The following is a 144,179-nucleotide window of genomic DNA, read 5'->3' as shown; positions in this document are numbered from 1 at the left end:
CTTCTGGTGAAATTGAGTGCAAACGGGAGAGGATAAATTAGTTGTTTTTCATGAGGTTCTGCTTGAAATGATTCATTTATTGTCAGGAGAGGATAACAGACGGTTTTGGGATTAATTTTTTTAAAAAGAGATACATGTGGAAAACTTTATAAAAATTGTGTTTAAATCTTATTGTTAATTCTCTAATCCATTCATCACTCACCTTCATTATTTTGACACTAAAAATAATTAACAATTATATGAATAAAAAAATATGAAAGTAAAATTAAAATAAATATATCTTTTTAAAACTAAAATATATATTTTTATCTTTCTAATTAGGTCCATTATGACAATTAACACATTTCAACTTAATTAGTGATTTTGAGTTTTGTATAAGTAATTACATTAAATATTTAGGAGAGTTTTATTTTTCTTAATTATCCTATTTGACTCAAGATACTTGTGGTATGTAAAAAAAAAGTATTTAATTGTAGCATTCTTTCTTAAAATTATCTAATTTTTATTCATGATTTTGTTCTTTTTTTTTCGTTAAGATTGTTGATCTTTTGTTCTCAGCGTTACAGGATTACAGCATTACAGGAGCCCGCTCAAAATAATTGTACTAAATTTTGGTAATTACTTAATGCACCACATTTGTTCTTGGTGGACCTCCATAATTCCTAATATTTCCTTTTTACCCTTCCTCTCCCAAACAAACCTAGCTGCTTCTCCCCCAAACCTCCATCACCACCACACCCAACACCACCTCCACAAACCCACATCACATCACACCACCCCCATATAGTTATGGATTGAGTAATCTAAAATACAACTGTATTACCAATTACTCAATTATAATACATTAAAAAATACCCACATTGGCTTACCTTCGAGTGTGTCTTTTTCATTGCCTTCAACTATGATGGCTGGGAGTTCTCATTGACTAGTCAACACTGAGGAGAATTGCAACAGATGCAATGGTGCCTTCACCTTCACCAACGAACAGGGCCTCTGCAACGAACAAGGGAAGGGTGTTATGGTTTGGTTGAGAAAGGAAGGACACAAATGTCAATTTAGGGCATCAATTATTTTAGGAGGTTTACCAAACAAAAAGTGGTGCATTAAGTAATTATGCTAAATTTTTAAGTTTAATGATAAATTTTACCACCAAACTTTTATTATTTTACAAATTTTACACTCAAGGTTTATTTTTGTGAATTTTACCACCCAATTTTCATAATTTTACAGATTTTGCTAAAGTTTTTTTTTTCACGAATTTTATTTTTCAACTTTTAACATTTCATAAATTTTACCATCCAAATTTTTTTATTTTTATACATTTTACCATCACATTGTTACAAAATAATGTAAAAAGACCCTTTTTTAGATTTTTGTACATCAATTATAATTATAATTTACATTGGTTATAATTACAACTAATATTAAAAGTCAAAATCATTCCTTTTTCATCAATAGTGGTAAATGTGAAAAAATAAAACTTTAATGATAAAATTTATAAAATAATAAAAGTTGAATGATAAAATTTATAATTAAATCAAAATTTTATTCTGCCGAAGATGATCCGAGTTCAATACACTCACTCACGAAAAACTCCTATATTTCTCTAAAGAGGCCCATACCAACTAATGAAAAATGGGAGGTATAACTAACAATTGCCCATTTCATTTGCATCCCACAAATTAAAAAGAATAAATCACTCATCATGGATAAAAGAAGAAAAGAAAAAGCACTCGCCATATTTCGTCGCTTATCAACAAGTGATACCTAATCTATCTGCGCATAAGTTACTTATTGAGTTCTCACTTGTATCTTGGAGAGTAGCAGATGCAAGTTTTCATAAAAAAAATCTATTTTATTTTTATCTTGTAATAGAACACTGTCTTTTTTTTTAAAAAAAATAATTAATATAAGTTATTTCAAATTTATTGTAAAAAAATTATTGCTCTATTAGTCAACATAATTTATCCAATATCTGAATTATATTCTACAGTTTAATAGGTTTTAATTAAGCCGTTGAAAATACACTAAAAAAATAAGCCGTTGAAAATTTTCGGAATGATATTACCATTAACGAGGAGGCTTCAACGAGCAAAATAAATATACGCTACTACTATCTATGCGCGCATTATCGTATAGCTAAGTAACAATTCATCTTTATAAGGAGCATTGGATTTTAAATTCCGCTCTGAATAAGTTTTATATTTCACGTATAGTTTCTTTAATTCCTTTGGTTCTATGAACATTCTTCATAAACATTAAGTGCGGACAACACTATCGTTTTATTCCGAGTAAAGCAAAAGGATTCACACCCAATAGAGTTAAAATCAAAAATGAAAAGAATGAAGTTAATCAAAAGCAGATAGCGTTACACGTAGGACTTTGGAAAAAAGCTCACTAAAAACAAAGTTCATATGTTATCCTCACTCGTAAGCTTGAAGCAAGGAAGTATTTCTTATCATCCTATATCTTATTCTCTATCATTTTCATTTTATCGAGTTCTGCATTATTTATCTTCTTTGAGAATCAACTCATTCACGTATTTGATTTGAAAGCGGACTCAATTGCCACCTTCCACTTTGCAAATTGCAATTATATTAATTTATACTGAGAAAGATGTTTGGCCAATTCCACTATGATTTTCAGCACCTTCCCCAGTTAGGAGAAGACCCATGTAAATCTAATTGTCCTCAAGTAGTTCATTGATTCTTTTAGGTACATGGTTACAAATTGGACCTAGAGGAGCTATGCCAATAAATAAATAAAAAAAGTCACACCGCGATAGAAGTTAATTAGAGGCTTCCACGTTGTTCATTGGTTGTAGTGTTTGAAAACTTGAGAAAGGCTCGAGGAAGAAGAATTATTGTCTTTGTGTTCATTGTTATTGATTTTGAATTATAGTAAGAGATTTTTGAGTTTGTGACTTTGCCTAATAATTTTTAATTCTAAATATGAGAAAGGTAAAGGAAAAAAAATGGATGATTATATTCCTTCATTTCAAGGTATTGAATTGAAGTGGGTGTTTGAAGCTAGGTCCAAATCTGACAAAATACAAAGTAGTTTCGGCTTTAATGTAAGAGTTGGACATGATTTTTATTAACGTGGCGCTCAACTAAATAAACTAAAAATTTTATTTAAAGTTTAAACAACTTTATATTTTGGTCGAGTGCGTATTTTATAAGATAATACGAAGGAATTATTCTGATCAAATAGTTAGCTATTTGAGTATTTTATCAAGAGAAAAGATAGATAGTACGAAAAAAAAAATATTATTACAAAAACAGTACGAATCTTGTGTAAAGAGATTTAATTGAATATCATTGTTTGACTTTCGCGCATACCATGTCGACTACACTTGCTGGTTGGTCGAATAAGAATTCTTCATTTTCTTTAAGAAGGATTTCGTATTAAAATTAAATGGCCATTTTGTTTCACTAATTTAAATATACACAGCTTCTGAACTTGACGGTGGATAAATAAAAATTATGACAAAAAGGCTAAAAAACAGTTCGTTTCATCATAAAAGCCAACATCTCCAAGAAAATACTAGTAAATATTTAAGAAAATATTATCAAACCCTCACTTAATTATTTTACCTTGTGTGCTTATAACAAGCACAGCATAGTTTTTCAGCACACAAAAATATACATCTAAGAAATTAGTCCTCTATTCAATTATAGTTTAAATAACATTTTAGATACCAAAAGTGAGCTACACAACACTACTCATCCCACCATCTATATAAATATTATATATAAAAAATTGTCTTATTAACTCTTTCATTTCAATTTTGACTTTAAAGTGTTGATAAAAAATACCATTTAATAGTAGTTTTTTACTATTTGAGAAAAAGACTTTCTTAAAAAGGCACTCTATGATTAGTAAATTAGTGTTATGATTTGTTTGTTTTTTTAAAATTATTTAGACTATGTTTGGTAAAATTAGTTGAAAAACTATCTGAAAGTTAAAAAATTAGTTTATTAAATTAGAAATATTTAAAAAAAATTAGTTGTTGAAATAACTGAAAAATATAAAATGACAAAAAAATTATAATACCATGATTTATTTTAAAAAGAAAATAATAAAAAAATAAATAAATATATTAAAAATAAAAATGAAAGAAAATTTTAAAAATTAAAAACTAAAAGCTACCGAGAAACTATTAAAAAATTTGTTTATTTAATTTTTTTACTAGCTAAAAAAATTACAAACTAACTAAAATGACTTCTGTAACATAGTCTTATTAGTTTAATATTTAAATATTACATTCTTAATCATTTGATTTTTTTTATTCGTTTTAATATGACACTGCGGGTTTCATCTATCAATCATGTTAATGTTTGTATGATATCAATTTTAAAATATTTAATAGATATGATCTTTAAATTAAATTTGTGTTATAACTAACAATACTTAGGCCTTTTATTTTTAAAATAGATGGTATATTTATTAATAGTCATAGAAAACATATTTCATTAAACTTTTTTTATAGTAACATTTTTCAATTTTTTAAAATGTTATAATTTAAATATTTTATTTCTTTAATTTAATTTTACCCCCACTAGTTCTGTACTAGTACAAAAATAAAGAGCGGACCCATCATTCATCTTCGGATAAATAAGGTTTGAGAATACCTTGGCAAAGGTTAAACTTTGAATATTAATTACTATGCCAAACAATACTCCAAATACGTTTATGAATTTCGTTTCTAAGTTAATTGTTGATATTATATATTACTAATGTTATCATTGTCTTCTTTCTCTGGTGTCTTGATAATGACTCTTTGAAATTGATATATGTCATTTTCCATCGAGAATCTTTGCTCTATTTTTCTTAATTGTGAAAATTTAGATGAATTGAATTTTGAGAGTTCATTAGAATCAAAATAAATGTTAAGGCTAAAATAATATTTGCAAATTATCCAATAACAAAATCTTCATCTCCTTTTAAAATATGAACTTATTTCCTACAAGTAAACTGAACCTTTCTTGGTAATAACGTTTGGCCTTTGGTGAATGCATATATATTAGATAGAGAATCCGGGGTCATTTCTTTCGGTGTCTAGTTCCATCCCTGTTCATCAAACTTCTATAGTTAATGCATTATTGAGTTTTCTTTTCCCTTTTGTCATGAATGTCACATATATAATTTTTTTGAGACAGTGATAAATTTATAATAATCTATATGGAAATTATGTCATTTCTTTTTTGTTACATCGAAGCCATTCAGCAAACCACACTAAAAAAATTGGTTGCTGAAACCAACGAAGTAAAAAAGCAAAAGCCTAATCTAACTCAAGAAAACAAAAGAAAATGTCTTTTCATAAAGTAAGTTCAATTAAAGTGGATCACTCCTCAAAATTTGCCACGACCAAAACACCTAGTAGCTCCACTTTTCATTCGCGAGTTCCTTCATCCTTTTTCATGATAATGATAAGATATTTATCATCATCAATTGGGATTTTGGTACTTAAATCTTCCCCATCCCTCTTTTATTTTCCTATCCATTATTTCTCAAGCAGACAAACTCTTTTTTTTTTTTTCTCTAGATAGGTATTTTTTTTTAGATATTTTTGTTTGAGGTATTATCAAATATTACATATGAACATTTATTTTTATAAGAATTTAAATTTTGATTTACTACCTTGTTGAAGACCTTTTACTATACTCTACTATCAGTTGGTGACTAGTTCATATTTTATCTGTCTCTCATTATCAAATTAATTTATATGGAAAAATCTTCAAATACTCTTGTTATAACACAACTCATCAATATATATATATATATATATATATATATATATATAAAAGGAGATATCATATGAAAGAAAAATATTTTATATGAGAGTGAGAGAATTAAATCTGCACCACATAATTAAACATGAACACTCAAAGCTTAATGGCATATATAATCACTTAAAAAATCATCTAATTTTTTTAAAAATATCATGTGACTTTTTAACATTAAATCTTGATAATACATATTTAATTATACGATTCAGATTTAATCATCTTATTCTCATACAAGATGTTTTCTCTCGTAACATATGCTCAAAGAATTCAACCATTAAATTATAACTTTGTATTATTTTAATTGTATAAAAATAAATAATAATAAAATATTTATATTTTATAAATATATATTATATTAATTGTAATATATATGAATAGGGTATGGAATAATTTATTTCAGATGAAAGTTACATGCAAAACTGGATTCTCTAATTCTATTAACCTCTACGCATTTTTTAAATTGCAAATTACATGATTATAGTTTCTTGGTGACGAAAAGGTATGTACCGAGGGAGGCACTACATAATAGCATATGTGTGTATAAATATAAATATAATAAACAGAGCACATGGTCACAACATGTGTCCTTCGTATTAACAAAGCAGAAATCGCCACATGCATGACATTTCACCATTTTCTTTTATTTTCCGTGTTCAAAAGTAGAAAACCAAATACGTAATCATCTACAAAACCATCCATTTTCTTGGTCATAATGATACTGTTAATGTTAATTAATAACAGAATCTATTGCAGTCCAACTCACATATTTAGACATTGCATGTTTCTACAAGATAAGCACACATACACACATCCAATTATTTCAATTAATATATCTTGTCTTAACAAAAGGGGAACGGGAATTGGACCAATTTGAACAAAAGTATTAAAATTCATTATTATTCATGCCATAATAATGGTAGCACATTGACATACTGAAAGGTGAGAAGCACGCTGAAAGAAAATAAATTATCAGTAAGATTTATGCATCAAACATTCAAATGCCAAAATCAAATTCAAAATATGAAAAATCATTATCTGAACTGAGCTCCACACTCAAGCTTGAAAACTCAACAGACCAAACCAAAAGAAGGATTAGAGCTTATTGATATAGACTTTTAATTCCAAGAAATTTTACAAGTGGAAAGGTATGAATTTCACCACCCAAATCGGATAAGAAAGGCAAGTAAAGCGAGAAAACGAGAAAGTAAAACAAAAAAGAATTTAAAAAGAAAATGAATTTAAAAATAGTAAAATGCTGTTTCGAAGTTGAATATGTGTTTAGTTTCACATCATAGGAATATTAAAGAGCAATTAATCTGGTGTACTTAAATACATTTTTCGGTTATATTATTAATTATTGTCAAGATGATGAACATGTGTTGAGTAAAGCTCAAAAATAAAAATATAAAAAAACCTCATGAAACAAAAAAAAAAATCATGTTTGACATAATCACTTCATGTTAAAAAAACATGACTGAAAATAAGAAAAAATAGACAAGTCGAGAAGAAAGATAGAAGTTGAATTCACTAAACTAAAAAAGGTATATGTACATTAAGCTAGCTAAGTATGTAGCTAACATACAAGTGAGACAATATCAAATTTATAACTAACGACTAACTACTATTAGGTTTGCTGAGATTTTAACTGTAAAAATTGAGATTGACTGATCATGTTTTTACATATTCTTGGGGGCAAAAAATTGGCATTACTTCAAAACAAGGTAAAGAATTTGCCAGAGGCTTTATCCATTTATGAGAATCTGACATAACTCTGTCCCTTATCTGGCAGTAGAAAAGGAAAACAATCAGTGATTCTCACATGTGGATAATATACCTAGCAAAGCAACTAAAAAGAAAGAAGCAAATTACCTAAAGAAACTTTGTCCCTATCGAGTTGTCCATTCAATTTTGTTGCATTCTTTGAAAATCGTATTATCAACACCAAATTGTACTATTCATGGTGGAACAGAGAAAAAGACATGCAATCTTAACGTGTCATATATAATAATTGGCTGGAAAGGACATAAGCCACCTATTTTTCGGTATTTGATGGAACAACTTGGCCATATTTTGAAGCATAAAAGTCATGTAGTGTATTTAATTTTTTTTTGGTAAGCAAGGGAAGACCCGAATGTTTTGTTTGATTTGGTCTATATACTTCGTTTGATTTATATTAAAAGAGATGTTTATCTTGAGTTACATTTTATCAAGAATAAAAGAGAAGCTAATATTTGAATTATATCGTTAAATATTGTAACTCTAATGTCCTTCTAGAAATTAAAAAAGAAACAATGGTTAAAGAAATTAGGCATGCACAGCCGCCTCAATCCACTAATTATATGTGAAATTTAAAACATTTTATCAAAAATCATTAAAACAAATTTAGCATCCTGTAAAGCGAAACTTTAAAACCAAACGTTGTTTTTGTTAGGTGAGGAGCCATTAACTAGTTGAAGTCCACTTCATTGACAATATTGTGTTGGAGGAGCTCCTAAAACAGAACTAACAAGTCCATCAACAATTATGGACTAATAATTGGGTTTGTTTCCATGAATAACGTTTGGAATTGAATGATTATCCACTATAGACTTGTTTTTAATAAATTGTAAGAAAAACAACTATTGTAATAATCAAATAATATCCAGAAAATTTATCTACCAGCTTGTATTACCATCCCTTTCAATGATTTTATATGAGGGCTAATATATTGATATACATATAACTTTTTTTTCTTGAAGATGATATTGGTAAGAAATAATTTATGTCAGAAGTGATGATTAATTTTTATTAGGGATCATGAATACGTATAAGGTAAATATTCTTTTTTTCAACACGATTTATTTCATGTCAAGAAACCAATTAAAATTCAAACATTGGGCCATTTTATTAAAGGAAACAAAATCAATCATTATTATTTTCAACATTAAACTTCTTGAAAATTAATTTTGGGGAGTAATAATGATTGAGTTTAATTTTCATGCTCTTTCAACATTTTTTATATATTATCAACTGATAACAAGTCATCTTAAGAATGATTTTTAAAATGATTATTATAAAAATAAGTATGACTTTTAATACCTTAAAACATATGATTTTTAAAACAATTATTGTAAAAATTAAAAAGGCTTATTATAGTATTAATTTGTAATTAAAAATTTAATTTATAACAGGTTAATTTTTTTAGGTCTCTGATCTATTTGATAATTTTTAATTAAATTCCTAAAACATTATTTTTTTCAATTGAATCCTCAAACTTGCATTTGTATTCGTTTTTTAATTGGGTTGTTTCATCTAACTATCATTACAAAAACTAAAATGCATGAGCCAATTGTTTGAGTTTATAACAAACTTGCTACAGGGGTGAAACATGGAGAGATTTGGGAAAAAATACAAGTTGAAGAGTCGGATTAAGAATATTGGATTTAAAACCTACATAATTGAGAATACAACAGGCTAAAAAATGTAAGAATATTGACTTGGAAAAGTAAAAATACTTAATGCAAACATATAGATATAACAATGCAAACCTAAATTTAATAATTGTAAATTTGTAATTAGACGGAAGGACTTAATTAAAATCTAAATATGACTTTAAGATCTAAAAAAATTTGTCAAATAATTCGAGAACCTATACATTAATTTAACTTTTATAATATTATAAAAAATATTTTTATATTATCAACCATTAAAAAAGTTATGTCAAGTATGATTTTTAAAATAATTATTATAAAAATTAAAAAATTATTATACACAATAAAATGTAATTAAATTATAGCATAACATTATTTATACAAGTTAGTATACTCTAATTAAATTAAAAAACATTACCTAGTGGGGGAAAGAAAACTACAAACCAGTTGGCAGTTGCCATTTTCAAACACGACTTTCAATTTCTCATGGATTACACATTCGCCAACGCATTGTATGAATTGTCTTTAAAAATCCACAAATGAAAGTCCACCATGTGTGCATGTATTCAATTTTTTAAATGAGATTTGTTTTCTGAAATTAATGAGTCTTAGAACTTGGTCTTGTAAGTAAAAAGGTTGGTACTTTTTAAACCTTATTATGTGGGTTACTTAATTTATTATAAGCAATTTTTTATAATCTTTTTAGCACATTATTTTTTATGATTTAGCTTCTACAAGTTTACAATACGGTTCATGACCACTAAAATGTTAATAGAAATTTTATTAGCAATGAAAAACGATATTGATAATTGATTTAGATTTATATGTAGAATTTTTTTTTGATATATTTATTTAAACTGTATCTAGTTTTTTTTTTTTTTAATAAAGTAGTCGTTTACGATGTATTTTAATGAAATTAATATCTATATCTTAAGAAGTTTATATTCTAAAAATATTCTAACAAAAAATTAAAAAAAATCAATTTCAAATTGTATTGAAACATTAGGGGCTACATCTTATTGAATCACCGATATACTTGGTCATGCATTTGAGTAAAGTGTGTCCTCTAATTATTGTTTTTTTTTATATACAGAATAAATAATTATTTTTATTCTTGATAGCGTGATAGTGTACAATACTCACAAATTCATTCCCTCGTTCCTAAAAAATGAAAAAGTAAAATTTAATTTTTGAAAGTTTAAAAAATAAGGCAAATCCTATTTTTTTAATATAATTTTTACTAGCCATTGAAAACTGGAAAAAAAAAGAGTGATTTTTTAGTAGTAACTACGTATAATTGACATTTTTTGGGATACACTACATTAATTATTTTACTAGCATAATACGCTAACGGATTACACTATATAATGCTGAATTAAGTCTTTTAATTTTTAAAAATAGTTTAATTTGATTTCTTTATAAGGATTCAATTACGTCTTTTATTTTTTAAAATTAGTTCAATTTAATCTTATTTTTTTTCTCTTATTTGCCCCAAAAATTTTGAAAAAAATGGAACCCAATTTGGTTTGTAATGAAAGCAAATTTAACCCATTTTAAAAATTAATGAACCTGATTGAAACTTTTATAAACAAAAGGCCCTAATTAAACTATTTTAAAAATTTATAGATCTAATTGAATCTTTTAATAATAAGAAAATTAAATTAAACTTAAAAATTAAATTAGATGAACAAAATAATAATTAAATCAATTTTTTTATAAATTAAATCAAATATTTTAAATCTTGGATTGGGAACATCGATATCATATTGGTTAAGTAAAATTTCATTAAAACTTTCAACTTTCCGAAATAAGTGAAAGTAGATTCAATTTCTTTTTTCACTATTTTTTATTCGTGTAATTCGTATAAAAAAACTGAAATAGGATCCGTATTAGTACTAAAGATATACAATATTGCGGTATCATATAAATTAAAGAAAATTTTAGTATAACTTTTTACTTTCCTAAATAAGTGAAAGTAGATTCGATTTCTTTCTCAGCATGTTTATTCGTATAATTTATTAAAAAAAATCAAATAATATCTCTATTAATACTAAAGATATACGATATTGCTTTATCATATAAATTAAAATGCTTTATATAAATTAAAAGGAGAAAATTATTGAATTAAATTTTATTAAACAGAAAGTGTAAATTATGTTCCAAAAATAGTAAAGTACTCCCATCGCATTCTTTTAAACACAACTCTTATTAATTAAAATTATAAAATTGTTTAAACTTTCTTCTTATTTAACTAGTCTTTGTTCATGATGTTGTAATTTTAATAAATTTTAATTAATAATAAACAACATATTAAAAATGTGTCAAATACTAATAGGAACGGATAGAAGAGGGCAAGTAGGAAGGAATCCTAGCCAGTGTAACTTAATTTTCTGTATACGATTTTTTTTTTGTTAACTAGCCAGAAAATAGTTATGTTGTTTTTTCTTACTTTTAGTTCTCTGATATATTGATAGCTATTAATGACTTACATTTTTACTTCTATATAAACTGATTTTTCCCTTAATAAATAATAAGAAGAAATAATATGGATTTTTCCTTGAGAGTTATTTTTCTCTAGCTTCTTGAAATCTCTCATGATTGATTTCATAATTTTTTTTACACATATATTCATGTTAACGTGAATACTTAATTATAAGAAATTTTGATTGATTACATCATTATACAAATTAGTAAACAATATACATTTTACTCTATTTCTTATGTTTACTTTCTGCTAATACTTTACATTATTTTTTAAAAAATTATTGTATGTTCTGGATCACAAAAATAAAAAAAAAATCAACTCCTTTAGCAATTATCTGTATTAGTAACCATTTTCTGTATTTTATTAAAAAATAAAAATATACAAAATATCTAAAAAATATACAAAATGATTGCTTATAGAATATAGACAGATTATTATAAAAATAAAGATTAATTAAGTTTTTAGTCTCTTAATTTTTTAGATTTTAATTTTTAGTCTCTCAAATATGTTTTTACACCTTGTAGCCCTTTATTAATTTTCAGTCTCTCTAAGAGTTTTTGTTTATTTTTAATTCTTTTTTATTTTATATTCAGAATAATTTTAAACAAGAAACTATAGATCGACAACAAAAATTAAGAGAAAAATAATTACTAAGTAGAAAGTACGGAATTGGAATCAGGCGCTATAGTGAACGTAACTACAAAACAGTCAAGAATCATCATGCATAATGCAATCCAATTGTATTCTCACCACAGTGCACCCAGAATCTCCCCAGTCCAGTAGTTTTGGACCTTTTAACTCTCTCAATTACTAGCATTATTCCATTGGAGAAAGGAAGAAGAAGAAGATGGACCCAGAGCTGCAACGCCGGAAGAGGAAGCGTGTGGTGGCAGCAAGACACCTTCACATCTCATCATCAAGATCACTGTTCCTCTGCTTCTCCTTCTTAATCTTCCTTCTTTTTTGGTATTCCCACCATCATTTTTTCTTCTTCACCCCTTCTACTTTTAGACCTTCTCTCACAGCCTCAACTTTATCTCTTCTCTATTCCTCTGCAAGCAACTCCGTTCTTGACCCTTTTCAACCCACCGCACCCTCCTACTCTCTCCAACACCGTATCCTCTTCCCCGACCACCATCTCCTCATTATCACCAACCCCCAACAACAAAAGCTCCACGAACTAGAGTGCGTCTACTACACGCTTCACCCCAACGCTTCCTCTTCCGGTTCACCTGAACCGGTTTTCCAAGTTCATGTTCGACCGGTCCTGTCCACGGACCGTTATGACGAATCTCGATCCATTGTTAGGTGCCCACTTACCCAAACGAACTCCTCTGCCGGCGACGCCTCCAAAGCCGTCGACATGCGGCGGCGCGGCGAGGTGGGTCATCGGAATTTGGGCGTTTTGATGAACCAAACGGCTCAATCTTGGGACAGGGTGGCGTACGAGGCTACCCTTGACGGAGACACCGTGGTTGTGTTCGTGAAAGGGCTGAATCTCCGGCCACACAAGATATCGGATCCGACCCGGATCCGGTGCCATTTCGGGCTGAAAAGTTTCGACAAAGACAATGCCTTTTTACTTACCACGAGAGCTGTTTCTGTGGCTCAAGAAGTTGTGAGGTGTATGTTGCCACAGAGCATGAGGAATAATCCTGATAAGGCTCGAGGAATTCGGGTTACTGTGAGTTATTTGGGTGGCAATGTGAGGCACCCGGTTCGTGTTCTTGTGCGTTCTGTGTCTAGGGTTAGTAGCCCTGGTGGTGGTGGTAAAGTTCAGAAGAGGAATAGAAAGAAGTATGAGTTGTGTGCGTGTACTATGGTGTGGAACCAAGCTTCTGCGCTCAGGGAGTGGGTTATGTACCATGCTTGGCTTGGAGTGGAGCGGTGGTTTATCTATGATAACAACAGTGATGATGACATTGAGAAGGTTGTTCAGGATCTTGATCTTCAAGGGTTTAATGTTAGTAGAAAATCCTGGCCTTGGATTAAGACTCAGGAAGCAGGGTTTTCGCATTGTGCTTTGAGGGCTAGAGAGGAGTGTAAATGGGTGGGGTTCTTTGATGTTGATGAGTTCTTCTACTTCCCCAGTGAGTTTCGGCAACCATTGGGGGAGGGTGTTCCTGGTGAGAATTATCTGAGATCTGTGGTTGCCAATTTCTCATCTTCGAAATTTATTGGGGAGATAAGAACAGCTTGTCATAGCTTTGGCCCTTCTGGGTTGAAGTCACCCCCGAAACAAGGGGTTACTCTAGGGTACACTTGCCGGCTTCAAAGCCCCGAGCGGCACAAATCCATTGTGCGGCCTGATTTGCTTGACATCAGTCTTTTGAATGTGGTGCACCATTTTCAGCTTAAGGAGGGGTTTAGATACCACAACATGCCTGAAGGTACTGCTATAGTAAACCACTACAAGTACCAGGTATGGGAAACCTTCAAAGCCAAGTTCTTCAGAAGGGTTGCTACCTATGTGGTGGACTGGCAGGAGGACCAGAACAAAGGGTCAAAGGATAGAGCACCGGGATTAGGAACAGAAGCCATTGAACCACCTAACTGGCGGCAACAGTTTTGTGAGGTTTGGGATACTGGCCTGAAGAACTTCCTTGTATCTTATTTTACTGATCCTGCAACAGGGTTGATGCCCTGGGAGAGGTCTTCTCAATAATGGATACTAATAAGGGTGCTAACATATTGGTAGCTGGTACCCATGTAAAGCACGATGATCACACTTGTTCAGCATTCATTTTTTTCATTGTTTTTTCCGGGGGGGGGGGGGGGGGGGATTGGGTGGGGGGTTTCTGTTACAGAAATTTTGTTTTTCTCATTTTTTTAAATGAATTTATAGATATGAAACAGACTCATACAGATGTAAATTTGCAGCAGCAATGTGTTCGAATTTCTTTATTCACAGGTTTGAACCAGTAGGACTCAGTGCATTGGATTTGATGTTGCTCCCTTGGCGCCCTCTTTATAAATTTCACTTTTCTCTAAAATGTGGGATTTGGTTTGCTTTAATTTGGGGGCCCTATAAATGTAGAACGAGTTTCATTGCAGTAATTTGTGCCCTCTATTTTACTAGCCGTAAGTCTTAACCAGTCAAACTTGTATCAACAGAAGTTTCAGCAACATCAAATTTTTTATTCTCTAAGACTGCAAGCTACGAATAGAAAAACAGCTAACAGTATATGAGAAGCCACTTGTCGTAAATTGTGGGAAGGCCACAACATAATTAATTAGATGTCTCTGCAGAAAGGGCTTAGGAGATTGCGTGACCTCTGCTGGCCTTGTATGTTTGTCCTGATCCTAAGTAATATTATGAATCGGAATATTTTTTTTCTCTCGAGGGGCGGTGGGGTACAAATGAAAAATTTCAGAACGAGAAACGTAAAAGTCAACCGCTAGAAGTAGTTAACAAAATGCGCTGATGTATACAGTAAGTTACTAACTTTGAATTAATCTAATAATCAATTTGAGCATTGCCTTAAAATATGGATAACATATACTAGTACATGTGATCGAATATTTAGCCTCTTATCCTAAAGAACTCGGCTGAAAGTTCGAGGATTTATTTCCATTAAAATGGAGTAGAAACAAGCATGAGAGGCTACCTCGCAAATCTTTGAATCTTTTAATCTTGTGAAGTCAGAGGGTGATGTTTCAGATATTTTGCAAGGCTAGAATCCAGCTTCGCTCCAATATAAGTAATCCACACCTATAATCATTTGAAGATTTATGCCACCAACCCACATGTGCATCTCACTGAGTTCAAAAATGGGAAACAATTTGCAGGACCTAAAAATGTACTTGTACTACTGTCTAGTGTTATGTCTGAACTGAATTAGACATCTTTTTTTTTTCTTTGGGTCCATGAAATAGGGTTGAAGTGATGCTTCAGAAAACAACGGATACTAACCTAATTTTCGCATGCCGTAGGATCCAAAGATTTCGACAAATTCAGATATAACATTATGGGAAAAAAAAGGCAGGTTAAAATGTACCTGATCAGAACCAGTGAAACCTCGTATCGTGTCACCACCAATAATTGCAATCCCTTTATCTCCAAGTGGTTGTAAAATTACTGCCTAGCAAAAAATAATAATTGCATGTTTTGTTATTAAATAGTAGATATTTATGAAATTATCAAAAAGTCATTGACAACAGAGGAGGTCAGTGGTGCTGCCCCAAGAGAATTTTCCCCCTTCCCTATGAAAAAATAGGGACGGGCAAAAGACTATTTAAACAGGAAAAACAGTCATAAATCACAAGAAATAGAGTATTTTATCCAGGTTTGAGGAAAGGGGATAAATGGCATCATGATTACCCTTGCATGTTTGAACATTAATATATGATCTTTCACATGCATGTCAGTCAAAGAATTTGGGTTGCCAAAAAATATACCAACAGAACACCAATTGATAACCCAATCAAATATAATGCTGAACATAAAAATGACAAAATATAGCAGCACACTTGCTGTTCCAGAGACAAAAGTCTCAGAGTATTCTTTGACCATAAACTGCATATGACAATACCCTCTCCCTAATTACACATCTTACTATCAAATGTATCCTTATACATAACTGCCACCAGTTTCTATGAATAACTTATCGAGGTTGTTTCTAATTCTAATAAAGAACAGTTAGTGCAAGATGAGTTATTTTCTATATTCTAATTCTAATACATTATTGCTCCTAACTTCTACCCATAGCTGCCAACATGAGTGTTAATCACACATGTATCCAATAATACATGACTGCTCATGACAGTTATCATCAGTTCCCATTAACAACAGTTGCTGAAAAATCAGCCTTGGGGATAGTAGGGAAAATCTTCTTCCTTATTATCTCCATCCATTTCAACAGCAATTATTTCAGCCGAATCATGTAGTGCTTCATCATCAGACAAAATCACCAATCTTAATTGTTCCTTTGCACATTGGTGCAAAGGATGGACTTTTTCTCAATACCTATAAAGCATAATCCTTTGTTTTTCCTCTATATTACTTTCATGTAAGTTAGAAATAGCCTAAATACTGCTCCTCCGACAAACTTTAAACTTGTGAAGATAGGAATTCTAAGACTTCAATACATTCCTGTAATGTTTCCAATTGCTTCAATTCTGATAATTCCTGACAAGGATTGCAAATTGTCTGCAAGTGAGATCATCTTCAGTGAACCAATGGATGGTTGATTGCTATACTTTTAGCAGATTTGATCTTCACTTTCTGCGAAATATTCAGCACTTCAAAATATGTCTCTGCTTTTGTAATCATCCTAGTAACCTACAGGGTTTACAGTTTTCTCCATTAAAAGGAAGCCAGTTCCACCTTCTTGATTGCCATGCAGTATTCATCCATACTGTATTGATGATCTGAACCAGACTCATTTCTTGTTAAATCTTTGCTCGCCATGACTGGAAATTCCAAATTCTTCCTTCATGTGTTCTATCAACATCTTCCTCATTTCCACTCTTGTCATCTTTTCTTCCATTCTATTTCTATCCCCAATTCCAGCCTCAATTCTGGCCTCCAATCCTTCAAGCTTTTCCTCTAACAAATCCATACGTTCAGTACCCCTAGTAATGGGTAGTAATGTAGTACGACAAATTTGCTGGCCTCCTCATATTCTGGCTTCCGTTTTTGGAACCAGTAGGTTGGACCAAAATGATAAAATAGCAATTGATAAATCAATAAAATATCAAATTCACGTGAACATAAGAATCCTTAGCACTTTGTATTCTACTGCATTATGTGGACATAATAATAAGAAACAAATAACAAATTCAGAAATAAAGCCGAAATATGTCAATTAATTTTTTGGAAATTGTTCCAGTATAGAAAACCTTCAGAAAACGGCCTAAAGCCCTAAAGGTCACCTATGAGCAGTCCATTCAAAATTGTATTTTTCCTCTTTTCCTATCTGAGGGACATTTTAAACTCAGGTTAGTTTGGGAGTTATTTGAATTAGGGGGATATTCTGTTATTGTTGATCTTATCTTATTCAATGCCAAATCTTTAGATAACGGCTAGAGTAAGACATTAAAAAATAGATCTATCATCTGGTGATCGGTCAGTTTAAGATCACAGCTCTAAGATGTATATGTCTTGGCCTAAAACTGGGATGGCACTTTAGCCTCGAGTCAAAGAGGCAAGTGAGGCTTACAAAACCTTTTAAGAAGAACACAACCCACACATGGCTCGGCTAAAAACTGGGAGGGTACAGAAATAAAGTAGAGCAATGCCTTTGGTTCACTCCAAAGATTGGAACACCATTATTTTCAACACATTGCTGCAGAAGATTGAAATTCTTGCAAATAGAAAAGGAAAAAAAACCCCAATGAAATAACCCACTTGTTGGACTTCTAAAAGTTAGAGGACTAAAATGAAATAGCATCAAGATATGAAGACAACACTGTCATTAACAGAGTTAAATGAAACTAATGGAAAGGATCAATTTGTTGGACACATTAAAACTAGATGACTGAGGTAAGACAAATAAAAGTTAAAGGATTATCAAACTGAAGAAAAGAATAAAATTAAAGGACTAAAGTACTAATTTTGCCAATTGTGTTATATGTTGAAATCATAAATACCATATTCACATCAAAATTACGCAGCTTCTTTTCAGAAATTTCATTCCAAAAATTTAAGTACACCAGTTGCCAAAAACTGTTAAGAGCTAAGTCATTCAAGTAACCAATTCCCAGGATAACTAGATATGCAGCTAGATTCATAGACTCACTTGGCCCCATTATACACCCACACCACAATCTGTGTTTCACTCTTCCTGTACAAAAGTTTGTGCTTAAGAGTTAAGACTGGTTTTGAAATACAGACCAAGACAATTAGTTAGAACACAGTAATAATGAATATCATAGACGTGTCTCAATAGCTAAATGGACAAGTTTAACATGGAAGCACAATACCTGTGTATTTGAAGGTAGAAATGGCAGCTCAGATTTCCCAGGATAAAGAGATAGATTAGCCAAGTAACTCTCTGAACATGTGAAAAACATTCAAGACATTTCAATTAATACCACAGCACATCTTCATGAAAAGTACTGTATTGAAGTAGCAGCAGTTGTGTAGATGACACATGGCTGATATATATGGTTCAAAACTTACGAGCACCAGATTTCATAACCCCCTGGTATACTGATCCTTGCATCAATTTATTGGCATCCACACTTACAGCGTCACCATCCCCAGGAGAAGATTCTGCTGCAAAACCAATTTGGAGTACACAACTGCTCTCATAAACAACAACAAGTGAACGACAACAAGTGGCATCTGATAGAGATTCCCACACCCTGAGAACAGATTATCAAATATACTGTCAATGAACAGGAGGTAAAACCTAATTAATGCAGTACCTTCCAATCTCACTGATCACAGAACTTGAATTTTCCTCCATTATGTAAAATAAGATGTCACATTTTATTCACATCAATTTTATTAACAGCACCATGATCAAACGTCAGCCACAAAGTATTCATTCTTCAATTTCAAACAACACATATTAGATAATTTGATAACAATTGGATTTCACACATTCATGCAGTCAACCAATCGGAACTGTTGGATGAAAATCGAATAACTAATATTTTACCTCAATATATCATACTTAAAATACATATTTGATATTTGAACCATCTAATCTATATCTAATGGTCTTGAATCAAAGAATACATGGATGCATTAAATCGCTGACTTCAGGAAATATCTTAATAAGCTTCACAATCAAACTTATATTACATGCATGCTTGGTTTCACATTGGAGAATTGATTTTGATTTCATAATTGATTTTAGATAAATTTTGACCTGGTTGATTTCACGTTGGAAAATATTTTGGAATTGATTTTGGGTCCAGAATTGCATTGGGTCAAAATTTTTGAGTTTTACTTCTAACTTGATTTTATAATAAAAACATCCAAATATAATTCACATCACTTCAAAATCAATTTTGCAAAATCAATTTTGTCAAGGCTCATCCAAACAATGCATCTAATTAAGTTAGTCACTAAAAAATCAAAATGCACCTACCAAAGCAACTCATTACGTGCAACTTCAGGGAGTGTAGCGCACAAACTCTTGCATTCAACTCCTCGAGGATTTACCTGGACCAAAAACACAAGCCTATTAAAAACACATTTAGAATGAAAAAATAGCGATGCAGCGAGGAGAATGAGGCTCACCACAGTAATAGATTTAGGTTTTACTGAAAGCCAAACGAGGCCTGCCAAAATATTGGTAACGGCCAATCCCAAAGTCAAGAGGTCAGCTCGGGACTGCGAACTGCAAAAACAGCACAACAATGCCAATCACTCACCAGTCACCACAACCAAACAAGGCCTAATAATAAGCCACAATTTAGGAATTCTATTTCGTGCATTTTCTGAATCAATTGAGCTAAGCAAAGAGCGAGAGAGAGAGAGAGAGAGAGACTGGGGACGTGCCTGCCGGCGTCGACGACGGGGGCGATGCCGGACAGGGAGCGGTTTAGGAGGATGGCGAAGAGGGAGGCAGAGCCGACGTAGATTGGGAGGGTGCGAACGACGTCGTCGTTTTGGGAGACCCAGTCGGCGAGGAAGGGGCGTTTTGGTGTGGGGCCTCTGTAACTGTAAGCGGAAAAGGAAGAAGGAGAATGAGATGAAAGAGTGAAGCGAGGTTGGAATAATAAGGTATTTGAATTGGCAGTGTTGATGGGAATGGGAATGCGAGTGTGGAGTCGGAGACTGAGAGCAGTTCCCGCTTCCATCATTAAACTTTCTTATCAATGCGATTTTCAGATAGCCCTCTCATGTAAAAATCATGAGTGGTGGCTTGAATTTCTACAAGTTGGGTTCTGGCCTTGTACCCAGAAAAACCAGGCTCAGCCCACAAATTAAAACGTTAGCCCCTTCCTTCAATGTCGTGTTAGTATATTTATTTTTAAATTTTTTATTTCGTTTGTGACTTATCACATGTAACAATTTTTATTTTTATTTCTAATTTTCTCAAGTGATATAAATTAAAATTCAATACAATCTCATTCGGTATGTGTGAGTTGGATTGATTTAGGTCAAATGAATAAAGGTTTTTTGACTTTTTTCAAACCCATTCAAATCCATTGCTGTGATGAAAATATTGAGTAAAATAACACCCGATATATAAGCATCTAAAAAATAGAGAGAGAGAAAAAAAGGAAGCAAAGAACACCCAAAAACTAACTAAGTTCAACTCATGTTTTGCACTAATTCAAATGCTTTTATTTTATTTTTTCTGTAATTGTTTTCTTAAAGTGCTTACTCAAATGGCATTTTACTTATTTTAGACTGCAGCACTTACGACATGCATCAGACTAACATTGGAATGGGGTAATGAGATTGTTGAAAAGAATATAAAAGGTTAAAGTGCGTCTAAAGCAATTTGACATATATATTCAGAGAGTTTCTTGAGGAAAAAAATACCAATTAAACTCATTGATTATTCATTCTTTTTAATTTATATATGAATATCAAATTAATAAATATTTGTCGATATTAATATGATTTCGTGTAAAATATTCATTTTTGTGAGGTAGATGCAAAACTTTCATCTATCATTTTTCAATACAAATTTTCAAATAAAGTTTATACATGTTTTTTCACTCTATATTTTTACCCTCACATGCATCAAATTGATCTCTGATGTTCATATGCCATAAGTTTTAAGCAGTTTTATTTCCAAATTTTGATTTTCACGTCCGTACTCTATTCAAATAATTAAACTGATATATTTTTGATTTTGTATTATTTAAATATATTATAAATTTAATTTAATTCTATAAAATATTTTAAATGACATATCAAATTGAGAATGAGTGAAACTCCTACTGATTCTATTGGTCAGTTTTTTGCAGGTCTTCGTTAGCTTTCTGTTTTTTATGTCACAATAAATAAAATAATAATAATGAAAGCGAAGGGAACTTTTTGATAACGTTGATAGCCACCATTATGGACCATAAACATTGGCGGCCACAGGTTTGTGCGGTGGTGCCAAAGCAGTTTAACAACATAGTACAATTATATTTGTGCACTGTTCAATTTCTTTTTAATCTCTACTTGTTACCACCACATGTCTATAGTGTCCCCTAATATCTGTGTAATACAGTAATATTTAAGTTTTTAATTTATAATAAAGGATTCGTAACACTCAATCACGTGTTATGTATAAATTATAAGAATATCATAATAATTTTAGACTATCTGAGAATCTTTAATTGATCTAGTAGAAATAATTAGTTTTCCAAAATATGATAAACTAAAGTTCAATTTTTCACTAAAAAATGTGTCTACATATGAAGTGATCACATTGTTTCAAATAAATTATCATTGAAAAACTACCTGTACCTATATTTAGTAAAGGGGGAATAGAATGGAGAGAAAAGAAGTACATGGAAAAATACTTTAGTCTATGTTTAGCACATTGGTGGGGTTGGGAGTTAGAGGAAAGCTTGTGTTTGAGACGCATATCTTTTGAAGTTGATTGCCAAGACTCTTTTTTTAGTTCACCGTAGTGCACTAAAAAAGTAGCTCATATATTTACACAATTAGCTTTTACATTGTTAGATGAAAAGGTTTTGATTAAGGGATATTTTTAAATGAGTAGTATCTTGGGAATTCATCCGAACTAAGATGCTTCGAAGATACTTAGTTTGATTAGATTAATAACTCTGAGTCATCATTACTGAAAACAAGCATATGTGGGACGTATGACCCCTCACATGAGTCATATAAGTTATGTGATTCTAACCATCTAATTAATTTTTTCGCCTAGATTTGTGTATATAAGCATGTCTCAAGCATGAAATGTTTCTAACCATCTTCTTCTTTTTCTTCTTCGTTTAAATGAACTTCTGCGCTTATTGTGGGAGATCAATTTTTAAGAATTAGAATGTTAATTTTAAAAATTAAATAAAAAAAAGGTTATCAGCGGAGATAAAATAATTAATTAAATAGAAAGAAAAATAAAAAAACAAGCCTTAATAATTTTTTGTGCTTAAATGTGTTTAGTTTTTCAAATTCAGGGGTTTGGTTTTTTCTAGTTCCTTAAATTGAAATTTATATTTTTTTTTTTAGTTTTTTAAATTTATAAAATGCTTTTTTTAGTTTCTCTTGCAGTAAAAAATAGTCACAAAATAAGCATTCATAGTTCAAACCTTAAAAATGAGACTAAAAAATATAAATTTTAATTTAGAAGACTAAAAAAGACCAACCCTGAATTTGATAGACTAAACAGTATTAAGTTATTTTAAAAAAAATAAATATACAAATTAATAACATTTCTTAATTACAGATTTACAGTGGAGTAATAAAAAGTTTTTTCTTGTTGATAAAAAGTTCTTATGTATAAAACCAGAAGTAAGCAACTTGAGTGTCAGTCTTCTATCGGTATTTGTTTTTGTTGGTAAAAGTCTTCAACTACTTTAAATTATTTAACACAAAAAAAGATGATAGAATCTTGAATCATTTAATTAAGGGACAAAGTTATTATTATTTGTGTCAATTAAAAATGCATTCTAAAAAACAAAAATAGATACTACCAAATTTGAGTGACAATCAAGCTAGGTGGTATTCGCTTTACATGAAATTGTGGATCCTCCTAGTGAACTACACATGTATATATATAAAGAACTTGCATATATGATATGTGAACCAAATCGAACATTACTTGTTGTAAAGAACTTGCTTGCATTTATTTGAAACTTTAATAAAACAGTAATTAAACTATTTAGCTTTGAATAATTCATTTTTAACATGTTTATTTTGGACGACTTTATTTGACTTTTTGGGGTGAAACACACAATCATACTACTACCACTCAACTTTCAAGTCCATTGATCCCTTATCAAAGTTGAATTTAGTACTTGAAAGCTCTCGAAAAAGGTGCCAACCACACACCCACCATTACCAACGAGTCACCACCACAGCCACATAGAAAGAGTGGGGTCCATGTTTGCTTATCCTATCCAACCATACGACCACACCCACAACTTTGGATGATTAAACCAAAGGCAAAAATGCTTCATATTTATAAACGCACGAGACAACCAAATCTTTATCAAAGCAACACCGAATATGCCCAATTCACGGTTCAGAAGCACCCTGATTCTCCACCATCCCCCCCTTTTTCTTTATAATACATATTTGGTGTCTAGATCACATATATATTTTTATTTTTAACACAATCTTGTCTGAACCAAAAAGAATCATTCTAAATGATAAAACGTTCTCTTTAAACTGAAATAATTTTATATTAATTAATTTAAGTGTGGTTGATGATAAAGTATACTATATTGTTTGTTTGCATTGCTCATTAAATATATTCAAGTCATTGCTTTTAGAAAAAGCTATATTATATTTTTCCATTAACACGCTGACATTTTCCCACCAATTATATCACTATAGCAACTTTCAACGTCAAGGATCAGTGGACGAGAGATATTTAAGTTTCTTAATGTTGTGAGTTTAGACTTTATGATTGATTGTTAGGTTTCCCATAGTTTCTGATGAAGTCAATCATAGCTTGTGATCACTTGCACATGCCTCATGGTCGATTGATCCCCGCCTACAATCTACCTACACCTACCAAGGAAATCGTTCGTTGGAAGAGCCTTTATGCTATACTTTAACTTTAACAGTAAGGATATGTGGACATTTCCTATAGTCGTGTATTTTTTAACACGTTTTTTTTCATATATATTTTATTATTAATTAAAGTTATTAAAAATTACAAATTTTTAAGCATCTCACTACTTATTTACCCAATTTCTTATAATTTTATAGTTTTTTAATAAGTTTTAATCGATAATAAAATTTGTAGAACGAATATTATATCTATGTAATGTCTCGTTATAGAAAGATAGTAAAAGCAACTTAGAGAATATATTAAAAAGTGGATAAAATTTAGATCGAGGCATTCTGTACAACTTTACGTGTTAGTCGTACTTCTTTAATAAAAAAAAAAATACTCTATTTAACATAATGTTTATATTTCTAACTCACAAAAAATGTTATATTTCTAAAAACTTATTATGATAAAATAATTATTTAAATAGAAATTATTTAAGTTTAATTATCCATTTAGTTTATATAATTTTTAAATTTTTGTTAAAATTCTTTAACTAATAGAGTTAAAAAAATAATAATAAGGATTTTTTAGGAATTAAAATATAAATATCAGACTACAAAATCTATTTATTAAACGTTATGAACTAAAAAATCTAATTATTAATTATAAAAACTAAAATGAATAAGTTTAAAAACTATAAAGATGAAATGGATAATTAAACCAATTATTTATTATAGGAGTTAGAATGTAGTTAGTAACTCATTAAGTAATTAGTTGCATTATTAATACATGACAATACTAGGAAAAAAAATAATTGTTACTTCCTTGTTTTATTAAAAAAACGTGCAAAGGAGATGATATTAGTAAATAATATTAACATGAAATGGAAAAGTAAAACGCTATATATTTTAATTAATAATTAATATTAATATTTATCAGATTACATTTAATTTTTTTTACCAAATTTAAATTTAAATTTTAAATCATTGAATACATTATAATTTTTCAATGGGTAAGTATTATATTTTTTAAAATCAATAGTAGACTAATGACCAATAAACATTCATAGTATATATACTCGGTCGTCACTTTTTTTCCCTTCTTACTATCAGATGTCACATATTTACAATTCTCTTTTTCTGCATGTCTATGATTACAACGTGTTTATACATCATCATTTTTTTAATAATACTGTAATATTTTTATTTTTCCTTTACTTGATTTTTTTTATTACATCACTTTATTCATTACGTCTTTTATTTTGTTTTTCTCTCGGTGTATTTATCGATCATTTTCCTTCCCAGATTTGAACCGTGTCCATAATTATTATCGGACATTAAATTCTAAGCGAACGTAGAACACACGTTTAGTCTCGTGCTTACCGAGGCAACACACCAAACCATTAGTACGTTACATGGCCCAGTATTGGACGGTTCTGATTGATGGATACTGTCCCCCAAACGAAACACCACCACCAATACTTCGTCGACAACTCCATAATTACAAGTGCGAAACACCCAATCTTTCCTTTCCCACGGTATATCGAGTAGTATTAATAAATAAGATGATGGTCTTAATAAATTTAATTATTTGAATCAAAGTTTTTAATTTGAGATTTATGAATGAAAAATCATTTAGATTTCTCAAAAATAAAATTAATCTATGAGAAAAAAAAGCATTAACCCTAGTAAGTTCATTATATTGTACGGCAGCGCCCACCACAAAACAAACACCCCTCTATATATCACCCAAACCTCCCCATGTCTCTTTCTCTTTCTCTCCATCAGAAAGAAAAACTCAGCACAACACCCCTCCCAACCCTCTTTTTCTCTTAATTTCTCATCATATCATATCTATTAATCTTACACATATATTAAGACATAGATATAATTTTTTTCGTTTTATTTTTCCCTGCATGGGCTGTTAAGATAAGATGTCTCGCACGTGCTCACTGTGCGGCAACAACGGCCACAACTCGCGGACATGCACCGACGGTGGCGCCGCCGCTTCCTGCGGCGGGTCTCCCAGGGAGAACGGCATCATGCTGTTCGGCGTAAGAGTTATGACCGAAGCTAACTCCTCCTTCCGGAAGAGCGCCAGCATGAACAACCTCTCACAGTACGACGCGGAATCCAACGCCGCCGACGCCGGCTACGCCTCCGACGACGTTGTTCATGCCTCCGGCCGCACGCGCGAGCGCAAGCGAGGTAAGTAGTTCTTAAGAAATTAACAATCACTTTCCATTAAGTGCTGTTTGGTTTGAGGGATGATTAATTGCGATGGAGTTTTTGGATTGTTGATCGAAGGTGTTCCTTGGACGGAGGAAGAGCATAGGTTGTTCCTGTTAGGGTTACACAAAGTCGGAAAAGGAGATTGGAGAGGAATTTCTCGAAACTTCGTGAAAACTCGCACGCCTACTCAGGTCGCTAGTCACGCTCAGAAGTACTTCCTCCGCCGCCACAACCAGAACCGCCGTCGCCGGAGATCTAGCCTCTTCGACATCACCACGGATACGGTACTTTTAATTAATTTCATTTTCTTCTCCTCTCACTAAAAAAAGGGGAAATAAAAACTAAAAACTAATGAGAAAATAATTTATAGATACTTTTTTAAAAAAATAAGTTGTTAAAAATGTTGTGGCTCTAAAATGAATATCAATTTTTTTTGTCATTAGATTTTATTTACTCATTTACTAATTTATTTTAAGCTAAATTAGTTAATTGTTTTTCAAATTATTTAGGAATTTGTAAGAAATTTTCTAAATTAAAAATAATAATAATTGAATTCTTGAATATGTAACTATTTTTCAATTGAGTCTCGATAAATTTTTAAATTATCATAACTTTTAAAATTGCCATAAATTAATTTCGGAAACATACCTTTTAATTTATAATTACAAAAATTTAATTTACAGATGTATTTAATTTTTTTTCAAATAATTTAGAAATTAACTGAGTGATTTAACATTTATTTTATAGTGCAAATAATAATATCAATATGATTTTAGATTGTTGTTAATAGATCTAATTTTAATTGACTTTTATTTTGGAATTTCAGGTGATGGAATCTTCTACTATAATGGAAGAAGAACAAGTTCCGCAAGAAACGATGGCGGCGCCTATCCCCGCCGCATATCCGCCTTTTCCCGGCGCGGGTTTTCCGATGAGTCTATCTCCGGTGGTGTTGCCGGTGAGTGGTGAGAGACTGACCAAGCCGATCAGGCCGACGCCGATTGTACCGGTGCCTCCGTCTTCGAAGATGGCTAATTTGAACTTGAAAGGGAAAGCTTCTCGGACAAATCTCATTGAGCCTTTGCCGTTGTCGTTGAATCTGCCATCGCCAACGCCGCGGTCTCAGGATCAGTCGCCGGCGAATAGTGGCCACTCGTCGCCGTCATCGTCTTCGGCGGCGGCTTTTCAGGCTATGTCTGCAGCGAAGTTCGGCGGCGGGGGGGATAGTATCATCAGCGTTGCTTGAAAAGAAGGAAACAAAGAACAAATGAGTGTCATTAACTTATTAAGTATGGTCTTAGTAGTTAATTTGGGTATGTAAATTAATGTTACAAAATCGGGCATGTATCCAACAGGGAAAAAATCTAAGAGATATGTGTTGGAGATTTGTTTATTACGAAAGATGTATGATATAGGTAGGAGGGAGAGGATATTAGAATTAAATGAGTATGATGGTAATTATGATTAGAAAAAAAATAAATAAAGAGATATGTATGGTAATTAGGTTATGTAGGTAATTAGGCAATTTAATTGCTGATTTCAGTGTACAGGTTTAGTGGAATTAAAAAAGATGGGTTGTCATATTCTCTAGCTGTTGAGGGATTCTTGTTTCTATATGTATGGGGGAGTGTGACCGTGAAATGATAGGGCACCGGGTACTCTTGATAAGCGATTGGTCTGTGTAATGCCACTGGGGTCATTAAAATATTGCTTAGATTAGACAAAAGGAATATTTCATGCTCACCGTTGAATTCTTGTGCACATGCCATTGAGCATGTTTTTTTAGTTTAGTTTCTTTGTTTGGCTTGGTGCGTTCAGCAACTATTTTTTTTCCTAACATGCTTCATACCAGTTTTAATTTCATGGCCGTTTGTTTGGTGGATTATTTTATTATTATTCAGAATACAAGATCAGAAAAAGTTATCATACTTATGCTGTGAGGTCATAAAAAATTAATTCTCTATATATTTTACTTTTAAAAAAATATTGTCTCATCTTCTATAAATATTTAGTTCGGATAGATGAAGTCAGGAAAAATTATTCTTGTGAGACAAGAAATTTCTCTACGAGTAAAAATTCACATATGTTTTCTTAGTAATCACTAGTTTATTACTCTCTCGTTATTCCTTCATGATATATGCTTCAATTTTTTTCAATCCTACAAATTTTGTTCGTGTCCAATTCATGTTTTTGTAATTTGATTTATTGTAAATTTCATTTCTATATTTTTGATAATTTTCTCTCTCCCTCTAATGCTCTTTTTTTTAATTGACAATTTTTGCTCTTTTCTTAGTTATCGTAATCGCCAAACACATAGAAAATAGACAAAGAATGTAACGAGAATTTTTGTAATAAAAATATTTTAGTAATTATAATATATATTTCCCAAAAAATTTTCATCAAACATATGTTTTAATGATTCTATAAAAAGGAATCTCCACTAATTTTAATAGTTAAACAAACATATTTTTTTTAACAATATCCAAAAATAATATTCTCATGTTATTGTCCCAAGAAAAAGTATTCCCAAGATTAAAAATTACATGTAAAACAAATGCCCCCATGATAAATTTAGTAATGAAAATAGATTAATCATTAATGGAATAACAAGTATTTTACTCAAATGTAATGAACACACTACTTATATTTCTCATAATATTAATTATACGAGTTACATATAAATAAAAAAAATTAATATGATAAAATTAATTTTGTAAAATTGTTATTCTCTTCATTTAATAATAATTGTCGTGTAAAAAAATTGGCAAAAAATGATTATCATTTTAAATTTTAAATATAACATTAATTATTTTTTTTCACTTATATCTCTTATATTTAAAGTATGAACTAAAAAACAAAAAATAATTAATAATAATAAGGTTAATTTTGTAAACTTTCTTTTTCATCTTTTTATTAATGCTTTTTTTTACTCGGTAATGTAATGATTCTCAATTGATGATTTCACAAGTTAAGTGAGAATACTAAGCTAAAAAACCCAACCTTAGGAAATATTTCGAGTTAGTAATTACAAAAGATATGTAAATCATTCGAGTAGGTTAAAGTTCCATCATATCCCAGAGTAAAAAGTATTCAAGTCGATGCACTGTCTCAACTAGCTAGCACTGGAATGATAGGAAACCATAAATCCTCAATCCAAAGGAGCTTATTAAAGCCCAACATGTTGATTAAAGAAGTTGTGATGAGATGAAAATCCAAACTCAACCGACATGAATGACACCAATATAAGAATATCTGAAAAAAAGGGAGCTACCAAGGAAAAGGAGGGAAGGAAAATATAGAGACAAGCAATGTGGTACTCAATAGTGAATGGAATTTGTTGTGATTTATATGTATTTAATTTACCATTTTTAAGGATATGTTAGTCGATCTATACATGCTTTATAATTTTTAATGATGGATGCTTGAGTTTAACATGACTAGAGCAATAATGTTGAATTGGTGGTACAATAATAAATAACTCTTCTAGTAAAAATTTGATAACTTTTTATTTAAAATAACAAATATGAAAACTAAAATGAACTTTTTTATTCAGAAGAAATTATAGTAAAAATTTATATTTTCTCGCTCCTTTTCACTCACTTAAACAACCAGAGAGATTTTTTTTTTAACTTTTCATCCTCTATTTTTTTTTTCTTTTTTAAATATTAAATACACATTTTTCACCTTCCTATTTGTTTTTCTTCTTATATTCCTTTCTTATTTTGTCCCTTATGCCAAAGTGTGCAAGAGACTTGAGTCAAAATATTGTATTTCATATTTGAAATTCAGTCAAAATATTCATATTATATTTCATATTACCTCTCGTAATATGACAAAAAGAAAAATTCAGTCAAAATGTTACACTTCATATTGCCTTGAGCACCGTGTTCATATTAAAGATGTGTTTGATTGAGGATTATAAGAGAGAAACACTAAAGAAATTGCATGTGTAGGTCGCATGTGAATCTCATACCTCTCGTATTTTATAATTAAAAAAATTATTTTATTTTCTGATAATATGAAAATTAATCTAGCAAATGACAATAGTCAATAAATATATCTGTCAATGAAATATTATATTTGATATGATCATAAATGCAAAAAAAGTATATTATTTTGTGATTAGAGTATATTACACTTTTTCAAAGAAATTTGAATTATTGTTTCGATCCAAAAGAAGTTGAAAATCTCACGAAAATATAAGAAAAACGAAAACACACTGCTCAATATATTGGACTAGCTAGTGGTTGCTTGGCCAACCTAGTGGCTCACCACCATTAATTGTGAATTTGCCCGCCATATAACAGAAATATCGATATCTACATTCTAGATGACCAGAATTTATTAATTGACGAATATAAACAGCAGTTATGTTGTCTAAACTGCGTAGTCTTTTTCTTGAATACTATTAGTTTGTTCCTTATACACTAAATTATTAGTATAGTATAAACCATGTTTTTGGTACGTGCAATATGAAATTCGTTTATCAACGAAAACCAAATTAAATATTAAGGAGATCTAATTTAATTGACTAAATAAAATATATGAATTGATATAATTTTTTTTAGTAATTTTGATTCCTATAAATAAAAACAAAATTGTACGTAAATATATACATGCTTTTTATATTTCGTAGTTCCCTTGGTAGTATCAATATCTTTCCGAATCTTTCCGTGAATTTTGTTGGTATAGTTCCCAACATTAACATTGATATCGTTTACTTCCTGTTCACAAAGTTTGGTACCCTCGAATTCTGGCTGCATTAGGCAGGAATCTACGTGGCTTTTTGGTCCTCTCTGTGTCACTTGTGATCGATATCCTTGGCTCTTCTTGAAAAGTCTTGTTGCCCAAGGTAATAAGTTATCTTTGCTCTCACATGGGTTTTTTTTTCATCTTGTGGTGGGAGTTTCGTTGTGAAACCACAACCTCTGGCACATATATCATGCATGTTGATGATGATATGTGCCTCTAATTAACAACATTGGCATCTCCTTAGGGTCTAGTTGTCCTAGTTTGTTAGCCATATATAACATAAAAATGGGTGAGGAAACGGAAAATGCCTAGTATTTTCTTGGAAATTAGTTAAGTATAGGTAGAATATTGATAGTACACAAGAAATATAGACTACTAAAATGACAACTTATATATGGAATAAAATCATTAATGCCAGCTTTTGAAAAAAGGATGCAAAAGGAGATTGCTCTTAGATGGATGTTTCTATAATAGATAAAGCGTGTTTAAAGACATGTGAAATTGTGTCAATTGTGGAGAAATATATGGAAAGCTACACAAAGACTAGGGTGCGAAGGTAGAACTGACTTTGGTAGGTGCAAAACAAAAATATTGTGTAATGTGATACGTTAGATATAATCAACGATTCATATAAGTGAAGATTACGGTAGACATGTTTACATTGGAATAATTTTTTTTAAAAAAAAATAGAATTCATCCTTGTCCTCTTCCAATTTTTCCTTTGTCTTTTTTGTTGCCAGTGATGTAGGCACCATTCATGGTCAGGTGTGTCTCCTTCTGTTTCTTGCTATACGTCTTATATTCCCGTCAATGAAAAAGATCGAACCTCATAGTGACATATGGATTGGTATCGATTCTTCCCGCATGCGAGATATTATTGGACATTGGAGTTTTTTGAAAATATTCCCCCCCCCCCTTAGGGTTTGGCTCTTGCCTGACGTTGTTCTGAGATGCTTGTGAGTTGTCAAAGAGGATGAGGGAAAAGGCGGGCATCTGACGAAGAGGAGAGGAGAACCTTCATCGCTTCAACCAAATCTACAAAAAAAAAAAAAAACTAGATCCGCGTCTATGCTTCAAATCGATGTCTCCGCTTTGTTCTATTTGTGACTTGAGTGCCATTAGATTTGAAAATGAACCCGACACAGGTGGTCCAATTTTGATACCGAAAATGTTGGGAGCGAGTGATTTCTCTACAGTGATAACGTTGATTATTTTTCAAGTTACGACGAAGGGTTTTGTGATGGCAACGATGGGATGGGTCGAAGAGTGAGGGGTGGTTGCAGACTATAAGAGAAAAGTTCTGGTGATAGAAAAAAAATATATTTTTTTAAATTTTTTTTATCTAATGTGGATTCTCTCATTGTGGCTTCACATATTTTTGGTTTTGCATACCCAAAATATACCATTAGATTACGGATAAGTAAATTAGACAAATATAATAACTTTCGCAGTGAATTTTCCCTACACACCCAAGAACCCGTCCAGAAGCTATATATATTATTAGTAGCTTCTGTTTTAACCTATAGATCAAGTGCTGATGAACATAGATCCAAACACAAATACAGAAATTATACTGCTTGATTACATAGAAAGAGTCAAATAATAGCTAATTAGTGAGTCTTCGTGACCAAAGATAAACACATTTAATTAGTCATGTCGTTGCAACTACACATTGGATTCAAATATATATCTTTTCCTTCTAATTTATTAAAAGATAATAACTCGGCATAGCCATTAACAAAGAGAGAAAAATATTATCAACTAAAAGAAGGTGTTTTTGCTAAGTTATGTATACATTTAATTAGAAATAGAAGGAGTTGAGGATAGACTACTTCATTTGCTGCATAATTTCACAGGTGTCTACCCGACCAAACTAACTATATTCTAACATGGGAAAAAAAAGTTAAATCACACTTTTAATCTTTTATTTTTGTCTAAGTCTCAGTTTATTACTTTATCTTTTTTAGTTGATTTTTTTTTGCGTTATTTATTTATTTTTTAATGTAGTACCTTTTATGTCAATTATATATATAACGGTTTTTGATTGCTAAAAGTTATTTTATTTTAACTATCACTATATCTAACATTTTGACAGCAAAAAATGAATTAAAAAAGATAAAAAAGATTAAAATAAAGAACTTTTTTTACAAAATACTAAACCAGAACTTTAAATAATCATCCACCAAAGCTCGACAATAATCTTGCAAGAGTTGAACCTCCTTAATTGCAGGGATCATGAAAGTCGTGCCCAAATTAATCATCTTCTTTGTCTAAAGGCCTTCTCTTGATTCCATACATAGATCGAACGAAATGCACATTGCAAGTGCAGCTAGTAATCCGTAATAAAAGACTTTGTGGCCAAAATTCTAGTAGTGGGTGTGCATTCTATCTACCCATCTATGTATTTATCTTTTTCCTACTTTCATCTTCTTGTTTACATCATTTCTTTTACCTTTCTATCCACTACAGATAAAGCCACTCCTTTTGGGCTAAAGTACGTGTCAGAATCTCTACCATGTTTGTTTTGGTCGTGATTTCAAACAGTCGTTCTTAAGATGCACGGGTATTTTCATTTTTTGGGTTAACATTGGCATGAACATATTCCCTCATTTTTCCCCCCAATCTGGGATAGCATTTTTTAATGGTTGGGAAAAAAATTAGATATTATTCTTTAATTAGAATTAGAGTTTTATCGTAATAATTTACTAAGATTTGTATTAAACACCAGTATAAAAAAATACCGAAATTTTCATTTTAAATGAAAAATAAAACTAAAAATACTTCAAAATGTATCTACAATTTGCCTTATTTTGTTGAGGTTGAGAGGCTTGAGGCGAAGGAACTCTACACCCTAGGAAGATAGTTTGAGATAATTGAGAGAATTTTTTTTTTTTTGGCTAGTTGCGCATTCAAATGACAAAAAAGAGAAAACATTGAGCATGTTTAATTGAGATATTGAGGATAATTAGAATCTCACTCTAAATTATGTATTCTAATATCCTCTTTTACTATAAATTAGAATATTTTTAACTTGAAGAGTGAAACTCACAATCCTTATTCTCTTAATTAGATATTTTTAACATTCTTACTCTTTTCTTCTTGGAAGATGCATTTCACACACTATCTCTACAACTATAGTAAAAAAAAATATCTCTTTCAATCATCTCAAACTATCTTCATTTGTATACTTTATTTTCTTAATTTATTAATTATTTTAATTAAAAAATAACCTTATATCACAACTTAAATTATTCATTATAAAATTATAAATTTAACTTATATATTTAAAAATATTTAGTTGTGATGAATTATAATTATTATTATACACAAATAAATAATAATAATTTATTATGAATTTAAGTATAATATAATTTTAAATTTTAAAATATTTATTTATTATAATTATAGTTATATAGAAATAAGTATTTATCTTGTATGATATACATTAAAATACTCCTTTCATTTCAATTGGACTTATATTTTAGCATAAAAAAATTCTACATTGATGTTTTCAGTTTTTAATGAAATACTAACATTTTCATTCCAAATTCAGCCCAATGTGTCTATCAATTTTTCAACTACCTTTATTAATCACCTAACAGTTACAAGTAATGCCATTTACAGAGAATAATGATATTAATGACATATTAGTAAAATTGTTGACATATTGTTGTTCTTAATCTGTGTGAAAAAACTTTAAAATACTAGTCATTTTAAAATGGAGGAAATACTAGTTTACAACACGTGTAAATTAGTCTCAAATTATTATTTTTAAAACTAAAACTTTCCTAACAAGTAACCTTTCCAAGTCTACATATAACTGTGGCCCATTGAAAATGGGCTTTTGGATTTGCTCACTATTCCCATCTGGCATCCACAGCTGATATCCTTTCCTGAGAGTTTTTTCTCTGTTCAGTGTTTACAGAGTAAATTGTGTACCTTACAAATTGGTTACAACACAAGACTAATAGGGGAAGTTACTATTGGTTCCTACAAGAATTGTTATTGACTCCTAATCCCTTATCAACTTTTAAAATTTATAGAAAATATCATTTTATCCTCGGTTCAAACCCATCACATCCCTCCTTCTTGAATGTGTGTTTTTTTTTTTGAATGAATCCACTTTGGAATCACATTTTCGTTATATTTTTTTTAAGTAAAAAAGATATACAAGGATTTGTGTTACACAACAAAAACATCGTTTCCGTGTATAGCCAATAACTACTCTCCTAACAATAGCTGATATCCTTTCATAAGAAGAGAAAGACTCGTTAGATTTTCACGCAACCTGTTTATAAAGGATGAGCGATGCATTCTCTCTTTGGTGTACTTCGATGTGGGACTTGTATTGCACGACAACACGGGGCTATTTTACAGCAACGTTTTTTTATAATATTTTCTCTAAAAAATGGTGCAGCACGTACATACTTGTTATCAAATGGAGTAAACAAACTATTTGCTTTCATGTGGAGGAGAGAACTTTAAGTATACTGATTGAGACAAAATAGAAATAAAACTAATCACTTACATTTTATTATTTTGTTTTTTATTAGACTCTTTGTAGTAATAAAAGTATATGATTTTTTTTTTAATTTAAGAAAATAAAAAGAAGATTGTAACAAAATTAAAAAAGATAAGATACTCTAGTTAGTTTTAATATATAAATTTTGAATGCTAATATATGTATAATTTTTAAGACAAAAATCTTCATATTGGTTGAACACATTTTACATGCATAATTTTTTTAATGTTATGCAATGAATGAATGTTAGGCTATTTTTTTAATATTTCTTAATATATCATTATTTTTTTTGAAAATATATTATTTAATTGACACCAATTCAACTTAGACCATTAAACCTTAAATCAGTATTGTGACATGTTCAACTATTGGGCTGGTTTTCTAAACATTACTTCTGTCATTCTATATATCTCTATGCTTAATTTCCCGTGTTTTTTTTATTTTGCCTATTTTAATTCAATGGCTCTGTAGTTGTTATCGTTGCCTGCATTTCAATCTATGATGCATGGATACTGGTATTCTGTTTAACGCGGGCTTTGTTGTTAGACCAACTCGTCGAGAACTTTCTCTTAGCGGTGGTAGATAGTTTATCAATGAACCTTTCAAGCATGTTTTTCTTTTCCTTTCTACGGAACTTGCAGTATCAATGACAGATTTTGGAACAGTATGCTAATGATTTAAGGACATTCTAAGTTTCGAAAAAAACTTCTCTACAAGCACTTTTACAATATCCAAACAAAATACCATAAAATATTAAATATCCAACATTCCTACTTCATAGTGATATTCAATTATCAAAATTCACAAGTGATATCGATTCAGAATGATCAACCATCTATAGAAAAAAAAAAGGTGTATAATTTTATGAATATAAGTTTGATACAGCAGTATATATATATATATATATATATATATATATATATATATATATATATATATATATATATATATATATATATATAGTGCAGCAACCACTTCAGTAACAACTTTTCAAATTTACTGATAAACAGAATAATAACAAACTGATAAAGTGGTAAATGAGAATAAGATAAACCTGAGACAAAGCCAACACTCCTATTATATACCAATGGTCTCATATTCTGAAGTTGTCAACTAATATTGCAAGTTCAGACAAAAAAATAAGACAGTAACATACGGGAATAACATCATGTTCACGCAGAGAACTGTTTAAGATCAGGCTATGTTGTTCACTCATTGCATTTTCAGACATGACAGACAGTTGCAGTTGTTGCATCTCACAGGTTCATCCTTAAATCGTGGTCATCATAGGTTCTCAGCGAAAGGAGTTGTTGTGGTCGCTAGAAGCAGGTCAGAGGAAGCTTGTTGTGATTTGTGAATAAGACAAATTAGAAATTTGTCATGAAGGTGATAGGGAAAACATAAAAGGGAAGAAAAGAATCAATAATGAATGGTGGAAACAGGACATTGACCATAAATTATCACGAGTCTATTACGTGAGAGACTTGCAACTTGAGAAAAATTTCAATAATACATTTATTTGTGTGGGTTCCTTGTTGACTTCCCAAGTCTTCCCAAAATCTCTCCTTTGCTTTTTAATCTTATCTCTCACTTGATGATATCATTGCATTGCCATTTTTGAAGCTCTCCTGCATTCTCTTTTTGTGAGTTAGAACTTGGAAGATGGCGGAGGCAGTTCTTGAAGTTGCACTCGAAAAGTTGAGCTCTCTCATTGAAAAAGAGCTGGGATTATTCCTTGATTTCGATCGAGACATGAAAAAGCTTCGCAGCATGTTCACTACAATCAAGGCTACCCTTCAAGATGCTGTGGAGAAACAATTCTCAGACGAAGCTATAAAGGATTGGCTGCCAAAGCTAAAAGAAGCAGCTTACGAGCTGGATGATATCTTGGACGAGTGTGCCTATGAAGCATTGGGGTTGGAGTACCAAGGAGTCAAGTCTGGTCAATCACACAAGGTACAATGCTCTTGCTTATCCTCTTTTCATCCCAAGCATGTTGTTTTCCGATACAAAATTGCCAAGAGAATGAAAAGGATAACTGAGAGATTAGATGAAATTGCAGAAGAAAGGCAGAAGTTTCATTTGACTAAGACGGCTCTAGAGAGAACTAGAATCATTGAGTGGCGCCAAACTAGCTCAATCATCAGTGAACGACAAGTCTATGGAAGGGAAGAAGATACAAAAAAGATTGTAGACGTTTTGATGGCTAATGCTGATGCTTATCATTCTGAGAGTTTATTAGTTTATCCAATAGTAGGTCTAGGCGGACTTGGAAAAACAACACTTGCCCAACTCATCTTTAATCATAAGATGGTAATCAACAAGTTTGAGATAAGAATGTGGGTATGTGTTTCTGAAGATTTCAGTTTGAATAGAATGACAAAAGCTATAATAGAAGCAGCATCTGGGCAGGCTTGCGAGAATTTGGATCTAGACCTGCTACAAAGGAAACTTCAAGATTTGCTTCGAGGAAAGAGATATTTGCTTGTTTTGGATGATGTGTGGGATGATAAGCCAAATAATTGGCAGAAGTTTGAACGTGTATTGGCTTGTGGGGCAAATGGTGCTTCTATTTTGGTCACTACTCGTCTTCCAAAGGTTGCAACAATCATGGGAACAATGCCTCCTCATGAATTATCAATGTTATCCGAGGATGAAGGTTGGGAATTGTTCAAACACCAAGTCTTTGGACCAAATGAGGAAGAACAAGTAGAGCTTGTTGTCGCAGGGAAGGAGATAGTAAAGAAGTGTGGGGGAGTGCCTCTTGCAATAAAAGCACTAGGAGGAATTTTACGCTTCAAAAGAAAAGAAAATGAGTGGCTTCATGTTAAGGAAAGCAATCTTTGGAATTTACCACACAATGAAAACTCCATAATGCCTGTCTTGAGATTAAGTTACCTGAACTTACCAATAAAACTAAGACAATGTTTTGCTCATCTTGCAATATTTCCCAAACATGAAATAATAATAAAACAATATTTAATTGAATGTTGGATGGCTAATGGATTCATTTCATCTAATGAAATATTAGATGCTGAAGATGTTGGTGATGGAGTGTGGAATGAATTATATTGGAGATCATTTTTTCAGGATATCAAGACAGATGAATTTGGCAAAGTTAGAAGTTTCAAGATGCATGATCTTGTTCATGATCTTGCACAATCTGTTGCAAAAGATGTTTGTTGCATTACAAAAGACAATAGTGCAACTACTTTTCTCGAAAGAATCCATCATCTCTCAGATCATACCAAGGAAGCCATTAATCCAATTCAGTTGCATAAAGTCAAATATTTGAGGACCTATATAAATTGGTATAATACTAGCCAATTCTGTTCTCATATATTAAAATGTCATTCTTTGCGGGTGCTTTGGTTGGGACAAAGGGAAGAATTGTCATCTTCAATTGGTGATTTAAAACATCTAAGGTACTTGAATCTTTGTGGGGGACATTTCGTTACTCTTCCAGAATCGCTATGTAGATTGTGGAATTTGCAGATATTGAAACTAGACCATTGTTATCATCTGCAAAAATTGCCTAATAATTTGATACAATTAAAGGCCCTTCAACAACTATCTTTGAATAACTGCTGGAAACTATCAAGCTTGCCTCCTTGGATAGGAAAGTTGACTTCCCTAAGGAATTTATCCACTTACTATATTGGCAAGGAAAAAGGGTTCCTTTTGGAAGAATTAAGACCACTGAAGCTGAAAGGAGGTCTTCACATTAAGCATATGGGAAAAGTTAAAAGTGTATTGGACGCCAAAGAGGCCAATATGTCAAGCAAGCAATTGAACCGATTGTCTTTGTCATGGGATAGAAATGAAGAGTCTGAATTACAAGAAAACATGGAGGAGATTCTTGAAGCGCTTCAACCTGATACCCAACAACTTCAGAGTTTGACCGTGTTAGGATATAAAGGTGCTTATTTCCCACAGTGGATGTCTTCTAGTCCTTCTCTCAAGAAATTAGTAATTGTAAGGTGTTGCAAGTTAAATGTGTTGGCAAGTTTTCAATGCCAAACTTGTCTTGACCATTTGACAATTCATGACTGTAGAGAGGTGGAAGGTTTGCATGAGGCTTTCCAACATTTGACTGCCTTGAAGGAGTTAGAATTATCTGATCTTCCAAACCTAGAATCCTTGCCCAACTGCTTTGAAAATCTTCCCTTGCTTCGCAAATTGACTATTGTAAACTGTCCCAAGTTGACGTGTCTTCCATCTAGCCTAAACCTTAGCAGTCTAGAACGATTGACGATTGATGCTTGCCCTGAGTTGAAGAAGCTTACATTCCCCATATTAGACCATGACGATGAATAATATAATTCCAGTGCAGGTGTATCATATTCCTTCCATGAGGGACTTTTAATATCTTTTTGCAAAGTGTATATATCCAGCATAGTTACAGGAACAACAGATTCTAGAGTTTTAGAATTTTCAAGAATAAATTTTGTTATTGTCACCAAACTTTACAATTTGAAGTTTTCAAAGAAAGACATACATTTTACGATTTTCTCTTCTGTTTCATTTCCCATTATATATCCGATTGTTTCTTTCCTGTTAGCTCCCGAGTTCTAATATTCAAAAATAGTTTAAACTAGATGATGACTGGGTGGAATTTAATATTAATAACAGATTAAAATAAGTCTAAATAAATTTCTATTCAACTTCTGTATATGCAACTAGTTGAATAGTAAAATGATGTGTATACTCAGAAATAACCATGTGTGTCTAAATAAATTTCTATTCAACTTCTGTATATGCAACAAGTTGAATAGTAAAATGATGTGTATACTCAGAAATAACCATGTGTGTCCTCTTCAGTGTCTCTTTTAAGTCTACAAGTAGACCGGGAAGGATTGATGCCTGGTAGTTGTAGGTCCATATTGCCATACATAAGAAAACTTGTGTTTTCCTTTTCCCTTTGTATACACAGTAACAACTATGCAACAAATACTATACCATAGATTAGTACTATAAGTATCCAAACATTCCAACTTCATAGTGATCAATTGTCACACTTCACAAGTGATATCCCTTCACAATGATCAAGTATCCCAATTCACAATGATCTCAGATTCTGAAGTTCTCGACTAATATTGCATGTCCAGACACAAAATGAAAGAGCAACAGATGGGAATGGCATCATGTTCACATAGAGGGCTGTCTGAGAAGAGGTTACCTGGTTTACTCATTGCAGTTTCAGACTTCACAGGAGGTAGCAGCCTTTGCAGGTCATGGTGGTTACGGCTCATAGGTTCATCCTTAGATCATGATCCTCATAGGTTCACCTCAGCCTGGAGGCTCTTCAAAGGAGTTGTTGTGGTCGCCAGAGGAAGCAAATGCAAGAGAGGAAAGGAAGGGGCATGTTGTGAATGAGGCAAATGGTTATAGTTTTATAACTACTTTTATATAACTAGTAAAAATAGTTTTTTTAGCAGTCCTAATTGGGATAAGGAAAACACAGAATGGAAGAAAAAAAAATCAAGGAAGCCTATGAAAACAGCTCTGTTTTAGGAATTTTTGGGGCATATATCTGCCCTTCACATAGACTAGCTAACTTGGCAGACTCATGCTTTTGACCGAGTTTATGTGAATTTGCCCAAATCTAGCCAAGTTTCCAAGCTAGTTGACTCATTTTTTCACCATGGAATAATTGAACTTGTTTGAGTTTGAGTCAACTTATTGGCTCAACTAGAATTATAGAATTTTAGTATTGTAAAGTTGTTATAGTATATTAATATTTCACTTGTATTGGCACAAAATTCAAAAAAGTAAAAACTATATGATGCCTTTTCAGTTCGAGAAGTATCTGATATGATTTGCAGGTGCAGCGCCTCTTGTCTCACTGGAAAGGCCTTGCTCCCTTTCAATCTTTGAAGCTCTATTACTCTTACATTCACTTAATTTTTCTGTAGTATTAACCCCCTCATGACTTGAAACACATAAAATTCTCATGTCTAGCTCAGCTACTGGATATCCAATACAACTTATCTATCTGACTCTAGTTGAGTAGACATTTTGAAATATCCATGTTCCTTAATTAAGCAGCATTTCACTGCTATTAGTACTGTTCTGTTCTTTTTCTTTGTTTTTTTTTTAATTGTGATTACCAGAATAGTTATTACTTATTACCACTATAAGCCTAAACTGTTATTTAGTTTCTCGTCTTTGTTCTGTTGTTTGTCTTTTGTGTACCCTGACACAAATTTTATCTCATTCTTGGTTAGTTATAATCCCATTGGACCAGATTGAGCCAAGGCATTGGCTAAAGTTCTCAAGTTTCATGGAAACATAAAAATGCTTAAGCTTGGTTGGTGCCAGGTAACTTGTCACCATCTTTTACATGTAAACTGTTTGTAATAACTTTGATTTGTAACATAGAATACTTACAGATAGGGGGAAATGGAGCAGAGTTCATTGCAGATGCCTTAAAATTCAATACCACCAAATCAATTTAGGCAGCTGGTGTATTTTGTGCTATTGCTATTGCTTTTGCCCAATTTTAACTTTTATTTTATTTCCATGGATTTATATACTTCATATACAGAGTGCTATGGCTGATGCAAGAGACCATGTCTTCGAGATGACCGAAAAGGAAATCAACATCTTCCTCTAGAAGACATTAAATTCTGTAATAAATTCTTGTTACAAACCAAAGCATTTTTATTTTTTTTGTGTATATGTTGTTGGCAAGTATTGGTAAAAGCTATTTTTTGAGTTCTAGTGCTTCTTTGGGGGAAAGAATAGAAATTGTTGATCTTGAAACCGTTACAACGGTTGTTATTCTATTGGACTATTGGATGATATAGTTGCCACAAGAGTCAATCTGTTTTCCTATTAGACATAAAATTAATTTAGTTAGTTACTAGAAGTTATTTGAGTAAGTTAATTGGTTACTCAAGTTATAGTTACTAGAAGTTATTTGAGTAAGTTAGTGTTGGTTACTCAAGTTAGTTATTTTCTATTTTGTATAAATACATCAACTTTGTAATACTTTGATCAATGAATGAATTGAATGAATTTGAAAACTATCGTTCATTTCTTTCATTCCTAATATGGTATCAGAAGTTTTTGCTTCCGTGTCTCTTGCTTCCTATTGAAGCTATTTATGGTTCTACCCGGTGGTGTAGATAGTGCTGTTAGCCCTTGCTTTGTGGCGTCGAGCCCTGACTCGATGGGGCGTGTTGCGAGTCCCACATCGGGTGGTTCACATTGATGATTAAGTTCTTATATAACTGGGTAGGCCACCCCCTTATGAATTGTTTTTTAAGGGGACCTTTCGGATGCCTAGTTGGTTCTTTTTTTTCTCTCATGGCCATGGATGTCATTGATGATTAAGTTCTTATATAACTGGGTAGGTCACCCCCTTATGAATCATTTTTTTAAGGGAACCTTTCGGATGCCTGGTTGGTTCTTTTTTTTTCTCTCATGGCCATGGATGTCATTGATGATTAAGTCCTTATATAACTGGTTTCTCATCCTTTCATCGTGTTTTCGGCAAAGGCTTAGTTGCTGATGTGGTGTTGTGGATGAATTGGCGTGGAGCGGTTGCGGTGCTCGTTTATGCCACCGCATTATGATACCTCTTCGAGCGTGTTGGTTACAATTTCTTGTCCTTCCTCACCAAAGTTTTTTTGCCAACAAGCTTTGATGCTTGCTTTGGACTCTTGGAAGCCGTCGAAGATTTCTCGAAGTTTTTATTTTGATCAATGTATTTCCGACATGTTTCGCTTTATTTCCTGTTTTCAATTTTTTTTTTCTTTTTTCTTTTATCTTTCTTCTTTAATGTTGATGTATTATATTCTCCAAGTTAGAAGTGTTTTCAACACATTCCAGCTTGCGGGGGTATTAGACATAAAATTAATTTAGTTAGTTACTAGAATTTATTTGAGCAAGTTAGTTGGTTACTCAAGTTATAGTTACTAGAAGTTATTTGAGTAAGTTAGTGTTGGTTACTCAAGTTAGTTATTTTCTATCTTTGTATAAATATATCATTTTTGTAATACTTTGATCAATGAATGAATTGAATAAATTTGAAAACTATCGTTCATTTCTCTCATTCCTAATAATTAGGGATAAAAGTTATAATTTACAGTAAGCAAATTAATGCAAGTTAACAATAAGAACTAAAGAACACTACTGATTAAAAAAAAGAGAACACTAACATAATGTTAGGATAAAAGTTATAAAAAACTTTGCAAGAAATAAAACCAATAGGAGCAATATTTATAGAGATTTAAAATATTTTTTATTAATAAAACACTAACATAATGTTAGGATAAAAGTTATAAAAAACTTTGCAAGAAATAAAACCAATAGGAGCAATATTTATAGAGATTTAAAATATTTTTTTATTAATTATTTTATTAATGCAAAATATTCACTTAATTGGATCTACTTTCTTATTTACATTTTTTTATTAAAAAACTCGAATACGAGACTTTAAAGGATTAAGTCTAGTGACATTTAAACCAATAATATTTAAAACATATTTAATTTTTCTCTATCGGTTAAAACAATTAAAATTTTAAATTAATTGTTAAGATTGTGGGGTCATGCATTTTGGACAATGTAGTTTTAAAAAGTTATCTATTAATCCATGATTTATAAAAAATCATTTGATTTGATTTGATTTTTATTTTTATTTTAAATTAAACAAACTAAATAAATATTGTTTTGTAAAATTAAAAATTCACACAAGAATTTTTATATTTTAAAAGCAAAACTGTTTGCAAGATACCAAAGTGAGATGATGGAGCCATGCTGAGCCTATCAACTCAGAAATCTAGATGATGAAGCTGTGCGTAGTTAAGAGAAGAATGATATGATAATATTATTTGGAACGAAACAGTGACCGCTCTTGACAAATGGTAACTTCAGAAAGAATTTAATATCCTTTTTTTTTTTCATCTGAAAAAAAACTTAATAGAATATAAAATAATAACATCATTTACTTAAATACTTGACTGAATTGAATACAATGTAAAATAATAGCATTATTTACCTAAGTATTTTTTGAGATAAATATATTATAAAAAAATCAATATAATTGACAATCGTATCTTCTAGTATGTGCGCAGAATTTAATCAAGTTTTTTTTTTTTTTTTATATAAAAGAGCATAGATAAAAAAAAGTTAATACATCAAGTAAATCTGAATACTCTTCATCTAAAAAGATTAATCTCTAATTTTCTGAACTTGTGTTAATGAAACATGTTTTGAGAATCATTTAGACCAACAAAGTAAATTTAACAGTAAATTATAAATAAATAAAACAGAATTATTGCTTGCATTCCAGGTTTCAAATCCAGAAAAAGAGAGAAGAGGAAAGACACTGAGTAAGCAATGAAATTTCCAAATTCTCAATTGTTTCTTCCATTCTTGTTGTTGTTGTTCTTCGCGATAACTCCCTTTCGCGGTTCAGGGCAGCAAACGTAAGCTCCAATTTCTCTCTGAATCTATGGGGTTTTTTTATTATGAAGGGCGCATCTTAAGTTCCTGATTGATGATCCATAAATAAAGTTGCTTCGATCTAGTTTTACCTTAAAGTTGGAATCTTTTGCACCTTGTTTGAACTGGGCAGGGATTGGAACAGCGAAGAGACTCAACATGGAAATGGGGTTCGCCGCAGAGTTCTTCTGAGTTTCAAAGAGAAGCCCTCAGGAAGTAACGTTACCTTTGAATGTACTCCTTCGGGTCCTTGTGTGCCCTGTCTCTACTCTGAGAAGGTTCCTTTTTTTTTTAAACCCCTCAAATTGGTGATTGATCGATCTTATACTAGTTGTAGTGTTTCTCAATTCTCTAGGATCTCATGAATAGGGATTTGATACCGAGAAATTGTTTCCATTTATTTATGTATTGTCATTTCTGTTTGAATTCTAGGTTTTGAGTATAAAGCATTTTATTGTTTGCTGTGTTACTACTATTGTTGAAAGAGAATTGAACGCATAAGTGTAGTTATTCCATTTTGCAGCTAGCTAGATCATCAAGCTTTTTTTTTTTTTATCAGCATATGCTAGTTTTTAGTTTGTTAGTTTTCGTTAGTGTAACGGATTCGAACCCACGACCTCTCCCTCCCCGTTTCTCCCTTCAACCACTAAGCCAACCTTAAAACTCCCAGATCATCAAGTTGTGTTAGTGTAAAATTGAAGGTTGATGAGATGTATGAACAGCCTATGAATATAGATCTGAGTATAGTTTCTGTTGTATACTGTTGAGTTATTTGTTGATTTAGGATTACTTCAACATAAGGCATTTGAGGAGATTATATATGTTTGTAAGACTTGTTCATGAAGCCTAGCTTTTAAACATATTGATAGGATTCAAGTTCATAATACGGAGTTTTCCTAATCCAAAGAAGTTTGTGAAGCTTTTAAAAGATTTAAACCTCTTTTTATGTCTTTTTTTTTTGTTGGCCCTCTTTTCATGTCTATGTTTGGGATTGCACTTATAAGCTCTCTGTTGCATGTTTGCTTGGGTCTTCCTTTTTGTGATCTACATGATATTTTTTCACCTAGTTGTTTATTCTCTTTATTTTTATCTGCAAGCTTTTTTTGGGGGTTGTAGGGTGATGAGAAATATCGATGCAGTGAGACTGGCTACCGAATTCCATTCAAATGTTTAGAGATTAAAGATTCAACAAAGGATGCAAAGAAAACAAAGTCTCAAAAAGGTCGGTTGTCTTTGGAAATTTCTGATGGTATTGCAGAATCTCATAAAGTGTCACATGACGCTGGAGAGATCAATCCTTCACAATCACATAGAAGATTAGTGGACGATTCATCGTCTTCAGATAATAGTTCACAGGCTTACATCACTTACAGAAGCTGTATAACCCCAGTTAATGAAGAGAAGTTGTCGGTGCTTAATTTTGAGGTAATTTTGCAGCTTTTAGTTTACTCCTATTCTTACAGTTTATCAGTAGCTTCTGAACTTGGTTGCTTGGAAAAACAAAATCATATGGTGTGCAGTTTATTATTCTGTTGAACAATATATCCACATTAAAGAATTAACTTGTGTATGTGTTGTCAGCTTTCGTTAAGTATTTGGTTCTCTAAATTTCTTGGAATATTGTGTACTTGCAAAGCATGTGTGTGGCATTAATCAAAGGAGGGTTGAATGCTTGAGGCTCTCACCTTGTGGTGTATTGACAGGGTTGATGTATGCAGCCTTATCCCTGCAAGTAGTGAGGTTGTTTCTAGGATTGAATCTGTGACTTCGTCATCACAAGGCAAAACCTCAGCATAGTGCCAAGGCTCACGGTCTTGTGTGTGACATTAATATGCATAATAAATCAACAAATAATCACCATTATCTTGAGTTGATCTGCTAGAAAAGCTTTGTTTTCAACATCTTTTAATGTGAGGGTCTAGTGGTAAATGTTTGAACTAGCAAAGCAAAGTGCTATTAATTAGACCTTGAGCTACATTCTTCAGATTCTACTGGAAAATAGTTTCCTATCAGCATGTGGTAAGTTTTCCCATGTGTGAGCCGTAAGCACTCAAGTAACTATCATGAAGTGCTTGGCAAATGTCCAGTTGGGTTCACAAATTAGGATGAGGCATTTGCTTATATTAGTACTCATTTGGTAGATATTGGAGCCTCGGATGATTTTCCATGTGCTGTGCCATAAGATTTTATCTTCATCTCATTTTAGTAGGTATCCATCCTGCTTGAGTTGGCATTATAAGGAGACTGAGTGCTTCATGTTATTCTTGTTCTTTCATCTAGCGTTTTGCTTTATTGTACTGTTAGTTTGTTGGTATCTGAAAATCCTCGTTGATTCATCTCTATTCTCTTCAGTCAGCATTTGCTACATATTGCTGATTTGCTTCATGTAGATTTATGCTAAATTGCCTCAGCTATGAGGTTCAACGTAGTTTTTTCCTCCACAAGCATCCAAGGATCTAATATCCCTGAATATCAAAATACAATGGAAATGTAGTGTTTGAGATTGTTACTCTGTCTTTGTTAGTTCTTAGATAGACAATGAAGTTAGTATAACAATTTTCTGAAGGCTTCCATTATTTTCCTTGTACTTTTTTTTCTCTGTCAACTTATAATGATGGATTTAAACATGAGTTTGTGTTTACATGGATGTGAGAATATATAATGCAACCAGTGTCCAAATTTGTGAAGCTTTGATTTGTATGACCGTTACATAATCTTCATTTAACAAGTTGAACAACATATGATAAACAAGGTTTTATGTTAAAATATTCATGCTATTATGTTCAACACACTGTACAGGGGGTGGTGATTTTTTTCTTACTAATCAGTGGATCAATCATATACTTGAGAAAAAAGAAGGTCGCATCCATGTCTGGTTATGTAGCAGGAAGGGGTCAGAACAACTCTCGATTTTGAAATTGAAGCCTAATGAATGATGACATTTTTACTCCATATTGATTGTAATAGGGTAAATGTTGGTATTTAGTGGCCTCCTTTTGTATTTTTGTAGTTTTTACTCAATTAATTGCATTTTGAAGCCATATAATTTGGGTCAATTTTGGCTAATTTATTGGAACAGAGGATTTTTAGGTTATTTTTTTCAACAAGTCAGAACTTTTCTTGTACAAGTATTTTTTATATTTTTTTTATTCTTCTCAAATGGTGTAAAGATTTTTATGGTATCAACTTATTAGAAAAGTGTCAAGAATACATTTTAAAGATACTTCTTCAATTATTATATATCGTAAGAAAAGTATCAAGGATACATTTTAAAGATACTCCTTCAATTACCTCTTTCTAATCGTTAAAATTTAATGAAAATTATAAAATCACGAAGGAGAACTGAAATAAAAAGTGAGATTCAAAATTATGATTTTTAATAAATTTCAGTTGATAGAAAATTTATTGTTAATATTTCTCTACATGGCAATGTATGTTGAATAATAGTGGAAAAAATTACATTGTTTGTGTATTTAATTAAATTTATATTTTTTATATACATAATTTTATAAGGCAAATTAGCCAATGCTTGAAGGTAGCTAAAGGAATAAGAAGTGAAATTTTTTTATTAAAAAAACGTTTTTAATATTCTTCACTGTAATTTTTAATATTTTTTTTTTATCAAAGTTTCTAATAAAAAAATATTATTGATTCCTAAATTAATGTCTTTAGAATACTTGTTAGTAAATTTTATTTTATCACAATTTGATAACTGCTACATGTAAATTTTGTATATTATTTGAAAATTTTACTTAAATTTAAAAGTAGTTAAATTTTGATGTATTATCAGTGTAAAATAAATTACGTTGTTAACCGATTAAAAATTGTCTTAGATATAACTTTTAAAAACAATTCTTACAAAAGTTAAAATCTTATCATAGAGGTTGATCTCTCTCAAAAAAATCATACAGGTTGATTTATAATTATTTAATAACTGTGGAAAATTATACAAATTAGAGTAATTTAATTAAATTGTTAATATTTCCAGGTAATATACAAGAAAATTCTTAATTTTATACAAGCAATCAAAATAATAAAAATAAAAACAATCCAAAAAAACGAAAGTTGAATAAACCGGAAACCAAATTAATTCAATTTAAAAAAAAACCAAAATAATTATTCGATCGGATTGAATTTTAAAATCTAATTCAATCCCAACCAAAATTATATACAGATATAGATTTTTATAAATAAAATTATATTATTACTCATGCTTACATTTTTTTATATATTTATAAAATTATCACAATTTATATTTATTTATGAAAAATCCATTTGAATTAAGATGATTTTTAGTAACTATTTGATTAAAGGTAGAAAAGTATAATTATTAAGTTATGTAAATTTACTTTTAATAATATATATTTGAATACTTAATATTATTATTAGTTGTTTATTGACTTATAAAAAAGATATTTAATATCTTAAATTATCTTTTATTATGTTTATTATATATATTACCATTTATTGAATACTTTCTCTAAAGAAAAATAAAAATAAAACCAAAAACCAATCGGCTTTTGGATTGGATTTATTAATCAAACTGATTGATGATTAATTAAGAAATTAAAGTAATTAGATTGGATGAATTTTTTCGATTAATCCAATCCTTGAACACATCTATTTTCTAAGACTAATTTAAAATTATTGCCTTTATTGTACACGGGAAATGGAAAGGACCACAATGTCAGAAAGCAACTTCAGTTATCCTGCTTCTTTACTGGCCTTCTGCATAATCTTTTCTGATCTTTTCATTTTGAGTTTTGGCATTATAATTTTAGGAAATTTGCAAAATTAATCCTTACGCATATCGTGAGTTTTCATATCTTTCGAGGGTAAATTAATTCTTAATTAGGACATTATGATAACCCTCCTACAATACTATCACATGGACTCTAACTCTTAATATTGCAAAAATTATCTCAACCACTTAAACTATTACTTACAAAAAAAAGTAATTAACCGGTACAAATTAAAAGTTGCTTCTCTAATATCAACCGAAGTGGTGGTGAATATAAGTTAAAACGAGACTGATAGAGAAAGTGCATGTTTGACATTTCCTTTTCTCAGAAAGAAAAATAATAGCGAAAACGACTGGAATTTATTAAGAATTTTGTGAAATCCCCCTTCTTATTTAATAATTTTAATGAGATTTAACCAAAAATAATAAGTATTGTAAAGTGAGTCGCTAACAAAAAATAAATAAAATAAAATTTCAAAAGTAATAAAAAAAAGGTAAAATAAATTAAATCAAATATGCATTAAATTTATAAATGTTAACATGAAAAACTTCATTCAATTAGTAACATTTATACAAATGCAAAGATAAATAAGCGTTTGGCTTCTCATAAAACCATTTCATTAAATTTCAAGCAAGCAGTCCATTTTCTATTTCTCAATGAGAAGGAAAATTGACTAATATATCCTTAGGTGGTTTTGATTTATTTTTCACTTTATATTTCGTTTATTTTTATAATTTTGTGAAGAAAAAAATATTCCCAATCACTTTCTTCACAAAATCTTAAAAATAGAAAACAAAGAAATGTTTTAATAATAATTACCGGGATTTTTAAAATCGGATCAATTATTAAACCGGTAAAGACATTAATTTAAGATTTAACCGTTCCGGAAATTATTAAATAATAATATCTTAATATAATAAATTACATAGATTTAAATAAAAATAATTTCTACAACATAATATATTTTAAGTACAGAATAATATTTCCATCCACAACTATAGGTGCTAAACGTGAAAATAATATTTAATTTCTACAACAAAAAAAATTAGGATCTAAAAAATTATAAATCAGTATAAATGATTAAATTATATGTTTCATAAGATAAAAAAATTAATAATAATTGATAAAATAATTTTCATATAAGAATTCATTTTTATATATTTTAAAATATTATAGATTAAATATTAAAATTTAAAAAAACTAAAAACACCGTTTCAACACGGGTTCTCTACATTGGTTTGACAGGTTATGAGATTCTTCGGTTGTTAACTTACCAGTTTTCGATTGAACAGACTGGTCCGATCCGAATTTTGAAAAAGCTGATAATTACTAATAAAATGTGCTCCAGGAAAAAAAATAAAAACAAGCACATCCTCAGCTCCCTATTCCTCGAGTCTCGAAGCAACCATTTCCACTCAACCCTCCACCCCTGATATCATCATATTATCATTCGATAATGAAAAAAGAAAAAGAAAAACAATCAGCACCTGCATTTGTCACCATCAACAGTCTCAAATGAACATGATGGTCAGAACCCAAAAATCTGCTCTCTAACTTGAGATTTAATTTAAGAAAAAATTACAGAACATGATATACCATGCTATTGCCGCTTCCTCCTATCAAAAATATACAACACCAGTTGTGTCAATTTCTATTTGTTTCTTGTCCAAATAAGACCGCAGCAGCGGCGGCAACAGCAGACAAACTCCAAAAGAAAGAATTATGTTGATGAAAACCGTCCACTTAAACAGTGAAACTCTTCTCTCCTTAAAGACACATCTACAGTAACAGCATAAAGCAGTAGCTACAAACAAAGAGATATATGAAGTTACAAAAAATAATCTGGCGTCTTTCGTGTAGTGTCGGGCTCAATTTGTCTGGGAGCTGGATCAAACTGCAGAAAATTCTGATCCATGTTCTCTCCAATTTCCAGTATGGCAGCCATGTTCCCACATCGGTAACAGTAATTAGGTGCACTAAAAACAGTCACCACATTCTTGTCCTTAAAGATTCATCAAAATAACAATCAATATCAATACATATAATGTAATGGGTATCCTTAAAATGAAAAAACCAATACTTAATAGTTAATAGTACTTGAGTCAAAATATTAGATCAGTCAGTCACCTGGCACCAATTGAATCCTTCCATTACAAGTTGGTGAGCTCTAGATATCAGCGATAGACCATTGGTATGATTGAACTGAGCAGCTATATCCTGTCCAAATGTATATCCAGCACCACGTGGAGATATTCCCCAACCACAGCGATCATCTGGATCAGACCACAAGAGGTCACACATTGGTCCTTCGTGTGGAACCTACATTGCACAGTTACAGTTGTCACTTGTCAGGCAAGATTCAAGAAATACAATTAATTTCGTCGATATAGTTTTAGACAAGAGGTATATACAGAAATGAAATTCCATAATGGAATAAAACATGAGACATCCTAAAAAGCCTAAAGCACCCGGAAAGACTGAAAAAAACAATTGTTAATTCAACCAAATAGAAAGAGAAAGCAAACATCGTTGCAAATCCTAGACAGAATGAAACATTTTAAAAGAAAAACAAGTATTACAAACCACAAAAAAAAATTATTAAATTACTTCCCAGACCATATTAAAAAAAAGGATTTCTAACTCAAAAAGATCATCATACTTTGCATAAAAAATGTTCTGCATATCAAATAATTCATAATTGCAAGTGCTTGCAATAATCATTTAAAAACACAAACCTCCTGTATGCGATCCAAGGCACGGATATTATCAAGTGTATCCAAAGATGGTGAGAGACCTCCATGCAAACAGAAAATCTGTAACATACAAGGATGTTAGACACTGGCATAAGGCAGTCAAAGAAACATTGTGCAACATATTTAACTCAAACCTGACTCTCAATAAGGGCAGTCAGAGGTAAATAATCAAACAAGTCGGTGAAGAATTTCCAGACATTGGCATTTCCATACTTTCTCAAGCATTCGTCATAGAAGCCATACCTGAAAGCAGGTGAAGGATATAGACAAAGAGGTAAGCAAATAAATAAAACATTCTTAGAATAAAATATTAAAATTCCTTGCAATTCTTGTGTTCAAAGAGATTTTTCCCATTTATTGCATCCCTTCACAAACTACTCATAAATTGGCATTCATAAGCATAAACCATGTAACTCATGTCTACTCATTCATTCAGATGCATATTACAAGCTAGCCGTAACATTTTATTTAACCAACCCTTGGCAGCCATGTACCAGGTCCATTTCAATTTGAGTATAATTTCATCATCCAGTCGCCATGTTCTTCACAAGTCACAACTATTTCCACATGTAGTGAAAAATGACTATAATACTAACCTCAGCAGTCAGAATGTTGGACTGTAGAGGCTCATTAGAACAAAATGCATCTATTAGTGCACTAAGTCATTAATATTTTATAATGACCTGATACTAAGAAAATATGCTCCAAGGAAAAGAAGAATGCCATAGTATTATCACAGTCAAACTGCTGCTCCTATGCTAACCACTTGTGAATGTTGAGATATATGGAACCCATGGGCTTCTCATAAAGCCAGTGAATATAGGAATCGAGACTGCATATCCTAAACTTATTCTCAATCTTTATGCTCAAGCTTTATGCAGGATAGATTATATACTAAAATGTTTGCTTAAACATGAAACATCTTTACATACACAAATTACAATGAGTTATTTTGAGAAACACCTAATGAGAAGAAAATGTCCTTACACTTGAGTGATTTGACGGCTCTCGTGATTTCCCCTAAGGATTGTAATTCTATCTCTGTAACGAACTTTCAAGGCCACCAAAAGCGTAACAGTCTCCACTGAATAGTACCCACGATCTACAAAATTTTTGCCAGTACCATGAGGAAATGATAGCAGTTCCCAAATATGCAAAAAAGTCTAATCTGAACATCATCAAAAGAAGCATGATAAAAAAAGGATGATAACGGACTTTCAAGGACCTTGACTTCTCACCGACATTCAATTTTATTTGTCCATCCACAGTTTGATAACATTTTTTCTTTTCTGTCATCACTTTTCCAATTCCAAACCAGCCATTAGCAAAATTCTATCACAGACACATGCCAATCATTCTATCATAAAACGGACAGGGGAGCAGGAAAAAAGCAAGCTTCACCTATCAATTTTACTTTCATCAAATGCTAGTTCAGCGCCTAACCAAAACAAGGAGCTCAAAAATTGATGTTTATATAATTTCAACAGCAGAATCATGTTAAACACACAACACGGAAAAAAACAAGCTTCACCTATCAATTTTACTTTCATCAAATGCTAGTTCGGCCCCTAACCAAAACAAGGAGCTCAAAAATTGATGTTTATATAATTTCAACAGCAGAATCATGTTAAACAGACAACACAAAACCCAGACACACACAAATAACCAAGTTTATTTCACAGTTTACATGACAAGTAAGTCAAGCATAAACCAATTAGTATGATAAGTAATAACCTACAAAAACTAACAACCATGACACATACAAAAGCCTTAACAAAACCGATTCAAACTAGTTGATGACAGCACATCCCTAAAAAAAACACACGCAACCAACTAGTAGTCAGTTTTTTTTCAATTCCCCTCAACCAAAACAACCAGACCCCTCCGTAGCAGTTAACTTTCCAAACCCATATAACCAGCTAATGAAAACATCAACAAAGGCAAAACGCTATTCAAAGTCTCTTAACACTTAAAAACGGCATCAAAAGCACCAAACAACAACCGTAGCATAAACTCAACAAAACACACACACGGACGTTCCATCTTCAAATTCAAATCCACGCTATAGAACAAATTCAATTATAAATAAACAATAACCAAACCCTACATACATCAAATTCAGCTAACGAAATTAATTAATTAAACAAAAGGAAAAGGAAAAGAGAGATAGAGAATATGAGAAGAGGAAAAAAAACTGACCTACATAATCGCCCATAAACAGGTAATTAGTATCGGGAGCGTTTCCTCCTATCCGAAAGAGCTCGATGAGATCGTAGAACTGGCCGTGAATGTCGCCGCAGACGGTGACGGGGCACTTCACCGGCTGAACGTTCCACTCTTCGACGAGAATCGCCCTCGCCTGATCGCACAGCGCCTTCACCTCGGCCTCCGGCAGAGGCTTGCACTCCATCAGATGCTCGATCTGCCGGTCCAGATCCGCGTGAGACGGCATCGTTTCGCTCGTTCAGATCCGAGATCCGAGGTTTCTGACGGATCGGCAGTGGTCTTCGGTTACCGGAGAGTCGCCGACGGCGACCGGAGCAGCAGCAGCGGCGCAGAAGGGAGGGTTCCGAAGAAGGGCAAAACGAACCGTTTCGGGAAAGGTTTGGTTTGGCTCTCTTTTTTTTCTTCGCTCTCTCTTCTCAATCATTTCATTTGGTTCCGCGCTCCGTGTGTGTGTGTTTGTTTCTGTCCTTTTCTTTTTCTTTGTTTCGCTCGGTACACAAAAACAATAGAGACCTAAAAAATAAAAATGAAAATTACAAAAACAAATACTAATTTTTCTTTTAGTTTTTTATGTTACATGTTTTCAATTGAATTGATTAATATGTGAACGGGAGAAAGGAAGAGGGAAATTGCCGCGAAGGTGGGGGAGCCTGCCATCCAGAACCTAACAAAATGAAACTCAAAGGCAAATCAAATGACATGAAATTTGGTCAAAAAAATTATTGAATGATTGTATGCATTATTTATTGCAATTTGATTAAAAATTATTATTATATAATTTTTAAGATAATTACTATAAATAAAAAATTAATTATATATAGTATTTGTGATTTTTTTTGGTACATGGGAATAAAGAAAAAAAGACAACTAAGGCCATAAACTAAGGGAGAGATAACTATCCACTCTCACGAATAGGGAACCTCAATACAGGATTCCAAGTTGAGGAGGTATCCATCTTGGCCAACCATTCATAAGCAGAAGATGAGGAGTAGACTCTTGATGCCGCACCAGACCAAGCAACATTATCTTGACCAGTTTGATCTATAGTATTTGTGATTGAATGTAAATGTAAAAAAAAATTATATTATCAACAATACATTCTTATTTTGTATGTTAATTATGAAAGATATTTAAGTTACTCTTAGTTCGCATTTCATTATGTATGTAATTCGACGAACATATAATTTTAATAATCTTTTATAAAAAAAATGTTATTAGTTTACTATTAATTCATGTAATATTATTTTAATAATTATTTATTCTACTTTAAATGATTTAGCATCTTCGTAATATGTAATTTGATTGTAAAAATCAGCATAAAGTGTTAAATAAAATAATTCAATACAATATATGTCAATTCAAAAAAGACTTTCAAACACCGTTATATCCAAACCAAACAATAAATGACATATGAATTTAACAAATACTCCACTTTTTTTTTTTTACAGAACAAATACTCCACTTAATGAAAATCTAATGACCGATCTACACTTAAACTATTGATGAGAAATATTGATAATTAAAAAGGAAGTTGTTGGCCCTATCACACCATAAAGGGGGCTTCCTCAACGTGACCCTATTTCCTTTTCTCTTTTCCTTTCCTCGATGTGTTTTGATCAAAGATGCTGAAAGGAGAGGGATTTTACATGGTGTTAAAAATTTGTAGAGGGACTCATATAATATTTCATCTTTTGTTTGCAAATGATAGCTTTCTTTTTTTCAAAGCTAATCAGGAAGAAGCTATTGTTGTTAATAAAATTCTTGATGAATATGTCTTAGCTTATGGGCAATTGATAAATTTGGAGAAATCTAAAATTGCCTACAGTAAGAATGTTGGAGGAGCTGTGAGGAATTTGATAACCTCTTTTCTTGGGGTTCGAGATGGAATGGGAAGTGGCAAGTACTTGGGCTTCCCATCTATTATTGGAAGAAATTGGAGAGTTGTGTTCAAATTTATCAAATATAAGAGTGTGGAATAAGATCAACTCTTGGAAAGGTAAAACACTCTCTATCCTGGTAGAGAATTTCTTTTAAAATTTGTGGTCCAATCTATCCCTACCTATTGCATGAGTATTTTTTTATCCCTAAATCTCTTGGGAATGAGCTTCAAATTATGATGAATTTTTTGGTGGGGTTCGTGCAAGAAAGACATAAGGTGTATCAATTGGGTTTTATGGGAGAAAATGTGCATATCAAAGAGTGATGGTGGAATGGGTTTTCGAAATTTACATGCCTTTAACTTGGCCATGTTGGGGAAACAGGGATGGAGACTTTTATCTATGCATGATGTTTTGCCTTCACGTGTCTTCAGAGCTAAATACTATCCAAGGGGGGATTTCATGGGTGCTACCTTAGGGCATAATCCATCTTTTGTCTGGAAAAGCTTATTTTCTTGAAAGAGGGATTTAAATGGAAAATTGGAAACGGAAGGGATTTCACATATGGGGACAACCGTGGATTCATAGGGAATACAATGCTTGTGTTATAACACCTATGATGGATGTAGGGCAAGACATGAAAGTTTCTAGTATTATTGACCCCATCAACCATTGTTGGGACATTAACACTATCAGCCACATCTTATCACCACAAGATGTCCAAGTTATTGTCAGAACACCTCTCTTGCCTATGGTAGAAGGAGATTCACGCATCCGGGCTCTTAATCAAAATGGTATGTACACTGTCTGTAGTGCTTATCATATGATTATGAAGAAATTTATAAATTATGATGAGCTGAAAGTTGAATGAGATTGGAAATTGCTCTGGAATATTAATGTGCCCCCTAGAGTTAAACTATTTTTATGGAGAATGTGCAGAAATTTGCTTCCCTCACGAAGTAAGCTACGTACTCGTGGAGTGTCTTTCCCTATTATATGCCCTCTATGCAACATTGATATTGAGAACACCTGTCACATTTTTGCCTCATGCCATGTTAATGTAGGCTATTGGGATCTTTTAAACATCCACCAACAAGTGGAGAATTTGCTGTTGTGAGTGGATGATTTGGGGCAACTATTTTTTCAACTTATGCAGTCAGTAAACACTTCTCTACAGCAGCGAATATCTATGGCGTTATGGAGTATGTGGAGACGAAGGAACGGTAAGCTGTGGGAGGAGAAAGAAGCTTCGAATGAGGAAGTCTTCCATAGAACAAATATGTTTTTCAATAATTGGAACAAGGCTAGAAGGAGTGAACCATCTCACTACTCAATGGTTCAGCATTCTCAAGTGCTACATTGGATACCACCTGAGCCTGGTTGCGTAAGGGATGAGCGAGGGAGACAAATGATGGCAAGAGCTGAGACTAAAATGCCTTGCATGGACGCCCAGCTAGGAGAGGCTTGGGGACTTTTAGAAGTTATAAATTTTATGCAAGCAAAAGGGTATGTTAATGTTATCTTTGAGATGGACTGTGTAAAGGGGTAGTAGACAATTTGAAGAGTTCGATAAAGATGAGTCTGACATAGGCTCTGTTATTCAATAGTGTAGGAACATCTTTGTTTTAAATGAATCTTTTGTAAAGAGACAAGGAAATAGTGTTGTTCATAGGTTGTCTAGAGTGACACCATCCATCTTATCGTAGTCTCTCAGTTTTCTATCATGTTACTAGGTGTATTGAATCGTTGCTTATCAATGAAATGCTATAAGTTTTGTAAAATGGTAGTTGACAAAATAAATTCTGCATGTAAGAACTTGATAGAATAGAAAAACATTGTTGTGGAGTATAGAAAATTTTAGTTAGTTATTCATGCCATGGAATATGATTTGTTAAGAGACAAGATAATGAAGATACTCATTCATTGTTCTCTAGTTTCTATTCTATTTATTTCTTATATTAAACATTTGATTCATAATAAAATGAGATAAGTATTATTTAGTAAAAAAAAAAAGCATTATTTATATGTTTACAAAATAATCTCTTTTGAAAGTAATGATTAATCTTTCTCGAACATCTTGAATATATAAGATGGGTACTCTTCTCTTAACATTATCCTTCTAAAATAATTTATTTTATACTCAAAGAGTCAAACAGAATCTTGGACCCCTTGATTAAGAAACTCAAGTCGCTATCACTTGTATAAATCATTGTTGATGATTTATTGTCACGTACAATTGGTTATACCTTACTCTCTCTATTTCTATATATAAAACTCGATTACCTAATTCATCAATATTAAAGAAAATAGTTAATTTAGTTTATAGGAATTAATTTATCTTAAATTTTTAACTTTTTTCAAAATTATATTTGTTATTAATACTTTTCTCTTTTCTAATGATTTATCAATACATTTTATTTCTTCTTTTAACTAAAAGTATTTTTAGTTTAAAAATAATTAATGTTAAAAATATTATAAATTAAGTCTTATAAAAAAAAAACAAACATCATTTTAAACTTAAATCTTATATAAGACCAAGGAGTATATTATATTATAAATGACTACAATACATTAGTAAAAGAATTAAGAATTATTATTGAGTTTAATTTACTCAAACGTAAAACATTCTTATACAAAGATTCAATAAGATTTATCCCATTTTACTATATTACTATCATCTTATTCATTGATATGATATATATAACAATAAGATAAAATCTTGTTAAATGTCTACGTAAATTTTACAATATGCATATTACACGAAAAAAAATATAATGTACAATAATTTAAGTTTGATAAAGTTTATATTTAACCATAATTTTATGTAAAGGTTAACAATTTATATAGTAAATTTTAATAATAAAAAATAAAATATTATTCTAAAATTATTTTTACGATTATCATTTATGTTAAATTAAAATATAAAAAAAATATCTTACACGTATTTTTTTTATGTTTACAAAGGTCACAGGTATTGCATGTAAGTATCACTATGTACTTAATAGTTATAGACCACTATTGGCTTAGAACAATGTTAATTGAGAAGCCAACTCGTTTGTAAGATCATTCATAAATTAATTGTGACAATAACGATGTAGTTGATTTAAAAAAAGAAATCGTCTAAGTACCCAAAAGAAAAAGAAATCATCGGACTAATTCAACTTTGTTTCGGTAACATCATATCAAATAAATTAAACTAAAACTTTTGTTAATACCACTTTAAACATATTAATTAAAAAGTTAATAAGTAAATAAAATTTATTGAAAATTGCATGAAAACTGTTGAAATATATTATTAATATTTTTTTGTTCCTTAACTGATTTTTTTTTAAAATACATATTAATTTAAACTATTAGAGTCAACCTAGTGATTGAGGGTCCAACTAATATGCATAAGATGATAAGATTCAACATAGAGGGATCATTGTAAAATAATGCCTATAATTTATATAACTTGTTATTGGATAATTTTAGAATGGAAAATAAAAAAAACTAAACTTAAATGGTTCCGCTAAGTCAAAATTACAAGGAGACAATTGAGTCAAATGTTTCTTTCATTCCTTAGCAAGTAGTACATTTTTTTAGTATCTTTAATCATTTTAAGAAATATTTAATTGTATTCTATCAACATGAAGTATAATAAGATATCTATAAATCATCATTCAAATAATAATTTTAATTAATTTAGTTTTTAAGATTTTTAAAACAAAAACAATAAACATTTATGTTTTTACGCATTAATATTTTGTTATTACTGATAAATAATTAAAATATTTTAAAAAACATTTGCTACTTTGAAAATATATTATACCTAAAAAAGTTATTTTGGAAGACGTCTAGGGTGTATCACCCTCGCAAGTGAGATTTATGGTGCACCCACAAATCCTGACTGTTAGTTTAATCTTATCCCCACATTATTATTGTATACCCTCAACTCTACATTATTTCTTTTTTCTCCTTTTCCATCAACCTCTCGGGACCACCTTGCATCGCCGCTGAAGACAATTTCCGGCAGCGGCGATTTTTTGTTCAAGCAAAAAAAAGTTGCAGATCTGTTCAGATCCACTTCCAAGAAGCCAAAATCTCAGTTAGCAAATCACAGAAGCCACACATGGAGGGGTTTTCCAAGTTCGCAAGTTACAACACAGGAAGGGGAATTGATGGCAGGAGAAGCAAGACACGTCGGCGTCGGCGAAGATGTCAAAGCGGCTCACGGAGGTCCGGCGTTGCAGGTTATGGCAGTTTGGCCTCGAAAGAGGAAGAGACTGTCTTGAGGGCTAATTTGGTGCAATGGACGCAGGATAAGATTGTGAATCTTAGATGAATTCAACGGTTAATAAACATGATCCACCATAAATCACCTGTGAAACTGGTCCACGGTAGCCTTTGTCCTTGCTTTGATGTTTTATGGGAGGGGTTCTAGCGTGCCAAAACAAAACATTTTTGTTCAAAACTTTAGCTAAACTGGACTAGAACAGTGTTATTTTAATGGAAGCTTCTTACTGGGCTTGGGCCTTTGCACTTTTATCTGAGTAGACCGATGCCTTGGCTTGGATAAATATATTAGAATTATTTTAAGAAAAGTTTCAAATTAATCTTGCAAAGTTACATTCATTGTTTTTTTTAAGAGAAGTTACCATTACTTCAATCCTTTAAATGTTCTCATTAAATTAATCTCTTACAGATTAAATATGTCACCCGATTGCTTTCCTAAATAACTGAATAAAATATAAAGAATAAGTCAACATTATTGAAGAAAACTTATTTGACTTGACTTGGTTTAAGTTGTTTTCATCTGAATTTTTATATTGCGTGGGCTATCGGCTAGCCTACAAATCTTGTGTGGACTTTCAAAATCAAATTTCAATTAGAAAAGAAAAATCTTACATGCATTAATATACTACCATTGATATAGAAGATGATTTAATTACCAAAAATAAAAGTACGGCGAAAGAACACATTAAATATTTGAAAGGACATTGGGAGTATACAGAGTTAAAGAGATACAATTAAGATTGCTGGGTAAAATAGAGTTAAGGGGTTGAGTGAATTTATAGGCGTGGCAACCGAATCATAAGCAGTTTACAACAACAAAAGTTTAGGCTTAAATATGCTTTTTTTTTTATATATCTATTATATTCTGATTTTAGTTCATTATCTATTTTTTTTACTATATGACTTTTTCAAAAAAAATTACTTGTTAATCTCAATTCATTAAATTATGACATAACAAACTAATATAATGTCACATCATCCATTAAGTAATGATGTGATAAGTTAATAGGATATCACGTTATTATTTAACGAATTTATATTAACAATTGATACCAAAAATAAAATTTTGAAAATGTCAGATAATGAAAAAAATAGATAGTAAACTGGAAAAAGAAAGTATATTATAGATAATTAAAACATATTTAAGTAAGAATTTATGCAAGAAGAGCCCCAGGTGGGGTGTGGGAGGTTGCACTTTTTGTGACTATAGGGGCAGTGCTTTGGGTTGTTTCTCAACTCATTTAGGAGTTACCCCAACTTTTTGTGCTTAGCTACAAGCTGCAATGGAGGCAATTGAGATTGCCCATAGGAGAGGTTGGAATTGTCTGTGGCTTGAATGTGACTCTTCCCTAGTGGTTCAAACATATGGTTCTCATCAATTGTTCCCTTGGTGGCTTAGGACTCACTGCCTCAATTGCTAGGTTATCACTCGTTCCATCAGTTTTGTTATTTTTCACATCTTTCGGGAGGGTAATGAATGTGTTGATCATCTTACAAATTTTGGTGTCACGTTTCACAGTACAACATGCTGGGATATTGTTTCAGATTTTCTTAGAAACATCTTCTTTTGGGATAGAATAGGTTTACCCAACTATCGTTTTAGTTAATATCATGTCATTTATTCCTTGGTTTGAACATCTCTTGTAATACTCTTTTCTTTTTAATAATATTTGGTTTGGAGCATGTGATGGGTAGAGCTTGGATTGCCAACATAGTTGGAATGTCAAGTTTTTGCCTTTGATGCTTGCCGGCCAACGTCTTATTCAAATATATATATATATATATATATATATATATATATATATATATATATATATATATATATATATATATATATATATATATATATGCTTAAATTTTGTTGGTGCGACACACTTCAACTTTTTATTAATATGTATATTTTTACTTAAATTATATAATTTGGAGAATGAGAGTTTCATTTTCCCTATTTTTAATTAAATACTTTTAATATGCATTTCACACACTATATTGTAACCAACCAAAATAATTCATTCTCAATCATTTCAAATTACCCACATTTTATCTCAATCTTTAAATTGGATTTCAATAATTCTTTAAAAGAACTTGACAATAGTTAAAATTAATTTTATATCGCAATTTATTTATTTTTAAATGTAAAATATAATTTATAAATGCAAAAATATTTATTTATTATAAATTTTAATATAAAAATAGACATTTATTCTATACAGCATACATGCTAAAATAATAGTTATAATAAATTTGACTTATTACAATGTTTTTCTTTTATTGTATGACAGTGTATGTGCTTTGAACCTCACATCATACAACTAGATATAAACTAATTTTAACTTAGAAAGAAACTTTTTTTTTAAAAAAAAATTCTATGAATATTTATAGAGAAGTTTATCTAACATGTCTTAAAAATATTTTGAGAAGTATTTTAATCTAATTTTTAACTTTTATTATTAGTTGAAAACTTGTTTGATTATATAATGTTTGAGATAATTATGAAAATTAAATTATTTTAATAATTGATTATATGTATATATAATGAAGGCTAAATTAAAATTTTGCCTCTCCTTTAATTTTTTTATAGGAGATTTTGTTCTCTTTATATTCTCATGATTTTAGTTCCTACATGTTAGAAAATTTGTAAGTTTGATCTAATTTTCAATTGTACATACCTATATTTTAATTAATTAAATTATTTTTATTCAACATTACATAAATATGTTAGACTTAAGATTCAATTCAACCAAAATAAGTTAAATAAAACGTTTGTAAAATTAAAGTTTATACTAAAATTACGGATTTTATAAAAAATATGGAGACTAAAATTAAAAAAAACTAGAGATCAAAATGACAAATCAAGGATTAAAGGGATTATCGTTATAACTTTTTGTAATCAAAATTATTTTTTATTTGGATGAGTTTACTAAAAATTTATTTAAACATAAATTAATTTTCAAACAAATTTTTTTTATGCAAAAGCAATTGAAATTCAAAATTTTCAATTATCCTAAACATGATAATACTTGATAAATAAGTTTATTTTAGTAGTTTACTAGGAAACATTTCTTCAAGTAGAATTTTGACTTTTAGTTTCTTATATGTTATTCTCTTTTTTACTTTAAAATATTTATTAAATTTACATTTTACTTTTCTTTTTCATAAGAAATGATTTTATCTTCTTTTTTTTTAGTTTCTTTGCTTCCACTTATCTACACATCCGACACTATAAGTGACTGTGATTCGCCAACTAGTTGTTGCCCTTCTTTTGGAACCCTTCTTCTTGTCATCTTTATTTTGGTCGTTCTAAATAATGATAATTTTTATCCATCAAATAGAATTATAGTTTATACAAAAGTATAAGTGTTCAAAATTAATTTAAAAATTGAAATTAGAATTATCCAAAAAAAAAGATAATTTTTATCCATAAATAAATTTAAGTTTAGTTCAAAATATCATTTAAACATATTTATTTATGTCATTTGATATTTATTAGTTATTTCAAGAAATAATTTTAATAAATATCACCAAGTGTGTGAATAAATTCCCACATAGTGATTGCCTGTTAACTAGTAGTTAAGTTTGACTTCTTAGCATATTAGTGCGATTAATACTTATGACCTCTTGTATCTAAAAATAACTTTTATCGTTTTAGCTTATGAATTATTATCCAGACATCACAACTCAGTTCTGATTAACGAAGAAATGAGTCTTTGACTTTCTTTCTGGGTTACATTCTATTTACGTAAATGATTTGGATTATAAATTACGATGAGACATTTTTGAGAAGGGAAGAGAAAGATAGAAACAAGTATGACGTATAAAATATGAATATGCAAATATCATCTCTCGTTTGAACGTGTATATTGGTCTTGTTAATTTGCAATTGGTGTCATGACCGTAGCGCAAAGAGGGACACCCAAATTCATAAAGTAAAACTTCCTTGGGACTATGAGCATTATATAAGCTATGCTTTTTTTTACATATTTTCCTATAAATACAGAAAGAAAAAAATGGTGGGGCACAAATGCAAGTAGCTGTTTACCAATCTTAAATCTCACGAAGAAAGCACAAGTTCAAAATTATTTATCTTTTTTTTCCCTTTCTGGTAAATGTCCCAATTTGAATCTCACTTGCTTTGCACACATTCTTTGCCTCTCAATCCAATCAAAACAAAACAACACGAGAAAAAAGCAGAACACCATAAAAATGCTTGAGTTCTTGACATCCTTTAATTTTTTTCACTTTAAAACATTGAAGACCATTTGTTTGTTTCCTCTTTTTTCATTTTCATTTTATAATATTAATCCTATTCTTTTGTTACCACGAGATAATAGGAATCTAATAACAGTTTAAAATGTTTGAATGGACCATAGATCAATCAGTTTCACCATCCCCACCAAAGAATCTAGTGAAAAAGACTAACACAAGATGCAAACACCCTTCTTTTACAGGTGCACCAACACCTTTAAAATGGTGGAATTTACTTTTACTTTAGGAGCTCATGGCTAATCTTTACAATAAATAATAATAAAAAACAAAAACAAGAAACAGAAAATTCCAAACATAGTAGTGAGCAAACCAAAGCCAAGACCCTTTGTTTTTTTCCCCCCTTAACATAGAGAACTTGTATAAGTCCTCCAAAAGCATGCATGGCTTCTGCTGTTGCTACAACATCTTGTACATACATCTTTCTTGGCTTTTAAACTTTAAAGGTACGTTAATTGCTTTACATGCAAGCACTGATCTCAATTCCATTGAAATTTGTGACACAGCTAGCCCCCCCACCCACCCTCTCATCACATTAAGTTCACAAAAAAAAAAAAAAAACTCTCACTAAATTGCAGTTTCTGTAGAAACTGATCAAACTATCTTTTGAGGTTATTTTTCATGTGGGACAAGCTTCCTTCCTTTTTTTTCTTACCTCGTTAGGCCTCAAACAACTCTTCCCATAACAAATTTAATTTCCGCAAGTTAGAGATTAGCCCTTGCTTGCAAGCTACAGAATTCTAAGAAGGTCAGAGTCAGGGGATTTTTATATATATGAAGCTACTCTCAGTTCTCTCACAAGTACATGGCTAATTAACATTTTTGTGTCATCTTTTGCATGGTTGCTGAAGCTTGTCTAGCTTCCCTTGTTACTTCTAAGCTTGGCCAGGGGGTCGGCCAGAATTTCCAGCTCTCCTGAACAAAATTATCAAACAAAATTTTAAGCAAAATAATTATGCAAATTGATACAATTTATAGTAGAAAAATTGCATGGACAAGAAACCAATATTTATGACATAGTTTCATAGTAGGTCTCACTCCATGCATGCTTGTGTCTTGTGCTAATAGAAATAAAGAAAGACAACCAAGAAAAGGTTAAAAAAGTTTCTTAATGAAGAGAGAACCGAATGACATGAATAACTTTAGTTGCTCATGATTAATTAAGAAGTGGAATAAAGTTGTTAGATGGAGTTATCTTTCTTTTTTATGGCTTTATATGTATTAATCTATTATAAAGAAGTATCCATGTTAAAAGAATTTAAATCAACAATTCAATGTAACAGTTAAAAGCATGGTAATCAATCCCCCATAGTTGGCTTTTCATCCTTTTGTGTTAAGCTTCACTTTGGCAGGAACCACTAAACTTGAAATTGATGAGTTTTATTTCGCAAGAGACATGAAAACATGTCTGAAAATCCGTTGAGAAGTAAAAACTCACGTCTAGGACATTGAAGTTAAAATTATTAGCTTCTTAGTAAACTTAAAAAATCATGTCTGACACGTGGAACCAAACACCTTAACAGTAGTATAATACTACTATATTTGAAAATAATCCAATGGAAATTTTAAATTGAGTTGGGGAAAAAGATAAATATTTGCCAAGTAACAGGGGTGACCTCATATCCATGATAGGAACAGGGGAGCCAAAAACACGTATATATTTATATGTTCCTTACTTAGTTTGCACATTCTTTCTCTTTCACACTTGAATTTCTAACAATATTATAATACAAATCATATAGTAAACTTACTACATATATACCTACTATGTCTTGTTATCAAAAGAAATGCATGTCTTGGTGGCAGAAACCGTTGAACAAACATAATACACATCTAATTAAGTAAAGAACAGTGACATAAGTTGAAATCAAAAGACACACATGGATGATAAACAAAATATTATATAATCTGTGTATCTTATTTGGGTTAAGAAAAGGTAGACAAACCTGTTGTGAATAGGATCTGGTCCATTGGGAACTCTTCTTTTGCTCATGTAGTTGAAATCCAATTCTGCACTGTCCACAGGCTTATCTCTACCAACCACTCGTTCATGCTTGACCCTTTCTTGAGACCATTGTGTAGTTGGATGTCTTGTTCCTTCACCACTACCTAAGCTTCCCAAAACAAGAAGACAAACAAGCCCCACCACAAGAAGTGCTTTAAAGAAACTTGGAGGGAAAGAACTACTACTACCACTACTACTACTACCACCCATATGCAAGTTTTTGTTTTCTTCTTGCTAATTATGTGTGTTATATTTGTATATTTTTATGTCATAGGAGGAAGATAGAGAGATATGTCTATGACATATGGATGATGAAGAGAAAAGAAAAGAAAGAAGAAAAGGCTATCTATGATTGCATGATGATTAATTGAAGTGGAATAGGGTAAGAAGAAGAAGAGGGAAAGAGAAGAGGAGAGAGGGGTGGTGGAGTTAAGGCAATGAGAACTTTTTTTACTGCGAAGGATTAAGGGTGTGTGTGGTTTTCTTTATAGATTGGAGGGATTATATGTTGCACTTTCTCGAACTGAGAGAGAGAGGGGTTTGGAATCGAGCGTGACATGGAGGCAAAGCCCTTTGCTTTATACGGAGAAAGATGTCCCAATACGACACAATTCTTTTGCTTTGATGGTGTGAGTGAGTGTGTATTTTCATGCAACTACGGTGTGCCAAAAAGATTCAACTTATCCTGTCATTCTTTACGTACAATGGTGTAAAAGGAAAATAATAGGTTGCCTTGCTTCTAGTGTTACTCTCTCAGTAGTGCCTCCCGAATCCCACAAGGGAAGGGGAAAGCATATATATGTGGAATAATATTTGAGTTCATGTACAATATCGATCAAAATGGAAAATATAATATGTATGCCATGATGACATTGGTCAAAAGAATTAAAAATGGAGAGTTTTTATTTTATTTTCCAAACAAGATATTATTAATTCACTCTTATTGTGATTTTTAATTAAAATGTTTTATTATTGATTCCTTAATTAACACTCTTTAAACACTGACTTATCCTACAAAAAATGACAGCTTGAGTTGTTTTAGTCATGAAAATGCGTCAATTCAAAAGAGAAATGTTAATCATATACTCTTTTAAATACATTTTTTAGTATTGTTTAAAATTTATTAAAAATTATAAATTTTTGTAAATTCTACTTTTTATTTAACAAGTTATACCCATAGTTTGATAGTTTTTAATAAATTTTAATTAATGTAATGCTTCTTTTATACAAAATAGTCCTCTTAACATTTTTACCCTGTATATGTCAAATTATTAACTTGTCAAATTTTTATTCTTTATGGTTTTGTTTAATTATAAGTAAAATTGAAAGATAAGAAACTAAAAAGATATAAATAAAAGAGAAATAGAATAGAAATGTGTTATCTAGAATTCTAGATGCATAGAAGTTTGAATGGAATAAATAAATAAAATGTAAGAAATAGATTTTATACAAATTAAAAAAAATTAACCTTTTCCTATATTATTTTTCTTAACATAAAATTATTTCTCATTTTTTATAATATTAAAAATGTTTTTTTAAAGTAAAAAAAATCAAATGCAACAAACATGTCCCACTTTAGTAGATAATATTTTTTGTATGTGGGACCCATAAAAACTTTATTCATTCCTATTTTTTCTAAAACAAACATTAAAATTTTTGATAATTTCATCTTAGTTGACTGCTCTCTATTTTCTTCCTCTGTATTTATATTCAAACAAACATATATAGGATTAAGAAACTTTTTTTTATGTAGATGAAAATTTTTATAGGTATGTTTGGAATGATATTTTAAAGAAAATAAAAGGAAAGAGATGGTAAATTTTTTATATTTAAATTCAGAGACTTATACTTATATAATATTTATAAAAATAAACAAAAGATTAAAACATGAAATTTATATCATCCTAATTTGTTTTCTTTCATTTTAAAAACATCAAATTAGACAATATTTGTTAGAAATACATTTTTTGTCTTCATCTTTTCTTTAAAACTGAAGTCTCAGTCTCTCACTCATACTTTAAGCAAGGACGGATCTATGCTATAGGTTTTGGGGCCCGCTAAAATTTTAATTTTTTTTTCTTAAACTTATAGATATTATGTGTATTAGTTGCTACCACAAGAATTTACAATTTTATATTAAAATAACACGAGTTGTCACTGTCATGAAATAAATTATATATTATCAAAATTTTCTGTATTATTGGTGATGGACTGCTAAGCATAGTAATGAAATCCTCACACGCCAATCAACGACAATTTTTCCCAAGTAAATACTATATAGTAAAGGAAAGCATTTCGAATGCTTAAATTAGAGGGAAAAGAAAAATACTAGTTACGAAAGCTGCAATTGGAATATTTGGTTCTCTCTTGGACTGAAGCTTGTTAAGCCACATGCCACAACAACACACAACTACAATAAAAACAAGTAACGTGCGATTGAAAAAGGAGCAATGAGTCTACACTAATTTGACCAATAAAGTAAAGCTACAAAAAGTAAATTAAGAATAAAAAAGTACAGAAAACAACGAAAATAAATTAGATCATACTGTAAACATGTTAGATTGTGTGGGCATTCAATATTCTTGTCCATGATTACTAATATGACAAAAGAGGACAAGTATGCCTTCAAATTAACCCGTGCATTCAATATTGTACTTGTGGAAATTTCTTTTAGCTTAATTCTAGGTAACCAATTGTTTCTAAAAGCTCATTCAAGAAGCTGGAAAAATTATTTCTTTGAAACAAAATGAGTAATTTGATATTGGCAATTTGGCATTATTGGCTTTATACAAATTCATGTTAGAGTAATAATAATAATAATATAAATTTTGATATTCATTGCAATACAAAATTAGTAGAATACCATTACAATATATAAGTACTCTATTAGGGATTAAAGCCCACACAACATAAAAAATTCTCTACTATCTCTCAAATTTTCTCTCTTCCTTCTTTTTTCTCAAATTCAGTACTTTGAAGACTTTTTTACCTAAAAATTATAAAAAAATAAAAAGTATATAAATAATACAAGCTAAAAATTATTTATCTAAATAATATAAAACATTATTCAAGGTGAGAAATCAGTTTCCCTCGATTTCTTACCTTTTTTTTTTGTTTTCTTAGTTAAAAAATCGATTTCTCAAGAATTGATTTCATAAATACTTTTTTTTATCCGTTTAGAAATCGATTCCTACGTTCTTTTAATTTATTTTTTTAAAACCAAGTTAAGAAATTGATTCCTAAGAAACCAATTTCTTACTTTAATTTTTTTTTTTGTATTTTTTAATTTTTTGTGTGTTCTTAATTGTCTCTATTTATGTTTTATTTAAATTGAAAATAATATTATTTTACATATGTTGTTAATTTTTTTTGCATATTTTATGTTTTATCATTTTTTAAGAGTTGAAATCCTTTATAGTTTCATTTTATTTGATTATTAAAATACATAATTGAAATTAAAAAAACATATTTAACCAACAAGTTGAATTAAACTAAAATATTTAAATTACAAAATAGATAAAAAATTTTACAAACAATAGAATAAAATATTTAAATTTGAAACAATACAACAAAATTTTTAAAATACAAATAATATGAAATAAACTTAACGTCGTTGGTTTGAACCTACATGGTGGGGACATTTGTTTTTTGATTGACCTGGGATGCAACACATAGAGCATTGTTTTTATTGACCTGATTCTTAAATATCCATTTTCGGTGTGTGTATATGAGAGGAGACATGATGATCTTTAGAATTTCTTTTCATGTTTGGGTCGTGGCAGAATATTCTTGGCTCGTGACACAATAACTAATATGCTTTGTTGCAAAATTTCCTAAGCAATCCTCCGTACATGTTGCAGCCAATTTCCAATGTATACATATATGTAGTTCTTATACTTATGGTGAACATGCTTATAAGCAGCAACAACATGAGAATAAGAAATATGCATTTTTTGGAATTTGCCACAGTCACACCACCTTTCATCCAGTCTGACTGTAAAATTTTCAATGGGTTGAACCTCTCTCTCGAGTTAATTATCTCCTGGACTAAGAACCGTGTGCCACATCGATCGAACTCAAGAACAGTGTGAGAGTTTTCTTTTCTTTGTGCGTCTTCCATAACCTTGTTTAGTACTTGTATATAAACTTGGTCAAATATAATCATTGTTGTGACTTCTCTCCCTCTTTGGTTGAATAATGCATTACACCTTATATAGGTTGATTTTACCAGCACACTTATTGGCAGAGTTCGTGTTTTTTTAGTACCGAATTAATTGACTTAGCAAGATTGGTGGTCATGTGTCCCCATCGCCAGCCACCATCCCATGCAAGAGTCCACTTTTCTCGCGAAATCTCCCTTAGTCAATTAATTGCTAGTTCAACTTGTGCCTCCTCCCTTAGAGTGTTATAGTAGTGATTGAATTGAAACTCCATCCTTTCATATGTTGAGTAGTTATAAAAAAATAATTTTAATTATTATTAATAATACAAAATTAAGTGGTGTTTACTATGAAGAAAAAGAAGTTTGATACTCACTCATATTGATATTTAGTTTTTTTATGTCGTTGTTTTTGAACCTCCTCATGTAATTATGTGCAATGTCGAATGCAGAACACATGCATAGAATGTTATGTCATCCATTCACTATCACGCCTTGAGTAGACACTTTTTATTGGCTCGTGCTTGTTTGAAATCAAACATAGACCATCTTATGGAGTGACATGTCTTTTTAAAATTTTGAGGAATAAGAGTCATGCTTTCGCTATTTCACCCTCGACAATGGCAAAGGCTATTAGAAAGATTTTATTGTTGCCATCTTGTGCAACTGTCACAAGGAGAGTCCCCTTGTACTTACCGTACAACCATGTTCTATCGACCTAAATCACAAACTTGCAATATTGACACTCATTAATACACGGTCTGAAACTTCAAAAAAGACGATAGAATTTCACAAAATCCTCTATTGTTTGACCTTCTTATGGTGGCATTGGTAGTCTTTCCTTCTGCACAACAATATCAGGAAGAAATTCCTACATAACTTGCAACAATCTTGGTAAATCATGGAACAATCTTTTTCATTTGTCGTAGATGTTTTCAATGACCTTTTTCTTTGACAACCATGCTTTTTGGTACATGGTAGTGTATTCTTCAATGCTTTTGACGTGTGCTATCAAGGCTAGCACTAAAGTTGATGAATAATTTTCAATCAACGTATGAATGTTTTTATTAATGAGCAAATAAGACAAATTTGCATGATCTTGAGAGATTGCTGAATTTTAACATGTATGGGGTTCATAGAGTTTTCTTATTTCTCATTTCTTACTTACAGGGATGTATGTTGCCTTGCATCTTCAAGCACAACTATTATCATTACAAATGACAATTAGCTTTGTTGAGTTCGATATTTATATTTTATAGTTAGCTCCTTTGCTCACATGATACTACTGCGAAGAATTTTGTACTTCTTCTTTTGTTTGAAAATGCATCCCTTCAAAGAGACTCCCCACCGAATGTTGGAATTCTTTGCAATCCAACATATGACCATATTCAAGGTCAACGTTATGCATGTGTGGTGACATGTAGTATGGTGGTACGGTTGTTATTGGAGAAACATGCTCAACTTCTTCCCGTGATCTTTCTGGGGTTGATTGTGTAAAATTTTGTCTTTGTCCTTACTAATGGGACCGAGTTCTTCATTTGGTAAGTCAGGCTCTGCTGTAAACTCAGACTCATTTGGTTGAGTTAATGAAGTAGGCCCTGCTGCAAGGGTACTCCAGTAAGGATTAGGTTGATCCTTAATAACACCAAATTTTTGTGAGTTTAACAAATTGGTGGAAAATGGTACGAAAAGAAGTTAAGTAAAAAAGATGTGTTTGGTTCAAATAAATTTTCCTATGGTTGGGTTAAATAGAATGTCTCTTGGGTTGCATTAGATGTATGTGAAACATGGGACTGGGGATTTGAATAATATTAGATTCATGAGATATTGGTTGAGGGTTCGAGGTGGGAAGTGTAAGTAACTAGATGTTTACATACAATTTAATGCATGTAAGAAACTCATGTTGGTGAACAACAACAATCATACCTTTGACGTCTTCGTCGTCAATAAGTTGCACTGCTGTAAACTTGAACATTTCATGCCCAACTAGCTGTGGGTATTAAAATGAAATATCGCAGACTTGGTCCAGTAGTTGAAGTCAGATCCTTTGGTGGATTATTCTTTTCAAGGCTTTAAGTGTGAGACCTTGCTTTGTTTTAAAGAATGTTGGGCAGGGTCATTGAAACGTCTCCTCTTCATCTGTTTTAATTATTTAATCATTGTAGTGCACTAATCAATTAACAAATGAGGAAGATATGTTGTATATTGTGTTTGCAAAGTTGGAAGAAAGTAATAGAGAAAGAAAGTGTGGTGCAAATGTGTTAAATGAAGGTGAATATGACTTCTATATATAGGGATCAGGGTTTATGACCAAGGGTTAGGGTTTGAAGCATTAGATTCCCTTATGTAAAACATAAGTGTCTTTGACACACTAGTGTAAAACAAAAGTATCTCTGACACACTAGTGTAAAACAAAAGTATCTCTGACACATTGATGTAAAATGTTGGATTCTCTGACGTACTAGTGTAAATCAAAAGTATCTCTGACCTAAGATTAGTGGTCATGGTTCAATTAATATATTAGGGTTAGAGTTTATGGTGTAGATTTAGGGTCTAGAATTAGGGGTAAGGGTTAGGGTTAGGGGTCAGATTTAGTAAAAATGGTACATTTTTAGAGTTTAAGTTAATATTTATTGTTTAGCATATTCATGTATTAAATTGCTTAATAGAAATGCACATGCACATTTTTTATAAAAAGAAAAAACACTTTTATAAAAAAAAAATCCATGAGGGTAATTTTTGACACCTAGATTGTTATGTGTATAAGTTATTTTGGTTAAAATAATATTTCATTTTCGTAGTTTTCATGTCAATGAAGTCAAGAAGATAACTTTTGGGTCTCAATTTGACTCTAAAACGCATTAACGAGGTGATAAAAAATAAGAAAAAAAATTACTGAAACTTCAAGATTTCATTCCATGAGGACAACTTTTGGCACCTAGATTGTTATGTGTATTAGTTATTTTGGTTAAAATAATATTTCATTATCATAGTTTTCATATCAATGAAGTCAATAAGATAATTTTGGGGGCATAATTCGACTTTAAAACGCATTAAATGTATACTAAAAAAATAATTAAGAGATCAGTTCCCCGAAAATCTATTTTTTAATTAAGTAAAAAAAAATAGCAGGTGAAAAATTGGTTTAGGATGGACCGATTTCTCATCTTAAATAATATTTTGTATCATTTGGATAAATAATTTTTTAATTTATATTATTTGTGTAATATATTTTTTGGGGTTAAAAAAAGTCGTACTTTAAACACTTATTCATCAAAGTATGTTGCCATCTTTAATACCATATATGCTCAGCTAATAGTGGCTGCCAGATTAATGGCCCACATACACATATGCTTTAATATATCTTGTGAACCACTCTTAGTTGCGGCTGCAAATTATATATATATATATATATATATATATATATATATATATATATATATATATATATATATATATATATATATATACTCTGATCTGTTGGACGTAAAGGTATTTCCATAAAGAATCTCTATGCTAAATTAAATAGAAAAAAAATGAATATATGCATCAGAAACTCTATAGAATCTATGGTTAATAGATAAACTTATTCGGTTAATATGTAATTAGAGATTTAATTTTTAAATTTGTATGTATAAAAGAATATTTATTGAGAAAGAACAATCTCTTAGATAAATTTTAGTATATGAGACATTCGTCTTTAGCTCTTGTTTAAAGGGTACATCAGGTTTACCCAAAAAGAAAGTATGGAATAGATTACAAACAGAAGCTAGAAGCTGGTTCCTTTGAATGAGGGCTGTGATTAGGGGAATATATATATAACACGTCCCACATCTTAATTCTCCATATGGCCAAAGCATATGGCACATTTTGTCTTATCCATTATGCATGAATCTTACAATAATGAAAGACCAAAGGTGATTTTTGTTGGAGAATCCAATGCTTTTTACTGTAATAGCTTCACCTTGAAGATACATAGAGGATATATATATATATATATATATATATATATATAACTTAGTTATTCATATCATAGCAACAAGTGATGGATTACTCTAACAAGCTTTAGGAATTGATGCCTTGGCCTATGGCACATGTTTGAGGTGTGGAATATTACATATACACATATTATTCACACTTTGACAGTGATTTATACCTGCGAACATCTACCAAAGTTAATGAATTCGATGGAGAGTTATAAGGCTAAGGTCCAGAGGGCAAATCGCCACAAGCTGATTCGCTCATTTGCAGACAACTTTTTGGAGTTGTCCCACAACAGATGGCTAAAATTCATATGGCTTGTCTGCTAGTGACTAATTCATCTAGAAGATGGGCACATAATAATACATGAGATATATTCTTTTTCAAAAAGTTTATGAACTAGCATTTTCACAAAAGGAATATTTATTATTTATTTTAAAATTGATTCTGAGTCGATCGATAAATGTAATTTAAAAAATATATCAATAAGATCGACTCAGTGATGAGAATAAAATATGATTAAAACATATGTTGAAGCCCGGTTAGTCTAAGTTTGTGATAGCTCAATAGACTAAAACCTTCCATGTGACATCTTACCTACTTAAATTAAAACGATAAATTAACTAGTATTGGAACAACATTATCCCACCACATCGGCATAAAAATCACGTCGACATACTTAACAGTTGCAAAAGTAACTTCTTGTTGCTTTGATAGACGTGGAAAGAGAGTAGAAATATGCGTTGTCGATTTGGTTCCAAACACACATTACAACTACACAAATTTTGAGAGATCAATTTCCTTTCAAATAAGATCGATCCCCTTATTATCTAGGATCAATATTGATCATCTTATATATCCAACCCCACAAAAGATAAGGCATATATGTCTCTCTCAAATCCTAACTTTTGGATCAAGGCCTATATATAATTGACTTAATTGAGCTTCGAAGTTTTTACAAGTATCAATCCTACCGTCATGGAGCAAAGGAAACATGCGTCGGAGACACCCGACTAAGCAAGACTATGAGCAACACCGTGACAGTTGAATTGAAAGGGACAAAAAGTGTGTCCATATTAATTTTAATTATGGATTTTACATTAAGACCTATCCTATGCTAAGAAGAAATCAATTATAGAAGTTTGCCTAACAAGCACTAACTCAAATGGTTTTTGAGACAATATTTTATTCTAAATTAGACAAAAAGGATCATTTTTTATTTAGAACCCATTAAGTCAAATAAACTTTTCAATTAACTTTCCTAAGTCTATACGAATCTTCAGTGTATCTGCATGTATAAGTCAGTAGAGCTATAAATAACCAATGGGCCACTAGGTATGTTGGTCTAAAGGACAATGAATACGTAAGCTATTCGACGTATTAATTTCAATTTTCAAGTGACATAGGATTTTCTGTATAGTTTATATATAGCCAAGCTATACATTAAGGTCTTACTCTTCATATATGATATGTATACCTCTTGCTACCAGATAAAGTCAAACGGGATCAAATGGCCTCACGTTTATACATAACTAGCTTTATTAATTTGATTGCTATTTTGTGAGTTTGTAATTATCATAATGCATGGTTATAATGCTTGGTTGGTTCGTTCACCAGAGTGAAGTAGTGAACGATTCCAACGAGTTAGAAATCCAGACAACATATTGTCCTGCAAACTATCCCATATTTTTTTTGGTAAAAACTACATGTATGATAGATAATTTTACTTGAGACAAATAAGATCATTGTATGTGTTAAATTATTTTTTTGAGTATTTGACATAATTATATACTTACTTAAAATTTAAATTCGAGAATATTGGTTAAATTGGAATAATTCCTTTCCAATTGATACAGATATCCATGTTCATGGAATCGATATTATTAATTATGCTGAAGGGCACATGGAAACACATTAGTTAGTCTTCATTCCAAAGATTTTGTGAAATCATGCAGTAAATTTGCTAGTCACACGGAAAATATGAACGAAAAAAGATACTCCTATTAAAGAAACAAAGAATACCACGTCCACAAGACCATACATGAAGTTTCATATATTATGAAAAATACTGCATTGGTATAAGTTTTTGATGTTTAAATACATTATTAATTACTTATTGCCCAATCAATAAAATAATAGTACCACATTACCACCAAAATCAAATCAAACAGTTGAAGCAAGTCGTGCAACTAAAACATAGCTATGCTTTTAATGAAGAGAATATATCCTGGAAGTGGGTAATGGAAGATATTTAATGCAAGTCTGGCAAACATATATAGACAGTGGAAGCGAAAGATTATCTCTCTACATTACTGGATTTCCGTATCTTAGTGGATTTGTTATCAAAAGGCTAATCTTTTTGCATCTATGGCCAGATAGTGACAGCGCTGAAGTGATAAACCATTGCTTTCATTTCGAAGGTTGGATTCGATGTATGAAACAAAAAATTATTCAGCTTCATACTTTCATTTTGTGCTGGACTCTTTATAGTATTTTATATATTTAGATTTTGGCTTTTTTGCATGCCAAGCTTCAAGGAGCTTTTGAAGAACTGTATGTCCTCAGGATTATATATACTACACGCACACATACATATACATACTCTGCTGACCCTAGAAAAAAAAAACTTTATTTCATGATGGCGTTGTCTAACTAAATTTCACTTCAGAGGGTGAAATAACCAATCTTAGTTATTTATGGAAAATTAAAAATTAACCGTACTAATAAATTAAATGTATAATCAATCTTAATCGGTCGATAGTTCAAATCTTAACCGACTTAGATATAAATAAATTATCTTGAAAGAAAAATATCTATTTTATATGCATTTAAAATTCTCAATAAAAATTTATCATTATTTTCAACAGAGACAACTTTATACCAATATTATTATTAAAAAAAATATACTAATAAATTATGAATTCATTTTTATCATTAATTCGAGTAAAACTAAACTTACTTTTTTAAAATAAAACTTTGAAATTTGAATCGTGTGAACGAAAAAAAATATAATTAGATTAGGAGACTCCAATAAAAATTGTTAAGTCAAATTGTGACCGAGATTAAAGTAAATATTTCACACTAATATTAATTATGTCATGATGATAAAAAAATATTATGAATTTATTAAAATTTCTATTTTTCATCAATAACAAAATTACTTGCCTTGTTCTTCTCCCATTTATAGTGGCCAAATACAATTCGAATCCTGCTCCTTTATGTAATTCAATCACCTACTTCGCAATTTATATCTCTATATATATATATGAAAAAAATGGGACTTAGTATATCTGAATAATGTAGCAAGTACTCTAAGATACTCTTTCTATCCTATAGATATGTCTTAACATCTCTCTGCTTTTGGGGCAGAGACAGAGAGATAAAGAACAATATTGTTTAACAAAAAAGAAAAATACTCAAGGGTGATAATAGTAATACAACCCAATATGGCATAATGGAGGCAACAGATTTTGCCTTTGCATGAATCTCGTCTTCTTTTATGGATTCGTACACTACAACTTTGCCAAATGCTCCCCTACAGTTTAATGTGGTTAATAATTTTGTTCTGGAACTCGAATAAGTCTGACATGTGTCGCAAGCACAAGGGTCTTCAGGAACTCCAATGCATGATTCTGTGCAAAGGAACCAATAGATTTTTGGGTACAAAAGCATGCACTAAATATGCTTACAGTACTAAAAGTTGCACTTGGGAACATCATTCTCTTGCAAGCTTCTTTCATCGTAGGTTCAGTTTCCTTATACATACGCCGTTATATCAACACTTAAAATCTTACATTCCGTGTTATTTTAAATATATATTGTTTAGTGGTCACTAATATTAATCATATTCATATGATCATTCCATTAACAATGCATTTTTTAACAATAAATGATAAACGTTAACTTGATGATTAATAACTTAACTCATTGATAATTATGAGTAATTCATAGTAGATTTATCCTTTTATAGTGGCTAAAACAGAATTTTGAGACACCAATAACATATTTTATCCTAATATTATTTTTTTGGTGAGCTTTATCCTAATATTAATGTTACATAATGTTATGGATTGGGCTTGGGCACAATCTGTATAACAATTTCTCTAGGCCGAAAAAGCGAGACCAACCCAAGTTCATAAACATTGACCAAAGTCAACACTACATTAGAATCGGACATAATACAAGAAAACGCATATTAGTGTTGGTTAGCTAAGTCACATCTCAAAGCCATCTCTCTCTCTCTCTCTCTCTCATTGGGAAACTCTGCTCCCTGCAAGAATTGTCACTCAATCACACATCATTAGAGGAATTGTCAGATTCTGTTGATTCTTGGAAAAACTTGAGAAGATTAGTTTGATGAGCTGCAATTCACTTACTTCCAGTGCTTCCTAAACTCTATTGGGAAACTAATTTCACTGGCACAATTATTTTTGGACATCAGTGGAATTAAAGAATTGCCTGCTTCTATTGGTTAACTTTATCATATTTAAGGAAACTGTTTGTTGGAGACACTTCTCATGACAAATTGCCTGTGTCAATAGAAGCATTAGTTTCTATTGTTGAGCTTCAGCTAGATGGCACAAAAATTACCAATTTGCCAGATCAAATTGGTGCCATGCAAATGTTAGAAAAGCCTGAGATTAAAAAAGGTCAGCATCTCAGGTTTCTACAGGGCCGCTTAAGGCACAAACAGCTCAAGTAAGGGCTTTAGTCCCTAAAAAGAAGGCTTTGAAATTATTATTTTTTAGTATTAATATTCCTCAAAAAAAATTATTGTAAAATTATATTTAAAAGTAAATTTTAATTAAAATATTATAAATAACAGTTAATCTTTTTATTAGTACCGTAAATAACAATTAAAATATTTTTTATTTTTTAATTAGTATTTAAAAATTAAAGTTACTAGATTGTACACTTTTAAAAGAGAAATGCATAAACCTTAAAAAATCTTTGAAACATGATAATTTGTTGGATGATGATGAATTAGATTTATTTTCGAAATTAAATATCTTAAAAAAAATTATAGGATTAGAAAATGATAAACCAATTGACATTCTTAATTATATAAAAAGAATAAATTCTTTTCCAAATACGTATATAGCTTATAGAATAATGTTAACAATACCAATATCAGTTAGCTTAAAGGAATTTTTCAAAGCTAAAAATAATAAAAAAATTACTTAAGATCAACAATATCTCAACAAAGATTGAACTGGTTGGCGTTACTGTCTATTGAAAAAGAAATGTTAAATGAAATTAATTACGAGAATTTAATCGATAATTTTGCATCACAAAAAGTCCAAAAAATTAATTTTAAATAAAATAATGATAATTTTAATAAACTATTTTATGAGTAAATAAAAGGCCTCATTCTTAAATTTGCTTTAGGCCTCTCAAGTCCTTGAGTCATCCCTGGTTTCTAAGGGGGTGTTTGGTTTACATTTTCATTTTCTGCTTTCATTTTCTGAAAACTGTTTTCATTTTTAAAAGATTTGAATTATGAAAACATGTTTGGTTTGATTTCTTGTTTTCTGTTTTCATGAAATAAAAATACTGGAAATTTATGATATATTGACTTATTGTCTTTTTGTATTTTTAGATTTACTTAAAACTACATTCATTGTCACCGCAATTTCATTTTAACCAAAATGAGGTTTCTGTTCTCAACTGAAAATACTGAAAACGAAAATTTTTTGTTTTCATTTTCTAGTTGTTTACTGTTTTCATTTTCGTTGAAAATGTTTTCAGAAATCAAACCAAACACATTTTCATCACCGTTTTCTGTTTTCAGTGAAAATGAAAACAGAAAACAACCAAACCAAACACCCCCTAAGCTCTTACCACTTACCAGTTTGGACATGCATGAGGCAAACATTACTGAATTGCCGGAATCAATAGGAATGTTGGAAAATCTTATTTGGTTGAGGTTAGACATGTGCAAACAGCTCCAAAGGCTTCCAGCTTCCTTTGGAAATTTGAAATCTTTGCAATGGTTACTGGTGTGTTTAATTAGGAAGATTCATCGTGTTGATGCAAGGAAATGTGTTTAAAATTGGTTTCTGAATGAAGAAAATGTTGTGAAGGGGTTCTAATGCATTTATATCTTGGATACTGAATACTGAATATTCCAATTTCAATCTCTTCAACAAAAAAAATTGAGGAGAACCATTCTCTCCTTGATCACCTATCTGGGTCGGGCCGGGCTAATATTCAAGCCCATTTTAGGTGTTGTTAAGTACACCTAACATTGTTATTGGGCACTCAGTATTTTTTCATTTTTCTAATTTTACCTTTCACTATTATGAAAAAAATTCTTCCTTAGGAGTTCTATAATTCTTAGAGAAGAATTTCTTCCGTAAGAATATTAAGGAAGAAGTTATTCCGTGATAAAAGAACTTTCGTCCGTAAGCTTACGGAAGAACTGGGTTTGAAGCGTTCGAGAACATGAAGAAAGGCCCCGAAACAGCAGTGTTACCATGCCACAGAGGAACAAGTCCACCACCAACACCACTTTCATACGCGCTTTGCACGATTGGTGCCAGCCCTGAAGAGACAGAAACCTGGTTTTCGTTCACGTCGATGAATTCGCTCTTTGATGCTCTCCTCCTTCGCTTTTTCGAAGTGTCAACTTCTCCCTCGGGTCTTGCTGCTGAGGATGTCGGAATTGAGGGTGCCGCCGACCGAGACTTAACATTGCTTCAAAGTGAAAATTAGTTGATTCATCACTCAATTCCGCTGGTGTTAATGGTCCTGTATTTCCTATAACATTGAATTCAAAAGGGACATCTCTGAACTTAGCAACATTTCCTAAACGTAACCCAACTTCATGTATTGATATATTGACTAAGGGGGGTTGATACGGGCTGCTCCTTGGGTTCGAGAGCAAGGATAATCTCCGGGAGGAAGAAGGAAAACAAAAGCATGGTGAATATTCTCTACTTTTATTCAGAGCACTGTTGCCTTTTTAAAGGTTCTCGACAACTAAAACCTTCCATTACAGCACGATCGCATACACGCAATAACAAACCGACAACACTGACATGATCCTAAAACTTTATTGCGCACTTACGACACTCACTCCTACGTGCTACTGCACTACATGCTACGTGCTACGTAATTACTATAATAACCTACTGGTCTACGTCAAATAAGCTGGTTTACGGGCTTCCCTCTTGGGGTGCAAGTCCTGCGTTCTATCAGGGGTACATGTGGTCTACAAGATGGAACCGTGATTCTAAGTGAAGGGGGTCCTTAGGGCCTTTTTGCTAAAGCATCTATAAAAGTATGTCATAGCATACAATGAGTTATGCTAAAATCTACAATATGCACCCTTTGGATCCCCGTTATTGCTTTGTAAATCTCATTGTTGGATGCACAATACCCAAACCTATGCCAAGGAATTAGATCCACATACCCGGCAAGCTCGGTGGCACACATCAACCTCCTTTGAATGGTGTTGCTTCCTTTAAAACTCATGGCAGTGGGGCAAATTCTTGAAGCCCTGGAGATTAAGGCCCTTAAGAACCACGAGGTGAGCCTTTGGTTAGTGTCCCCCACAGGGGAAGCAACGTTGTTGAGCACCCACACGACTTGTTGAGCCAAGGTGACATCGTTGCTCTCCAAAGCACTGGCACAGTGGAGCAAGAGCTTCTCAATATATACATGCCCCATCGAGGCTTCCGAGGCACCCTTTGAGTGCTCCCGAGAGAGGGTTGTTGAAGAGAGTGGTGGTAGGGTTTTGAAAGGAAATGGACGTGGTGCCCTTTAGCTCGGCTTTCAATTGGCTTTGTGACGACGTGACGTGCATGGGAGTGTTGGATGGTATTTGCTCGATTAAGGTTCTGTGTAACTAGTGAGTCCAGGAATATTGACTGGTTTGATAGCTACTTACTTTGTGTGAATCTTAACATATTTAGCGAAGGAAGGGCATGGCATCGAAGGGTTACATCAAGACATATATATAAAGCAACGAGTCAGGTTAGTCTAGCAAAAAAAAAAGAAAAAGGGCAAATTTGGTTCTCAAAAGGTGTAAAATTAGTTTGAAGTAAAATTATTTCTGTTAACAAAACAAAATTAATCTTCTGTTTTTATTTTGATTTTATTTTTATCCGCTAAATTTATATTGAAATGCATGTATAATAGTATTAACTTCAAATTATATATGCACTTAGTTTATGTACTTAGTTTCTGCAACATGACGAAGAAGGTTTGAATTCTGTTGAAAAATGTGTCTATATTTATTTTTTAACCATGTGATGAAGATCGTCTAAAATAATATATAAAGCATATAATTGTGTCTAGAACTTTGTTTTAGCATACGTTGGATGAGTACGGCAACTGCAGATTTTAGACAAATAAGACACAACTTTAAAGAAGAACCCAAATGTGTTACTGCAACAAATCTGAATTTCCTTTTGCCTTCATTCCCTGACTCTTACATAATGCAAATATTTAATCCACTACGTGTATTAAATATAACTGAATTGTGCCATGAGATGCCAAAACTAAAGACAAACCAGAACTCTTACTAGAAGGACATATTATTATTTCGGTCACTTTTATGTGCCATGAGACAAACCAGAACTCTTACTATAAGGACATATTATTGTGCCATGAGATGCTAAAATCTTTCGTTCTCCCCTCGATGATTCTCGGCTCAGCGTGCTCCAGCAACCACTGGATTGTTTCCCCGTCGGACTTGTGTCCTAGTTCCCGCGTCAGCTAGAAGATCCTCGCCGCACATGTCGCCGGCATCCTGATTCTCCGGCCACGACCCTCCACCTTCGTGTGCCGATCCTTCGACGGCCTCTTCGCCGCCGCTTTGGACACCGTCAAATGCGCCGGAACAACGCTCATCGGAAGAGATGTGTCACCGCCTTTCTCCGCGTCCATCTCCTCTTCTTTCATTTGAGGCGGCGGAGATGGGGACGGGTCCACCATGGGCGGCGCTGGCGCCTCCGAGGTGTCATTCCCATGGTGGGTGGGATTCGCTTCCATTCAGTGGGTTTTGCAGGGGTAGAAAAGAACAGAGAAGCGGTGAAACGTTCCTACCGAAACTTCTTCCGTAAGAGTAAAGAGTAAAATTGGAAAAATGAGAAAATATTGGATGCAAATACTAGATGCACCTAGCAACACCCACCCATCTTTTAAAAGGCGCAAAAGTTTAATTACTGAATAAAAAACCAAAGACTTTTACTTCCTACACCTCCAAATCTTCCAAAATGCCAATATTACCCTCCCTTTATTATGGAGTGGTCATTTTGAAAGAGTATTCTTATTCTATAACAAATATTCCAAAATATATTTTTCATGGAATTGGTGTTCCATAATAGGTTTCTGGATTCTTTATTCCTATTCGAGAATAGTTATTTCAGAATAGGTTCAAGATGGGTCACGTTGTCGTGGATTCTGGGAATGTCTGTAGTCTTATATGTCACTGGAATTGTCTCCAACCTCTCTATCTTGAGCCACTCCATTTTCTTCCACCCTCCCTGTGCCATCGAACCACAACGAATGTGAACCAATGGCAACAGACGTTAGCGGGGGTGATGGTCACACTTCACGCACCATCAGGGATCTAGAGTTTGCGGCTCAAGGATGGCAAAGGAGAGGGAAGGGGATGCTACTGGGATTAAGGGCATGTTTGTCCATTCACTTTTTCTACAGGGTGCATGGAAAAAATGGGGCTGCAGGAAGTAATTCCCAAAAACAAACCGAGGTTAATGTTGTCGTCCATGTTCTTTCTTCGTCCAAACGATAATAATCAAATATTAAAAAAAAACAAACTCCATGTTCTGTCTCCAATGGCAGGAGCTACTGCAACAACAACAGCATTAATCAATCTCACGCGCCCTTCACACTCCTCCAAGCATCGCCACTTCTCTTCAAACAATGCTCCCTTTTCTATCCAACCCTTTCATTCCGGATTCTACCACAACCGTCGTTTAAAGCCAATAATCACCAATTGCCATGGCAAGGTATATACTTTATATGAATAGTGACTCAATTTTAATTTCTCATTTGTTTCACTTTGTTTTTTTTCTTCTTCTTCTGAAGCTGAATAGCTCGGGTGGGGGATACGCGATGGATGAAGCGGGTTTTGATGAGTACGATGGAGTTGAAGACGAAAGTGATGACGAGGACGATGCAGAGAGTAGCGTGGATTTGTTGATCAGATTCTTGCAGAGCATGTTTAAAAAAGTGTCTAAGAGGGCAAAGAAAGCGTCTCGCTCTGTTTTGCCCACTGTAATATCGCCCCAGCTCGTGAGTGCCCCTTTCTTCAATGCTTTTAAATCATCAAATTTTTTTAGTTTAAATTTTGTAGCTACTAAATTAATGAATTATGGTTCAGGTTAGTGCATTAGAGATCATGAATAGTTAGCTGTGTATATCCCTAATTTATGTGTATAATTGATTGTTGAATTTTGCTTCTAGCTGTAGCTTCAGGTTTCCTACTTCCCCCACCCCTCAAATCCCAATTAGTTAATGAGTTTAATGATTACGCACTGACATTGTAAAGTAGTTTTATACTGTTATGATTTTTAGGATAGTTATCATTAAAGTCAGCAAACTTACCATATATTGTGAGTTGAGATTGGAAGATGGTGTAAAACGGTTTACCCTGTGAGTGCATAGCCTATTTTCTCTTAGTTAATTAGGTGATTTTGCTATTATTTTCTAATCAGAATTAGAATTTTACATTGATAACTTATGTATTTAATAGAAACTTTTATTACACAAAAAATTACTGATGTCAAACTTTAATTCTAATTGAAGAACAATACGAAAAACACTTATGAAAATGTCTCCAAGTATTTGTCCTTCTAGTAATTTAAACTTGTCTTGTACTTTACAAGTTTCAATTTGCAAGATTAGGCTTATTTTTTAATTAGTTTATTTTGGGTCAGAAAGTGGTTTGTAATAAAAAAAAATGAACACAATTACTCCCTAAAATTTAAGCTAGATGCATTGAACCTTATTTCCTGGTTTTCTTTTGATTTCTAGACATTAGGCTAGTATTTGAATGTGCCTATGGCTTCTTTTCTGAAAGCTCATGTACTGGAATTAATCTTTGACTGCTTTCTCTTATTTCTTTCCATTTGAATGTGCCAAATTCAGGTTTCTTTTGCCGTTGATGGGACTCTGCTACTTGCTTCACTTTCTGTTGTCAAAGCACTTCTTGAGGTATTACTTCTCATTACTGAATGGCTTAAATGGGAATTTATGGCTAGTTGAAGTTGAAATCTCAGTTTCTTTTACCTTACCTTTCCTATTATTAATTTTCCCAGCATTTCCCTGTTATAAACACTGCTTGAATTGAAATATTGAATCAATTCTTTTCCTGAGGTGTAAATAAGAGATATAAGGGAAGGCTAGTAGTAGAGGGTGTGCAAGCAAATAATACCTCTCTTACAGTGACTAGTAGAAAAAAGCATTCCGCTCATTTCTTAAACAACTTGTTTTTTGCAGAAATCTTGTATTGAAATGTAATTGGCACACTCTTTAATGCACAATGCATGCATTGGATTGCACCTCTCATTTTCCCCATTAAATTACTAGTACTACAAACAAATGATGAAATGATGGATGTGAATGACCTATAGGTGGAATAGGAATTAGATTATTGTATTTTTAGGTCTTGGAATATATATTGAAAATTTCAATTCTGAGTTGGCTGAAGAGACATCAAATTGTGATCATAGAATCTACGCGCAAGGCTGAACTATGGTTATGGCATATTTCAGTATTTCCTTTGCAAAATTTCTTCTATATGATTAGAAAATACATTATCATTTCTACCCACCTTTTATATAAATTTCATACATTTTGTTTTAAATTATTATTTATTTATTTATTTATTTAAAAAAGGCTCCAATCACAACCTAATAAAGGGAAAGAACATAAATCAAACAATATTGGTTTTTTTTTCTTTCCTTATTCCATTGTGTTGCTACTTGCAATGCTACAACAAAAGTGAATCCGTCCATACGCATGCATATCTGATATCTCTGTCTCTTTATTTAAACGAAACAGCATTCCTTAGGCAATTCCTATGAACTGTCTTAGATTATCTTCCTTCAAATGATAAGTTCAGTGAAACAGCAAAATACAAAACCAAAGAAGAAAATGTATAATCTCTATGAACTGTGACTTATCAAGTAGGAGATAACGGCCATTGGTAATATTTAACTATCAATTGTAGATCATCTGCACTCTTGGAGGTACTGTATTTGCTGCAATTCTGGTCCTGCGTGTGATTTGGGCAGCAGTTTCTTACTTCCAGTCAAGTGGGAATAGCTTCAATCAAGGGGGGAATTCCTTTGGTGCTGTAGCCTAAACCTCTCTTCAACTTCTAACAAAAGACGGTTTATGTGAGTTTCGTTTGTAGTCCCAACAATGACAATGAGATTTGAACTTACGATCAATTATTTAAATTTCGTATCACTAACCCAATGGCTTATCCAAGATTGGTTTGATTGTGTTAAGAGTAAGTAGCTTTGATAGAAATAAGCTCTATAAATAGAGCACTTACACACTATCACTGTATCTTTATTATATCAATCAATTACACAATGAGTTACTTCTGAGACTCCTTTCCTATTCTTTGAGATCTATGATCTTTGGCTCACACCAATTGAATATTACTTGCATATCTCCTCAGTTTTTTGATTGCTTTCATATGAAGTAGAAGTAGAATTTTCTTGGGGTACATAATTTATTTGATTTTCTTGATGAAAAATGTTTTTATGTATTTATTCAGATGAATATAGGCATCCTTGGGTACGAATATTTGGAGATTACCACATGGAATTATTAGGTGTAATTTTATGTCAGTCTCAATGATGCAATTATAATTGCTCTGATTATTGATCTGCCAAGACTGTTTTCTGGAGCTACGATTACATTTTTCAGTGCAACTCAACGCTGTATTCAAAACATCAGACTATATATAATTTGATAGCCGTAAGGTTTTAATCCTATATATTCATCCACACGGCAATAGTAACTAAATGTTAATAATTTTTAAAAAATGCTTAAAAAAAAAAAGTTAAGTTTTGATATAATTCAATTGACATTTGATGGTACTAATATTGGTAGTGTGTTTGGATATCCGTTGGTAGGGCCAAAGCAGAAGTTCAAGTTAATCTATTGTGTCACATATTTTCTCATTTAACTGACTTGGAATGTATGTAAAAATAATTAAAAAATCAAACACAAACTAATAGTGCTGACTAAATTTGCCCAAAAGCTATATTCTTTGAGTATCTCTAATCGTGAAACACAGTCACATGTTATGGATCTTAATATTTTATCATGTCACTAGTAATTATTACATCAACAATACAACTCTTAATAAATATAAAGTACGTAACTTTCATCAGTTATGTCACTTTATTTTTTATAAAACTGAATCTTATGAGTTACTTAATTATTTTTAATAATTAAAAACCAAATCTTATATAAAACCATTTTGGCATGTGATATCCACATCATACTTCTCTGAGAGTAAACCCAGCTAACGATTCTAAACTTTAAGAACACAGCTTTTGGCAGTGACTTACTACATCTTTTGTTTCACTCTTCGTGTCATGCCATCATGTGCGTGCATGAAATGCGAAATTATATGACTTTAAGGTCTGTCAGTTTTGCTTTAGATGAATCATTTTGTTCATCATTTCTAACATTTAAAGTAGATGTGACGTGTGCATGTATATATCGGGAAAGTTGGACTTTCATCGCTTGGATTTATCACAAGATTTTTTAAAAATTAGTTTCTAGATTCAGAATCAGATTGTCCTAAGTGTTTTTAAAATCTCTTCCTATTGCCTAACAGTGTCTCTGGTTGACGTGTGAAAAATCGTGACAGCTGCACATTGTGTTCCGCCACCAAATGGACGAAATCCCATCTTATGCGTAAACTGTATTCAAACTGACAGACCAAAATAGTTTTGAATTAAAACAGCACAGTTATGCAGGAATTAACGCTGTCTGATAGGATAAAAATTGGCTGAAAATATTAAAAAATGGAAGTGTTAGAAACCTTGATAAAATTGATTTTGAATGCAATGGATTTTATAAAATTGATTTTGATTAAAATTAGTTTTAAAGTTACGTAATTTATGTTTGAATGATTTTATTATAAAATCAAATTAAAAATAAAATTTAATATAAAATTTTAGATTCAATATAAAATCTATGAAAAGTTTCAACTCAGAATCAATTATAAATTCTTTTTTTAGAAAATCAAATATGTAAAAATATATATCAATTCAAAATTTAAAATCAATTCTACAACATGATATCAAATACACACTAAGTTGGACTCATAATCAATTGTATAACATGTTTGGAAAACTAAATTTCATTTAAGTTGTTTTTAGTCCATTAAGTTGTTTCCATGAAAAGCTAGATGTTTGAGAGTCTTAACTTAAATTTGGAAAAAGTTTTTTGCAAAAAATAATTTAGATGTTTGGGAACACAACTGAAATTTAGAATAAGAAAAAAATCTAAAAAATTAAATTATTGTGAGTTTGAAAATTTATAGCTTATGATTACTTTTCAACTGTTTTCATGCCCTTTCATAAAAGCTGATTTTTTTGTTGCATCGAAACAAAATTTACTGTATTTTTCTTTTCCTCATTTCTATCTACTTTATTTTTCACATTGTTTTTCCTTACAACCAAATCCATCTTAATTTTGCCACTCATTAGTATGATATGGATTTCAAGAGAACAAAACTTTATGCTGGCCATTATTCTACAGAAATACAAAGATAAAATTCCAATTTTGACAAGAAAAAAAGTATAAAAAACATTTTAGATATTGTACCTAAAATTTGTCTCCAGTGAGCTGAAAGTTCCATAAAATAATCAACAGTGTCCCCATTCAACCCTAAATTTTATTTGGCAGTCAATAAATAAAGAATCATTCGTAAACGATAAGCTATTAAGTTCTTTGTATGCGCTCAAAGGGACTAAAGAATAAAGTCTAACAAAATCACATGGGCTTAATTTATTCTAACATAGCTTCACAGATAAACAACAATGTTTAACACTATTACACAATATGTAAACCTTTATGCATTCACGACAAGCAGCATTCTTTTACAAGAATAATAACAATCGTTTCAAAGGTTATATGAAGAGTATCAGCATACTAAACTACATATTAGGTAAATGAATTCATTTTCCAACACACTAACAAATGGTGTTGCTTGAGTACTAACTGAAGTGATCTTGTGGAAATAAATAACAGCTCCATGCCTCTCTTTTAGAAAACAGGAATGAGGTGTCTATAGGACTTAGCAACAACACCTTGAGTATATGATTTATGGGAGCTCTGATGGAGAGATTAATCATCCTATATGCATTTATTATCAGGTGATGGGATTTCAAAGACTACGTAGCTCTTTCAAAACCACCTCCAACCTGCATATGTAACCATTCGGATGATGAACCTCGGCTATACTCTCTTGTAGCTTGAGAAGCGAATGGCATGTCAGTTGTATCGAAAGTTTGCTGATCAAACTGGAACAGCAAGTTTATGTCTCATAAGAATGAAGATTTTGCCACAAGGATGTAAAACTGAACTACAGCAATAATTCTGAGTCTTTTGGCCCCAGATTTTAGTTTCAATGCAGGTTGCTACTCACTTTTAATTTATTTACCCTTTTATTACATAGAACAGTGTTTCCTACCCGTTGCTATCATAGTACCATTTACTATCAAATTTATTTACTTCAAGTATCATATATCCCTAAACTATCCAATCCTGAAAAGCACCAAGAAGTATATCTCATTTATTTGGGGAAGGGAGCAATTGAAGATTCCACCAAATATTTGCAAAGTGCCAAATTAACAACAATAATCTTATCCTACTAGATGAGGTCAACTATGCATAGATCAACAATGTCATTAAACCCAGTTAAAGACCAAATCTTCTAAGATTTTAATTAATAAACATGTGCAAATAAATAAAACAATCAATCCAATGTATGCATAGCGGGTTTATCATTCAGTGCTTGTTTTATCAAAAGAGAAGAAGATATAACACCTCGACAAGTATAAAACAAAGCAAATTAAATATCTTTTCTTGCTTTATACTAAAATATATATAATGAATTTTAAGAAGATAAAACCCCTTTACACTTGAAAAGGTCAAGCTTGAAACAAATAGAATGTATATAAGAAGCTTCTACTCAAACAGAAAAAATAAGTTTCTACCCAAATAGACATCGTCACAATATAACAGGAGCAGTTTAAACTAATCACCCACCAAAAGACAGTTTAATTTAAGTGGGATTAAACCAGATTTCTAGTTATTTAGATTAACTACAGTTCAATACAAAGATGCTGCTTAATACTTACATCTTTTGGAGGAAACACTTCAATTCCGGACTCCATTCTTGAATTTACTGCTTCAAGCTTCATTGACAAAAACTGTGACAAAAAGGTAAAATTACATGGCTCAAAAAAACAAAAAGCTTCATATAACAACACAATTCACACCTCTGCTTGACGCTGAAGCGATTGGATATAATTAATTATCTCATCAAGGACCAATGCTTTCCCAATAACCTGAATCAAAAAAAGTACCTCGATTTATGATTTCCTTGAAAACACAGTATAACATCACCCATGAGGAACAATTTTCAAACTTATTATGAATAGGGTCATCTTAACAGAGACGTACATACATCCACAGATGGCTTTGTTCTTTTCATTTAACAAGTAACATTTCTTTTTCATCTTTTACACTTTATTTTCTTTTTTAGTAATGCAAATGTAGTGAGAACAGAGACAAAACTCAACAGGGAGTGAAACCATACCTTATTACAACCCGGGACTAAATCCTGAAGAGTTTTCATCCTCTCACTGATCTTTTCCCGTCTAGCCTGTCCAACAACATTCCATCACAAAACTAAGTCAATAACTCTTAAACTAAGTCAAATCTAATTAATACAATATTTCCTTAAATTCCCCAAAAAGACACAATCAGCATAACAGTTTCATTATTTTCTAAACCAACCTTTTCAGGTAACAGAAAATCAGAAATTCCACAAGACACATGATATTCCGCGGTGAAGTATTTTCTTTAAAAGTCAAACTAAACTAAAGATGCTTTCAATTAATTAATAATATAATTCTCCATATTTTGTTTTAAAAAAAGGAATTGAGTTGAATTGTCCTGATACTGTAATGACATTTTATACCGTCATTAATCACAACTAATCATGATTGTCATGTATCATAAATTTATTGAAATAAGAATTTAATTTCTATTCATAATCAATGTAAAAAACATTATATTGTCAACAAAAAATTATGATTTATAATTGAATGATAATATAAAATTCTTTTAAACTACTAATCGATAAAGAACTTACTCTAGTAAGAGTTTAATTTCTTTCTTTGTTAATATAAAATATTTTATGACTTTTTTAAAGTAATTATTATATAAATCCATAAATTGGTATATGACTGTTTGTGATTGTATAACGAAAAAAAAATGATGCCTAAAATGATTTATGAATTGGTTAAATCACTGACTCTTTCTGCAAGACTGTGGCTATCAGTAGCTTGACCTCTTCTAGCTCTGACATGAATGTAGTCTTGCTTTGGAGGCTCCGAAGGTGGCTTACCACTTTGCTCCGCAGGCTTTCCTGAACTGTTTTCTCTTCCACCTTCCCCACTCTCACTCGCCTTAATCCGTTTTCCATCACCACCACCACCCTCATCCTGCACACACCACACAAATTCCAACACAAAAAAAATAACAATTAACATTTGTCTTAATAACTAAGATTCGTCGTTAAAAAAAAATCACAACACCAAAACTTTCAATTCCAGCATAAACAAATGACTTGAATACGAATTTAATCCCCCTAAGTTTGCGCTTTTTTAATTTCGATCATTTAAACTTATAAGATTAAAATTGAAAAAACGTAGGAGGACTAAATTCATATTTAACTTCAATCATAAGCAAATACTTTTATTTAATATCTAAAAAAACAAGCAGATCCATTCTCTATTTGTTAATTGAGTGAGGTACCACGGCATTGGTGGTGGAGGCGCCCTTAGCGGATTCCTCCTCCTCCCCGGCAGCGTGGCGGGGCTTCTTGTGGGCAATGCTGGCCGGGTCAGCGTCTCGGGTCGGACCCGGGGCAAAGTCCGCAAAGCTGCCGTGGGCGAAGTGGGGCCTCCTGAGCCCCAGTGCATCTGGCGAGTTGGGAGGCGGGAACTGCCAGATCTCTGACAGGTGAAACGACGTCGTGTTGGCAGCGCCGTTCATTATCGCCGCCGGATCCATTTGTCGTTCTCGGAATAATAGAAATTTGTGTGCAGTCTCTGAATGAGAAAGAGAATGGAAGAAGGGAGAAAGAAAGAATGGATTGTAATCTCCTTGGAGAGTGGAGGGTTGTGCGCAGAGGCTAGTGTACTGTCTAAGAGTAGTAGTATTTCTCTGTCCACCATTACTCTCATGTCACTATTTTAGAGTTTTTTTTATGTAAAAAGCAGTGACGTTACGTAAGCGCGTTTGGTTAAGGACTTTAAGTGGAGATAGTAATATGCTGTGCAGGTGTGGTGACCCAATTAGACATGAGCACGTGATGAAGAGCATCTAATAAGATTAAAGATTAATTAATATAAATATTATTCAATTAATAATTAATATTGCTCTGCTCCAAAGTCTGAAAACATTATTATGTTGGTTTGATTGCACTTAAACTTGGTAGAGGAAACGAAACCAGGAATGATTTTTTTTTTTAGGTGAGAACAAAAAGTTGTGTACTTTTAAAGTTATGATGATTCATATACACTTGAGTTTTAAGATGAGGCCTTAGCCGACGACACTATAATATCATGGGTGGAGTAATAGTTATTATGAGCTTTTGATTGTGATTTAGCCTTTCAAAAAAAAATTATGAGCTTTTGATTTGAGCAGAAGCATACTATATAATTATGGGTGGAGTTTTTTTTTTAATTTTTTACGGAAATTAGTTTATATCATAACTTCCAAAATACAATGGGAAGAATAATTAAATCAGACAGGACTAGAATAAGCAATAGTTGCCTAAGTTAAGCTATGAGCAGTTATATTAGGTTGTCTCTTAATAAACTTGACCTGAAATTTGGATTGATAGCAACACTTTTGAGATATCACATGCATTATTGGAGAGTTTATTGTGTGTCTCAAAGATTACATGTGACTCATATCTAAATGAAATGGCCATGGAAGAACTTGGAGCAAACTAAAAGCCTCACTCTCCAGAACTGACGATCTTTGGGGAGACCAAATGGATTTAACAGTGACCAGAGCAACAGTATCATCACAGAAAATAAAGCCCCAATTTGTCAATCCTTTAGATGAATGAAAAGTTGCCATTTGAAGAAACCAGCTTGCGGTTTGTGCCACTGGACTATTGGAGAGAAGATTGGGTGTGCTTCTTGGTGAAATTTAACATACACAATAAAACAATATATGATATTGATATATAGTAAAACGAGATCATATGATAAAATTCACATAATTTTCTCACATATTTCTCATAGGCAGAAAATAAGAGAGAAGTAAACTTTATTAGAAATAACAATTAACAAATAAAAAGCTTATCTATATATTCTAAATATATAGTGTTACATTAGAAATATATAAAAAAATCATTATATATATATATATATATATATATATTAATTTAACTTTCATTTCTATTTAAATAAGTAATTTTTAATTTCTTTTTATGATAAAATTATTTTCTACTTCTATTTTTCATTTATTATTCTTCACATTCAAACGAATCATAAAAGATACCCTGACCATTTTAAAATAGCATTTAAAAGAAATTTTAAAACCTAAACACACATAAGCATTACAAAAAATGAGATATTTCTAAAACAAATTGAAAATAAATGAAAAAGAAATAGAGAATACAAAACTGGGATCGAGGCGTTGGAGAATTTACTACTAAGTTGTGACTTTATGTTAGAATAGAAAATGAGTCAAATTGAACTCATCTTGCCGTGACTTGATAAGAAATTACTTGACTTGAGTTCAATACAAACTTACAAACAATTTGATTAAGCTCGATAGTTCTATTTGATTTAAATTATAATTATTTTATATATGTTTATTTCATACAAAAACGAAAATTATATGAAATTAATTCAAAATCAATTATAAGAACTTAATGATATAAAATACATTAGTATATATATTATTGTACATAATATATATTAATATATATTGATTTAATATATATATATATATATATTACTCTCTCTGGTTCTTTGTATTAAGAAATAAATGAGTATTCTTTTTCTAACTTTAAGATTTAAGATGTATTAATTGTTAATTTTTTTTTATAATCTTGATCTGTGAAATCTATTAATAAGAAACCATTTCTCATGTATTTATTCGTCTACTAATTAACAGTACAAGTTATACTCATCCGGGGAGGTGCAGTTATATATCCATCATTGTCTTTAATTGTAATTCACGACTCGATTAAAACTGTTATATTATCCATTATTCTTTTACTTTTTTCTTAAAACAAATACTAGCTGAGTTCGATACGAACTCCATTATCGCGTACGTAGTAATTATTTTACTTTCTTTGAAGCATTATTATGATTTCTTTGTAGTAGGAACCCAAAAGGCAAGCCTGTTCATAAAAATGGCCTCTTGACTCTTCCCCTCTCTTCTAAAAAAAAACTCTTCCCCTCACTGTCAAAACTCCCTTTTATATCCAATTTATACAAAAATTGATGAGGTTAATGTATGCATACACCTTGAAATTCTGTAATTTTTATCTTCCTTATTACTGAATAATCACCACAAACACAAACACAAACAAGCCTTAATTTCTCTTTTTATTCTTTTTGATTCGTTGGGAGCTCGAGATAGAGAAGCTTGAATGTGCAGGTCGACTCAGCTAGCCTTCTATAGACTAACAATTTTTTTTGTAAGTACTCCTATTAATTACTTTATTTCTGAGAATGACTTCAACCCAATGATCCACGTAGCCTGATACACCATTGTATCAACTAAAGTTTTACGTGTGAAATTACAATGTCATTTTTTTTAAAGTAGAGTAACTACAATTTTTCATGCACAATTTTAACCTGTTTAAAAGTGCATCAGTTTGAAAGAAAAAACTGATTAAAAAAGCTGGCACATTGGTGGAAAAAATTTGAAAAGGAAAAAGAAAATTGATTCAAATGCACTAGAGAGAATCCTCTATATATTACTATAAAAAGAAAAAATAAATGGCATCGCAATGTCAAATGAAAGAGTACCTAGCTCTATAGCAACAATGAAAAGGACAGAACATACTTCTAAGTCAACATCTGAATCATCCTCTCCCAATTATAAACCTATGCTCAACTTAAAGACACGTTTCTAATCTATCTTCCTTTCGAACCCTCCCTTTCATTTATGTGTTACACTTTCATCTGGTCCAATTGTAGAAACGGTAGTTGCCATCACCAACTCCACCACCTCGCCAAACACCTTTGCCATAACTGATATCAAATTCGGTTAGGCATAGATAATGGCCAGAAAGTTACCTTATTTCTTGCTTTAGATAACACCCCATAAATTATACTCGTGTACTTAACCAGTTTCAGCACATGTGAAAAATGCATAAGTTGTACGAGAAATTTGACCATGAAGTCCCCCATGTGTTAATTTTCATCATATGGTAATAATAATCTCTGGCGGCTAGTGACGATATATGACTAATAAGATCAGTTTAATTGGTTACTATATTTTGTGTCTTTTTTCACATCATGAAGTTTTTCTCATTTTTGATCTTGGTACTACTGCCCTTGTCATTTATCATTTATTCCAATTAAAGATTCTAACAGTCCAATAGTTGAAAAGTTTCACAGATTTGAAGTACTTACCTCGAAAAATTTATAGCTAGGCACCATCTATATTAAGCATTGAAGTGGGAAGTTTCTCCAAAATGATCAAGCAAAAGGACAAACAACTTACATACAAATAAACTGTGTAAACCATAGTGGTGGTAATAACTTTCGTTTTATTTGATTATCTCCTATTCTTTGAGATCTATGATCTTTGGCCACACCAATTGAGTGTTACTTGCATATCTTCTCAGTTTTCTGATAGATTGCATATGAAGTAGAAGTAGAATTTTCTTGGGGTACATATTTTATTTGATTTTCTTGATTATAAATGGTTTATGTATTTATTCAGATGAATTCAGGCACCCTTGGGACACGAATATTTGGAGATTGCCACATGGCTTAGTTAGATGTAATTATTATGTTCTTGTCCCAATGATGCAATTCTAATTCATCTGAGTATTGATCTGAAAAGACTGTTTTCTGGAGCTACTAGGATTACATTTTCAATCAGTGCAACTCAGTGATGTGTTCAAATATCAGACTATATTCAATGATCTGAAAAGACTATAGTCTGATATTTTGATAGCCATAAGGCTTTAATCCTATATATTCATCCCCACGGCAATAATAACTAAGTGTTAGTAAATTATTTTTTTAATTTGAAAATTTATAACTTATGATCATTTTTTAACAACTTTCGTACTCTTTAATAAAAGCTGACTTTTTTTTTTGCATCCAAACGAAATTTATTTTATTTTTCTTTTCCTTATTTCTATCTACTCTATTTTTCACATTGTTTTCCTTACTACCAAATCCATCTTAAATTTTTGTCATTCATTAATATGATATTGATTTCAAGAGAACAAATTAAGACTTTATGCTGACCATTATTCTACAGAATTATCAAGATAAAATTTCAATTTTGATAGAGAAAAAAAGAGTATAAAAAAGCATTTTAGATATTGTACCTAAATTTTGTCTGCTGTGAGCTGAAAGTTCCATGAAATAATCAATAGTGTCTACATTCAACCCTAAATTGTACTATTTGGCAGTCAATAAATAAAGATATCATTCGTAAACAGTAAGCTATTGAGTTCTTTGTATGCGCTCAAATGGACTAAACACTAAAGAATTTAACAAAATCACATGGGCTTAATTTATTCAACATAGCTTCACATACAAACAACAATGTTGACACTATTACACAACATGTAAGCCTTTATGTATTCAGGACAAGCAGCATTCTTTTACAAGAATAATAACAATCATTTTAAAGGTTATGAAGAGTATCAGCATACTAAACTACATATTGGGTAAATGAATCCATTTTCCAACACACTAACAAATGTTGTTACTTGCGTACTAACTGAAGTGATCCCGTGGAAACAAATAACAGCTCCATGCCTCTCTTGTAGAAAACAAGAATGAGGTGTCTATAGGACTTAGCAACAACACCTTGAGTATATGATTTATGGGAGCTCTGATAGAGAGATTAAAGATCCTATATGCATTTATTGTCAGGTGATGTGATTTCAAAGACTACGTTGCTCTTTCAAAACCATCTCCAACCTGCATATGTAACCACTCCGGTGATGAGCCTCGGCTATAGTCTCTTGTAGCTTGAGAAGCGAATGGCATGCCAGTTGTATCGAATGTTTGCTGATCAAACTGGAACAGCAAGTTTATGTCTCATAAGAATGAAGATTTTGCCACAAGGATGAAAAACTGAACTACAGCAATAATTCTGAATCTTTTGGCCCCAGATTTTAGTTTCAGGGCAGGTTTCTACACACTTCTAATTTATTTACCCTTTTATTTACACAGAACCATTTTCCTACCTGCTGTTACCATCTACTATCAAAATTATTTACTTTAAGTATCATACGTATACTTTGAATTTAATGGTAATACCCTGAATTTTACACTGTCATTCAATTACAAATCACAAACTTATCATAAATGATGATTTATGATTGGATGACAATGTAAAATTATTATACAATATCAGTGGCCATTTTTCTCGTATACTTTAACTATCCAATCCTGAAAAGCACCAAGAAGTATCTAATTTATTTGGGGAAGGGAACAATTGAAGATTCCACCAAGAATTTGCAAAGTGCCCAATTAACAACAATATCAACAATAATCTTATCCTACTTAGTGAGGTCACTTACATAAATCACACATCATTTAGCTCAGTTAAAGATCAAATCTTGAGATTTTAATTAATAAACGTGCAAATAAATAAAACAATAAATCCCATGTATGCATAGCAGGCTTACTATTCAGTGTTTGTTTGATCAAATGAGAAGACATGACACCTCAGCAAGTATAAATTATAATGAATTTTAAGAAAAGAAAACCTTTTACACTTGAAAAGGTCTAGCTTGACAGAAAAAGAATGCGTAAAAGAAGCTTCTACTCAAACAGACGAAAGAAGTTTCTACCCAAACAGATATCCTCGCAATATAACAGGAGCCGTTATAAACACAACCCACCAGAAGACAAAGTTTAAAATAAAGGGGATAAAACCGGCTTTCAAGTTATTCAACATTAAATGAAGTTCAATATAAGGATGCTGCTTAATACTTACATCTTTCGGAGGAAACACTTCGATTCCGGGGGCAATTCTTGAATTTACTGCTTCAAGCTTCATTGACAAAAACTGAGACATAAAAGTAAAATTATAAGGCTGAAAAAAACTACAAAGCGTACATATAAATTTTCCAACGAAATACCAACAAAATTCACACCTCTACTTGCCGCTGAAGTGATTGGATATAATTAATTATCTCATCAAGGACCAATGCTTTCCCAATAACCTGAACCAAAGAAAATACCTCAATTTATATTTCTTAGAAGACACAGCATAGCACAAACCGTGAGGAACAATTTTCAGATATGTTATAAATTGGGTCATCTTACCAGAGATATACATACTACATACACAATTATCCCTAAATGATTCTTTTTCTTTTCATCTGACAAGTAACATTTCTTTTTTTCATCTTTTACACTTTATTTTCATTTTTAGTAATACAAAAGTACTGAGAGCAACAGGCAGTAAAACCATACCTTATTACAACCCGGGACTAAATCCTGAAGAATTTTCATCCTTTCACTGATCTTCTCCCGTCTAGCCTGTCCAACACCATTCCATCACAAAACTAAGTCAATAACTCTATTAGCAAAGACCCAAAAATTCAATATTTCCTTAAATTCCCCCCAAAAGACACAATCAGCATAACAATTTCATTATTTTCTAAACCAACCTTTTCAGGTAACAGAAATTCCACATGACACATGATATTCCGCAGTGAAGTAAATTCTCGGTACTCCTATAACGCCTACCCCAACCATCACCCTTAATTATATAGTTTTCTCCCGGTTTTTGTTTTAAAAAATAATTGAATTAAAATGCACAATCGCATATTCTCATGTACGTTAAATTAGTAGACTTGTATACTAGTATTTCTTTAAAAGTCAAACTAAAATAAAGATGATTTCTATTAATTGATAATATAATTCTCCCTATTTGGGTTTTTTAAAAAAAGAATTGAGTTGATTTGTCCCGTATAATATCGTTTTATATCATCATTTAATCATGAATAGTCATGATTGTCACATATGATAAAGTTTATTGTAATAAGAGTTTAATTTTTATCCGTAATCTATGTAAACAATTATCGTCAATAAAAAAATTATCCTTGGTATGACTTTTAATATAATTATTATAAAAATTAATAAATTTATTATAAATAATGTAATTGAATCATAATGTAAATTCATTTACACGATTGTGGATAAACTATTTACTCTTGCAAGAGTTTAGTTTTCATCCTCTACTAATATAAAAAAATTAAGATAATTATCATAAAAACCATCAAAATGGTATACGACTTTTTATAATTGTATTGCAATATAAAAAACCAAAAACTATGAAAAACAAATTAAACAGGAGGGGGGAGGGGGGTAGGAGGAGGTTCCAAGGAAGTAGGAATTAATACTGACTCTTTCTGCAAGACTGTGGCTATCAGTAGCTTGACCTCTTCTAGCTCTGACATGAATGTAGTCTTGCTTTGGAGGCTCCGAAGGTGGCTTACCGCTTTGCTTCGCAGGCTTTCCTGAACAGCTTTCTCCTTCACCTTTCCCACTCTCACTCGTCTTAACCCGTTTTCCATCACCACAACCCTCATCCTGCACACACCACAAATCCCAAAACCAAAACTTTCATCCTTAACACGAAATAAATTACTTAAATATAAGTTTAGTTCGCGCCTTTTTAATTTCGATCCTTTAAACTTACAAGGTCTATAATTTGATAAACGCGAACTTACGAGAACTAAATTCATATTTAACGTTAAACATAAACAAATACTAGTTGTAACAAAAAAAAAAACAGATCCATTCTCTATATTGAAATTTGAAACCAATTCTGTTTATATATTTTTTATTTATTTAATTGGAGATCATTGAGTGAGGTACCACGGCATTGGTGGTGGAAGCGCCCCTAGTGGATTCCACCTCCTCCTCCTCGGCTTGGCGGCGCTTCTTGGGGGCGATGCTAGCCAGGTCGCGACCCGGGACGGCATGTCGGGTCGGACCCGGGGCGAAGTGGGCCCTCCTGAGGCCCAGCGCGTCTGGCGCGTTGGGAGGCGGGAAGTGCCAGATCTCTGACAGGTGATATGACGCCGTGTTGGCGGCGGCGTTCATCATGGCCGCCGGATCCATTGTCGCTCTGGAAACAGTAGAAATTTGTGTGCAGTCTCTCAAAGAGAAAGGAAGAAGAGTGGCATTGAAGGGAGAAAGTGAGAATGGTTTGGATAGTGATCTCCTTTCGTTGGAAACTAGTAGTAGAATAAGAATAGTAGTATCTGTATTTGTCTGTCCACCATTACTGTCAATTTCTCACTGTTTTAGAGACACCCACCTCGGGACTCCCAAAAACCAAGTCACTCCTCTTTTTTCTTTTCTTCCTTTTATATCACTCATCTAATGTATTTTAAGTTTTTAACCCATTTAAAATCTATAAGTCTTTTTTTATTGGATAATTGATGTACACATGTTCTATTGTAAGATTGGTAATTGATACTACTATTAATTTATATGCATTTTTTATTAAATATTAGCATTATGAAATTAATTTTATCAAATTTAATTCTTCTTTACTTCAAACAAGTACTTTAACATGAGAATTCTAAGAGTCTACTTGAGGTGGTTGTATCCTTTTTAGTGTTTAATTTTTTAATACAAATTTTAAAATAAAATGTGTTTAAGTGAAATAAAATTATTTATAACTAAGATTTTAAGATAAAACAAAAATAATTTTAATATTATGTACTTGTATAACTAAATCATTAAATTATCATCAATTTATTTTAAGAGATTCATGACAATAATGATATCATTATTGTAATTATCACTGATATCATTAATGTTTCAACTAATATTTGTCATCATTATCTATTAATAACCAAAATTGTCATTGTCTTTGTGAGAGTCATCATCCTTATAACTATGATTCAATATCTTCTTCACCATTACAATTAGGTTTTACATTGACACAATAAAAATAATTTTCATCATCACAATCATTACCCGTATCATTACTCTCACTTGACAATCATTATCATGATAACCACTATTATTCTTGTAATAATGATCAATATTATTGTTGATTTCACCACTATTAAAATTGTTGTAATTTAAACTAGTATCATCCTTATTATCACCATTTGTACTACTATTTTTTTCTATCATTATAACTTCATTATGGTGATGGTTATTACATGATCATTCTCTCTTACCATCACCAAAGAAGCTTGAACCAAGAAGAAAATTATTTATTGATGAATTTAAATTTACCATTTGATTTCAAATTTTAGAAAGTAAAAGTCTAAAACCCACACAACTTTGAAACTAAAAATTATAAAACTGAAAACTACTTTTAGTTATTACAATTTTCAAAACTTAAAACAAAGAATCATACCAAACAAGACCTTAGATAAATTAAAACAATCACTACAAGTTGATATATGTATTCCACAGTGACTATTAATAAACGCGCACCATGTCTTGTGGGGTTTCAAAACTTTAGTTGATTATTATTATTATAATTAACATATGATATATGAAAAAGGTTTTGAAATAAAGTACTTGATCGTTGTTTAGATTCGTGGACGTGCACGAGAGACCATTCGTGGTACTATGCTTAAGTATTTGAACAATGACACTTAGGATTATATTAAGTATGATGATGACACTAGATTAACATGCATACATATATTTTAATTTATTTATGATTTGGATGCGTATTTGAAGCACCGTTTAACTAGTCCAGTATGGACCTCGTTTGATATTGACACTAAACTTGTCCACTTACGCTGATCCGTTTTGTTTTCTGGGGTTGGGGGTCATCGAATTAATTCTTTGAAGTGTATTGCACCCTGGATGTCCCCCTTTTCTATAAATAATTGATGGTCCCATCTCATAATTGACAATTGTCATGCAAGTTATGAGAGGGGAAATAGGTAAATGAAAACAAAAAGTTTGGACTCCTTATAATAACTTAGTTTAAGGGATAAATGATTAAATCACAGTTTCATCATTAAAACAGATAAGTAGGTTATCGTATTATTATACTATGATGATTTTCAACTTTATTGTTTAATAAATTAAAATTATAAACTGAATTCTAAAGAATTGTTTTTCCTTCGGATCCCTTTTATATTTATATTGCCAAGTTTTGTGTATTCTTTTATATAAAAAGTAAAAAGCAGTGACGTTACGTAAGCGCGTTTGGTTAAGGACTTTAAGTGGAGATAGTAAATAATATGCTGTGCAGGTGCGGTGACCCGATTAGACATGAGCACGTGATGAAGAGCATCTAATAAGATTAATTAATGTAAATATTATTCAATTAATAATTAATATTGCTCTGCTCCAGAGTCTGAACATTATTATGTTGGTTTGATTGCACTTAAACTTGGTAGAGGAAACGAAACCAGGAATGATTTTTTTTTTAGGTGAGAACAAAAAGTTGTGTTTCAAAGTTCAGACACTTTTAAAGTTATGATGATTCATGCACTTGAGTTTTAAGATGAGGCCTTAGCCGACGACACTATAAGTCTATAATATCCAAGGAAGTTTGGGAGTAATAGTTATTATGAGCTTTTGATTTGAGCAGAAGCATATATAATAATGGGTGGAGTTTAACATGCACAATAAAAAAATGAAGTTGATATATACAGTAAAACTGTAAAAGAAATATCGTTATGGTAAAATTCACATAATTTTCTCCCATATTTCTCATAGGCAGAAAGTAAGAGAAAAGTAAACTTTATTGAAAAACAAATAACAAATTTATCTCTCTATATGTGTTCTAAATATATATTATTACATTAGAAAAATATAAAATCAGTTAACAAAAATATCTTTTAATTCTAACTTTTCTTTTCTAATTAAATAAGTATTTTTAATTTTTTTTATCATATAATTATTTTCTATTATTTTTTTTCCTACATTCAAATGAATCAAAAAAAAAATCAATAGATGTAATTAAGTTAACAATACACACAAAGTTTGTAGAAGAAGACTTGCATTCGATTTTTTGTAAAATATATCTTTTAGAAGAGATGAAAAGTTTTAAATATGACTAAGCCTCATATTGAGCATTAGTCTCATAATTTAAAAGATCAAAACTTATGAAAATATATTGAGACCCCATTAGAAAGCTAAAAACTCTAATTATAATGGTGATTGGAAAAAAAAATGAATCATAAATGATATTCTAACTAATTTTAAAACCTAAACATAAATATTACAAAATGTGAGAATTTTCCAAAAAAAATTGAAAATAAATGAAAAAGAAAGAGAGAGAATACAGGACTAGCACCAAGATGTTTGTCTGTTGGAGCACTGAATTGACTACTAGATTGTGGGTTTAGATTAGTGCTGAAAATGAATCAGTTGAACTCAACTTGATGTGATTTGATAAATTGGTTTGATTTAAAGCTCCGTTTAATTTGATATAAACTTTCTTTTTAAGCTTGAAATCAACTCGATTGGATTTAAATTATAATTATTTTATATTTATTTCTTAAAAAATAAAAGTAATATGAAATCAATTATAAAAATTTAATAATAAAAATTATATTAATATTTATACACATATGCATGTATATTAATATATATCAAGTTGGTTTATGAACTAAATTTAACAAATTAATCATTAAATTGAGTCTTAAATTATGTTTAACTTGATTCGATTCATTTTCAGTGATATTCTAAGTCATTAGATTAACTAACAATGATATATGATCTATATTCCATTTCATTATTTAATCTTATTTTTTCTTTCCCCACTAATTTATTTTGGGATGCATCGACAAAACATAGCGTCTTTTATTCATGACTTAGAATATAGATGGCTGCAAGAAGCTGCTCAGAAAAAAGGACTTTTCACTCTTCGATCTTCCCCTCACTTGCCAAAACTCCCTTTCTTGTATGTTTGGACAAAAGAATTTCAACGGCCAAACACCTTTGCCATATCTGATATCAAATTCGGTTAGGCATAGATAATGGCCAGAAAGGTACCTTATTTCTTGCTTTAGATAACACCCCATATATTATACTCGTGCACTTAACCAGTTTCTGCACATGTAGGTGACTGTGGTTGCAATTAGTTGCATTTTGAGCACGTTTCACTATAGTTTTGCTTGCCTTTTCAGAACAACATGTTAAAAATGCATGACTTGTATGGGATAATTCACATTTTACATGTGAAAAATGCATGACTAGTATGGGATAACAGTTCAATAGTTGAAAAGTGTCACAGATTTGAAGTACCTCTAAAATTTTATAGCTAGGCACCATCTATATTAAGCATTGAAGTGGGAAGTTTCTCCAAAATGATCAAGCAAAAGGACAAACAACTTACATACAAATAAACTGTGGAAACCATAGTGGTGGTAATAGTTTTCATTTATCACTTGATTATATGGGTTTCATTAATTAATCCCGTCATTTTACAGTAATGAATTGTTGCAAACTGTGTAGGCTATAGCAGAGATCGTTGAAATAAATGTTTGGTGGCTCTGTTCTCATCCAATCTAATTTACCTACCATTAAGCTTAAAATATAAGTTTTTTTATATTTATTTTATTTTTAAAACAGTACTTATTACTTATTAGTTATTACTCTTATGTTATTATAAAATAAATTAATTAATGTGTAAAAGTTTTTTTTACTGCAATTAATGTGTAAAAGTTAAACACAAAATAAAGGATATATAAAATAAGTATAGTTTTTAATATAAAAATATCGTAGGGACTGGAATAATACATAAATAAATAAGTTCATTTCCAAATATAATTACATCGAATTAAAAAATAAGTTAGTACTAGAGTAGAACATTCTAATGGTACAATTCTTTACATTGCATAACTTTATTATTTATAATTTATATATGAATATCATTTTTTTATAACTTCAATGAATCTTAAGTACATTTTTTTCCAATAATAGTGCAACTTTAATGAATCACAAGTAACATATATTTATATAAATAACTACTTTTTATATATAATTACCACGTCAACATTTTTTAATTGTGCAATTCTGCTTAAATTATTTTTTTACCTGACTTTTAATGGCTTAAAAATTATTTGAAATTTAAAATACAAATCCGTATTTGAATTGGGATTTTATTTTTCATATTTTTATTTTTTCAATTATTAAAATATAACTAAATTATTTATAGTTAAATATTTTAAAATAATAATAATAATAAAATAATTAAGTTAAGAATAAATTTTAATTCTTAAATTAAGTTTTTTATTGTTTATTATTTTTATATTTTTTAATTGAAATTTAATTAATAACTTAATATATGATTTGTATACAAATATATGAATAAATTAAAACTTTAAAAAAAACATGAGGCGAGTTTCTTGAATTTTTTTAAAATTCGGTAAAACTCGACAAAAACAGGATTGAGTTTAATTTTTTTATTTCTACCTCTCACTTGATCTTGAACTTGTCTTTCTTTTGGGGAAATGGGGTGGGGAGAATCAAACCCTCCCCTACTTAGCATACATTTCATGTTTAATAAGAGTTTCAAAGATAATTTTATTTAAAAAAATTAACTTAAAAGCTCCTTTAAAAGGAAAGTTTTATTTTTTTTTCCCAAGTCGATTAATTCAAGATGAGAGGGAGGGAAGATGTTAAGGTGTATAATTTATTTTTAAAGTTATTTCACTTAACTTTTTTAAAGAGTGTTTTACATGATGAAGGAGATTTAACTCAATTTTTTAAATGAGTTGTTGTAAACTCCTTTATCTAATTTTAATTCTTATAGGAAAAAAATATTTTGCATGTAATATTTTTTAACACATGCATTCTAACATATATTTTATCATTGATTAAAATGAATTGAAAATCACAAAATCATAAGTGAGGTTCATTAAATAAGAAATGGGTTATAGATTATATTTTTTTAATAAATTTTAACTAATGAATGATGTGTTAGGTTGGAAAAATCATTTGTTCCATTATTTGGTTGTTTTAAATTTATTTTTAAAGTTATTTCACTTAACTTTTTTAAAGAGTATTTTACATTACAAAAGAGATCTAACTCAATATTTTAAACAAATTATAAGTTGTCGTGAATTCCTATGTTTGTTTTTTTTTAAAAAAAAGTATTTGGCATGTAATACTTTTTAACACTGTTATTTTAACATATTTTTTTGTTGATTAAAATGAATTGAAAATCACAAAATTAAAAAACATTAAAAATGTGTTAGGTAGGAAAAAAAACATTATTTCCATTGTTTGATCGATTTAAAAGTGGAAAGAAAGGATTAAAAAACATTTGAGATCCACATATTTTATTTTTCTCTCAAAATTAAAAGAAAAAAAATTGACTTATGTATTAAATGACTGTAATATCCTTATTTTTGTATTTTTTTTAATAGGAATATTTGTGTCTTTTACATACATATTTAACTTTTTCTTTTTTTTTCATTTTCATTCTTACCAAATAATTATAAAATCATTTCACTTTTTTTCCTAAACCAAATATATCTTAGGATAGTGTTTGGTTGGGGTGAAAATTAGCATTGAAAGTTGGGGTAGGAAGAAAACAAGCTGAAGTGAAACAATAGGAGTATTCGCTAGGTCATTGAAAGTGGTGGAAAGCATGTGAGTCTCCCACAAAATAATTTTACTCACCTAAAAAATGAGATGAAAGTGCACACTAGTAGTGGACCCATTCATGCAAGAGGGTGGATAAATACACCCCTCATTTTCATAAGTTACTTGCATTTATCTCAAAATTACCTATTTTTATGTTAGAATAAACCAATACATCCATTTATTTTAAGAAAACTATAAGTTATTTATCTTAAAATTTTATATTTTATACTTTTTTTATGAGCTTGAATTCATTACCTCATTTTTATGCGCCAATATATATTTTTAAATAAATTACTCCCATTTATCTTGGGTCCTAGATTTGCCACTAGTGCACACTAAATTTGTTCTATCGATCATTGAGTTCCCAAACTTGTCCCTCGTGTTGAAAGTATATTCGATTATGCAAAGCGCCTGGCTGCATCCATTTGAGAAGGCAACATCGAATACGTTGACAACATAATTGATCATGCTAGTGACACAATCGATTATGGTTGTTGTTTTTATATAAAAAAAAAAAAAATAGCACAAGTGACATAATCAATTATATTCCTCTTATATTTTTTTTTTTAAAAAAAATTGTAGCAAAAGAAAACACATCAACGTGAAGACACAATGAGAAATATATAAATACTTAATTTTTTTTTACCTATTACATCACTTTAATTCAAATTTTTCTTCTATTTTAAATTTCTTTTATATATATCGAACAACTTTATTTTTGACTTTCTTTCATTCATTTTGTTCTTTTTCATTCTCAACACTTTCATTTTATTTATTCATCCCAACCGAACACAACCTAAATGATTTTACAAATTGGTTTAACAATTTTCAATTTTCACTCTCTTTCATCCATTTTTGTTCTTTTTCATTACCAACAATTTAGTTCTTTTTTATTCATCCCAACTGAACACTACCTAAATGATTTTACAAATTGGTTTAACTATTTTTTTCAAGAAATAATTTCTTATACTTAAAAAAAAGATTAAATTAACTTTTTGTCCTCTAATTTATTTTTTAGATTTGATTTAGTCTTTTAATTTATTTTTTTAATTTGATCTTTTAATTTTTAAAATTAATTTAATTTGATCCTATCATCAAAATTTGATCAATGGTATTAAGAAATTATATTTTTTGTAATTATAAACCGTCAGATCATGTATATTTTTTAACATTATTAATTTAATTTAAACATAAGATCAAATTCAATCTATTTTAAAAAATAAATGATAAAATTAAAAAAAAAATAGCAAAACAAATCAAATCCAAACAATAAATTAGAGGAAAAAGTTAATTTAACCTAAAAAAAATTCTTAATATGCAAATTGGCATGGATGGGAAAATGACCTGCAATAGTTTTAAAAATGCAAGTCCTTGCTACGTACAGTTAGGCAGCAGTGATGTCCTCAGTTCTAAATGACATTTAGGCACTTAAAAGAAAGCTGTTGAACTGCCAATCTGCCAGCCACTCATCGTCTTCAATGATAATCAACTAAATTTTCTCAGCTTTCACTTAGCTGGCAACTGTCCTACAAACTATAACTCCAGGGAGCACCAAGGATAAGTCAATTGCAGGATCACTGGCTTCAAGTACTTAAAAAATCAAATAACTTTTTTTTTTAATGACTTTTCAATATAAGTACTATCTCCTTCTCATGTCTTTTAATATTTAATAAGGTTATGGCACATGAACTAAAGAATAGTTAACAAAATTACGAATGATTATATTTGGACTAAAATATATCTTGATCTTTCATACTTACATAGTCAATAGTCTTTTTTTTTTTTTGTGGGATATGAATTTAAGGTTTAGAAAAAAAATGTATTTTTATATTTTTTATTAAACGAAATTTATATTTTTTATTTTTATATCAATGAATTAGTTAAATAAAATGTGTGAGTATTATAAATTTCGGATATCATATTCAATTTCTACAAATAAAAAATATCAATAAATTTAGTTTTAAAATTTTTAAAAAATATGTGCATTTAGTCCCTCCTAACTTAAGAAAATAACGAATTCTTAAAATATAAAGAATAAATCCACATGTGTTTTAATTTTCTAGAACGGATGTTGAATATATGCCATCTCTTTTCCTTTAGTATATAACTTTGTTTAAATCGATCTTTACTAACTGAAGAATCTGAATCATTCCAGGTAGCCTTGTCACTGTTAGATTAATATCACTTGGATTTAAAAAGGTCTAAATATCTGAATAAGTGATCAATGATTTAATGGAGAACTCCAATTTCTAAGATTAATATTAGAACCAAAGCCTGAAAACATTGGCATCATTTTACAACAAATTAGTAATTTGTTATACTTATACAACTTTTTTTAAGAAAAAAAATCCAAGTGTTCATGCAATTATATATGCAAAGTCTCTAAAATTTCGACTGACTATCAAGTTTGTAGAGTAATTAACACGAGGTTGCTTAATTAGTGGTATTAATTTCAAATTTTTGACATGCAATTGTATTAAATGTTTTTAAAAAATAGGCTAAATGATTTATTAATTTGATCTTTTATTTTATTTTTTAAAATTTGATCCTTTCATCTCTTAAAAAGTTCAATTTGATTATTTTTTTATTGAGTTTAATTCTTTATTTTTAAAAAAATTATTTTGATCATTTATCTTTTTTTTTAATTTAATCCTTCAGTTATTTAAAATTGATGTAATTAATTATTTAAAAATAAATTTTTTTGTTAAAAAAAGTGAAGGGTAAAGAGAGAAAAGTGAAAAAAAAAATTAAATTATAAGTAACGTCAATCTTAAGTAGATTGAATGATGAAACTAAACCAAAAAAAAGATAAATGACTTTTTTTGGTTGAAAATAAAATGGAGGAGAAAAGGAGAAAAGTGAACAAAAAAGTTTATTTTTAAATGATTAATAATATTACTTTTAAATAGATTAAAGAATCAAACTTAACAAAAGGATAAGATAAAAGATCAAATAAACTTTTTAAAAATAAAAAGGACTAAACTAAAAAGAAAAAAAAGATAAATGATTAAATTAAACTTAAAAAAAAATAATCAAATTGAATAAAAAAAGTAAGATAAAAGACCAAATAGAGTTATTTATCCTAAAATATATGTGATTTCTATTTCTATATATATATATATATATATATATATATATATATATATATATATATATATATATATATATATTCTAAAACTACTATAATCTACGTTTTAAAGAAAATTTTTAACTTCTAAAAAATATAATTTAAAGAAGAGGTCTCAATCATTTTTAAGGAATATAATGGGAATGATGCGAAAGTGTTTAATGGTCAATTCAGGCCATAGCTTTAAATAAACACAACTCAGCCACTCCTAAATTTAATTAAATATGAATTATCTTATATTTGATAAAATTAATATGCTAAAACTCATGCTCATTCAAAAGATGTATACACGATTAATTAAAAAAGAATATAAAATATATTTAATTTATTAGATTATAATCTAACTATTAGTGTTATGTCTTGTACGTTTTGTTTCACCGGAAAAAAAAAATGTCTTGTATGTTTCCTCCTTTTCTATTTCTTGTTGATTTAGTAGATGTTTTTCCTATTGTGTTTTTTCGCGATTTAGTTTTTGAGGCTGTAGCCCTTGTTATTAAAAAAAAGTTGTATGCTCAAATCACAACAATATTATGGATCACTGGTTTTTGCAAATTACATTTTAGAAGATTTGTCAACTTTTTTTATTTGTGAAAAAATTATAAAATGTGTATTAAATTTTTCAGTTTATTTTTTATAAAGAAATAACACTATCAATGTTTAAAGTAGACACCATTTATTCACAGAAAAATAAAATAACAAACCACCAGTTAATGTTAAAAACAATATGATTAAAATTGTAAAAAATGGTATAAGCAGCATTGATGTGAGAAGTGATATTCTGCTATTTTTGTTAAGGACACAAACCAGTATCAAAAGTGACAGGGTAACGGCTGCAATCCAATCATGATGACGGCATGCAATTAACAACCACCTAGAAAAAAAATTGGCGTGATTTAATTAAAATGGTCCACCATTGGCTATCACAGCTTTTTTTATTTTTAACAACACATTGACCCATCTTGAGGATCACGAACCGCAATACAAATTTTAAAGATTTGATCTCGTTGTCTTACAATTAATAATATTATTTTCATTTTAAATTAATTATTATTTGAAAAGTTTTAATTTAAGTAAAAATATAATGATTTATAGTTTGAGAAAAAGGAAGATTAAAAAATCGAAAAGAATTAATTTAGTAATAATTTAAGATGAAATTATTTTTGTTGCGGAAAGATAAAATTAATAAAAAATAATTAATATTAAAATTAAAATATTAATAATTTACTATTTTTAAAATATAAAATGTTAAATAATAATGAATACTAGTATCAGAGAAAAAAATAAAGTATAATATAAAAGGTTTTTCTTAAGTTTCATAAAGTAATAGGAAGGAATATATTAGCATGTTGAGGAAATTGGCAAACGCCCATCTAAGAAAATTATTACAATTGCCTAAATTATTAGAAGAGTTTTATTTGATGATAGTTACATAAATAACCTTCAACACAAATACTATTTTTCTTTATAATGAGAAACACTATTTTTGAATAATGCTGTATGAAACTATAAAAAATACAGTAAAAGAAGATTGAATAGTATGTATATTAAAGATAAAGAAAACTTTTCATGATAATAAGAATAATATAAATAATACTAAGTTAAATGTGTAGTGAAGAATAAAGTGATCGTCCAGTGACAAATAAAAAAATATTTCAAACAATTAGTCAAATGAATACTTGGTGTGAAGTAATGATGAAAGATATAATAAGAATACTCGATAAACCTATTATGGAGAGAAGTATAAACATTTGGTTTATACTGGTTAGTTCAACCTGAGTTACATCTAATTCTTCTTTACTTGCTGGTAAAGGGTTTTACTAATCAAAAATTGATTACAAAACAAGTATTCTAACCCGTCACTTCTAGTTTTACAAGTATTATTAACACCACTTCTGGCATCTTCTTAGACTTTTCCTAAATCTAAGAACCTAAATATTTTTTAACATTAAGTGACTCATGACTTTTACAAACAAATGTTTGAATGAATACAAGTATTTTTAACACTCAAAAAGTGAATATACAATTAAGCACAAATACAAAATTACTTTGTTTCGCAAAGGATAAACAATATATATCGTCGTGTTTTTAGAAGAGGTTCGCTTCAAGTATTTTTCTTTTGCTCTTGTTCTATCTTTTTCTCGTTTTTTATTAGTTGTTTCATTGAGAGAGACATTCTTTTATAGACTTTAGTGACGTATTTGTTATGGGATCTATGTCATTATCTTGAAAGGACCATTGTCTCACATGAAGGAATGAGGCGATGTGTCAAGTTTTGATTGGCGAAGATTTTATATAAAGTATAGACAACGTCATGTGCTTTTTGTCTGCTCTAAAAGTGACCTTCAAGGAAATATTTCACATATGCCTTTTATTATCTTCTATACTATCATTTTCTTAAATTCAAACGTTTAGTTATTCAAATGTAAGAGAGACAAATAAAATTTGAATAAAATAGTACATGTGCACTTCCCTTTTCCATGATACTTAGTCTTTAAGACTGGACACACAAGTTTACCTTATAACAGTGTGTTACACTGATATGTACAAGAGTGGATACTTATTGAATATAGCGTGTTGGACGCTAGGTTAAAACAAAACATACTCTTTATAGATGTGGACGATATTTAATGTTACAAATTCCTTTAACATAGTAATCCTATTCACTTCTCAAAACTCATTAAAATATCAATAATTTATACTTATTATATTACATCAAAATTTAAGGTGAATAAGATGTATGGTCATCCAGACCTAACAATGTAAAACATAAAGGAAATAGATTGAGATGAACGAATTAAAAAGAATGAAATAAAAATGTGTGTTGTTTGGATTAATAGAATTAAGAAAGAAAAAATAATCTCTTTATAGTTGTGTTGGTTAGATTGAAAAATAAATTAAACAATAGTTAGAAATAAAAAAAACATGAATAAGGAAAATATATTGTAAATAAAAAAAAAGGTAATTGCAATTTTAGTTTTTTCATGTAAATGTAATTTAATAATGCAAATAAAAAAAAAAAACTTATTTACGAGAAGAAGATTAGAAGAGAAGGAAAAATGGTATGTTTAACTTAATTTTTGCTTAAGGAATATAATTAATTGCACTTTTAATTTTTGTAAATATTGTAATTATGTGATTTTAGTCTTTTAAATTTCAATTGAGTTAATTAAGTTTCTCAATGTATCATAAATGCATAACTTTAGTACTCATGTTCCATTTGTGTCAATTATTTTAGTCTTTTATCTTAAAATTTTTATAGACATAATAGTTATATGATAATGTCAATATAATGTCTTGTTGATATAATAATTAAGTTGACACTTGACATGCTTATATAATTTTTTTATTTAACATGTGTAATTTTATTCCATCAAATTTTATTATTAAACAATTTAGTGCTTAAATTTTATAATTGTACGATTTTAGTCACCAAAATTTTGTAATAATAATAACAGTTTTAAGTCCTCCAAATTTTCATAATAATAATTGTCATATCTTTAATGTAATAGACCTTATCCTATGAAGTCTATATATATATAACTTATTATGTACTTTACGTTCATATTTCATCTCGAAATAAATATGATCCAAAAAAACAAAAAAACAAAAGAGACATCAATGATCCATATTCTTTTATGAGAAAAAGATAAATAGATAAGAATTATCCTATTTATTTGTATGTAACTTTTTTTTTTACTTTTATGATAACAAAGATTAATCTAATTGATATGAATTAAATTTATATATTCTACATAAGCACAAGTTCATATCTTGTTGTTAATCGGTATATTTTTTTTTTTAACCAACTCACCTAAATTCTTACGAAAAGAACCCTTTTATTATTTCTAGCAGAATGTAAATATACAATTACAACGCATCGGTTTAAAAGGTTTTATATATATATATATATATATATATATATATATATATATATGTGTGTGTGTGTGTGTTAATAAAATTTTAACCCAAAAAAAATACTCAACACCAACTGCACCTAGACGGCGTCGTTTCGCAAGGAGACCCAGGCTATAAAACGCGGGAGAATTTGAAATGCAACGAAGAAAAACAGCGATGGAATTGCTCAAGCTTTCGAAGCTGAAGCTCCAACTACAAGCCCTCGTCGCCGAAGCTCGAGATCTCAGGGTAACGATCACCGTCTCCGAAACCAATCGCCAATTCGCCGCGGCTGTTTTCTCTTCAACTAACCCTCTCACACTTTCAGGACAGGGAACGCTCCGCCACCGAGCAGCTCCACCTTCTAATCCAGGTTTCCGATTCCCTTCAATTAGGTCAAGTTTCTTCATCGCGTAGCGTAGCGCTTCGAATATTTCCATGTTGATTCGGTTTGCCTCGTTCGAGAGCAGAAGCTGAAGCGGAACGAGGAGGAGTGCGGCAGAAAGATACAGGAATTGCTGGACGAGTTGGCTTCTGTTAAAGAGGAGCGCCAGAAACTGGAGAGAAAGGTTTTGGGGAATTTAATGTTTGTGCAATTGTTGAAAAAAAATTTCTACGTCAAAAAGTGGAAATTAATGTATTTGTGTTTGTACATTGTAATGCAGGTGATTTATCTTGAGAACGATAATGTGCTGCTTGAGAACAAGCAGAAAGAGTTGAAGGGAACGCTGAATAATTTACTTCAGTCTAGGGAAAACTTTGTGAATGCTTACGAGGTTTTTGTGTGTGATTGGCGCTTTTATTATCTGATATTTATGTTACTGCATAAACCGTGGTAACTTGTAAGTTAAGGGAAAAAAGATAATACTAGTGAGTATTGCAATATCTTCCCACAACATTTTCCTACTAATGCATAAAATGTCATGCAAACATAAAATAAAAATAAAAAATCAATGCTTTCTTTATGTAATTAGTAGGAGAATTAGTATGAAGATGTTGCAGGAGAATTTAGAATTATTCAATGCTGAATTTCTAAATGATGAAGGGAAGAGAGCTCCCCTCCCACCTGCGCAGTTTTTTTAATAACCTTTTATTGATCCATTTGGTAAACAAACAAAGTGTAACTGAATTTGAGCATTACTGAAATTGGTGAGTTTAGTTTTGGGGCATTTGTCAGGTAACTTTGCAATCAAATTTGGTTCATTTAATATGTTTAACCTGACAGTCCGATCCCTCAAAAAGAAAAACACACAAATACACTTGGTTAGCTTGCAAGGAAATTATATGTTACTTTGGGCCTTGTATTTCATTGTCAATTCTGTGGGTCTCCTACTATAGCTATTACTTGTTCGTTGTTCCTAATCCAATCCGCGTGTTTGGCATGACTGAAATACCACCATCACAATGAAGGCCCCTTCCTACTTTATGGGGGAACTAATAAATGTTGGAACTTGGAACTCTCCTAATTATGGACTGCGATTGATTGTTTACTTGGGTTTGAATAATGGGTTATACAGGAATCTACTTCTCAAATGAAACGTTCAATTGAAGCCAAAGATAGGATGCTCAGTGTCCTTTCAGAGAAAATAAGCTCTTATGTAGCATTGTTTGATTCAATAGAGAAGGAGGCGTTTTCTATCAAGCAAATTGTGGATAAAGTCCAGAACGTTGTCAATGATAGAGAGGAAGTTGGTAAGTAGTTTCCTAACTAGTACTGTCTCTAAAGTGTGCTCATTTGTGGATATCCATACAAACAATAGAAATTTAAGTGCTGATTCAATTATTTTTTTATTTCCTTTATTCAGTGGCCGGCTTGAGAAACAAAATGGATTGGGTCTCTGCATTTGAAAAAGAATTTGTTGGTAATTTAGAAATCCTGTTAACCTGTCCTTCATTTTAAAACATGGTAATACTTAGTATGATATAAATAATAGCTGTATATATGTGCTGTGTTGCATACCATCTAAGTTTTTTCAACTGAAAAATCCTTCCTTTTTGTTACAGAAAATATCTCTGATCTAAGAAATAAACTGGAAAACAATGAGTCTGAATTAAGAAGAAAGGATAGAATCATCTCAGAACTTGAAGCAAAGCTGGATGTGGCAAAAGTTTGCAACCATAACCAAGCTCAAATGGAAGATATATCCATACCTGCATTGAATATTTATCTGTCAAACACCAAAATTTTATTTGCACTTTCATCTATGGGTTCTTTTTTAATATTTTCTTAACCAGTCTCACATTCAGAAAACTTTATCTGCAAAGGATGCGGAGATACATAATTTAATTTCAGACAAAGAGGTTTAATATTTAATTTCTTTATTATATTTATGACTTCTGATTGAAAGTCCTTACGATTTCTAATCATTTTTTTTTAAAATAATCCAAAGGTTTTACATTATGAAGTTGGAAGCTTAAGACTTGTCTTACAGAGGATTCAGGATACTGTAACAAATATGAATGAAGAGGTAAATCGAATCCATCATTTTCTAGGAAGAAGGACTTGATTTTTCAACACAATTTCTGACTTAAAGTCTTAAATCTAATGTGTGTATTTAGTCCACTTTTTTAAATTATCTATATGGAGTATTGTAATTTTAAATGTATATGAGGACAATAAAAAAACAATTTTCCTGGCACTGGAACTCTGGAAGCACATTTTTCCACCTTGCACTTTGTTGAAGAAAGACACAACTACACAAGTATGCGTGTTTCTATTTCAATGAATAGTTGTAAAATTCTTCATCTGCTTCATAAGTCATAACTTAGGACTGTCTGTATAGTCAGTTTCACAAATAATTCTTATTCCACTGTTTCTAAACACCATCCAAGGAGCATATTCTATTTTATTTATGTTTATATGATTATATCAGCGCAATCCAATCTATGATGCTTATTTTTATTCCAGGACAAAAGGTTATTCTCATCAATTTTGCAACATAAAGAAGCAATTATAACGGATATGGACATTGTAGGTAACGGGTAAGGTTAATTTATTTAATGGTACATCTGTTAATTTTTAGAAATTACTGTCTGAATTTATAGGCTTAATACAGAAAAAAAACTCTCTTGGAGTTAGACATGTCTTTCCTAGACAGCTGGTTCATTGTTGGTCATTGTCCATTTTAGTAAGCACGTGAATCGTACCTGATAATCAATGAAGAGAAGATATTGGGCTTTCCTTCATTTCTAGCCTTGCAGTTGAATAGTTGAATTATTTCATTCTCATTAAAATAAAAACATCACTTACCTAGGATGGAAGATGTTCAAAACAACGAAGAGAAGGCTCAGGAACCTACTTGATTGCTCTCTTAAAAGACTCAGGTTTGTTCAGTCTTTCAATTTGTTTGTAAACACTGTAGTCATATTGATTGAAACTGACTATATTCACAACAATCCATATTGTTTATAGCTTCATTTGTTTTTGACATGAGGAAGAGTAACTTTGAACCATGGCAGTCAATAAAGAACACATTTTTCTTGAAGAAGAATTTTTTTTATACTTTCATCTTAGACTTTATTGTGAGGAATTGGTTGATTAACCTGGTCCACAAATAGCCAAAGAAGCACCAAATTGCTGTTTTCACAAACGAACTTGAGAATGAAAAATTCTTAGTTTAGCTCTTTGTTTAAGATTTGTTGTGTATTCTTCAACATTTCAAAAATAAAGAGAGCAACTCATAGCTTATTGTTGCAAAGAGAGTTCAGTTTCTTTGAGTTAATTCGAAAACCAAAATATATAAAATGAACATCATCCATGTGCTGAAGACATGTAGCCAATGTAGAATTATCAAAACAATCTAAGAGAAGCCATTATAAATAAATGAATAAAAGACGAAGCTGCTGGCAAACTAGTGCAAAAGATTCCCCCTTGAGTCTTCTTGAGTGAGTTTGAGACTGGGTAATCAATACTGTGACTATAATCCATAGATCTTGTAACGGAAGAAAGGAAAGAAATAGAAAAAGTTCAATGACACAGTGATTAGAAGACCATTGAAATAGAACCTTCACATGAGGTTAGAAAGGTAATTAGCGACTTTATTATGCATGGGCAATATCCGACGTTAGATATTAAAATCTATAGGCACAAACTTTCACAGGTTTGAAGTATTTTTCCGTTTTCTGCTTGATCTAATCACCCTCCTCCCTGTTTCTTCTAAATTGGCTGTGGACATCTGATGTTTTGAAATGATGCTTTAGTTTATTTCATGCTTGTTATTCATCAGTAATTTATTTCAGTCATTGAGCACAATCACTATTTTGAAGGCAAGTGTGGTATGCATTTGTTTTATTGTGTAGTGGAAATGTTTTGGGCTGACGATGGATTGAGACCAAAATGATCAACAGAAGGATTCACTACACATCCATCTGCGTCTTTGATAACAGGCAGACTGGTATGAGTTTCTTTCTGCTTGTACAAGATGTGTAAATTAATAGAAAATTGAAAGATGTGCTCATAAATAATTTAAGTTTTTGAGCACTTCAAAGTTCAAACTGTTTTTGAACCCCTTCCGCTAATGTCTGATCATATTCTTTAGTGTTTGGGATAATTATGCAACAAGTGTTGGTGTTCAACAATGCAAATAATTTATTTACCTGGTGAATATTTGTTTACTCAGATCCTATTTTGATTTTTTTAAACAGCAAAAAGACATCCTATTTTGATTAAGTTGGATATTAGGCTCAAGTGGGGAGGAAGGTTGAGAATGTACATATAATGACACTTGAAAGCATGGTTTGATTCTCAATTTTTATTTTTATTTTTCTCATGATTGTTAAATTGAAGAGCAATCTCCAATTATTCAATTTATTAGATCTTGAATTTTGATGACCTTTTTTAAGCGATTCTTAGAAGAATGGATTAAGGAAAAATCTATGAATATCTCAACTACAAGAAAATATTTCATGATATACAATTTGAGCCCTCACCACTCGTCAATGCGTTGTGTTCTTTGACTTATTATTACTCTAGATGGTGAAGATGTTATTGATTGTAAATCAATAGAGTTATTTGGACAGAAGGATGGAAAGAATAGTGGAAAACTAAACAATTATACAATATTTGTCTTATATTTCACGATGAGATTATTTAGCTAGTTTCTAGTAAAATAAAATATTTTCTAGAATTGGAATGTTGTGTAGTTGTATTTACGAATGCAGCAACCTAAACCCAATTCGATCTTTGATATTATCTGACTTCCATTTGATACTTTTGTAGTTTCATTTGCCTTTTAGTGAGAATAAATATCCTACTTATTAAATGAAGAAATAATTAATGTATTTTATGTGTTTGAAATATTAAATGTATTTTTTCATTTAATGCTTATTTTAGTAAGAGAATTAATAGGATGGTATGATAAGAAGATATATCATTACTTTTGTAATTCTCACCCTTTCATAAGTTCTAACGGGATGAAGTATTGTCCTGCTTTTGAATTTTGTATTTATCATCCTTTTATTGTTGACAAACCATGGTTTGGTCCAGTGGAAAAGTAATTTTTCTTCACTTCTTTTGAAACCATGGATCATGACCCACAAATACAAAATCATTATCCAGAACAATTCAACCATGATTTCATTGAACATGTTATTAGTGGATGAAATTTAGTTTTTAATCACCAAACCAAGCTTAGAGATGTGCAAATTATAACATACACTTAATTCTTTGTCATTTCCCCCATATTGCTATTGATTTTCCTTTCCTAAACTCAAGTCTCAATGGGGAAGGACCTTTGGCTCAACGATTCGCGAGTCCCCCACCCCACCCCATAAAATTGGTTTGCCTCAAATTCTAAATCTTTATATCAATTTATTGAATTGGGAATAGGAACTACTTGTATAAAGTTAAACTATTAGACTATATTTGAATGTGATGATCTGGTTGCATCGTTTTGTAAAGGTGGGAGTTTTATTTTTCTTTTGTTTATTTGGTGAGGAAGGGTATGTTATGAACTTTTTTTTTATACTAAACTTGATCACAACTTGTGTCAAGTTTGTTTTGTTAATGAAAAGATTTAGCTTATAAAAAAATTTGACCATATTTGAATAATTAAGATAAGATAATAGCACGTGATTAACTAGTTTTTACAGAATTTGAGAAAATTTTCTCCCGTTAGTAAATATATTCTAATTAGTATTCTAAATTCAAAGTTTATTTTTAAAGATAATTTGTGTATTTTTATGACAAATTTATGATTTTTCCTTATTTTGAATTAAAATTTAAACAGTATTTATAGGTTTTTAATTGGATGACTTTAACTAAATTAACCTGTTTTTCATGGGATTAGTTTGATTCGAGTTTTTTTTTGTTGAAAAATCAAATCAAATCTAGGCAATTATTTCATGCACCTTTCAAATTGCTTCATACTCATAATCTGGAATGTAAAATTATATTTCAAAAGACCTTTAATGTAAAAATTTACTTTTTAGAAAAGTTTTTTCAGAATGTAATTTTACATTCTTGAATTGGTGTTCTAGAAGCTTAAAAGGGTGCAGGAAGTAAAATTGAAGATACAAGAAGCAATTGCCCCAAATCCAAACTAAATTGAATTGATTAATTTTAATGGGTTTGAATTTTTTTCTCTCCATATACACCTTACTTAGAGTGCATGGTTCGTTTATTGGTGGGTCATATTGTATAGGGTTGGGAAACGTTAGTGGAATGGGTGTTGCTAAGTGCACCCAGCATTTTTGCATTTTTTCAATTTTGCCCTTTCATTCGTAAGATTTTTTTTTTAAAAAAATATTTGTGACGAATTAATTTAAAATTAATGGCCCAAACAAGAATTGAACTTTTGACTTTTAGGTTATTAGCACAACACTCTAACCAACTAAGCTAATGAGCAAATTCTATTATAAAATAAATAATGTTGCTATACATAATACTAAAAATTTTAATGCATATTTAATGCGCATGTAAATTTAAATAATTAATTTTGTGGCAATTAATTTTGATATAAATCATATGAATTATTTAATTCGTATATTTTTTTATGAATAAAAAATATACAAAATAAATAATTTGTATGATTTATATCAAAATTAATTGTCACAAAATTTATTATTTAAATTTACATGCGCATTAAATATACATTAGAAATTTTAGTGTTATGTATAGTAACATTATTTATTTTATAATAAAATTGACTCATTAACTTAGTTAGTTAGAACGTTGTATTAATAACAAGATAAAGTTCATCCATAAGAGTCATACTACATACATACGGATGAAATTCATCCATATGACTCGTATGAATAAAAAGATAAAATTGAAAAAATGCAAAAATACTGGTGCACCAATGGGTGCACCTAGCTACGAGCTAGTGGAATTAGTGGGTGTAGATCTCCAACACCAACAGTACCATAAATAAGAACTCCATGTCCTCTTTGCATGGGGTAATGAGAGGTAAGTACAATACATAGGTTTAGTTCAATGCTAGAAAAACTGAACAATAGTTGCTAAATCAAAACTTGTCGAAGCATACGGGCATTAGATTCTACGGTACCAAGAAAAACGTAACCATGTTGCTACAATGCTACTATTACCAAAAAACCACTCAGAAATTTGTAGGATTTCGAGTTTCGACGATCAATAATTCGTCAAATACAGTTGTAACTTGTTTTTCTTTGTTAGGCCTTTTCTTTTAGGACAAACTGTAATAATGCATGATGCCACTGCCACCACTCATTTATTTCCTTTTTTTTCTAAAGTAAATTAAAATGATTATTTATGTGATTTACTCTTATTTCATTGGACATTTATGTTTTTTTATTCTATAAAAATATTATAATTGTTGATTTTTTTTTCACTTGGCCACTCCTTGATGTTTTTTATCACCTATATCATTTGTTTTTATTACACTTCTCACCCTTCTCTTTTTTGGCTTTACTTTTAGAGTAAATTGTAATGATTATTATTGTGGTTTGCTTTTATTACACTACTATTTTTGTTGAACCCTACAAAAAAAAATATCATAATGGTTAGTTTTTCGTTTCACTAACCACCCTTTGATGTTTTAAACGTGGGAAAAGTTACTTTGAGAAGGTAAAGTCAACAACGGGATAGCTTCCGTGAAGAAAAAAGTAACTAAAAATCCAAAGTAATACCATTCACTAATTGTTGCTCCAACTCCATGATTTATGACATAATTTGATGTTTCCACTTATGGGCGTCATGATTTATCTTATATTTGAGTTTGAAGAGAGTAGATAATTTAGAAATTATCGAAATAATATTTTTTTGGCTTATAATAGTTTTATCTCTACAAAATATTCTATTTAGGGTTTTAGTTCTTCAAAGATTTTTTTAGTTTTAATCTATAATGTCAAATAACAATATTAATTGATAATACAACATAATAATGTTAAAAGTTTATTATTTACTATATCATTAAGGAGTCTGATAAAATAATTACGTATATTTTTTTAAAATTATATTTTTAAATCATTTTTTATTTAGAACATTTAATGATGTCAAACTTGATGAATCATTATAATCAAAGTTTATTAAACAAGACATATGAGGTTATCTCCTTAGGTAACAATATTAATTAATAACAAAATTGATAAACGGATAATTTATTAACTTGTTATGTTATAATAAGTTTGAAAAGATAATTATGCATATTTTTTTATAAATTATGTTTTAAATTAATTTTCATTTGTATAAAGTAATTAATAAATTTCAAATTAATTGATGAGTAATTAAAAATATAAATTACCAGAAAATGCTACAAGTAACTATTTAGTTAACTTTTTTAATGATGTGATAAGTTATTAAGCTATAAACATCATAACTACATCATAATTAACACTAACTTAATAGTTGATAATAAAAAAAAACCAAATATTTTAAATTTATAGAGACTAAAATATAAAAATATATTTAAAAAACTAAAATAAAAAGATAGAGTACGTAGTATTTTATAAGTATTAATTGTTATTTGAGCCTAATTATTTTTGGTATAGAAGATGTGATAATTATTTGACAGAACTGTTTTTCTTCCACAGTAATTCACACTTTAAAATTCAAATATTTGATACCTCATCATTCTTTTCTAACTTTGTTCAAAGCACGAGAAACAAAGACAGGATACGTGCATGCATCGAGTCAAACCAATTAATGCACTGAATAATTAAATTGTACTCCTACATATATTTAAGAGCCACTTTGGTAATAGTGAGCAGAAACTAATGATGGGAGGTTGCCAAAGGGAGTATGGACTTGTAATTTGCAAAGCATTAATTGTAACAATAAATGACCCTAAAAACAAAAACCAATAAATGAACGGAGGATTCGGATCTTGGTAAAGAAAAAAGAATAAATAATTCATCTTTGAATATATAAATAGATGATAATACAGTTCTTGAAAAATCAAAATTTTAATTTAGTTTCTGTATTCGTAACAAATATAGCAATTGCATGATAAGATACTCTCTCTTGTTGACTACAAACAAGATGATGCTCTGTTTATAGGGATGACAATAGAGTGGAATGAGATGAATTTGATGTTCTCTATTCTTGTTATTGCGAAAGATAGAGCCCATACAAGTAAGGACATAAAAGATGTGAGTTTAAAATTGTAATACACATTTCCATTTCCATTAGATTTTATTGGGTTCAGGTATAGACAAGGATAACCCATTACACTCTTATAATTTTACTTTTTTTTTATATTTTAAATAAATTAAATATTAAGATTTTCATTGTATTTTAATTCAAATAATATATAAAATATAACAAATAACAAAGAAATCAAAGTTAAAAAATTAAGAATTCAGTTACATTTTTAGTTAAGTTTATATTTTAGGTTTATTATTTAATTATTTAATGATTAAGCTAATTGATTTATATTTTCAAAAATTATAACAATAAAATCTTTAGTATATATATGTTGTGACAAAAAAGAAATATAATTGTGTAGGTATAGGTATAATTTGACACTTCATTCCCATTCACATTTTGGCTTGAACACCTATACTTGTATTCATATCCGGTCAAAGTAATTATTTATTGTCAAAGTCGAGGTGGGTTTAAGGGGATACCCATGGACGCAAAATTATTTATCATGAATTTTTGTACTCACAAAATACCTCAAAAGAAGAAGCAAAGCACAATTGTGACTCTTACTAATGGACAAATAAAAACATCCTAAGTGACGCCTCTTACATCATACGTGGTAAAAGTTATCTCTAATAAGAAAATAGTTTTAAGATTACACCACTTTGGTAAATACTTTTGAGAAATAACCCACTTTAGTAAAAAAAAAAATTACCAAATTTTGGTTTCTGAATATGTAAATTGGTGATGATTTAATTAATAAAAGAATAAAACTTCTAATTTAGTTTTTGAATGCGTAGAAGTTGCAATAATTATGTCATGTCCTTAGTTTTGTGGAACCATTTTGTTAATAAACTATAATGTTCAAAGATTAATTTGATATTAACTTGCATTTCAAGAAGATAAATTTGACAAAAATTTATAAAGATTAGAGACTAATTTGTCATTAAGTTGTACACAAGACATAATTATCACATTTTTTATACACTCAGGGACTAAATCAACATTTTCATTCTTTTTTAGATTGAATTATTACTAACATTCAAAGACTAAAATGATCATTTACCTTAAAGAAAAATAATCACATGGTAAAAATAGTTGAATAAATTATTATTATGGGCTAAAATACATTTTTAAATATATTTTAGGTCTTTATGTATTTTATTATATTAAGTTTAGTTCCTTATCTAAACTTTAAGTGCGTGAAAATGGTTTTTTTGAATTCAATGACAAAATTTGATTTTGAAACATGATTTTGAATTGATTTTTGATTAATTCGATATGTGAAAAATGTCTCATTGAATTCAGTAGTTTGAAAATAATATAACCCAATTGATGTGTTCGAATAAAAAAAATTCATAAACACAATGAATATTAAGTGAAAAATAAGTTTCATAGGGAAAAAAAATTTGATATTAGATTTTTTAACTTTCTAATTACTTGTTGGATTCACTTTTCACGTACTTTTTATCATCTTTATGACACTTTTTGGGGTGAGTTCTAGCATGAGAGTTTGAAAGTCTCCCATGGTGGGCATGTATTCTTGCTTTGGTAGATTTATTAATTTTTTAAGAAAGGGTTTGCAATTCTTCTTCTTTTTCCCCAAGTTGTTCCTTGAAACTCTAATGCCCCACCTTCTCTTTCAATCTCCCTCTAACCCCAACACCACCCTCTTCCTTTTCATTGTCACCGACAAGGCTCTCCTCTCTTCATCTTGTCACCTCCATCAAAATTGACAGAAGTTCCATCATGTTCTCATGCTTGCAACCTTCGTGTCATCGTTATTGTCGCACACTTGTGTTTGTGTCGTTGTTGCATCATCATTGTCTCCCAATTTGGCTTTTGTGTTAATTACCTCATCTTTATTTTTACCATGCTCGCATTTCTCACTAATAACGAAAATACACTAGTTTTTCTACATTTACGTTTCACCCTCAAGGTGTTTGTTCCTCTAGGCATGCTCCCCTTTTTTAGTTAGGGTTCTTTTTTGTTCATTGTTTGACTCATTTGATTTTATTGAGCATTTTCATTAACGTTGTTGATCTCCCTACCAATGGTATCGTAATGTTTGAGGGGTGTGTTTGTTTATTTTAAGAAGGCTAAAATATGTTTTTCGTCTTTATAAATATAAAAAAGTACGGAATCTATCCCTGCAAACTTTTTGGTGTATGTTTTATCCTCATAAAATTGAAATGTGATGTTTTTTGGCTTAGAGCTAGGCTTGAACAAATCCAAGCATATGACTCTAGCCCTGCTACCTATAACAACCATCATCAAAACCAACAGACCACCTCCATCATCAAACACCAAACACCATCCATCAAATCTGGTGGAGTCGGGGTCGACAACAAGGGTGGCTCATGCGCATTGTGATGTATCTAGCTGGTGCGGGTAGTGGCGCGCGGTGGAGGGGGTGGTGCAGGTAGCGGCGTAACAAGGAGAAGATGGGTAGGACCTCACGGTGATGAAGGTGGCAACACTAAGGACTTGCAATTGACGTAGCAAGAATTTTGAAGATGGCAACGAAGGTATGGCTGGTGTTGTGGCAGAGGATGAGGCGCTCCAATAAGAGGAGGCGAAGGGCGAAGAGCCCGATGGAGAAGTCCTTGTCGTTAGGGGAGGAGAGGATTTGGTGGATGCGGTTTTGGAGGGGGTTGAAGGAGAAAGAATCAAGGAAAAAGAAAGAGAAAATATAACTTCACATATTTAATTTATTAGACACACATTAGATACTTAGATTTGAATTCGTCTAAGCTTAATTCCGAGTAAAAAAATAACACATTTTAATTTTATAAAGACAAAAAATATACTAAAACTTTTATAAGAATGAATTCCAAAATTTTTAATATTTATAAATACGAAAAATATATTTTAACTTTTTAAGAATAAGCCTGGTTTGAAAAAATTTAGGAAAATTATTTTTGTTTAGTTGGGACTTTCTATTAATTTGTTTTTCACTTTTCCGATTATGATGAAGCCAATGAATAGGGTGGTGGAGAGCCAAAGTGCCACCTAAAAAAGAAAATGAAACATTGTTGGCAAAAAGCGTATCTGACAGTGACACATTGTGGACTACGACGGTAAGAAGGAGGAAGATGAACGGTGATAATTGATGATTTGATGAAACAGTGAGAATAGAGAATAAATAAAGGGGTAAAGTGGGAAAACAGAGAATAAATCACATTCATCAATTAAAAAACAAAGATTTAATGATCACGAAGTTACTCTCCCAATGTGAGAGACTTGCGAATGTCTTTCGTGCCAGAATTCGCCCAATTTTTCTTTTCAAACATTGATCATTTTGATTAACTTCAAAAATATAAAAAAATAATTAATCTTTTTAAAGAATAACAGACGAAATTTAGTGGTTGATCATAAAAAAATATGTGTGACTCATAAGATAATTATTTTATAAATGAATATAAAAGGTTATAAAAGAAAAAATAAATTAGTATTAATTTAGTCCGCAGAAAAAATAAATTTGTAATAATTTTATCGATAGAAAAATAATTTAATATTAATTTTATCAATTTTATCTTTTAAATTTGGACCATTCCTAATTTTTTTTGAAAACTTATTATATTTTTTATGGATGAAAATATTATAAATTATTTCATTATTTCCACTAAAAAATATTATGGATCCGCCATTATTCAAATTAAATATAATACAAAATTTTAAAAATTAAAAGTTTATTTTAACATCCTTTCACATCTTTTGAATGTAATAGTATTATGTATAAATTTTTTGTATTTAAAAATATTTTACTTCTTTTTAATCATTCGATTCATCCAAAAATTATTTTGCTTATAAAAGTAAGCAAACGAGCATTGAGTAAATTTTGTGTTTTTGCCTTTTATATTTATATTGGCCAATTTGTTATTTTTAAAAAAATAATTTTCCTTTTAAAATATTTTGTTATTTTTGCCTTTTATATTTTATGTTCTTTATGTATTTGTATAAATTATTTTAATTTTTTCCTTTTAAAAAAATCAACTCTTATGTATTCTTAAAAAAATCATTTTTTTATCATAAAAAATAAAGTGGCCATTGCTTTGTAATAAAAAAGTTTTGTTTTTTGTTTCTAATTATGTGTTCATGGAAATAAAGAAAGTGTTCATATTTACTTGTCCTTTATAGATTTCAAAATAATATTATTTACTATATTTTCAATTATACCCATATTTTCATCCAATTTAACATATTTTAACACTTATTATAAATGCCAAAATTGGAAAAAGCTCATGTTAGATAACAAGTGATAATTTTAATAGAAATGAAAATATTTATTAATCTATAAGTTATTTTAAAAAAATAAACAAATATGAAAGAGTAAAGATAGTATGTATGAGTATTAGGAAAAATAATCTGTTTTTTTTAAAAAAAAAAGGAAAAAAAATGTTGTACGATGATTTACAACTGTTGATATACTTGTAACATCATTCAAAATTGGAAATTTTAGACCGAATTTTTTAACAAAATATTTTTCAGCCAACCACCAAAATTTAAAATATATCTTAGGACGATTTTGAGACATATTACATGTTAAAAAAAGTTGTTCTTCAAATCTGTTTTTATTTAGTTTGAATATTTTCATCATGATCCTGGCACCAAAAACAATTCAGACGAATTTCAAAAGGAATGCGAACAAAATTATATATTTTTTTTCAACTTGTTTTTCTATATCCATATGAAATTTGTAGGAAATTTGAGAGGAATTTTAGACATATTCTTTAATCATTTTAATTTTTCATTACAAAAAAAAAATCCATCCAAACCCTGTTTCAAATTTAAAACGGAGCTTTGGACATTATATAATAATGATTTTTCTATCATTTGCACTACAATGTAAATGATTAATAAAATAAAAAAATATTTTTATTAAAAATTTAATTATTATATAGTATTGAAATAGAAATTAATTAATACTCATTTTTAAGTAATTAAAAGTAATATGTTTAATATTTCTGAAGTTATGCACCTAATACCTAATTGATAAAAAAATATCATTCCCAACTAACATTTCCGTTTGAATAAGGAGAAGAATCATCAGTGAGCCAATGCACCTGGTTCCCCGTTTGAAGATCGAGAAGCATATTATTACCATTTCAACACGCTTTAATTTGCAATAAAAAGGTATAATAAATTTCGTATTTTTTTTGGGTATTATATAATCAACGTTTTTCTAGATACAGTACTAATTAGTAGTAATAAGACTCTTATTTTTTTTTAATACGATTAAGATCCTTAATTAAGACTTTGTACGAAGAACGTTAACTTGGATCCACACTCAATGAATCAAGTTGTGGTTGAGACGTTAAATGACCTAACAAAGCATACGAGACAAGCATATTCTGCAAGTGTGTTTAGTTGGCATAATCCTTAATTCTTTAGACCGAAAGAAAAAAAAAAAGAATCTAGTATAATCCTCCTTAGTGACTGTCTCCAACCACCAAACATCTTATCTCATTTTAATGCAATAAATTTAGACGCAAATTTTTTTATTATAAAGATTTAAATGCAATTTCCCATATGCTTTTAATACTGCTGCTCAGTTAGAATTAAAATTAATTTCAGCTTACTAATTGTATACTAAAAATTTGCATTAAAAATTAGTATAAATGAACTACAATTTTGATTAAAGATTAACAACAAAAACATATACTAGTAATTAAGTAACTTCATTTAAGTTTTATCCTATTTTAATTACAGTATCAGTTAATAGTAGTAAATTTAAAACAAAAATGTTTGATGAAAAATGATAAGGAGATGTACTCTTAAGACGATTTTGAATGCATCTTTTTTTTTATCATAATTATTAATATTTATTTATTTATTAATCAATTTTTTAAAAAACAATCATTAAAATTTTTAAAAGCTTTCAAAAATTGTATTTAATTGATTCTCTATGGTGGCTTTGTTTATTAAATGGCATCAAAATTCTTCTTTTTATCCTTTTCTCTGTTTGACTCTCTCACTCTTAAAGAAAAACAATTTAATGTGTTGTCAGATAAATTTATGTGAATATAACAACGAATCTTCTTAGGCAGTGTCTTTAAAATATTAGTAAAAAATTAGTAATTGTTTTTTATTTATTGAAAATAATGTTATTAAAAATTATGGTAAAATGTATCAACAGTGTTTTCAAATAAAAATTTACTACCTTTTTTTTTTACAGACTCACCTTAATTCTTTAATAACTCTTTCGAATTCATTGTTCATTCAATTTGAACGTACATTATAATAATAAAAGTAATAAAATTAACATTCGTTTTTATCATATTGACTCATCATCAAACTTTTACCTATAAGTATTGGTAAATTTTAACTGAATTATACATAAAGTTTCTAACTATGTAATATCAGTTATAATATAATTTTTGAATTAGTTTCTAAAGATAATTAATGTAGTAGACTATTTCTTGGACGATCTGGAGGCTGAAGTGGCATGCTTAAATTATAATTTGCGCAACCTAATTTTAGTTTATTGAGTGTAACTGAATTTTATTTTTAAATAAAATGTAGTATTTGACAAAATTATGATAGAGTTGTGTGTTTGAACATGATATTGAACAATTCCAATTTTCAAATCATGATTTGAGTAGAAAATAAAATAAATTACTTCTCCATTTGGTCAGCTGAAATTTGTAAACTATAATCTAAACAACACTTTTGTTTGGTTCCTATGAAAAGAAAAGAAAGAAAGTAATGGGGAAAGAACCAGGGAATAATTAAGATTCTATTATTATTGGGTTTGGTTACTCGGACTCGGAGGAATCGCCGAGAATGAAATAAATAATAAGTGTGCAGCGTGCGTCTCATTCTGGTTAGTGTTTTTTTTTTCTTCTAAATTATTTATGATATTAGGATGAAGTTGTTAACTTGAATCACTTAAAAAATATAAATCGTTCTCACTTATATTAATCGTGGTATTTTATTTACTGTTTAGTGTTTACTTTACAGCTTAAACTCATTACACGACCAGAAAATTCGTGGGAAAAGAGATCGATTAGTTTTCATTCTTTCCGGTAACATAATTAGACTTTGATTCCTCTATAACTCAAAAAATTGTTAGAGTGTGTTTGTGCATGTGCACGAGACATGCGCAATTATTTATTTATTTATTTTTTAATTAGTTGCTAAGAATCAATTTAATCATGTATTTACAGTAAATAATTTAACAGGAAAACATAATAACGATTGAATGATGTTTCAGACTTATCAACACTCTCACAATATGATGACAAAGAATAATTAAGTACAATTAAACTCAATTACCTCTTTTTCGTGGCAGTTGGATAGTTTTTTTTAATTAATATGATACATTAAATTAACCGAAAAGCTAGCAAGTTATTTTTTTTTTCAAGTTAGAAATCAAACATGCACTTAAGTGGTAGAGAGCTGGTAAATATTTTTTTGTTAAGCTTAAACAATTTTAAATCACTTGATTCACGTGCTTGACAGTTCTAATATATATATATATATATATAAACTGTATTGTAATGTTATTTATTACACACAATTTTCTTATAGAATATATATTAAATTTAATAATGAATAAGATGTATTTTTTTGAGCTGGTACTGATATTCTTTTCATAAAAAAATTAATGATCATAAGATTCTTAAACTTCCCTTTAGAAAAAAAACTATGAATATGTATTGCTTTTTCTTTCAATATATTGAACGTCGTCATTATCACATTTTAAATTTTTTATACGCCCAACTTCTTGTCTACCAGCCTAATCATAAACCCACCAACATAAACCAAGTCCAAGTAGTCTAATACTATATTTTAATATAAGTAATTAATGGGTCACATATCACATGTTACTTAATTAATGCTTTGGTTCTTCTAAAGTTTTAACTAAACTTTAGACGATCTATGTCTTCATTTTCTATATTATAGAAATATAATTTATAAACTCTAATTACAAATTTTGAGCCGTGAAATTTAGAACTGCACGATATGCAGTTTTCATTTGACTGTAGAGGGATCCATTCGCTTAGCAATATAGCAACTTGTTTATATTTTGACTTGTTCACTCAACAGGATGTTTATTTTGTTAAAAACTTAAAACTCGCATAATACTTTAAACAATATTTAAATTTACATAGAGTAATTTTTTTTGTTGAGTGATATTTTTTTTTTATAATTGTATAGCTAAGTACTGAAATCAAAATTTAAACTTGTGCAAGGTACTCATGCATGTTACCTAACTTGACGTTTCATTATTGGCTTATTAGGCAATCTACAAATAATTGATGAAATTTTTGGGAAAAAAGTTACTGACCTTTGTTAAGCTTTGATAGAAAAGCCCTGAAATGACAATATTATCAACACTAGATCAGTCAGAAAAAGAAAGAAAAAATTGCAAAGGCATTATTATACAAAGGAGTTAAATGATAACACGACATAGCACATTGGGACAAAATAAAATCAATATAAAAAAGAACTTGAACTTTATTTCAACAAATTTTCCTATAGTATCTACCTGAAACCGCGTACTTGGAATAGTGAAGTTTCTATATAGACCATAAAAATGTCTCCTTCAAAATTTCCTTACTATTGCGTGCATGGAACTTGCTTTATCAAGTTGATTGATAATCATTGAACATTAAGATAAACTCTGGCTAGTCACCACAGAACCGGATATTATTATTTGTTAGGTGAAAATTCATTAAGGACATTTTAAGGAGAGGTTCATTTGTCCCCAAACTCAACCTGTCTGTCCTAATTAAACATTTTGGTATGATAATGACATATGGCCCTATCTTTGTGACAAAAAAAAGTTTGATCATTTCTCTCTCGTGTGCTTTATCAGCTGTTTTTAATTTCTCTCTCTCGCAGCTGTATCAGGTCCAGCAGCCAGCCATAATCTCAATTCCTATAATTAATATCTGCCATAACCAAATGAGAAATTATAATTAATCTTACAACAAAGAGAAAGAAAAAAAATGAGAAGATTTTTTTTTACATGTAATAAGTGGTGTGATAGAATGAAATAAACACATAAAATAATGTTGTATAAATTATTGTAAAAATTGTTATATATATATCATATTTTTTTAATAATACCATTTCACAACTTACTTTTTTTTTTATCTTTCCATTGTATTATTCATCTTATTTTATAGTTTTTCCTTTCCTTTCTATTTCTCCTTTATTTGAAAAAAAAAACGTTGTACAAATGCAATTAGTTTCCATTCATATCTAATAATTTGAACAAATTTGGTTCTAAAATAAATTAAATAAAATCTTTCATTTAATGATTGTAATCACAATGTGGATCTTAATGTGATTCATATTTTTTTTTTTGTTGTATACTCAAATCATTAAATAGGATAATTAATACCATCCACAAGAAACAATTCAAGTGATGATAAAAAATCTAGACTGTAACATGTTTGTACAACTATATCATGAACATGATCTTGTGACCCTTCCCCCTCTCCACTCCAAAGTCCAAACAACATGTCATAAACAACAGTACCCGAATTTCAAATTATATTTCACCAATAAAATCCCAGAGTTTTGGAAAAATAATATAAAGTCATAATAAAAGGGTTCATTTGCCTGGTAGTACTCTACTAGAGATCTAAATTGTGATTCACATCCAGCACCCATCATTAAAACCTGAGCTTGAGGGGTCCCATGTTGTAATTGAGGAAAAGGGTACTAATATGAATGTAGGTGACTCGACCCAGCGATCTTGCTTTGTTATATATTTTCTTTTTCCCACTATCATGTTACAAATACGGACCATTAACTCCTTTCTTTCTATTATTCATCTTCTCAGAGAAACCTAATTGATTACTTCTTAGCGTTTAGTACAAGATTTTTTTTTTCAAGAATTTTAAGTTGAAAAAATATTAATTTCTTTTGTTTAGTTTGATTTTAAAAAAAACAATGTATTTTAGGAATTTTTTTTATCAAGTTTCTCATGAAAATATTTTCATGTGGGAGGTGAAAAATCTAAAAATTTCTGGAATTAAAAATAAATTTAATTACGATAAAAATATCATTTTCTTTATCAAATTATTTAATAAGATAAATAATTAAAAATTATGATAAATATACTATTTTATACTTATATGACAATACTTATAATCAATCAAATAAATTTAATCATTTCTAAATTATGATTCTTCAACATAATTTTTTTTTTCCTTATACTAAAATACTCCAAGTAATCATATTTTTTATCCATAAAATTTAAATCTAAAACTTTTCTTAAAAGCCGAATCAGTAACACTGGCAACAATAACTTTTTTTATGCACATTTGGATTGACTACACGCAATACACGGACGTAGATAAAGATACTGAGAACTTTACATGAGTGTGTGAAACGACGTCAGATAAACGCCAAAGGTACAGTACCCAGCAACAACAACTAACAACAACGTAGAACTTGGTCCACAATCTCTGCATTTCTGCACCACTCTTCCACACGTTCGCCTAATCATATCGCGCCACATGGCATTTGGGACCCTTTACGGTCCTGCCAACTACAACAACTACCGTCGCTGTACAATATTATTGTTTTGTTTTTATTTTTATTTTTTTCTCAGAATCATCATAAGGTTGAAAATTTTGACTTTTTTTAAAAAATTTTATGTTCTGTTTTTTTTTCTTCTTTCTGGGGTAGCTTATATTTATTGGTTTCATTATGACGATGGGGGCAAAAAAAAGTGGGAGTCTTTCTTTCTTGTAACTTCAACAAACGGCAGCTTCTTCAATTCAAGTTCTCTCTTTTTGTTTATTTCATTTGTTTATTTTCTCTCTCTTTTCTTTTTCTATTTGATTTCATTGTTTGTGTGTCTGTTTTCCTTATCATTGTGTCTCTATGACAGAACAAAACTCTCTGGGGTGTTGGTGTTGGTGAGGGATCTGAGGCAAAGGTGTTGATGATATGGGAGCGTGTGTTTCAACTCCACAAGGGTGCGTGGGAGGGAGGTTGAGCTCTTCCAAGAAGAAAACCAGAAAGAGAAGGAGAGAGGGACTCAGAAGAAGAGTTACTTCTCGGTTGTGTAAGGAATCATCGGAGAAAGTTGATGTGGCAGGGTTGCCTGATTGTTCCTTTGCTAACCCCACTTTCCAAGGTTGATGTTTTATTGCACCTTTTCATTTCATCTTTTTGTTTGGTCTTCTGGGTTGCATTTGCTGTAACATAATTTTTTTTGGAGTGGAAGGTTGGAAATGAGAGAGCTGAGAGATGTTTTGTTTTGTTTTGAATTGCAATTTGTTGTTGGGAACTTGGAATACTTTTAACGTGTTTTCTTTTTTTTCTTGTTATGGTGAGTTTGCCAATTGCTTTGGTGCTTTTGGGGTAGTTGGAGACTTGTGAGTTCTAGTTGTTGGTAGAGTTGATCACTTAGTGTGTAAAGGATTGGTTGTGCATACTCTTTGGAAATCTGAAGTTACGGCTAAAGTGAAGCGAATCAATAGTTTAGGTGGATGGATTGGTTACTAAATTGCTAATAATTGGTGCAAATTATTGTCTTTTGCAACCCAAAGCATTGTCAATATTTTTGTGTTAAGTGATACTTTAGAAGGCTTAGCTAAACTAATTTTATTATCTATATGAAGGAAGGATTTGAAATTTGTTTTTTGGACTAGGACTAAGAATGAACGTAACAAGACTTCTGGTGTAAAACTGGTGTTGAAATTTGGGGTAATAGTAATACTGATATGATGATGTCTATGCGTGAGTGGTTGAGCACAATTGTCGTTGGTGAGTTGTGCATTTATGATATGACTCTACCCTTTTCAGCTTGATCAATGAGGACTTAAAACTAGCATTTGTTGCTTGAATTAGCTCCTTATTTTCACAGGCATGGAGGGACAGGTTGCAGAATTAGTACTTATAAATTATAATTGCATGACTATACTATTTGAAGCAAACTATATGTAAATTTTGAAATGGGAACTTAATGTACACGATAATTTCTATCATTGCGGATTTCATTTCAGACTTAATTCAACATTATTGAAAAATAATTCAATGTCATATTTCAGTTCTCTGGCCCTGCAGATCTGTTTCTTCTGTGGATGATTGCTTATTTTTCCTTCTTCTCACGTACATTTTGATCAGCTTGCAATATAACATCTATTTTAACTATAGCTACTGCATAAAACCTTTTTTTTCTTTCTGAAATTCTAGTGAGCTTTTGTATGACTTTTATTATTGCTAATGTGTTATTGGAATTTTAATTTGTGGCAGCAGGAAGTATTGAAGAGGCATGGTTTGATTCCATTGCAGTATTTGACTCTGACTGTGATGATGATTATCAGAGTGTTCCTGATGGTATGATTTTCAAAAAATTTAAATTTACATATAGTTTACTACCTACTTCTCTGATGAATAATATATTCTTACCCTAAAAATTATAATTAAATACAATTGATATTTGCAGATGTTGTATCTCTGAGTGGGATTGAAGGTGGATCTGTATCAAGTTTTCCGTCTTCAAGAGATGCCACCCGTGGAGTTTCCACAGATCAGGTTCAGAAACAGAAGGAGTTGTTGGCAGGATCCGAGGCAGCCAGAAGTTCAGATGTCCAATATTTTGGTGTAGATGTCATTGATTCTCAACGTGAGCCTGTGTTCCTTGATGAAATATCCTCAGTGGATGCGAACTCCAACAAGGATGATGGACTTTTGGATAATTGCGGGATTCTTCCAAACAATTGTTTGCCATGTCTTGCGTCTACCATTCCTTCTGTTGAAAAGAGAAGATCATCAAGTTCTAGTCCTCCTAATGCAAGGAAGAAGGTTCCTGCAAAACTTTCCTTTAAATGGAAAGAAGGACATGGGAATGCTACTCTATGTGAGTTGAAACAGTATTCTTGTATTCTTGTGACTCTATGGTTTATTTTATCTTAAATTATTGTAAGTATCTTAAGAGCTGTTTAATAGCTGGAAGGAAAAACTGTATTTTTTGTCATTCAGCGTGGAGATAATTTATATCAATTACATTGCTAAAAGATGATTTAGTTAGTGAATTGCAGTTTATTGAGGAGAATGCATCTATCTTGTGATGCAGTTATGGGAAAATATAATTGTTGCCATTCTTATTTCTGTTTCTTTTTCTTTCAGTTTCCTCTAAGATGCTGCTACAAAGACCAATAGCAGGTTCTCAAGTGCCCTTTTGTCCAATTGAGAAGAAAATGCTTGATTGTTGGTCACAAATTGATGCAAGCACTTTCAAAGTTCGAGGAGTAAATTATTTCAAGTAAGATTAAGATTTGTCTGTAATTTTTTTGATAGAGCATGTGCATCCATGTGCAAATAAATGCACAAATAGTTTGAACTATGAAGTCAAAGTGAGATGTTTCACATACATATCCACAGACAATGTTTGACTTGTCTATTGTTATGGCAGGGACAAGAAAAAGGACTTTGCTCCCAATTATTCTGCATACTACCCATTTGGTGTAGATATTTTCTTGTCTCCACGGAAAGTTGACCATATAGCTCGGTTTGTGGAACTTCCTGTTATGAGTTCCTCCGTGAAATTTCCTCCCATACTAGTTGTAAACGTTCAGGTACTCCTACTTCTCTGAAATTTAGTTATAGTAGTACTATATAGTATTATTGTATTAATTTTTGTATTTCCAACAGGGATTCCTTAATTATTTTTTTGCCTTTTCCTTAATATGGTACATTGTCAACAGAACAATTTATAAAACTGTTGCTGCATATTCTTATATTTTTTGTTTTGTGGATTTCAGGTTCCACTCTATCCTGCCACACTTTTTCAAGGAGAAACTGATGGCGAAGGAATGAGCATTGTTTTGTACTTCAAACTTTCGGAAAGTTACTCCAAGGAACTTCCACCGCCTTTTCAAGAAAGCATCAGAGTAAGATGGGAGCCTTCATGTGTCAATTTAGTGCTTAATATTCCCGATAGTCTGATACATCCTGCTAAAATTGCTGTCATCTCTATTTTTCTTGGTTACTTTAATATTAGTTGTTTCATTATCCATAAGATAAAAAATTGCCTAGTAATAGATATATGCCATAACCAAATATTCCCTTATAGGGCCTCTAGTTTTATGGTCTCCTATTGAATTACCATATTGTTGCCTTTTTGTCTGTTAATTTGAGGAAAACTTTATTACTTCTTTTTACTGACCTATGTGTAGCTGATGAAAAAACATCTATTTACGTCTTTCTACAGAGATTGATGGACGATGAAGTTGAAAAGGTAAAGGGTTTCCCTGTAGATACAATTGCACCCTTCAGGGAAAGGTTGAAAATATTAGGCCGTGTCGTCAACCTGGAAGATCTTCATTTGAGTGCTGCAGAAAGGAAGCTTATGCAGGCTTACAATGAGAAGCCAGTTCTTTCACGTCCCCAACACGAGTTTTACACGGTTTGTCTCATGATCTCGTACACTGATAGTAATGTTTTGTTTCAACAAACTTGTCAAGTTATAACTATTCAACCTGATATTGAGCAATCAATTCTTGAATAATCTTGAAAAATGAGAAAACCTAACTGTTTTTACATGCATTACTATCAGTAACTGCTTCTATAGTGCTTATAGTTCCATTTACTCACCCCATTATTTCATTTAAATATCATCTTTGTATTATCTTTATGAGTCTCCATATAAGGTACTAAAATTAGATGTCCCCATTGATGTTACAGGTCTATTTTGTTTCTCAGTGAAGTCTTAACGTGAAGTTCTATACATGCATACGTGTTTTACTTTAGAGATAAAATGGTCCTGCCTGTGTCCACATTCATGTCATTCTGTGATTATATGGCAGTTAGTGCCAGCATGATAAGTCTTGAATGTTATCTAGCAGTTAATTCAGAATGGTCAACAACCAAACCGAGAAAAACAAATTTATATCATGAAATTTAGACTTTGAAAAAGTGAAAGGTAAAGTTCAAGTTTTCATGTGGGGCTCCTTCTCCTTGTTGATGTGTGTACTTTTTGGTTGCATCTTGATGGATTGCTTGGTTTTCTTACCTTTATATCTTTGGCCCGCAATTCAGTGGTGTCATTTCACCATAAAAGACAAGGGACCTCCACATGCAGTACTTTTAATTTGTGACACTTCTTTCCAATCAGCTAACCACTATGATTTACCTAATTATTTAATGAAAAATCTTGTTTGTACCACAAATTGTACAATAATAAATTTTACAACTAAAAGTGAACGAGAGAAAAGTAATAGATGTGATGAAAAGAGATACAAACAACTAGTGTTGCAGTATAAGTTATCGTATGATTAATATATCTCTTATTTAATTATGTCTTTCAGGGGGAAAATTACTTTGAGATTGATTTGGATATGCATAGATTCAGTTATATATCCAGGAAAGGGTTTGAAGCTTTTCTGGAGAGATTAAAGGTTTGCACTCTAGATGTTGGCCTCACAATTCAGGCAAGTAGTTTTCTCTTGTGCCAAAAAATGATTTTAATTATTTTCTCTGATGCTCATATTGATTTTTGTACAACATTTTGTGTAACAGGGGAACAAACAAGAGGAGCTGCCAGAGAATGTGTTATGTTGTATTAGATTAAACGGCATTGATTACATGAATTACCAACAACTGGGGCTAACTCAGGACCCCCTCTGATATAAAAAAATAACAAGCATTTGCAATCTTTCAATTTATGATTAATAATAGTCATTTCTAGAAGCGATTCTTTCTGTGTGCACCTTTTTTATTATTATTGCATAAAATTCACTTGAGTTTAATGAAACTCAATCATGTGAATTTTATTTAATAATAAAAGTACGTTAAAAAAATGTTACTAGTATTTTTTTTATCAATTATAGAGACAACATGCGTGTGATTAAAGATGATGGCAACTTTGTGTAAGATGCCGGCTTCAAATTAAGGAGGGGTCAGTAGCACAACAATAGAAACATGGACCTACTTGAATTTTGGACACGAAGGGTCCATACTTTTGCATTTACTCATTCTTTGAACAAAAAATTTATTATTAGAGCAAAGAGAAATAAACCAACATAAATGTGGACGCGTGGGTTCTAGAATATCCTTTTTTGTTTATTTATTTATGGGGGTCATTTCTGGTTGTACAACTACCATAAGTGAAAAATGTAGTACAGCATTACTAGTTGAACGTGTGCATAGTGAAAGAAAGCAACTAGTGGTGGAATCTTCACCTTGACAACCGGAAATATTTATGGATTTGGGTTCAATTATATGAAGGGTGTGAGAGATATATATGATATACATGTCAATTGAACAAATTAAAAAAGAGTAAGCTTCAATAAATTTTTAACGTGTAATACATTTGCATTAATCGATTGTACAATTAACAGATATAGTTTAGTATTTTTCCCTTTAAAGTAAATTTCCACGTTTTTTTATTGAGAAAGAAATTTTCACATACTTGATGAGTAAAATTGTATGATAATTGATAAGAGCATTAACAGTAGAGACGTAGGCAAGTTTGGGTCAACTTGTTCATATTAATTGGGTCAGTCTAGCCAATTTGATCTAGAGGGAAAACGTAGTTGGGTCAGTTTGATCTAGGGAAGATCAAAACATATTCATATTAGTAACTGCATAAAAAAATCCATATTAGTAATTGGGAGGGTAATGGGTAAGGTCAAAAAAAGGATTATAGTACTTGTTTTTCATACATCCAATTAGTACTTCCGTATTTATACATGTATCCATTGTCACACTTTATTAAACTATAAAAAGTCAATAAATAAAATGTATTGATTAAAAATAAAATATTCTATTAAAAAATATTTATAAAATGTTTGAATAAACTTCTACAATAATAAATTTATAAACTCAAATAAAAAAATAAAAGTTTACTTCTAAGTTTTTATAAATTTTATCTTTTAATTTATTATTATGATTATAATTATAAACATGTGTGCATAGTTTTTGTCCGGTTACCATGATATTGGCGCGAATATTTATGAGTTTTGTTGACAACTAATCTTCGTTGAGGAATTTGATTGATTGAGTTTAAGAGATATTTTCTCTCAACCACGTTTTCTTCATTTATAATAGTCTGTCTAGAGATTATGAGACCTAAGACCAAATTCACTTAAAGTTTTAATTTAATCCACTTTGTTAATTTTTTTTAAAAAATAAATTAATTTTGCATTTTAAATATTATTCAAATTTCAAATTGACTCTCAATTAAAATTTAAATTAATCTGTATATAAAATATCCACATGAAATGGAATTTTAGCTAATGTGTGATCTTATGATCAATATTTTTTGACAAAATATATTTTTTTATATGTCAACGATAGACTCACTCATTAAATTTAAATTTTGTACTAATTTCAATAAATTTTTTAGGTAAAGGAGAGGTTGAAACTAAAATATATATAAAATAATTTTCTTTAACTTTTTAAAATAAAATTAAAATCTTACTTAAATGATATACAATAGTCATTACATTCATAACTTAAAATTATGTATTCTTATTAATATAAAATAATTACAAATAATAGATCATATTTTAACAAAATTTATCACTTAATAATTTAAATTGACAAAAAAAATATTTAAAAAAGCGAAACCCTTAGGGCCTAAGGGAAAGGCCTCATTGACCTTATGGTCTTCGCGACCTTGACAAAACTCAAACCAAAAATCTTACTTAAGAGAACCAATTTCAATTTCACTCGAAACCATTCTTTGTTGGTACAAGTGTGTATAGTTTGGTATTAAGATACCAATCCCTATAAATATATGTGTTTGCCATCAAATTTTATAGGGAATTAGCCTATTTATCATGAATAATTTTTATAGTTACAATTAAGATTATTAATTTTTTTAATCACATTAACTAGGATCTTTGATACTATGGTGGGATCCAAGATATTCTCATAAACTTCAGTTTTTAGACCAAACCAATTATGAGAATAATCCTCGATCCATGACATAATTACACTTAAAACTTTTCGTCTTTCCGTGAGAGTGTATTTTATAGAGATCTAACTCAGATTCTTTCTTACAAACTCAACGTATATTATCAATTAAGCTACACTTAGTTAGTATTTATTACCTATTTTCATTCTTATATATTAGATAAGATCTAAGTTGAAAACTTTTAAACCTAAGAATCTAACTTTTCCAAATATTTATTATAAATGAAAATAGGCTAGACTTATTTATTAAATAAGGTTAAAATTCTTTTAAAGCTTGGTTAAACTTACCCATCAACTTTATTACCTATTTCATTCTTATATTCTTATTAGATTTGATAAGATCTCAAATTTAAAATTTTAAATCCTACGAATCTAAGTTTGCTAAATATTGTATATGAAATCAGACTAGACTTATTTGTTAAATAAGGTTAAATTTCTTTTAAAGTTTGTTTAGTTAAAACGTCAAACTTATTTAAAAGTTTCTTTTAAAAATAGGTTAAGTTAGACTTTAGACTTATTTAAATAATAATAATAATAATATTGTTATTATTGTTTTAAATTTTTATTATAATTTTTGAAATTGTACATTGATTTATTGAAAGGCTCAATATACAATAATAACGTAAAGATTTTTTTGCACATTATAAACTATCATAAACAATAAATTTATTAATTTTTATGATAATTATTCTAAACTCATACCGAAAATTATTTTTAATTGATTGAGACTATAAAAACTTCTATACTAATCTACTTGAATAATTTTTTCTAAAAGTATTTTTAGGAGAAAAATTAAATAAGATTTTTCATAAACTAAAATTAATTTATGTATGAGTTAGTTTCTAGAAGTTCTATCTTATAACTTTCTAAAAGATTATTTTAAACTTTTACATAATATAATTTTCCTCCTAATTTTTTCTTTCAGCAAACAAAATATACTTTTATAGATAATAGGTACCAGGGATACCCAATTTAGTACAAAGAAAGACTACCTGAACCATCAAAATCCCAAGGGTTATATTATTTATATCAAAACTAATATAAATACTGGATAACCCAAAAGATTCACAGAACAAGAGACCAAGAAACAAAGAAAGCAACAAGTCAACAACGACCCTACTAAAAAAAGTTT

The 144,179-nt window shown here is 30.5% G+C and overlaps 12 protein-coding genes and 1 pseudogene across 18 annotated transcripts; 7 read left to right on the top strand and 6 right to left on the bottom strand.

Moving 5' to 3' along the window:
• Positions 1-12,343: 12,343 nt before the first annotated feature.
• LOC114379558 (glycosyltransferase family 92 protein RCOM_0530710-like) lies at positions 12,344-14,466 on the top strand. The gene has a single exon (XM_028338240.1). It carries the CDS (start codon positions 12,535-12,537, stop codon positions 14,350-14,352), a length of 1,818 nt encoding a protein of 605 aa, XP_028194041.1. The 5' UTR covers positions 12,344-12,534; the 3' UTR covers positions 14,353-14,466.
• A 606-nt stretch (positions 14,467-15,072) lies between these two features.
• On the bottom strand, positions 15,073-20,584 carry LOC114379569 (protein COFACTOR ASSEMBLY OF COMPLEX C SUBUNIT B CCB4, chloroplastic). Of its 2 annotated transcripts, XM_028338248.1 has the most exons (7): positions 20,143-20,582; positions 19,882-19,981; positions 19,730-19,803; positions 18,811-18,995; positions 18,612-18,682; positions 15,686-15,769; positions 15,073-15,399 (listed from the first exon to the last, which is right to left on the bottom strand). In XM_028338248.1, the coding sequence occupies exons 1-7, from the start codon at positions 20,445-20,447 to the stop codon at positions 15,316-15,318; spliced, it is 903 nt and encodes a 300-aa protein (XP_028194049.1). In that variant the 5' UTR covers positions 20,448-20,582; the 3' UTR covers positions 15,073-15,315. The 2 variants fall into 2 exon arrangements, with proteins under 2 accessions (XP_028194049.1, XP_028194058.1); XM_028338257.1 differs by lacking the exon at positions 15,073-15,399 and having other exon boundaries at positions 15,686-15,765; positions 20,143-20,584.
• Positions 20,585-26,001: 5,417 nt separating this feature from the next.
• LOC114379549 (transcription factor MYB1R1-like) lies at positions 26,002-28,325 on the top strand. Its single transcript, XM_028338228.1, has 3 exons — positions 26,002-26,484; positions 26,584-26,792; positions 27,335-28,325. The coding sequence occupies exons 1-3, from the start codon at positions 26,211-26,213 to the stop codon at positions 27,752-27,754; spliced, it is 903 nt and encodes a 300-aa protein (XP_028194029.1). The 5' UTR covers positions 26,002-26,210; the 3' UTR covers positions 27,755-28,325.
• Positions 28,326-37,300: 8,975 nt separating this feature from the next.
• LOC114379537 (putative disease resistance protein RGA3) lies at positions 37,301-42,586 on the top strand. Its single transcript, XM_028338221.1, has 2 exons — positions 37,301-42,103; positions 42,330-42,586. Exon 1 carries the CDS (start codon positions 37,445-37,447, stop codon positions 40,097-40,099), a length of 2,655 nt encoding a protein of 884 aa, XP_028194022.1. The 5' UTR covers positions 37,301-37,444; the 3' UTR covers positions 40,100-42,103; positions 42,330-42,586.
• Positions 42,587-45,020: 2,434 nt separating this feature from the next.
• On the top strand, positions 45,021-48,430 carry LOC114379529. Its single transcript, XM_028338212.1, has 4 exons — positions 45,021-45,216; positions 45,366-45,510; positions 46,349-46,657; positions 48,032-48,430. Exons 1-4 carry the CDS (start codon positions 45,128-45,130, stop codon positions 48,146-48,148), a joined length of 660 nt encoding a protein of 219 aa, XP_028194013.1. The 5' UTR covers positions 45,021-45,127; the 3' UTR covers positions 48,149-48,430.
• Positions 48,431-51,444: 3,014 nt separating this feature from the next.
• On the bottom strand, positions 51,445-55,446 carry LOC114379520 (serine/threonine-protein phosphatase PP2A catalytic subunit). The gene is made up of 6 exons (XM_028338202.1): positions 54,927-55,446; positions 53,715-53,829; positions 52,862-52,970; positions 52,710-52,787; positions 52,102-52,293; positions 51,445-51,976 (listed from the first exon to the last, which is right to left on the bottom strand). The coding sequence occupies exons 1-6, from the start codon at positions 55,177-55,179 to the stop codon at positions 51,803-51,805; spliced, it is 921 nt and encodes a 306-aa protein (XP_028194003.1). The 5' UTR covers positions 55,180-55,446; the 3' UTR covers positions 51,445-51,802.
• A 10,085-nt stretch (positions 55,447-65,531) lies between these two features.
• LOC114379511 (CLAVATA3/ESR (CLE)-related protein 25-like) lies at positions 65,532-68,114 on the bottom strand. Its single transcript, XM_028338194.1, has 2 exons — positions 67,315-68,114; positions 65,532-66,283 (listed from the first exon to the last, which is right to left on the bottom strand). The coding sequence occupies exons 1-2, from the start codon at positions 67,581-67,583 to the stop codon at positions 66,244-66,246; spliced, it is 309 nt and encodes a 102-aa protein (XP_028193995.1). The 5' UTR covers positions 67,584-68,114; the 3' UTR covers positions 65,532-66,243.
• Positions 68,115-81,923: 13,809 nt separating this feature from the next.
• Positions 81,924-84,613, bottom strand: LOC114369446 (annotated as a pseudogene).
• Positions 84,614-85,255: 642 nt separating this feature from the next.
• Positions 85,256-88,108, top strand: LOC114379499 (protein SHORT HYPOCOTYL IN WHITE LIGHT 1-like). Its single transcript, XM_028338185.1, has 4 exons — positions 85,256-85,490; positions 85,570-85,776; positions 86,632-86,697; positions 87,716-88,108. Exons 1-4 carry the CDS (start codon positions 85,317-85,319, stop codon positions 87,848-87,850), a joined length of 582 nt encoding a protein of 193 aa, XP_028193986.1. The 5' UTR covers positions 85,256-85,316; the 3' UTR covers positions 87,851-88,108.
• Positions 88,109-90,515: 2,407 nt separating this feature from the next.
• LOC114379489 (transcription factor BHLH094-like) lies at positions 90,516-94,022 on the bottom strand. 2 transcript variants are annotated; one of them, XM_028338164.1, is made up of 6 exons: positions 93,565-94,020; positions 93,063-93,251; positions 92,342-92,407; positions 92,022-92,090; positions 91,881-91,952; positions 90,516-91,040 (listed from the first exon to the last, which is right to left on the bottom strand). In XM_028338164.1, the coding sequence occupies exons 1-6, from the start codon at positions 93,820-93,822 to the stop codon at positions 90,912-90,914; spliced, it is 783 nt and encodes a 260-aa protein (XP_028193965.1). In that variant the 5' UTR covers positions 93,823-94,020; the 3' UTR covers positions 90,516-90,911. The 2 variants fall into 2 exon arrangements, with proteins under 2 accessions (XP_028193965.1, XP_028193973.1); XM_028338172.1 differs by lacking the exon at positions 92,022-92,090 and having other exon boundaries at positions 93,565-94,022.
• A 4,492-nt stretch (positions 94,023-98,514) lies between these two features.
• On the bottom strand, positions 98,515-102,346 carry LOC114379481 (transcription factor BHLH089-like). Its single transcript, XM_028338155.1, has 6 exons — positions 101,868-102,346; positions 101,394-101,579; positions 100,458-100,523; positions 100,136-100,204; positions 99,976-100,047; positions 98,515-99,050 (listed from the first exon to the last, which is right to left on the bottom strand). Exons 1-6 carry the CDS (start codon positions 102,111-102,113, stop codon positions 98,922-98,924), a joined length of 768 nt encoding a protein of 255 aa, XP_028193956.1. The 5' UTR covers positions 102,114-102,346; the 3' UTR covers positions 98,515-98,921.
• Positions 102,347-115,773: 13,427 nt separating this feature from the next.
• On the top strand, positions 115,774-120,419 carry LOC114370368 (chromosome partition protein Smc). Its single transcript, XM_028327691.1, has 12 exons — positions 115,774-115,845; positions 115,925-115,969; positions 116,067-116,165; positions 116,262-116,372; positions 117,114-117,288; positions 117,402-117,458; positions 117,601-117,737; positions 117,838-117,897; positions 117,987-118,064; positions 118,505-118,578; positions 118,851-118,920; positions 119,896-120,419. Exons 1-11 carry the CDS (start codon positions 115,774-115,776, stop codon positions 118,897-118,899), a joined length of 957 nt encoding a protein of 318 aa, XP_028183492.1. The 3' UTR covers positions 118,900-118,920; positions 119,896-120,419.
• Positions 120,420-135,781: 15,362 nt separating this feature from the next.
• On the top strand, positions 135,782-141,020 carry LOC114379452. Of its 5 annotated transcripts, none has more exons than XM_028338137.1 (10): positions 135,782-135,901; positions 136,011-136,259; positions 137,384-137,464; positions 137,574-137,987; positions 138,257-138,392; positions 138,543-138,705; positions 138,892-139,020; positions 139,341-139,535; positions 140,437-140,559; positions 140,648-141,020. In XM_028338137.1, exons 2-10 carry the CDS (start codon positions 136,070-136,072, stop codon positions 140,753-140,755), a joined length of 1,539 nt encoding a protein of 512 aa, XP_028193938.1. In that variant the 5' UTR covers positions 135,782-135,901; positions 136,011-136,069; the 3' UTR covers positions 140,756-141,020. The 5 variants fall into 5 exon arrangements, with proteins under 5 accessions (XP_028193938.1, XP_028193917.1, XP_028193932.1 ...); XM_028338116.1 differs by having other exon boundaries at positions 137,381-137,464; XM_028338131.1 differs by having other exon boundaries at positions 135,795-135,901; positions 136,016-136,259; positions 137,381-137,464.
• The last annotated feature ends 3,159 nt before the right edge of the window (positions 141,021-144,179 follow it).

Source organism: Glycine soja, chromosome 2, assembly GCF_004193775.1.
Source record: "Glycine soja cultivar W05 chromosome 2, ASM419377v2, whole genome shotgun sequence".
Taxonomy (NCBI): domain Eukaryota; kingdom Viridiplantae; phylum Streptophyta; class Magnoliopsida; order Fabales; family Fabaceae; genus Glycine; species Glycine soja.
Note: the sequence above shows the minus strand (reverse complement) of the source record. Positions and strands in the feature narration are given on the sequence as shown.

Excerpts from the sequence above, each read along its gene's own strand:
- LOC114379529 (XM_028338212.1), top strand. The coding sequence starts at position 45,128 with ATGAAATTTCCAAATTCTCAATTGTTTCTTCCATTCTTGTTGTTGTTG. Across the intron at positions 45,511-46,348 it reads CCTGTCTCTACTCTGAGAAG|GGTGATGAGAAATATCGATG; the intron begins GTTCCTTTTTTT and ends TGGGGGTTGTAG. Across the intron at positions 46,658-48,031 it reads TGTCGGTGCTTAATTTTGAG|GGGGTGGTGATTTTTTTCTT; the intron begins GTAATTTTGCAG and ends CACACTGTACAG.
- LOC114379520 (XM_028338202.1), bottom strand. The coding sequence starts at position 55,179 with ATGCCGTCTCACGCGGATCTGGACCGGCAGATCGAGCATCTGATGGAG. Across the intron at positions 52,294-52,709 it reads CCTTGGATCGCATACAGGAG|GTTCCACACGAAGGACCAAT; the intron begins GTTTGTGTTTTT and ends TGTGCAATGTAG. Across the intron at positions 51,977-52,101 it reads AAGGATTCAATTGGTGCCAG|GACAAGAATGTGGTGACTGT; the intron begins GTGACTGACTGA and ends TGAATCTTTAAG.
- LOC114379452 (XM_028338116.1), top strand. The coding sequence starts at position 136,070 with ATGGGAGCGTGTGTTTCAACTCCACAAGGGTGCGTGGGAGGGAGGTTG. Across the intron at positions 136,260-137,380 it reads TGCTAACCCCACTTTCCAAG|CAGGAAGTATTGAAGAGGCA; the intron begins GTTGATGTTTTA and ends AATTTGTGGCAG. Across the intron at positions 140,560-140,647 it reads ATGTTGGCCTCACAATTCAG|GGGAACAAACAAGAGGAGCT; the intron begins GCAAGTAGTTTT and ends TTTGTGTAACAG.
- LOC114379558 (XM_028338240.1), top strand. The coding sequence starts at position 12,535 with ATGGACCCAGAGCTGCAACGCCGGAAGAGGAAGCGTGTGGTGGCAGCA.
- LOC114370368 (XM_028327691.1), top strand. The coding sequence starts at position 115,774 with ATGGAATTGCTCAAGCTTTCGAAGCTGAAGCTCCAACTACAAGCCCTC. Across the intron at positions 116,166-116,261 it reads GCCAGAAACTGGAGAGAAAG|GTGATTTATCTTGAGAACGA; the intron begins GTTTTGGGGAAT and ends ATTGTAATGCAG. Across the intron at positions 117,898-117,986 it reads ATTTAATTTCAGACAAAGAG|GTTTTACATTATGAAGTTGG; the intron begins GTTTAATATTTA and ends AATAATCCAAAG.
- LOC114379499 (XM_028338185.1), top strand. The coding sequence starts at position 85,317 with ATGGCAGGAGCTACTGCAACAACAACAGCATTAATCAATCTCACGCGC. Across the intron at positions 85,491-85,569 it reads TCACCAATTGCCATGGCAAG|CTGAATAGCTCGGGTGGGGG; the intron begins GTATATACTTTA and ends CTTCTTCTGAAG. Across the intron at positions 85,777-86,631 it reads CTGTAATATCGCCCCAGCTC|GTTTCTTTTGCCGTTGATGG; the intron begins GTGAGTGCCCCT and ends TGCCAAATTCAG.
- LOC114379511 (XM_028338194.1), bottom strand. The coding sequence starts at position 67,583 with ATGGGTGGTAGTAGTAGTAGTGGTAGTAGTAGTTCTTTCCCTCCAAGT. Across the intron at positions 66,284-67,314 it reads CCAGATCCTATTCACAACAG|GAGAGCTGGAAATTCTGGCC; the intron begins GTTTGTCTACCT and ends AATTTTGTTCAG.
- LOC114379549 (XM_028338228.1), top strand. The coding sequence starts at position 26,211 with ATGTCTCGCACGTGCTCACTGTGCGGCAACAACGGCCACAACTCGCGG. Across the intron at positions 26,485-26,583 it reads CACGCGCGAGCGCAAGCGAG|GTGTTCCTTGGACGGAGGAA; the intron begins GTAAGTAGTTCT and ends TGTTGATCGAAG. Across the intron at positions 26,793-27,334 it reads TCGACATCACCACGGATACG|GTGATGGAATCTTCTACTAT; the intron begins GTACTTTTAATT and ends TTGGAATTTCAG.
- LOC114379537 (XM_028338221.1), top strand. The coding sequence starts at position 37,445 with ATGGCGGAGGCAGTTCTTGAAGTTGCACTCGAAAAGTTGAGCTCTCTC.
- LOC114379569 (XM_028338248.1), bottom strand. The coding sequence starts at position 20,447 with ATGATGGAAGCGGGAACTGCTCTCAGTCTCCGACTCCACACTCGCATT. Across the intron at positions 19,982-20,142 it reads CCCGTCGTCGACGCCGGCAG|TTCGCAGTCCCGAGCTGACC; the intron begins GCACGTCCCCAG and ends CTGTTTTTGCAG. Across the intron at positions 19,804-19,881 it reads AACCTAAATCTATTACTGTG|GTAAATCCTCGAGGAGTTGA; the intron begins GTGAGCCTCATT and ends TTTTTGGTCCAG.
- LOC114379489 (XM_028338164.1), bottom strand. The coding sequence starts at position 93,822 with ATGGATCCGGCGGCGATAATGAACGGCGCTGCCAACACGACGTCGTTT. Across the intron at positions 93,252-93,564 it reads CCTCCACCACCAATGCCGTG|GATGAGGGTGGTGGTGGTGA; the intron begins GTACCTCACTCA and ends TGGTGTGTGCAG. Across the intron at positions 92,408-93,062 it reads GCCACAGTCTTGCAGAAAGA|GCTAGACGGGAAAAGATCAG; the intron begins GTCAGTGATTTA and ends GTTGTTGGACAG.
- LOC114379481 (XM_028338155.1), bottom strand. The coding sequence starts at position 102,113 with ATGGATCCGGCGGCCATGATGAACGCCGCCGCCAACACGGCGTCATAT. Across the intron at positions 101,580-101,867 it reads CTTCCACCACCAATGCCGTG|GATGAGGGTTGTGGTGATGG; the intron begins GTACCTCACTCA and ends TGGTGTGTGCAG. Across the intron at positions 100,524-101,393 it reads GCCACAGTCTTGCAGAAAGA|GCTAGACGGGAGAAGATCAG; the intron begins GTCAGTATTAAT and ends GGTGTTGGACAG.